The sequence below is a fragment of the Rhinoraja longicauda genome, chromosome 14 (genome assembly GCF_053455715.1).
Source record: "Rhinoraja longicauda isolate Sanriku21f chromosome 14, sRhiLon1.1, whole genome shotgun sequence".
NCBI classification, from domain to species: domain Eukaryota; kingdom Metazoa; phylum Chordata; class Chondrichthyes; order Rajiformes; family Arhynchobatidae; genus Rhinoraja; species Rhinoraja longicauda.
Window position 1 is genome coordinate 10,891,632 of NC_135966.1, and position 144,179 is coordinate 11,035,810.

General features: G+C 44.6%; 1 protein-coding gene and 1 non-coding gene across 2 annotated transcripts; one reads left to right on the forward strand and one right to left on the reverse strand.

Moving 5' to 3' along the window:
• Positions 1-32,000: 32,000 nt before the first annotated feature.
• On the forward strand, positions 32,001-107,817 carry tgfbi (transforming growth factor, beta-induced). Its single transcript, XM_078411407.1, has 17 exons — positions 32,001-32,147; positions 32,472-32,570; positions 73,401-73,465; positions 75,236-75,393; positions 77,641-77,805; positions 79,999-80,145; positions 82,114-82,255; positions 84,594-84,806; positions 87,402-87,539; positions 92,057-92,202; positions 95,199-95,335; positions 99,000-99,130; positions 101,154-101,269; positions 102,632-102,734; positions 104,332-104,411; positions 106,134-106,158; positions 106,439-107,817. Exons 1-17 carry the CDS (start codon positions 32,029-32,031, stop codon positions 106,471-106,473), a joined length of 2,019 nt encoding a protein of 672 aa, XP_078267533.1. The 5' UTR covers positions 32,001-32,028; the 3' UTR covers positions 106,474-107,817.
• LOC144600269 (U1 spliceosomal RNA) lies at positions 52,840-53,003 on the reverse strand. Its single transcript, XR_013548114.1, has one exon. It is a non-coding gene; the product is annotated as a U1 spliceosomal RNA (small nuclear RNA).
• Positions 107,818-144,179: the final 36,362 nt, after the last annotated feature.

Consider the following 144,179-nt stretch of genomic DNA (forward strand, 5'->3'; position numbering starts at 1 on the left):
AATTAGGCCATTCGGCCCATCAAGTCCACTCCGCCATTCAATCATGGCTGTTCTATCTCTCCCTCCTAACCTCATTCTCCTGCCTTCTCCCCATAACTCTGACACCCGTACTAATCAAGAATCTATCTATTGCTGCCTTACAAATATCCACTGACAACCTCCACAGCCTTCTGTGGCAAAGAATTCCACGGATTCACTACCCTCTGACTAAAGAAATGTTTCCTCATCTCTTTCCTAAAAGGATGTGTTTTAATTCTGAGGCTATGACCTCTAGTCCGAGACTGGAGGATGGTAGCATTGGTGGTGAGAGCATGTATTGAGGGGAGTGGTTCTGGGATGTCAGAACTAACTATTGAGCCTTCCTGAGGTGTTGTGGGCCTAACTCAACGAAACACCAGTGAAAGGAGGTGCCCACTTGATAACCCCATTGATATACTGGCATCTACAGGCCTAGTTGTTGTTGTCCCATAGTTTAGCTGTGCGTAGGCATTTTAGATTCTCATATGGCATTGGGATTGCGTTTCTTGGGTAAGATTTTGTGGGGTTTTTACAGTTTCAGTTTAATTTATTATCACATGTATCGAGATACAGTGAAAAGCTTTTGTTGCGCGCTAACCAGCCAGCGGAAAGACAATACATGATTACAATCGAGCCATTCGCGTTGCACAGATACATGAGAAGGGAATAATGTTTAGTGCAAGGTGAAGCATGTTTGTCAACATGTGTATAGATAGTTTTCTTGGTACCACTTTGGCATTGGGTTTGGTTTTCTTGGTTGAGCGCCTATCCTGGTGTTAAAGCACGTACTTTGTGCTTTAATAGTCATTTTATCTTTGTGTTTATTCACACCTTATTCTGTTTTTAATTATATATCCGAGTTTAAAAAAGTGATAGTGAAGATGCTTGTGAAAGGTTGCAGCAGGATCTGGATCGATTGGCTAGGTGGGCAGAGGAATGGTTGAGGGAATTTAATACAAAGAAGTGTGAGGTGTTGCATTTTGGAACGTCGAACAAGGGCAGGACCTACACAGTAAATGGAAGGCCTCTGGATAGTGCTGCAAAGCAGAGGGATCTAGGAGTGCAGGTGCATGGTTCCTTGAAGGTCGAGTCGCAGGTAGAAAAGGTGGTTAAAAAGGCTTTTGGCACTTTGGCCTTCATCAGTCAGAGTATTGAGTATAGAAGTTGGGAGGTCATGTTGCAGTTGTATAAGACGTTGGTGAAACCGCATTTAGAATATTGTGTTCAGTTCTGGGCACCATGTTTTCGGAAATACTGTATATTGTCAAGCTTGAAAGTGTTCAGAAAAGGGGGTGAGCTATAGGGAGAGGTTGAGTAGGCTGGGTCTCTTCCATGGAGCGCAGGAGGATGAGGGGTGATCTTATAGATGTGTACAAAATCATGAGAGGAATAGATTGGGTAGATGCACAGTCTCTTGCCCAGAGTAGGGGAATCGAGGACCAGAGGACATATGTTCAAGGTGAAGGGGAAATGATTTAATAGGAATCCGAGGGATAACTTTTTCACACAAAGGGTGGTGGGTGTATGGAACAAGTTGCCAGAGAAGGTAGTTGAGGCTGGGATTATCGCATCATTTAAGAAACAGTTAGACAGGTACATGGATGGGACAGGTTTGGAGGGAGATGGACCAAGTGCAGGCAAGTGGGACTAGTGCAGCTGGGACATTGTTGGCCGTTGTGGGTGAGTTGGGCCAAAGGGCCTATTTCCACACTGTATCACTCTATGACTCTATGACTAAGTGTAGAGACAGACAAATAGGATGGGAAACAGTAGTGTTAACACAACTCACTATTTTAGGAGTAGGCATGTACCTGTATCCACCTATCACTCGCCTGGCTTTCTCCAATGTCTACATCTCTTTCAGCTTTCTCCCCCCCACTACAATCAGTCTGAAGAAAGGTCCCAACCCAAAGCGTCACCTATCCATGTTCTCCATAGATGCTGCCTGGCCCACTGAGTAACTCCAGCACTCTGTGTCTCATTCCTTTTTGCTTTTGGTTTAGGTTTATTCTTGTCACATGTACAGAGGTATAGAGAATAGCATTTTGAATGCTATTCAATTAAATCAGATAATATTATACATAAATACAATCACGTCAGACTCAAGTACAATGTATAGAGCAAAGGGGAAGACACAGAGTGCAGAATATAGCTCTCAGAATCATAGCGCATCATTTCCCGATACAAATACTCTCCAGAGATGCTGCCTGACCCGCTGAGTTACTCCAGCACTTTGTGTCATTTAAAAAAAAAAACAGCATCTGAAGTTCCGTGTATCTAAAATTTGTATTCTGTTTACTCACGGTATATTGAAGCTTTGAATCCTTGTAAAGTTAATTTTCTGAAAGTAAATATCAACATTCTCCAAGCTGTACCTCTGGGTTTACAATTCACTGTTTTATTAGCTTTACACTGACTATCCCATTGGTACTAAATATTATTTCTAATGTCAAGTGATACTGCATCAAAGTGTAGAACCAATTGCATCTTCACAGCAGTCCAACAGGGAAGCTATAGCATTGCAGATTTGCAGCACACTTCAATAGAGAAGGCAAGGTTTGCATGTGGGTATTCTTACTGTGAATCTCGGGGCACCGCCGAGATCAAAGAGTGACCCGGCAGCGGGGCGCCGAGAACAAAGGGGGGGACCGCCTACGGCCACGTGCAGCGACCGGCCTGGTTCACAGCTGCGAACAGACGATAAGACTGCCCGATGAACGTTTTGTAACTTAGTCAGCGCCAGACTTATGCATTGCCTAGGTGAGGTCTGCCGTATGATATTCCCGGGTTGTATGCAAAACAAAGAATTTCACACTGTGACAATAAAGTATCGTTGAACTGAATTGAATTATTGGAAAAGCAGTGATATTTGGGGCACTTTTGATCTATATGAATTAAAGTAGTTACCGTTCAACAACTACAATTCTGTCACGGCACTTTGAAGATTCCTCTATTCACGTTTTGCCATTCCAAATTAACTAAGTTATATTTTAAGTCTCATATCAGAACCCACTCTGACATTACATCTCCTTTGTAACTGGAGCTACGAAGTGCTTTAGGATGTACTAAATCTTAAAAATTAAAAAATTAATTAACGTACAAGTTACTTTTTAATAAGTGTAGGAAAACTTATATTTTTTTAATCAAAACTCGGGTTGGCCTTTATTTGTGCATTCGCATGTTTTTATAAAACATTTCCTCTCTAAGTATAATTAGTTCCAGATTGAATGCTAGTTTAAAAACTCCTCAATGTTTTAAACCTGGGATTGATTAAAGTGAGCAGTGGAACTGCTTAATATACATATCTGCGAGCTCAAATAAAAATAGGAGAAACGTATGTTCGCATGTTGGCACTGTGTCTGGTTTGAAGGTATTTTGAAGAGTTTGCATAACGGGCGTAGGTGATGAAATGGAGAAATACAATACAATAAAGGGGCTCACAATTAGTCTTACTCTGAGGTCTTGCATTCATATCTCGAACAACATGCACTGGCCAAGCTTGGCCATTTTAATTGTCCAAGTCGGGCTCACAGAGCAAAATTGTTTGCCATAACTCTTGCAGTCAATTAGAAATATGGCATAGAATGCACCAAATATAAGATGGCGCCCAAGCCAGATAACTCACTGTGTGCTTATTCACAAAATGCTGGAGTAACTCAGCAGGTCAGGCAGCATCTCGGGAGAGAAGGAATGGGTGAAGAAGGGTCTCGACCCGAAACGTCACCCATTCCTTCTCTCCCGAGACGCTGCCTGACCTACTGAGTTACTCCAGCATTTTGTGAATAAATACCTTTGATTTGTACCAGCATCTGCAGTTATTTTCTTATACTCACTGTGTGCTGCTCACAGTCGTGGATCTGCAATCGCACAATCATCGATCCATTCTTTTAAACATCTACTCCAACAGCAGCATTTCTTACATTATTCCCTTTATCGACGTTCCTGACCTCCCATCGACCTCATTGAAGACCTTCAAACTATCTTTAAGCTGGCTTTATTGGACTTTATCTTGCAAAGTTAAACCCTTTATCCTGCAACTGTACACTGTGGATGGTTCAATTGTAATCATGTATAGTCTTTCCGCTGACTGGTTAGCATGCAACCAAAACCTTTTTACTGTATCTCGGAACACGTGATGATAAACGGAACTATATTAAACTGAACTGAACTATATCAACCAGTTTAGCAAAAGAGGAGAGGGGGTTGCTAAGTGATTCTTCTTGTTTTTGTTCTAAATATGCTGCTTATTGTTTTTTGTTTCCACCACATGTGGTGAATCTCAGCAGCAGGGTCTGTATGATGCAAGAAAAAAGATGAATTCACCCTGAGATTTAGGTTAGAAATACAGAGTGGGAACAGACACTTCGGCCCACTGAGTCCGTGCCAACCAGCGATCCCCGTACACTAGCACCATCCTGCACACTAAGGTCAATTTACAATCTTTACCGAAGCCAATTTAACCTACAAATCTGTACGCCTTTGGAGTGTGGGAGGAAACCGGAGCGTGCGGAGAAAACCCACGTAGTCACAGGGGAAACGTACCATCTCTGTACAGATAGCATCCAGTCAGGATTGAACCCGGGTCTCTGGCACTGTAAGGCAGCAACTCTACCTCTGCACCATCATGCCCCCCCCCCCCCCCCCGCTAAACTTCTCCTTTAAACTTTGCCTCTCCCACTTTGAAGCTATGCCCTCTGGTCCTTGACATTTCCACCTTGGTAAAAAAGGTTCTAACTATCTACCCTAATTATGCCTCTCATAAATTTATATAATTTTATCAGCTTTCCCCTCAGCCCCCAACATTCCAAAGAAAACAATCCAAGTTTGTATTATAGCTAATACTTTCTAATCCATGCAGTATTCTGGTAAACCTCTTCTGCACCCTGTCCAAAACCTCTACATCTTTCATGTAATGGGGTGACCAGAACTGTAGATAATATTCCAAAGATAGACTCAAAATGCTGAAGTAACTCAGTGGGACAGGCAGCATCTCTGGAGAGAAGGAATGGGTGACGTTTCGGGTCGTGACCCTTCTTCTTACTGAATTTTGATTGAAGAATGGTCTCAACCCGAAACGTCTATCTTGGTGTAAACCAGCATCTGCAGTTCCTTTCTGCACATAATATTCCAAATGCGGTTTCACCAAAGTCCTATAAAGCAGCAGCTGATGCCCAGACTGAAGAAGACAAGCATACCATTGGCCTTTTTACCCCTATACCTCCTTGTGCACCTACCTTCGGGAAGTTATGGACTTGGACCCCAAGATCTCTCTATACATCAATGCCAATTAAGGATCTTATCATTGACTGCATACATTAAAGTGTATCGATGTTTCAATGGTTCAATGGAACTTTATTGCCACAAGTACCTAAGTGCTCATCTAGATACTTAACTGCCGTGAGAATATCTCTCTCCATGTTTCATTCAGGCAATGTGTTCCAGATTCTAATCAACCCCAAAAACTCACTGGAGTTCTCCTCGAAATGTCTTATCTTTTCCCCTAGGTTTTGTGAAGGGGAGATCTTGCCTGACGGATCTGCAGGAATTCTTTGAAGAAGTAAATAGTAGGACAGACAAAGGAGAGTCAGTGGATGTTGTTTGCCTAGGTTTTCAGAAAGCCTTTTTAAGGTGCCAAACATGAGGCTGCTAAGGAAGATGAGAGCTCATGGTATGTCAAGTTAGGAAGAGGGGATGTTCAACGAGATCTGGGTGTCCTAGTGCATCAGTCACTGAAAGGAAGCATGCAGGTACAGCAGGCAATGAAGAAAGCCAATGGAATGTTGGCCTTCGTAACAAGAGGAGTTGAGTATAGGAGCAAAGAGGTCCTTCTACAGTTGTACCGGGCCCTGGTGAGACCGCACCTGGAGTACTGTGTGCAGTTTTGGTCTCCAAATTTGAGGAAGGATATTCTTGCTATTGAGGGCGTGCAGCGTAGGTTCACTAGGTTAATTCCCGGAATGGCGGGACTGTCGTATGTTGAAAGGCTGGAGCAATTAGGCTTGTATACACTGGAATTTAGAAGGATGAGGGGGGATCTTATTGAAACATATAAGATAATTAGGGGATTGGACACATTAGAGGCAGGATACATGTTCCCAATGTTGGGGGAGTCCAGAACAAGGGGCCACAGTTTAAGAATAAGGGGTAGGCCATTTAGAACGGAGATGAGGAAGAACTTTTTCAGTCAGAGAGTGGTGAAGGTGTGGAATTCTCTGCCTCAGAAGGCAGTGGAGGCCAGTTCATTGGATGCTTTCAAGAGAGAGCTGGATAGAGCTCTTAAGGATAGCGGAGTGAGGGGGTATGGGGAGAAGGCAGGAACGGGGTACTGATTGAGAGTGATCAGCCATGATCGCATTGAATGGCGGTGCTGGCTCGAAGGGCTGAATGGCCTACTCCTGCACCTATTGTCTATTGTCTAAAGGGCAGATACGAGCATGGACAGCAGATTGGCTGGAAGGCAGAAGGCAAAGAGTGGTAATAAATGGCGCTTTTTCTGGTTGGCTGTCAATGACTCGTGGAGGTCCGCAGGGGTCGGTGCTGGGGCCGCTACTCTTCTCGTTGTATATTCATGATTTGGATGAGGGGATTGAAGGCTTTGTGGCCAGGTTTGCGGCTGATACGAAAATAGGTGGACGAGTAGGCAGTGCAGAGAAAGCATGGACTCTGCAGAAGGACTTGGATAGGTTGGGAGAGTGGGCAGAGAAGTGGCTGATGGAATATAATGTAGCAAAGTGTGGTAGTTGGAATAAAGGGGTACACTATTTTCTAAATGTGGAGAGAATCCAGAAATCGGAGGTGCAAAGAGACTTGGGATTGCTGGTGCAGGATTCCAAAAACTTTAATCTGCAAGTCGAATCGATAGTAAAGAAGGCAAACGCGATGCCAACATTTATTCAAGATGGCTAGAATACAAAAACAGGGATGTAATGCTGAGGCTTTATAAAGCGCTGGTCAGGCTGCATTTGGAGTATTGTAAGCAGTCTTGGGCACCATCTCTGAGGAAGGATGTGCTGGCCCTGGAGAGGGTCCAGAGGAGGTTTACAAGAATGATCCCAGTAATGAGTGGGTTAACTTATGGTGAACGTTTGGCGGCACTGGGCCTGTGCTTGCTGGAATTTAGAAGAATGAGAGGGGGACCTCATTGAAACGTACCGAATAGTGAAAGGCTTGGATATAGTGGACGTGGAGAGGATATATCCACTAGAGGGAGAGTCTAGGACTAGAGGTCATAGCCTCAGAATTAAAGGACGTTCCTTTAGGAAGGAGATGAGAAGGAATTTCTTTAGTCAGTGGGTGGTGAATCTGTGGAGTTCTTTGCCACAGAAAGCTGAGGAAGCCAAGTCAATGGATATTTTTAAAGCAGAGATAGATTGATTCTTGATTAGTATGGGTGTAAGGGGTTATGGGGAAAAGGCAGGAGAATAAGGTTAGGAGGAAGAGATAGATTAGCCATGATAGATTGGCGGAGTAGACTTGATGGACTGAATGGCCTAAGGGACTGTGCGGGTCGGTTGGGGACGAGCTGTCTGTCCGTGGGCGTGGGGAAGAGAGGGGAAGTTTTGTTGCCTCCATCACAGTGAGGGGGTGTTTGGAGTCACTGTGATGGAAGTTTGTGTTGGGGTCATGTGTCTTGGGTTCTTTTTTTTTCTTCTTCTTCTTTTTTTTTTGTGTGACTGCTGGTAACGTAATTTTGTTCGGTACCTCTGTACCGAATGACAAATAAAGCTCTGTATTCTGTATTCTGTATTACTTGACTTTATGACTCATCTGCTATTGGGAAATGATTTCCATCATCTACCTATTCTATGCCCTTTATAATTTTTTGTATCTCTATCAGTTGCCCCCTCCCCCCCCACCAGCCTTCTCAATTTGCAGTATATTCTATTTATTGGGGCAGCACAGTGGCGCAGCGGTAGAGTTGCTGCCTTACAGCGCCAGACACCCTGGTTCGATCCTGACTACGGGTGCTTGTCTGTATGGAGTTTGTCCGTTCCTCCGTAACCAGCGTGGGTTTTCTCCGGAATCTCCGATTTCCACCCACACGCCAAAGGTGTACAAGTTTGGCTTGGTATAATTGTAAATCGTCCCTCGTGTGTGTAGGATAGTGTAAGTGTGCGGGGATCGCTGGTTGGCATGGCTGCGGTGGTCCGAAGGGCCTGTTTCCGTCCTGTATCTGTAAGCACAATTAAACTAAAGTTGCCCCACTCCCCTCCCCCCATCACCCTCCTCCACTTGCAGTCTATTCTTTAGTTCTATTCTTTGGGGCAGGACGGTGGTGCAGCGGCAGAGTTGCAGCCTTACAGCCCCAAAGACCTGGATTCAATCCTGACTACAGGTGCTTTCTGTACGGAGTTTGTACGTCCTTCTTCTGACCACGTGGGTTTTCTCCGGGTGCTCCAGTTTCCTCCCACACTCCAAAGACATACAGGTTTGTAGGTTAATTGCCTTTGTTAAAATTGTGCAGGTTGGTGCTAGACAATAGACAATAGAAAATAGGTGCAGGAGGAGGCCATTCGGCCCTTCGAGCCAGCACCGCCATTCAATGTGATCATGGCTGATCATTCTCAATCAGTACCCCATTCCTGCCTTCTCCCCATACCCCCTGACTCCGCTATCCTTAAGAGGTCTATCCAGCTCTGTCTTGAATGCATTCAGAGAATTGGCCTCCACAGCCTTCTGAGGCAGAGAATTCCACAGATTCACAACTCTCTGACTGAAAATGTTTTTCCTCATCTCAGTTCTAAATGGCCTACCCCTTATTCTTAAATTGTGGCCCCTTGTTCTGGACTCCCCCAACAGTGTATGGGGATTGGTGGTCAACACGGACTCGGTGGGCCAAAGGCCCGTTTCTGCTCTGTATCTCTGAACTATAAACTAAGCTATTGATTGAGGAATGTTGAAAGCAGATTTGCAGCTGCTTGCTTCTGCGCACTTTATTCTGGCAACATTGCTGCACTTGTGACTGGGCCAGACCACCCAATGATTTAACAAGCACCAGACCTAGCACAAGGTCTGTAGGTAATGTGCTGCCACCATTATGGAGGAACAGGACAATCGACATAGGCTTGGAGAGAGGAGAATTGAGCACCCTATCAACGTGTGTAGCTCACTGGATATGAGCAAAGGGAGAGTTGCCAGGAAACACAGTTGTTATGAAGAACTGACGGGAGAAGTCTGGCATCCGAAAACCTTGCTTCTTTTAACAGGGCCTTTTTATGACCTGTTGCATGAAGTTTTTAAACCTCATCCGTCTGTCAACACAGTTCCCTGAGTGCTTAAGCAATCACACCCCTCAATGAACTCCTGTGTCTTTGCAGTATAAACTTAGGGCACTTCACAGTGTGAACCTAGAGAAAGTCCAGAGCTAAAACAACAGTATCCGTGCAACTTAAGCCAAAGTAATGTTGCAGCCCAAACCAGGATATTCCTCAATTATAAACTAGGATGCTGCCGCAAACTAATTAAGGTATCTCTTTCTAACTGACCAGCCTCCATCCTAAACTTTTACCATGGCATTTTGCGGGTTTGAGTAATGCTTTTACTTGCTCTCTGTACGAATGAGGGTTAAATTCAACTGTTTCTGTGAAGCCAGCACCGTCTTTTGCTGCACCGTAAAACAAAAGGTTTTCTGTTCTGCCGGGGCATGGTAGCCACCATTTAATGAGACAGGACCAATCTATCAGTAATGAAAAGTTGCTGTGTGACTTACACAGTACAGAACTGACATCTGGAAGTCATTGTATTGAGGGGAATTCGGGAGAGGCTGTGAGTATCTTCCAGTCTCTGCTCCACTGTCTCTATCCGTGGGCTTTACTGCTTTGAAACAAAGCCTTACAAGGAGAAATCACGAAACATGCCTTTTTAGGAATACACCGTCTTCTTAAAGTCAGCATTTTTTTTAGATTTTAGATTTTAGAGATACAGCGCGGAAACAGGCCCTTTGGCCCACCGAGTCCGCGCCGCCCAACGATCCCCGCACATTAACACTATCCTACACCCACTAGGGACAATTTTTACATTTACCCAGTCAATTAACCTACATATATAAGAAAAGAACTGCAGATGCTGGTACAAATTGATTTATTCACAAAATGCTGGAGTAACTCAGCAGGTCAGGCAGCATCTCGGGAGAGGAGGAATGGGTGACGTTTCGGGTCGAGACCCTTCTTCAGACTGATGTCGGGGGTGGGACCTTCTTCAGACTGATGTCGGGGGTGGGAAGGAATGGGTGACGTTTCGGGTCGAGACCCTTCTTCAGACTGATGTCGAGGGTGGGACCTTCTTCAGACTGATGTCGGGGGTGGGAATTAACCTACATACCTGTACGTCTTTGGAGTGTGGGAGGAAACCGAAGATCTCGGAGAAAACCCACGCAGGTCACGGGGAGAACATACAAACTCCGTAGTCAGGATCGAACCTGAGTCTCCGGCGCTGCATTCGCTGTAAGGCATTATTAAAAGCGGAGAAAAAGAGAGGGGGATAAAGTCTCTCCATCACATTAATTACTAATTGCCTGCATTCTACTTTACTTATCACTCATAACACATGATCCTCAATAATGAATGAGGATCCATTTTACTTACAGTGCAAAAACTAATTAAAATGAACATGGAACTGGCTTCATTAACAGTAACATTTAAACAGCTGACTCGTGTTTGATTTTTAATGTTAATTGCAATTTGCAAACTGCCTTTTAAGAAATGCCAGGCTAATAAACAATCGGAATTTGCAATTTGTCAAACTTGCACTTTGCTTAAAAGACTTAATAAACAGAGAAACATGGAGCAGCATAATTATGTATTCAGACATCCTGAACAGCACTAATTTTGGCCAGCTAGTTTCTGATAATGTTCGCAGCAGTTAGCTGTAAAAAACATTGCATTTAAAAAATCACAAGATCCATAGAAATTGTTGCAAATATTATTCTATTCATGTAATCATTGAAAGGTTCAAAATATGTCAGAGGATATGACTGAGGCAATTTAGATGACTTTGGTAGATGGACTTATCAGCAACTGATGAATATGTATTGGAATAATAAACTAATTCAAAATAGATATGAAAAAAGACAAGGAATCTGCAGTGCTTTCTGAATAACAATTTTTTTTTCAGCTATAAAATGTCCCATAGAGTGGTTTGTGAGTCCACTTGATGAGACCCTGGAACACACTGCCCGGCATAATCACTGAAGCAGATACTTTGGTGGCATTTAAAAGACATTTGGATAGGCATATATTTGGATAGGAATCGTGAATTTGTGGAATTCTCAGCCACAGAAGGCCAATTTACTGGATGTTTTCAAGAGAGAGTTGGATATAGCTCTTAGTGCTCACAGAATCACGGGATATGGGGAGAAAGCAGGAACAGGGGACTGATTCTGGATGATCAGCCATGATCATATTGAATGGCGGTGCTGGCTCGAAGGGCCGAGTGGCCTATTCCTGCACCTATTTTCTATGTTTCTATGTTTCTAGACGATTATGTGGATAATGAAGGGATATGGGTTATGTGCAGGAAGATAAGTGATGGTCCTGGCATTGTGTTTGGCACACTCTAGGCAGAAGGGCCTATTTTTGTGTTGCACTGTTCTATTTTCTATATTCTAAGTTTTGATACCAGACCCCAAACTTTCCTTCTATTGAAATAAATATGACCAAACAAAGAGTTTACTTCCAAAGCATATTTAGTTTTTAGTTTAGTTTAGAGATACAGCGTGGAAACTGGCCGTTTGGCCCATCGAGTCCACGCTGACCAGCAATCGCCCATACGCTAATTCTATCCTACACACTAGGACAATTTACAGAATCCAATTTGACTACAAACCTCCATGTCTTTGGGATGTGGGAAGAAACCGGAGCACCCGGAGGAAACCCAAGCAGTCAGAGGGAGAATGTGCAAACTCCATACAGGCAGCACCCTCAGCATAGTCAAGATTGAACCCAGGACTCCAGCACCGAAAGGCAGCAACTCTACCGCTGCGCCACTGTGGGGTACTTCACGTGAAAGTTACCAAATAGAATTTGATCACAAAATGCTGGAGTAACTCAGCAGGTCAGGCAGCATCTCAGGAGCGAAGGAATGGGTGACGTTTTGGGTCAAGACCCTTCTTCAGTCTGATGTCAGGGGAGCGGGACAAAGGAAGGATATAGGTGGAGACAGGAAGACAGTGGGAGAACTGGGAAGGGGGAGGGGAAGAGAGGGACAGAGGAACTATCTAAAGTTGGAGAAGTCAATGTTCATACCGCTGGGCTGCAAGCTGCCCAAGCGGAATATGAGGTGCTGTTCCTCCAATTTCCGGTGGGCCTCACTATGGCACTGGAGGAGGCCCATGACAGAAAGGTCAGACTGGGAGTGGGAGGGGGAGTTGAAGTGCTCAGCCACTGGGAGATCAGGTTGGTTAAGGCGGACTGAGCGAAGGTGTTAAGCGAAACGATCGCCGAGCATGCGTTTGTTTTCGCCAATGTAAAGAAGTTGACATCTAGAGCAGCGGATGCAATAGATGAGGTTGGAGGAGGTGCAGGTGAACCTCTGTCTCACCTGGAAAGACTGTTTGGGTCCTTGGATGGAGTTGAGGGGGGAGGTAAAGGATTTGATGCTGACCTACAAATGAAATGTTTTGATGGCGTGATCAAAAACTTGGTAAAAACAGTAGGCTCAAAGCTGCATCTTAAAAGTGGAGTGGTAATGTAGCAGTAAAGATTTGGAAGAGAATTTCAGAGCTTAGAGCTGACGACGGTATTTGCAACGAAACAAAGAAGAGGTGAGAACTGGAGATGTTGAGCGATCTTGAAGGATTGTAGGAAAGGTGACGGATAAAGGGATTAAAGAAGTTTAAAAACCCTTAGTTTAAATGAGGTCATTGGGAGCAATGAGAGGGGATGCGTTCCGCTGAATAACCTCAAATTTATCGAGGATGAAAGATAGAAAGTTAACAAGCTCCATGAATCCAATGAAAATTCCTTCAAGAATCCTCTTAACCACAGAAGGCAATTAAGAGACAAGAAAATTACCCTTTACTGGGTTATAATTCCTGGGAAAAAGGGAAGCACTGTTCCAGTGCAGCAGTGAAGAGGATTAGCCAAAGGGTACTGACATTTACATAAAATTTATGGCACAGCAAAAGAGCATTCATCCCATTATCAACAAAGTTCCACTCAATCTATTTCCTTCATCTCATCCCATCAGAACTCCTCCCAGTCCTTTCTCCTTGATGTTTTTATCTAGTTTCCCCTTCAATAATTTAATGTTATGCCCCTCTATCACTTCCACATTGTTACCATCCTCCATGCAAGTGTCTCTCCTTTGACTTTCCTAGCTGTAGCAATGCGTTTTCTACATCCACCAGATCAAATTATCTCCGAGTTTTGTCTGTGGAATCGATAGAATTCTTTCAACTCTCGCCTGCTCAGACTTTTCCTGGTAGTTTTACGGTCTCAATTCGAAAATCACTCTTCTTTCTTAGAGATACAGGGTGGAAACAGGCTCTTCAGCCCATCGAGTCCACACCGACCAAAAATCATCCATCCACACTAGTTCTGTTCTACACTCTAAGGGCAATTCATAGAGGCCAAATAACCCACAAAGCTACACGTCTTTGGAATATGGGAGGAAACCGGAGCATACAAAGAAAACCACGTGATCATGGGGAGAACGTACAAACTCCGTAGTACTTGTAGTCAGGCTCAAACCCGGGACTCTGACGCTGTAAGACAGCAACTTTACACGAGGACTGTGCTGTCCTTGTGAATCTTTTTGACTCTGTATCCTTATTAGGGTATGAAGAGCAGAACTATGCATGGTATTCCAAATATGATGTAACCTAACTTTTCAAGCTAGATGTCGAAAGGAATAATAGTCATGGGGATGTGAGCAGGCAAAAAGAACCATTCAGTCCTCCAATATGTTAGCAGGAGTTGTGAGTAGAAGTTAGAGATCAAACGGTCTCTGATAGCCATTGCGCACAGTGGGCGGTGGTAGAGTTGCTGCCTTACAGTACCCACAGCACCGGAGACCCCGGTTCGATTCCGACTACGGGTGCTCTCCGTACGGAGTTTGTATGTTCTCCCTGTGGCCGCATGTGTGGGTTTTCTCCGAGATCTTCAGTTCCCTCCTTACTCCAAAGGTTCCCAGGTTTGTAGGTTTATTGGCTTGGTACAAATGTAAATTGTTCCTAGTGTGTGTCGGATAGTGTTAATGTACAAGGTGATCGCTGGTCGGTGCGGACTCGGTGGGCCGAAGGGCCTGTTTCCGCGCTGTATCTCTAAACAAAAACTAAGCAGATGCAGTGGGATCTCTTGTAGCCACATAGTGGAGATAAATCCAGTTCAGTTTCTGGTCAATTATAACCCCCAGAAGATTGACAATGTGGGATTCAGTGATGGTAATGTCATGGAATGTCAAGGGTTAATTGCTAGATTGTAAGATACAGCATGAAAACAGGCGCTTTGGCTTACAATCCACACCGACCATCCGCACTAGTACACATTAGTTTTATTTATCCCACTTTCTCATCCACTCCCAACACACTTGGGACAATTTACAGGGGAAAATTAACCTACAAACCTGCACGCCCTTGGGATGTGGATAGGCACATGGATATGCAGGGAATGGAGGGTTATGGATCATATGCAGGCACAGGAGATTAGTTTAACTTTGCATCATATTCGGCATGAACATTGTGGGCCGAAGGGCCTGTTCCTGTACCATACCATTCTATGTTCTTATTCAAGGAAAGTGAGGATATTGTCAAATAACAGGATCTGCTTTCGAGAAACGAACTCTGGGGAAAAATTATTTTCACTGGTTCTATTGAAAAGCTCTGGGTGATGTCAATGTATATAAAATATCTCATATGAAATGAGCGTCATATTTTAATAAACATTAGAGTGCTGTTATAGATTGCACTTCAATATGCAATACACTGGGAGGTCAACCTTTTATTCATTGTTCAATTTTTTTCTTTAAAGTAGAAAGTGACTTTTGATTCTAATTCAATTTTCACCTTGTCAAATTTCTACTGATTTAATGATGCTGCTGATAATATGAAACAGTTAAAAATACCCAACAGACCACTTAGAGGATGTCAAAACCAGGAAAATTGTAAATTGTAAATTGTCCCTAGTGTGTAGGCTAGTGCTAGTGTATGGCGATCGCTGGTTGGCACAGACTCGATGGGCCGAAGAGCCTGTTTCTGCACTGTATCTCTAAACTAAACTAAACTAAAAGAGGCTTGGAAATAGATCCTTAACACCGCAGGAAGGAAAGGGCAGAAGCTGGAAATAAATAGATCCATGAGTTTACATTGAAAAGGAGAAATGTTATTACCTGGAACATGGATTATCCATTATTCCTCTCTTCAGTTTGGATCATTCTGACGCATGTAGTATATCATGTAACATATTGCATAAAAAATCAAATAACATTTGCTCTTGATATAATCGTGAAGAGTTTGAGGATGTTTAGTCTAGCAAACTGACTAGTTAGTATTCCTTCAGCGTCTCTGTACATTGGACTGATGTACCTTCTGATTATGTGGCTTTAGCAAATCCCAAAGAGCTTCAGCTACTTTACCTCATCAATTACACTCAGAGTCAGAATTCGAAGACGCATTTATGACCTCCTAGCAACACATTGTTGCCAAATCTTCAGACAATATGAAAACCCACACTGTAACTGTTTGTCTTAGATACTGGCATGTTATTTTTAACCATTTGGCATGCATCAACATGAAATAAAACTAAATAAAAGTTAACATTATTAATCATTGATTGTAAAAAGGCAAGAACACAAGAACTGAAGAAATAGATGCAGTAGGATGGCACGTGCAGGGCGGCACGGTAGCGCAGCGGTAGAGTTGCTGCTTTACAGCGAATGCAGCGCCGGAGACTCAGGTTCGATCCTGACTACGGGTGCTGCACTGTAAGGAGTTTGTACATTCTCCCCGTGACCTGCGTGGGTTTTCTTCGAGATCTTCGGTTTCCTCCCACACTCCAAAGATGTACAGGTATGTAGGTTAATTGGCTGGGTAAATGTAAAAAATTGTCCCTAGTGGGTGTAGGATAGTGTTAATGTACGGGGATCGCTGGGCGGCACGGACTTGGTGGGCCGAAAAGGCCTGTTTCCGGCTGTATATATATGATATGATGATATGATAGGAGGGTTTTCAACTCATTAGCCTGTTCCACTATTCAGTATAATCATCATTGCCATTTTCTACACTTACTCTATATGCCTTAATTCCCTTAACATAAAAAGCTATTGATCTCCTCCTTGAATCTACTCAGTGACTAAATGTCCACAATCCTCTTGGGTAAAGCATACTTAAGGCACCACTGTAATGTTACAATTTGTCCTAATTTAGACTTTAGAGATGCAGTGCAGACACAGGCCCTTCGGCCCACCAGGTCCACTCTGACCGGCGACCACCTCATACACTAGCACTATTCTGCACACCAGCAACAACGTACAATTTACACCTGCCAATTAACCTACAAACCAGTACTTCTTTGGAGTGTGAGCAGAAACCGGAGCACCCGGAGAAAACCCACACAGGTCACGGGGAGAAAGTACAAACAATATACAGACAGCACCCGTAGTCAGGATTGAACCTGGGTCTCTGGCACAGTAAGGCAGCAACTCTACCGCTGTGCCACCGTGCTGCCCAACGATCTCTGTCTAGTATGACTGACCCCCTATGTCTCCAGCCAAGGTAACATCATAACTGGTTAGCCTGTAAGAGGTCACAATTTTTTTTAAACTCTCATAGGATTCTAGGATTCCATTCCTTTTGCACAGGAAGACAAAGGGTGATCTTTATAGAGGAGTACAAAATTGTGAGAGGAATAGATCAGGTAAACGCACAGAGTCTCATGCCCAGAGTAGGTTTGTAGTTAATTGGCTGTGGTAAAGATTGTCAATTATCTTTAGTATGTAGAAGTGCTAGTGTATGGATGATTGTTGGTCGACACGGTCTCTGTGGGCCAAAGGACCTGTTTCCGTGCTGTATCTCTAAACTAAACTAAACTAAAACTAATGTAGGGGAATCGAGAACCAGAGGACATAGATTTAAGGTGAGGGGGAACAGGTTTAATAGGAACTTGAGGGGCAACCTTTTTACACAAAGGGTGGTGGGTGTAGGGAACGAGCTGATAGCTGATAGCTGATGTAGGCACTATCGCAACGTTAAAGAAACATTTAGACAGGTACATGGATCGGACAGGTTTAGACGGTTATGGGCCGATGCAGGCGGATGGATGTCGTGTAGATGGGACATGTTGGCCGGTGTGGGCAAGTTGGGCCGATGGGCCCATTTCCACCCTGAATGATTCTAAAATTCTACATGACAAACCCATATATTCAGAAAATTGCATGTGTGTTATGAACCTTCATTCAAATACCTGGTACAAATTACATACAGTTAATGCCTCATAACCAGCACCAAATCAAAAATCACAGCTGTCCAATTTGAAAATGTTCCATTTAATAATAATAATAATAATAATATTCATTTATTGTCATTGCAACGAGTACAACGAAATTAAAAAATAGCCAATCCTGACGGTGCGTACAAACATATATGCAATAAATGCAAAAACAAATAAATACATAAATACAATTAAATACAATTATATTAAGTACAAGATTTTTTAACGGTGTTGCCTAGTGCAAAGGTAGTGTTCAGTTCTCGTATGGCCCTGGGGTAAAAACTGTTCTTAAGTCTGTTTGTTCGGGATTTGATCGACCTGAAACGTCGACCAGAGGGCAGATGAACAAACAGACGGTGGCCGGGGTGGGATGGATCTTTTATTATTTTGCCTGCTCTACTGAGGCAGCGTAGGCTGAACAGGTGCTCCAGGGAGGGCAGTGAGCAGCCGATGATCTTATGGGCCGTCGTGATGACCCTCTGAAGGGCCTTCCTGTCCTTTTCTGAGCAGCTGGCATACCATGTGGTTATACAGTATGCCAGCACACTCTCGATGGAGCAGCGATAGAAGGACAACATGAGCTTCTCCTGCAGGTTGGTTTTCCTGAGGATCCTCAGGAAGTGGAGTCTCTGCTGTGCCTTCTTTACTGTGGTGATGGTGTTGGTAGACCAGGTAAGATCCTCTGCGATGTGCGTACCCAGGAACCTGAAAGCTGGTACCCTTTCCACACAGACCCCATTGATGTAGAGTGGGTCGTAATCTACACTGGTTTTTCTAAAGTCAATTATAAGTTCCTTTGTTTTGGAGGAGTTCAGGACCAGATTGTTCACTGAACACCATGCTGCCAGCCTTTGGATTTCATCCCTATAGGCTGTCTCATCTCCTTCTGAGATGAGTCCAACCACAGTCGTGTCATCCGCGAACTTGATGATGGTGTTGGTGGTGGTTATGTGTTTTCTGTTCATTTACTGATCTTCAATCCTCTTCAGTTGATTGAATCGTACAGCATGGAAACATGGCCCTTTGGTCCAACTTGTTCATGCTGACTTAAATGCCCCATCTAAGCTATTCCCATTTGCCAGCACGTGCCACATATCCCTTTCCGCGTTCCTGTCCACGTTTCTTTTAAATGTTGTTATTACACATCCCTCAACGACTTCCTCCTGCAGCTCGTTCCATACACCCATCACCCTCTGTATGAAAATAATCGCCCTTGGGTTTCCATTAAATCTTTCCCCTCTCACTTTAAACCTATGTCCTCCGGTTCTTAATTCCCCTACTCTGGATAAAAGACCATTCATTCCTACCTATCCCCCTCATGATTTTATAGACCGCCTGCTCCGGATCGCGGGGCTTGGGTCAATAGACAATAGACAATAGACAATAGGTGCAGGAGTAGGCCATTCGGCCCTTCGAGCCAGCACCGCCATTCAATGTGATCATGGATGATCATTCTCATTCAGTACCCCGTTCCTGCTTTCTCCCCATATCCCCTGACTCCGCTATCCTTAAGAGCTCTATCTAGCTCTCTCTTGAATGTATTCAGAGAATTGGCCTCCACTGCCCTCTGAGGCAGAGAATTCCACAGATTCACAACTCTCTGACTAAAAAAGTTTTTCCTCATCTCTGTTCTAAATGGCCTACCCCTTATTCTTAAACTGTGGCCCCTGGTTCTGGACTCCCCCAACATTGGGAACATGTTTCCTGCCTCTAACGTGTCCAACCCCTTAATAATCTTATACGTTTCGATAAGATCCCCTCTCATCCTTCTAAATTCCAGTGTATACAAAACCTAGTCGCTCCAGTCTTTCAACATATGGCAGTCCCGCCATTCCTGGAATTAACCTAGTAAATCTATGCTGCACGCCCTCAATAGCCCGCCGCGGACCTTCCACCATTCCGCGTGGCCTGAAATAGGCCACGGAATTTTCTCTGCCCGGTAGGGGCTTCAATGTCGGGAGCCACGACCGCCCCGACGTGCAGCGGCAGCGTCTTCGCCCGCCCCGGATCGCGGGGCTTGGGTCGGCCCGCTGCGGACCTTTCACCGTCCGGTGCGGCCTGGAACGTGGCAACTTCAACAGCCTGACCGCGGGAGAAGACGGCAGGGGGAAGAGAAAAGACATTGTGGCCTTCCATCACAGTGAGGAGGTGACTGGAGGAGACTCACTGTGATGGATGTTTCTTTTTTTTTGGTTTTGTGTTGTGATTGTGTGTGAAATTGCTTATTTTTATTGCTCTATTGCTGGAATGTGGGTGACCTTTCATTTCACTGCACATCTTGTATGTGTATGTGACAAATAAACTTGACTTGACTTGACTTGAAAGTTCTAGCCTGTCCAACATGTCCATGTAGCTCAAGTCTTCTCGTAAATCGTTTGTGAGCTCTTTCCGGCTTCATGGATTTTTTTCTATAGTAGGGTGACCAACAATGAACACAATACTCCATGTACGGCCTCTAATTTATTTCCAATAATTTGTTTTAATAAACTCTTACGTGGCATCTTAGTGAAAGCCTCTGAAAGTCCAAATACACTATATCAGCTGGCTAGTATTTATCAATTCTATGAATCATATATTGATCATCAGTACAATACGCATATCGGACATCAGTTAAAAAGGAGTTATTAATTTTGTTTGCCATTGGAGGCTTGTTAAAAAATCACTTGATCTTTAGAATCTAACGTTCACATCCATCACTTTCTTTCAATGTGGCAAAGCAGGAAATAAAGCTCTTAAAAGATAAAATGTGAGATCCTTTTTAGAAATACAATCACGAGGTACAAAACCAAGGAAAGCAAACGTAAACCTTTGTAGATCACCGGCTTAGATCAGATGAAACCAGATGGGGGTGCAGATCACGTGAGTGATGTAGATGTAGCGCAGAGGAAATCAGGATGAGGAGAGAGGTGAAAAGGGATCATGGGAGGTTGCAAGGAGTTTAGTTTACTGTAATTTAGAGACAGCTCCTGGTGCTACAGCGGAAACAGGCCCTTCAACCCACCAAGTCCGCGCAGACCAGCGATTCCCGCACACTATTACTATCCTACACTAATACTATCCTGCACACACTAGGGGCTGATTATAATTATACTGAAATGATTAACCTACAAACCTGTTCGTCTTTGGAGTGTGGGAGGAAACCGAAGATCTCGGAGAAAACCCACACAGGTCACGGGAAGAACATACATGGAAAAGTGAACAGAAAATGGAAGGATAAGGGGTGGATTGGAAGGAGAGAGTGACAGGAGGACTGTGGTTAAGGATAACCTACTTTAATTTAGTTTAGTTTAGTTTAATTTTGTTTTGTTTAGTGTCACGTGTTGCATGCTATCCAGCCAACGGAAAGACTATACAAGATTACAATCGTGTCACCCACAGTGCACAGATAAAGGGAATAGTATTTAGTGCAAGATAGTTTGAGGGTCTCCAATGAGGTAGATGGAAGCTCAGGACCACTTTCTAGGATGGTTCAGCTGGGAAAAACTGTCCCTGAATCTGTGCTCTCTTACACTTCTGCACCTCTTGCCCAATGGGGAAGGGGAGAAGAGGGAGTGACGGGGATGAGAATTGTCTTTCATTATGCTTGTTGGCCTTGCCGAGGCAGCGTGGTGTAGATGGAGTCAATGGACGGGAGGTTGACTTGTGCGCTGACCAGCGATCCTTTCACATTAACACTATCCTACACACACTAGAGATAACTTACACTTATACCAAGCCAATTAACCTACAAACCTGTACGTTTTTGGAGGAAACCGAAGATCTGTAAGAAAACCCATGCAATCACTGGGAGGACATACAAACTTCATACAGAAAGCACCCACGGTCAGGATTGAACCCGGGTGTCCGGCGCTGCGAGCGCCGTAAGGCGGCAAATCTACCGCTTCACTGCTTCCACAACTCTCTGCAATTATCTAAACTAAACTAAACTAAACTAAACTCTCTGCAATTTGTTGTGATCTTGGACGGAGATGTTCCCAAACCATGCTGTGATGCATCCCGGTAAAATGCTTTCTGCGGCACATCTGTGGAAGTTGGTGAACTGGAAATTTGTTGACCTAAAACTGGCTCTCCCAGAATGAAATCCCTTTGGAGTTGGAATTATCATCTGGTTTCTCAATGGCGAACCTTATTAACAGCCCAACAATTTCTCTTGGCTGTTCTTAGATGTCTTATTCTGATTTCATAAAGTTCACAGTATGTGCCCCTTAGCCTTCGCTCTTAGCCTATTTTTTTTGCGGAAAAAACCCAAAATTGAACTGCAACAGAGACCGGGGTTCGATCCTGACTAAGGCTACTGCCTGCACGGAGTTTGTACCTTCTCCCGTGGGTTTTCTCTGGGTGCTCCGTTTTCCTCCGACACTCCAAAGACGTACGGGTTTGTAGGCTAATCGGCTTCAGTAAAAACATAAAAATTCTTGCTGGTGTTGGCAGGATACTGCTGGTGTATGAGGATTGCTGGTCGGCGCAGAGCCGATGGACTGTAGGGCATGTTTCCAAGCTGTATCTCTAAACAATACAAAACTAAGGTGGCATTTCGACTCGAAAGAAATTTCGAGTTGTTTTCGGGTCTGAAGAAGGATGTCGGCCGGAAACGTCGCCTTTTCCTTTTCTCTAGTGATGCTGCCTGACCCGCTGAGTTACTCCAGCACTCTGTGTCCACATCAGAGAGTTACTGGGTATTGAACAAATTTGTAAAAGGGTTTTAATGGTTTAAAATATCCAATGTTGAATCTACAATTCTCTTTGAGGAATTCTCATAATAAAACGTAAAGAATGTATAGCCACACATTAGAAAGAATCGTTGCACGAGATTGCCCTAATGTCAAATATAATTTGTAGAAGTAAAACCAAATATGAAAACATTCAGTCACTTTTACACAGATTATACAGCATAAGACAGCATGAGAGCATTAGCAATAATCTTTCAGAGGAAGCTATGACACTGCTCTTCACTGAGTTTTTATTTCTTTGAGTTTGACAAGCAGTTGAGACAGGTTTTAAAATTTTATATCAGTGATAACATCGCCTTGAATCAGTTATAACCTTCGACGATATATATACGATATATATTAACGAAATCTGGAAATACAGAGAATTATAGATTGAGAATTAAAGACCAGTTTTGGGGACAGGGCTTCTCGAGAAGTTCATACACCTACTGAAATTGAGCTGAGTTTAGTTTATTGCCAAGAGACCCGGGTACGATCCTGATTATAGGTGCTGTCTGTACGAGTTTGTACGTTCTTCCTGTGACCGCGAGGGTTTTCTCTCACACTCCAAAGACATACAGGTTTGTAGGTTAATTGGCTTTGGTAAAAATTGTAAATTGTCCCTAGTGTGTGTAGGATAGTGCTAGTGTGTGGGGTGATCTCTGGTCGGCACGGACTCGGTGGGCTGAAGTGCCTGCTTCCGCGCTGTATCTCTAAAGTCTAAAGTCCAAAGTTTAGAGGGATAAAGGCCAAACACGGGCACATGGGGTTTGATTAGATGGGGCATCTTGTTTTGGCATGACTCCATAATGGCGGCAAGGTGGCACAGCGGTAGAGTTGCTGTCTTACAGCGCTTGCAGTGCTGGAGACCCGGGTTCAATCCCGGCTACGGGTGCTGTCTGTACGGAGTTTGCACGTTCTCCCCTTTGCTGCGTGGGTTTTCTCCGAGATCTTCGGCTTCCTCCCACACTCCAAAGACGTACAGGTTTGTAGGTAAATTGGCTTGGTATAAGTGCAAAATGTCCCCAGCGTGTGTAGGATAGTGTTAATGTGTGGGGATCGCTGCTCAGAGCAGACTTGGGGGGGGGGGGGGGGGGGCAAAGGGCCTGTTTCCGCGCTGTATCTCTAGAACTAAAACTAAAACTTAACAACATCCAGTTTACATCATCGCACACATTCAAGGTCTATCGAACTAAGTGAGAGCACAGTTTCCTATTTATCTATTTGTTAGCAGGGCCCAACTAAAGGAAAAAGCTTCCTTTTCGTACGTGGAGAAGAAACCTTTTATCTTGTATAACTTGTGTTCTAGAAAACAGCTGTGGGTCAGAGTTGCCAGCTGTCTCCCACTCAGTGGGATTTGTGTATGGACGGAAGATAAATGTGATGGATGGGCTTACTTTACTTTGCAGCCACCCACACTTCGAATGTGACTGAAGCTCATTTAGAGTTGGCCAGCAGTGGGAAAAGCAAAATCACCACAGCTGAAGATGAATCATTGTCTTGATAACATGTGGCAAACAAGAAGAAGATTTTCTTGCAGTCTTGGTCTGCCACACAGCTTGTGTAGTGGTGGCGAAACTCTTTGTACACCTTAGATAGACACAAAATGCTGAAGTTACTCAGCGGGTCAGGCAGCATCTCTGGAGAGAAGGCCCTCTTCATATTCTCCAGAGATGCTGCCACCTATTCCTTTTCTCCGGGGATGCTGCCTGACCCGCTGAGTTATTCCAGCATTTTATGTCTATCTTTGGTGTAAACCAGTATCTACAGTTCATTTTTACACTCTTTGTACACTTTATATCGTTTTGGTTTAGTTTAGTTGATTGTCACGTGTATTGAGGTACAGTGAAAAGCTTTTGTTGCGTGCTAACCAGTCAGCGGAAAGACCATACATGATTACAATCGAGTCATCTACAGTGCACAGATACACGATAAAGAGAATAACATGAATAATGTTTAGTGCAAGATAAAGCCCGATCCAAGGTATGCTTGTGTGTTGCAGAGAATGACATTCCTCTTTGAAAACATCTTGGAACCATTACACCCTAATATGACATTTAGAAGACTTCCAGCCATTAAGTGTAGCCATATTATTTAATAGTTTTCCTGGGCAGGACCCACATTCTCTGCTCGTGAAAAGGAGTTTAACAAATAACTCATTCAAATGAGTGCCCATCTTTTGTAAACTTTGCACACCTCACTCTGTACAAAACAGTTGGAAAATTCACTGCCCTAAAGGGACTTTGGGCCCCATATCTGAGGAAGGATGTGCTGGCTCTGGAGAGGGTCCAGAGGAGGTTTACAAGAATGATCCCAGGAATGATTGAGTTAACGTACAATGAGTGTTTGACGGCACTGGGCCTGTACTCGCTGGAGTTTAGAAGGATGAGGGGGGACCTCATTGAAACATACCGATAGTGAAAGACCTGGATAGAGTGGATGTGGAGGGAATGTTTCCGCTAGTGGGAGAGTCAAGGACCAGAGACATAGCCTCAAAATAAAATGACGTCCTTTTAGAAGGGAGATGAGGAGGAATTTATTTACTAATAGGGTGGTGATTCAGTGGAATTCGTTGCCACAGACAGCTGTGGAGGCCAAGTCAAAAGATGAGTTTTTAAGGTGGAGATTGATAGATTCTTGATTAGTATGGGTGTCAGGGGTTACAGGAAGAAGGCAGGAGAATGCGGTTGAGAGGGAAAGATAGATCAGCCACGATTGAATGGCAGAGTAGACTTGATGGGCCGAATGGCCTAATTCGGCTCCTAGAACTTATGAACTTATCCTGAGCATGTACTCCAGTGCATTACTGGAGTGCTAAGCAGAAATGGAGGTAAAATAAAATCCAGCATTGTGAACGCAGCCCTGTGTTTCGCAAAGTCCCACAAAATATCCAATTGGTTCAACGAATGAGCGGACAGAAATGCTGCAAAGAGAATTATCCGAGTGCAACAGGGTATGGAGATTTCATCAAGCAAAGATTTTAAGAAGACTATGAAGAGGATTGTGCGGCAGGTCTAAATCGATTTCCATGACGTTATGAACTTCAATGTCCCAAATGCCCTCATACCTCATTGTCAGCTTGTCTTTCAAGGAAAAAAATGAATTGGATAGAGTCTGTCAGCGCATGAACGGAAGGGCGGCACTGTGGTGCAACGGTAGAGTTGCTGCCTGACAGCGCCAGAGACCCGGGTTCGATCCTGACTACGGGTGTAGTCTGTGCAGAGTTTGTACATTCTCCCCGTGACCTGTGTGGGCTCTCTCCAGGTGAGCCCACAGGTTTGTAGGCTAAATGGTTTGGTAAAATTGTAAATTTTCCCTGGTGCGTGTAGGATAGTGTTAGTGTGCGGGAATTGCTGGTTGGCGCGGACTCGGTGGGCCAAAGGTGGGCCTGTTTTTGTGCTGTATCTCAAAACTAAACTAAGCTAAACTAAACTAAACTAAATCAAATCACCCACTCTGACAGATTTTGTTGTTTTCATGCAAAGAGTAGATGCATCGCTAACAAGCCCAGTATCTATTGCTCATCCCTAATTGGCCAAATGAATTGCTGGTGAATCGCATTCTTGAATAACTTTGATCCATATTGTGAAGCTATTCTCATTACTATGATGTACAGTGTTCCTGAATTCACTCAACAACGAAGGCATACCAATGCATTTTAAAGTTTAGTTTAGTTTAGTTTAGGGATACGGGCCCTTTGGCCCGCTGAGTCCACGCCGACCAGCGATCCCCGCACACTAACATTATCTTACACATTGGGGCCAATTTACAATTTTACCAAGCCAATTAACCTACAAACCTGCCCGTTTTTGGAGCGTGAGAGCAAACGAGAGCACCTGGAGAAAACGCACGCAGGTCAGGGGAGAACGTATAAACTCTGTACAGACAGCACCCGTAGTCAGGATCGAACCTGGGTCTCTGGTGTTGTAAGGCAGCAACTCTACCGTTGCGCCACCTTGCCACCCGTGCCACCCCAAAGTTTAAAGAATGTGCAGACATTTAAAATGATCAATGTGCAGGAAGGAACTGCAAATGCTGGTTTGAACCGAAGATAGACAACCTTTGTATGTGACTCGTGGTGGAAATTTCAGATGTGGTGCTCCCAATGAAGTTAACAAAATGAAATTTTGGAAGTGCTGCTCTGATGCACATTTAGCATAAATGGCCGAGATTTTATGGTTGAATTTCTATCCCTGCGTTTGAGTTATTGAGAGATGGCAGACGTACATTGTACTTTTCTAACACTCAATTTACTAATGGGATTTAAGCCAAATATTTAGCTGCTCAATTCCTGGACTCCAGCTATTTGTTGGCAAATCCTTCTCTCCCCTTTAGTCCAGTCACACACAATACCCCATTCCTTATTCTAAGATACAATCTTGAAAGTTAACTTTTCGGTTCTGTTGCTTTTGCTCAGTTGGGCTCAATTAGATGCAGTCGAATTTATCATACTGACTGACTTTTTACTGGCACGCTGAGATGCCTCTAGACTTTGAACACTCTTGCATAAACTTGTTACTGAAGATTTATTTCTTTGCTGACCACAAGAAACATGGGCTTGGAATTTGTGGTCATGGTGTAATGTCTGTACATATGCATTTGAACAGAAAAACCTCGGAATTCCAATTTACAAACATAATGGACACATGGTAGGAACAGGAGTAGGCTCGTAGCTCCTTAGTTCTGCACTGCCGTTAAATAAGCCAATAGTTCATCTGATTATAACCTTTATGATCCCAATCCATACGGGCGGCATGGTGGCGTAGCGGTAAAGCTACTGTCTAACAGCCCCAAGAGACTCAGGTTCGATCCTGACTATGGGTGCTGTATGTACAGAGTTTGTATGTTCTTCCCATGACCTGCGTGGGTTTTCTTCGAGATCTTCCGTTTCCTCCAACACTCCAAAGATGTACAGATTTGTAGGTTAATTGACTTGGTATAAATGTTTTAAAAAATTGTCCCTAGTTTGTAGGATAGCGTTAGTGTACGGGGCCATCGCTGGTCGCTGCGTACCCGGTAGGCCGAAGGGCCTGTTTCCGCTATGTAAGTCTAAACTGAAAATAAACTACTCCATTATAGAATCTATATACTACTAAAACTCTCATCTTGAATATTTGTGGGTTTGTGCGTTTGTGGATAGATTTGTTTCCGAAATACAGCCAAAACAGTACACGACAGCGCAACAATTTTAGGCCCACCTTACTCACCATTGAGAGGATTGCACAGAGGGCTGCCGGGCCCACAGGAGAGATTTGGACCCAATTGGTCCACGCCCGTCTAGTAGCCCCCACATTCCCTCTCTTTCTACCCCTCCCCCACCCAAGTCACACCATCTTCTCATTTTCACCTAACAAGCAGCTAACAATTGCCTGTTTCCTTTACTTTTTTACATCTCTTTTATTCATTGTTCTTTATCTCTCTACATCATTGCCTATATAGACAATAGACAATAGATAATAAGTGCATGAGTACGCCATTCGGCCCTTCGAGCCAGCACCGCCATTCAATGTGATCATGGCTGATCATTCTCAATCAGAAATATCTCTCGTTTCCTTTACCCCAAACCAGTCCGAAGAAGGATCTCGACCCGAAATGTCACCCATTCCTTCTCTCCAGAGATGCTGCCTGTCCCGCTGAGTTACTCCAGCTTTTAATGTCTATCTTCGGTTTAAACCAGCATTTGCAGTTCCTTCCTGCACACTCCATTCCCTCCACAGACGCTGCCTGACCCGCTAGTTCACGGGGAGAACGTACAAACTCAGTACAGACAAGCACCCGTAGTCAGGATCGAACCCGGGTCTTTGCCGCTGTGAGGCAGCAACTCTACCACTACGCACTGTGCCACCCAGTAGTTGTGGGTGCCATTACTTAAGGTCACTGTATATCCCTCTGCTGGTGACTTGTAAATTTGGATAAATGTTCATGGTATTGAGTCTCAATGCAGCGTTAGTTATCCTCTTAAGGCGTCAAGTTACTTAAACATTATTGGTGCACCACTTTCTCAGTCAAGTGGGGAATATTCCGCATCTTTCCCGACATGCGACGTGAGGATGGCGTCTACAGACGTGTTAGAGATTATATAGTTGAGAACCAGATCTACGGAGCACAGGAGCAAACTTTTCAGTGTGTTAAATCAGGGCGTAGTGTCCCCAGAAGCAAAGATATCCAGAGTCTGCTGCCATTGTGAGTAGAAGGACTCAAGTCATTGCCTTGATGATACCCGGCAATCTCAGATCAATGGGACTGTTCAGAGGCATTTCAGAGAAAGTGTGTGCAGTCCATGAACTGCGTGACAAAACAGATTTCAAAGCATTTTGAGAGAACGGATGTTACCTCAAAGCGAAAAATGAAAAGCTCAGCAAGTGATTTGCAGGGCGGCAACGTTGGCTGAGACTGTCAGGAAAGGATGAAGAGAAGATGACTGCAAGATCCTGTGAAGAATATCACTGTAGGCATGTGCTTACTACCGCGGGGTAGTCAGAACACAAACAGACTCACTGAAACTCTCATATCAGACTTGAAAGCTTTGGAGACCCTCCAAAAAAAAAAGCTGGAGAAGACGACTTTGTCAGTTTAATAGATACAGCACTCGTGGAACAAGTTTAAGGAGCTAAATAACCTACCATTTCATATTTTCTGAAACCTCCAGATTGAGGGGCAGTTTCTTCCCAGTTCCTATCAGGCAACTGAATCGTCCCAACAACAACTAGAGAGTGGTACTGAGTTTCCGTCTACCTCACTGGAGACCCTTGGGCTATCTTTAATCGGATTTTCCGGACTTTATCTTGCACTAAATGTTATCCCCTTTATCCTGTATCCATCCACTGTGGATGGGTTGCTTGTAATCATGTATAGTCTTTTTTGCTGACTGGTTAGAATGAAAAAACAAAAGCTTTTCACTGCACCCTGGCACACGTGACAATAAACTAAACTAAACTAAACCTTTCTACTTTCAATCCCTCTGTTATGCAAGAAGAGACACAATCAGGCCTCAAGACACTATCTTCCTAGTTCTGACATCTGGTTGTTTTGAGCGGGACTGTGTACGGTTGATTGGGACAGGATTGTTGTTGGGTAATATTGTCCAATGCATCTAGTGTTGGTCTTATTGCAACTCATTGTAGCACTTTTAACCCATTGGGTAGCTTACATCATCGCTATTGCTTGCGCTAGGTTTCCATTCAAGACTAGGCGGCATGGTGGCGCAGCGGTAGAGTTGCTGCCTTATAGCTGCAGAGACCCAGGTTCGATCCTGACTCCGGGTGCTGTCTGTACGGAGTTTATATGTTCTCCCTGTGACTGTGTGTATTACTCAGCAGGACAGGCAGCATCTCTGGATAGAAGGAATGGGTGACGTTTCATGTCGAGACCCTTCGAGACCAATTCCTTCTATTCAGAGATGCTGCCCGTCCCGCTGAGATACTCCAGCATTTTGTGTCTATCTTCGATGTAAACCAGCATCTGCAGTTCCTTGCCACACACTGTGTGATTTTCTTTGGTTGCATCGATTTCTTCTCACACCACAAAGATGTACAAGTTTGTAGGTTAATTGCCTTCAGTAAATTGCCATTAGGAGGTGAAGATGGGACATAATTGATGTAGTTAAAATCATGAAGTGTGTGCAAAGTATAGACTGCAGGCAACTTTTTTAGTATCAAGGGAAATAAAACTAGAGGACAGAGATTTAGAAAATAAGATAAGAGATTCAGAGAGGATCTGAGGAGAGTATTTTTCACCCAGTATTGAGTTTAATTTAGTTTTAGTTTAGTTTAGTTTAGTTTAGTTTAGAGATATAGTGTGGAAACGCCCTTCGGCCCATCGAGTCTGCACTGACTAGTGATCTCGCACATTAACTACCCTACACACACTGGGGACAGTTTACACTAATACCAAGTCAATTAACCTACAATCCTGTATATCTTTGGAGTGTGGGCGGAATTCGAAGATCTCGGAGAATACTTACGCGGTCACGGGGAGAGTGTACAAACTCTGTGGAGGGAGCACCCGTAGTCGGGATCGAATCCGGGTCTCTGGCGCTGCAAACGTTGTAGGGCAGCAACTCTACTGCTGCGCCATCGTGTCGCCCAATCTTGAATGAAAATCTAGTGCAAGCAATAGCGATGATGTAAGCCACCCAATGGGTTCAAAGTGCTCCAAAGAGTTGCAATAAGACCAACACATGATGCATTGGCCAATATTACCCCACAATATTAACAGTTCGTAGAATGCTCTGAAGGAGAGGGTGATGGAAGTAGTATAAGAAAATAACTGCAGATGCTGGTACAAATCGATTTATTCACAAAATGCTGGAGTAACTCAGCAGGTCAGGCAGCATCTCGGGAGAGAAGGAATGGGTGACGTTTCGGGTCGAGACCCTTCTTCAGACGAAGTAGAGTTGTTGTCAGCTTTTATGAGGGAGCTAGATAAACAATTGAAGGCCACAGGCCAAGTGAAGAAGATGGGATTAATAAGGATGGGTGCTCACTGGTCAGTTTACACGTGGTGGGCCAACATACAGCGTGGAAACAAGCCCTTCGGCCCAACTTACCCATGCCAACCAACATGTCCCATCTATAGTAGTCTGACCTGCCTGCTTTTGGCCCATATCCCCCTAAACCTGTCCTATCCATGTGTCTGTCTAAGTGTTTCTTAAACATTGCGATAATCCCTGCCTCAAGTACCTACTTCAGCAGCTCGTTCCATACACCCACCATCTTTAGTGTGAGAAATGATCCCACAGATTCCTATTAAATCTTTTCCCCTTCAACTTAAACCTATGTCATCTGGTTCTCAATTCTCCTACTCTGGGCACGAGACTCTATGTGTCTTCCCGATCTATTCCTTTCATGATTTTATACACCTCTATAAGACCACCCCTCATCCTCCTGCTCTAACCTCTCCCAATAGCTCAGACCCTCGAGTCCTGGCAGCACGCTCGTAAATCTTCTCTGCACCCTTTCCAACTTGACAACAACTTTCCTATAACATGGCGCCCAGAACTGAACACATTACTCTAAATGGAGCCTCACCAACGTATCATATAACTGCAACATGACCTCCCAACATGACCTTCATATATGTCAAAACCAATTCTGCTCTTCCCAATTTTTTTAACTCCTCGGGAATTTGTTATTCTACATGTAATCTATCGAGTGGACCTCCTTTTAGAAACAGAGAAACATAGAAAATAGGTGCAGGAGTAGGCCATTCGGCCCTTCGAGCCAGCACCTCCATTCGATATAATCATGGCTGATCATCCAGAATCAGTAACCTGTTCCTGCTTTCTTTTCCCTGGATTCCATTAGCCCTAAGAGCTATATCCAACTCCCTCTTGAATACATCCAGTGAATTGGCCTCCACTGCCTTCTGCGGCAGAGAATCTCACAGATTCACAACTCTCTGGGTGAAATGGTTTTACCTCATCTCAGTCCTAAATGGCCTACCCCTTATTCTTAAACTGTGACCCCTGGTTCTGGACTCCCCCAACATCGGGAACATTTTTCCTGCATCTCGCCTGTCCAATCCCGTAATAATTTTGTATGTTTCTATAAGATTCCCTCTCATCCTTCTAAATCCCAGTGAATTGAATTCAGTGAATTTCTTTTGCTTCAGTTTCTAAAGCCTCGAAATTAAGCAAACATCCTTCCAAAGTAAGCAAGGGATAAGGAGAGAGGGTTCTTTAAAGTTTAGATGACAGTTCTGCGTGTTACTCCCCCGGCCAGCAGGGTCCTGACCTGCCCACAAGTTACATCAGTGAGATTCTGCATGTTAATTCTCATCTCCGCCCCTGCAGTCCAGGGCTCTATAAATCGCAACTGTGCAAAAGCAGTCTCTTAGCTCAGCAGACAGTCTGAGTTTTTGCTGGGGGAACAGTCAGAATGAAGTACCTTGTTCTCTTTGGTTTTGCCTTAGCTTTCTTTTGCATTACCCTGACCAGAGCGATATCCCCCTACAAACAAGTATTGCAGCACAGCAGGATCAGAGGCAGGCAGCATGGGTGAGAAACTTTTTAAAGCAATTTTAACAGAAATTTTCCCTGAAGTTTTTGAACTTTAAAACCAGGTTTATTGGAAACCTGATGCCTTGTAGTGAGTGCTTAACTCACATTACTTGAGCTTGCCTTGGCTAAATGACTTTGCCGCTTTCGAAAGTTTTAAAAAAACGAATTTGATGCGAGGTTTTGAGTGAGTCTTAAGTTGAGACAATAGATTGATTGAATGGCTGTGTGGCAGATGGATTATACTTCAGCTCGTTCCCGAGCTACTCTTGTTCCGCTTTCCCTGGTTAAAAAGAAAAATATGTGTGTTCTTTCCCCCCTCAGCCCCAATGTGTGCGCAATGCAGAAAGTCGCAGGGTCCAACAAGAAATACTTCACCAACTGCAAACAGTGGTACCATCGGAAAATCTGCGGCAAATCAACGTGAGCCTAAAGTTTATCTGAGGTTTCAAACGTGAGACCAAAAATATTCGGAGAATTATATACTGTTGATCCTTAATCATGTTAGTAGCGGTCATAACAACTGTGCAGAATGCATTATCCAGCCTACCTTGTTAAAGTACTTTTACTGGCAATCTGTGCAAATATATATATTTAAAATATAACAAAATTTTCAGCTTCCTTTTGTAATTTACTCCTCCAAGTACCATTTTGATTGGGATCTATCATTTATATATTTTTTAAAAGATTTAAAAGAAATAAAATTGTTTTAAACTGTGAGGGAAGAAATCTTGAATTGGCAATTGATCTGCCCAAGATAAAACTGATAATATTATACTCCACCAAATGCCTTTGGGATTTAATGTTAAATAGTGAGCAAAAGATCCCGTTCAGAACTGCACCGGTAGAAGCAAATTACGAAAGGATGGTTGACTGTGAATGTGCTTATTTTTGAGTAAGCAGGTCTGATTTCCTCAGATAATTGATGATAATAAAAAAAGGTTTCAGTTTTCCTTTGTCTGGATATGGCCAGCCCAGTGGTAATAAATGTGCATTAAGTAACAAAATGGCATTTCTGTAGGTGAAATGTTTCTGGAGAGTGAAGCTATCACAACATTCAATAGGGATGTGCTTGTGGGACATGTGTGGGAGCTTACAGAAAGCGACCTGTTGTGTAACTTTTTGACATACTTCCCTTTGTTGCTGGAGCTGTACGTTTTCAACTTAAACCTGCTGTTGGATACCTCACGGGCACATGTTGCCATTTCACAACAGTAAGTAACAGAGATGGAGAATGATGGCAGAAACCCGAGTTTATGGACATTGAGGTCTAAATTGGATCAATATGTCCCCACATTGTAAGTTAAATCTCGACACAAAAGGCTGGAGTAACTCAGCGGGTCAGGCAGCACCTCTGGAGAAAAGGAATAGGCGACGTTTCAGGTCGAGACGGAAGGGTCTGAAGGAGGGTCTCGAACTGAAACGTCACCCTATTCCTTTTCTCCAAAGGTGCTGCCTGACCCACTGAGTTACTCCAGCCTTTTGTGTCAAGATTTAATTTACAGTGTGGGGACATATTACTGTGTCTATCTTCGGTTTAAACCAGCATCTGCAGTTCCTTGTTACACGTAAAAGAAATCTTGATGGGTTGCCCATCATTTTTTGAGTAGAGAACGAACAAATGTTCCATATTCTTCTTCATCTTTTGGGATGCAAGTCAGTTTACTTCTAATTCTCTGTAGAAATGTTTAATGTTTGTACATGTGCAGCAGCATCATAATTAAGAACAAATAGCATGAGAAAAAAATGTTCCACAACGATGGTATTCACACACTGATCAATGTATTAGTCAGATGGGTGTGCACAATGAGTGAAGGAAGCACTGAAGTGATTACATCTGCTGAAATGAAATATCCATCAATCTATTTAGTTAATAGCCAAATGGACAAAACAAAGCTTTCACATCAAAGCAAGAGTGTGTAGGTTTTATACTTCAGAAATAACAAGGAGCTTCAAGCATTGCAAACTTCAAAGACTACAAGGAATTGGCAGCCTGTACAACGTTCAGATCAGAGTTTGAAATGATACTGTGCCTCTCACGCAAATAACTATAGAGTAGATTTCAAGATACAGCGCGGAAACAGGCCCTTCGGCCCACAGAGTCTGCGATCACCGCACACTAGCACTATCTCACACACACTCTAGGGCCAATTTGCAATTTTACCATGCCAAATAACCTATAAACCTATATATCTGTGGAGTGTGGGAGGAAACCGGAGCTCCAGGAGAAAACCCACGCAGGTCACGGGGAGAACGTACACACTCAGTACAGATAGCACCCGTAGTCAGGATTGAACATGGGTCTCTGGCACCTTTAAGGCAGCAACTCTACTGTTAACCCACCTTATAGAGTAGATTTTTCAGTGGTTTTTTTAACATTTAAAAAAAATGCAATTTTAACTAACTACATCAAGCATAGGAGCAGAATAGGGCCATTCGGCCCATTGAGTCTGCTCTGCCATTGGATCATGGCTGATCTGTTTTTTCTTCTCAACCCCATTGTTCTGCCTTCTTCCCGTAACCTTTGACTGGAGATTCAAGACTGTTCTCGCTAATCAAGAACGTATCAATCTTCACTTAAAAATACCCAATGACTTGGCCTCCACAACTCCACATCTTGTGAGTTTTTTTCTTAATGGAATACCATACAATTTACAGAGGCATGCAATACAGAAACAGGGTCTTTGATCGCCATGTCTATGTTAACCATCTGGTCCTATTCATACTTGTCCTTGTTAGTACCATTTGGTCCAGAGATTACGATGCCTTGATGATTTAAGTGAACATCAAGATGCTTCTGAAATGTTGTGAGAGTAAGTGCTTCCACCATCACCTTAGTTCAGTTGTTCCAGATTGCAACCACCTTGACTATATTAATTCTTCCTCAGATCCCCTCCATACCCCGAACTTTAAATCTATTCCCTCTAGTCTTAGATAGCTTTGCCATGAAGAGACTTTTTTTACTATCTCAGCAGAAGTGAGGAACAATAGACAATAGGTGCAGGAGGAGGCCATTCGGCCCTTCGAGCCAGCACCGCCATTCAATGTGATCATGGCTGATCATCCTCAATCAGTACCCCGTTCCTGCCTTCTCCCCATACCCCCTGACTCCGCTATCCTTAAGAGCTCTATCTAGCTCTCTCTCGAATGCATTCAGATAATTGGCCTCCACTGCCTTCTGAGGCAGAGAATTCCACAGATTCACAACTCTCTGACTGAAAAAGTTTTTCCTCATCTCAGTTCTAAATGGCCTACCCCTTATTCTTAAACTGTGGCCCCTTGTTCTGGACTCCCCCAACATTAGGAACATGTTTCCTGCCTCTAACGTGTCCAACCCCTTAATAATCTTATACGTTTCGATAAGATCCCCTCTCATCCTTCTAAATTCCAGTGTAGATACTGGGTTACACAAAAGGACACAAAGTGCTGGAGTAACTTGGTGGGTCAGGCAGCGCCTCTGGAGAATCAAGAGATGAAGAAGGGTCCACAGTTGAAACATCAACCATCCATGTTCTTCAGAGATGCTGCCTAATCTGCTGAGTTAATCCAGCACTTTGCATCCTTTTTTCTTACTATCTCTCCTGTCTATGCCTCTCATAATTTTGTATACCTCAATCTGATTGCTCCCTCAATGTCCTGTACTCTAATTTCACCTCTGACCTATGTCACTTACTCCACCCATCTGCCAATTACCTCCCTCTCGCCTGTATCCACTTGCCAGGCTTTGCCACGCCCATATCTTTCTTTTCCAGTTTTCTGCCCACAACTCCATCAGCCTGAAGAAGGATCCTGACCCGAAATGCCATCTATTCATTTTCCCCTGCAGATGCTGCCTGGCCTGCTGAGTTCCTGTAACAGCTTAAGTGTTTTGGCTCAGGTTTCCAGCATCTGCAGAATCTTGTGCCTCCAATCTCCCCTCAAAACTGAAATGATTCAGGCCAGGCAATATTCTGGTAAATTTCATCGGCACCTTTTGAGTTCCACAATTAAACTAAATCCATCAGGCCATCAAGCATCCATTTACACTAATCCAACGCTAATCCCATTATAGACATGTGATCTCCTGGTTGCTAAACACTTTAACTCCCGTTCCCATTCCCATACTGACCTTTCTGTCCTGGGCCTCCTCCACTGTCAGAGTGAGGCCAAATGCAAATTGGAGGTACAGCACCTCGTAGTTCGCTTGACCAGCTTACAACCCAGCGGTGTGACTTTTGATTTCTCTAACTTCAAGTAACCCTTGCATCCCCTCTCTCTGTCCCTCCACCACCCCAGTCGTTGTACTAGTTTCACTGTCGACCTTCATTGAGTTTCATTGTCTATAACTCGTTTTCACCTAGCCCTTCAATGGACCATTGTGGGCTCCACCTTTCCTTGATCATCGTTACTTTTTTGCATATCTTGCATTAATTTGTCCTATATCTCTCTCTATCACTGTCTATATCTCTCATTTCTCTTTTCCCTGACTCTCAGTCTGAAGAAGGGTCTTGACCCGAAACATCCCCTATTCCTTTTCGCCAGAAATGCTGTCTGACGCGCTGAGTTACTCTAGCATTTTGTGTCTATCTCGGTTTAAACTAGCACCTGCAGTTCCTTCATACACATTTTGGCTGATCCCATTTTATTCTTTCCACATTCCCATCAACTCCTCCCAGATTCAATCGCTCATCCAGATTAGTTTAGTTTATTGTCACGTGTAATAAGGTACGGTGAAAATCTTTTGTTGCGTGCTTACCAGCCAATGGAAAGAAAATAGATGATAAGGGAATAACATTTAGTGCTAGGTAAAGCCAGCAAAGTCCAATCAAAGATAGTCCAATAGTAGACACAAAATGCTGGAGTAACTCAGCAGGACAGGATGCATCTCTGGAGAGAAGGAATGGGTGACGTTTCGGGTCGAGACCCTTCATCAGTCTGAAGAAGGGTCTTGACCCGAAACGTCACCCATTGCTTCTCTCCTGTTCCGTTGAGTTACTCCAGCATTTTGTGTCTACCTTCGATTTAAACCAGCATCTGCAGTTCTTTCCTACACATAGTCCGGTAGTAGTTCAGGACTGCTCTCTGGTTGTACTTTCTTCACACTAAAAGGCAATTGACAGCATTCAATAAATCTACCAGCCTGTCTGTCTTATGAGTGTGCTGGGAAGTTGGAGCACTGAGAGGAAACCCGCACAGTCTTCGAGGGAATGTGCAGATTCCACACAAACAGGGCTGGAGGTCAGCATTGAACTCCAGCTGTTCCAGCTGTGAGGCAGCGGTTTTGTTACTTGCCCCCTCGCTCTCTCATCTTCATTTTATCAGCAGGATGTAAGAGAATTCTGAGTCTTGAACCAATTTGGTCATCATGCTCACAGTAATGATAATTAGAATACCTTTTATCTCTCCATAGCTCAGTGTCCACGTTTGTGTTCTTTCACTCCTTTTTTTCAATTTTAAATCCCTTTTCTTTCTGTTTTTTAAATGTATTTGTCACTTTTAACATAATCATTCAAATCATTTTGCTGGGAAACCATCTCTGTGGAAATTCAGCTAATTGTACACACTAGTTTAGTTTAGAGATAGAGCGGGGAAACAGGCTCTTTGTCCCACCGAGTCTGCACCAACTAGCGATCCTCATACACTAACACGATCCTACTCACACTAGGGACAATTCACAATTTTACCGAAGCCAAGTAGCCTACAGACCTGTATGGCTTTGGATTGTGGGAGGAAACCTTAGCACCTGGGGATAACACACGCAGGTCACAGGGAGAACGTACAACATCCATACAGACAGCATCCGTAGTCAGGATCGAACCTGGATCTCTGTTGCTGTAAGGCAACAACTCTACAGCTGTGAAACCGTGCCGCCCTTGTAAGTCTAAACTGTGAATGCTTGTTACTGAAACATTGGGACCAACATTGCCAAGGCTGATCTTTCTTCATATAAAATGTTCACCTTGGTGTGAGTAATGTTCAGGTCACTAGCATCGGTAGACAGTAGGAACCATTTCCTCAGGGTGGAATTGTCAAAGGCTAGGAGGCATGGCTTTAAGGTGAGAGGGGCATAGGGTGGCAGCCTACAGCGCCAAAGATCCCGGTTCGATCCGGGCTATGGGTGCTGTCTGTACGGAGTTTGCATGTTCTCCCCTTAACTGCGTGGGTTTTCTCCAGGTGCTCCGGTTTTCTCCCACACTCCCAAGAAGTACAGGTTGGTAGGTTAATTGGCTTGGTATAAATGTAACATTGTCCCTAGTGTGTGTAGGATTGTGTCAGTGTGCGGGGATCACTGGTCGGTGCGGACTTGGTGGGCCGAAGGGCCTTTTTTCGCTGTATCTCTAAACTAAACTAAACTAAACTAAAGGAGACGTGCTGGGCAAGTTTATTTACACAGAGAGTGGTGGGTGCTTGGAACGTGCTGCCAGGTGTATAGTGGAGGCAGATACGATAGTGGCATTTGAGAGGCTTTTGGATAGGCACAAGGAAGTGCTGGGAATGGAGGGACGTGGATCACATGCAAGCAGTAGAGGTTAGCTTAACTTGGCATTATGTTCAGCACAGTCATGGTGGGCCATGGGGCCTGTTCCTGTGTTGTACTGTTCTATATTCTATATTCTTAACTGCTGGTTTAAGCATTCAAGGGCCTTTATTGAAGGAAGCTGACTTAATATTGGTATATTTAATAGTCTAATACTATTACTCAGGAATGTATTAATTACATTCCCTTCTTATTTGAATTGGAACATCATGTCGGGGGTCCTCTGCTCACTGCAAGCAGCTCGATAATTTTCTTTGTTGTTTAGATCACGGTAGTCATTTCTGCCTGAGAAAGCATGCTTATAACTCCCCCACACATGCATCTGCTCTGCCTCTGCATAATTTCCCTGCTCTGCAGAATAATGGAAGACTCTGTGAGGCTATTATCTAATACGAGGCATGATTCAATTGAGTTAACTTTTATGTTTAATGATAGGGTGCATTATAATTAAACAAGGATAAGGGCAGCACGGTGGCGCAGTGGTAGAGTCGCTGCCTTGCAGCGCCGGAGACGCGTGTTCAATCCCGACTACGGGTGCTGTCTGTACGGAGTTTGTACGTTCTCCCCGTGACCACGTGGGTTTTCTCCGAGGTCTACGGTTTTCTCCCACACTCCAAAGACAGACAAGTTGGTAGGTTGGTACAGTGGCCCACATTGGGAACACCAGCTGCAGCAGAGGTTAGAGGAGGTGCATGTGAACCTCTGTCTCACCTGGAAGGACTGTCGGGGGTCCCTAGATGTAGTCGAGGGAGGGGGTATGATAGGCGTTGCATTATTTCCCCCCACCTCCACCCACTACAATCAGTCTGAAGAAGGGTCCTGACCCAAAACCTGAGGGGGGGTCTCATTGAAACTTACCGCATCGTGAAAGGCCTGGACAGAGCGGATGTGGAGCGGATGTTTCCACCAGTGGGAGAATCAAGGACCAGAGGCCATAGCCTCAGAATAAAAGGATGGACTTGTAGAAAAGAGAAGAGGGGGACATTTTTAGTCAGAGGCTGGTGAATTTGTGGAATTCATTGCCACAGAAGGCTGTGGAGGCCAAGTCAATGGATATTTTTAAGGCAGAGATTGATCGGTTCTTGATTAGTACGGGTGTCAGGGGTATTGGGGAGAAGGCAGGAGAATGGGGTTAGGAGGGAGAGAGAGATCAACCATGATTGAATGGTGGACTGGATGGGCCAAATGGCCTAATTCTGCTCCTATGACTTATGAACATGAAACATCACCTATCCATTGTCGCCAGAGATGCTGCCTAAGCTGCTGAGTTACTCCAGCATTTTGTGTCTACCTTTGATATATAAACCCGCATCTGCAGTTCCTTTTTATTACAAAAATCTCTGCCAGGCCTCCAGCAAACTTTTCTCTTGGCTTCCCATAACATCTCAGGTTACGTCTGGGGATTTAATTCTCCTTTATGTATTTCAATCCCTCCCTTGGTGGGCATTCATGGACCAGGTGGCCTTTTAAAAAAAAAAAAATAGCAATTCAATGTTTTCCATGGTCAGACAAGAAGTTCCTGCCTTGCAAATTCTGGATTATTAACTGAACTCGAATGCTGAGGTGGAATGCGTAGTTAGGTCTCTGGAATGTTATTGAAGGCCTGTGGATTAGTAATTGGGTAAGTTAATCACTGGACCACCACCATCACGATAACAGTGATTGTTGATTCGACTTTACTTACAAAAGGAAATTAAATGTGGAAAGGTTTCAGATTTTAATCATTGAGGAAAATGAAAGTTCCCTTTGGTGCCCCGTCCAGTATTTATTCTTTAACAATACTTAAAAATCACTTGGACCTCCTCCAACTTCTACTGTATCCGCTGTTCCAGGTGTGGACTCCTATATATCGGCGAAATCAAGCGCAGGCTCGGCGATCGTTTCGCTGAGCACCTCCGCTCAGTCCGTCCAGACCTACGCGATCTCCTATTTGCTGAACACTTTAACTCCCCCTCCCATTCCCACACTGCCCTTTCCCTCCTGGGCCTCCTCCACAGTCAGAATGAGGCCCAGCGCAAATTGGACGAACAGCACTAGTTTTACTGTCCTCCTTATTAAATTTTACTGATTGTATGCCTCGTTGTCATCTTCCCCTCAGCTAACAATGAACCATTCCACATTTCCCTTGACCTTTTCCCCTTTGATCGCTCGTTTTCACACCTCACCCTTTCATATCTCTGTGTCTCCCTCTTCCCCGACTCTCGGTCTGAAGAAGGTCTCGACATGAAACGTCACCCATTCCTTCTCTCCAGAGATGCTGCCTGAGTTACTCCAGCATTTTGTGTCTATCTTCGGCGTAAACCAACATCTGCAGGTTTCCAACACTTAGAAATTGATTCAGCACGTGACAAAAACTAAACTGAACTGAATTGAACTGAACATCTGTGGAGGGAACGGGCGGACAAACATTTTTGGGTCGGTATCCTCCTTCAGACAGATATAATAGCAAGCCTTTCCTTTTTAATTCGAAACATAATGCATTTCGCTTCAAAGCCATTACCTTGTGTCTGGCTTAAAACAATTGTAACCTCCTCACCTCAGCCTCCTCGCCGAAGACTCGCAGCCAAAGACTCGCACTTTTCTCGCATCCGGGAATGCGAGAGTTTCCTCGACAGGACCTATTGTGAGGCTGTCACGCCAAGGGTCCAGGTCGAGCGAAGGTGGGAGACTGTTTCAGGGGGGAGTGGACGTGGACTACAGGAGACCCCAGTGGCTGTGCCTATTGCAAATAGGTATACCCTCTTGGGAACTGTCGGGGCAGAAGACGTTTCCAGTCCGAGTGGCGGACCTGTTGGCAAGGATACTAGACAGGGGAGACCGAAGTCAGGAAGAGCCGTAGTGGTCGGTGACTCCATCGTCCGAGGGACGGACAGAAGATTCTGTGGCAGCAGGAGGGACTTGAGGATGGTCTGTTGCCTCCCTGGTGCCAGGGTTCAACACATCACGGACCGGCTTCAGAAAATCCTAGCGAGGGAAGGCGATCAACCTGAAGTCGTTGTGCATGTGGGCACGAATGACGTCGGGCGGAAGAGGAAGGAGGTGCTACAGCGGGAGTTTAGAGAGTTGGGAAAAACACTGAGAAGTAGGACGTCGAAGGTGGTTATCTCTGGACTGCTACCGGTACCTCGTGCTGGTGAGGCCAGGAACAGAGAGATAGAGGGTATGAATTTATGGCTGAGGGGCTGGTGCAGAGAGCAGGGATTTAGATTTCTGGACCACTGGGATCTCTTCTGTGCTAGGGGTGACTTGTACAAAAGGGACGGGTTACATCTTAACAGCAGGGGGACAAACATTCTGGCAGGCAGGTTTGTTAGTGTGACACCTGTGGCTTTAAACTAAGTAGTGGGGGGGAGGGGTTGACAAATTGTGAATATGAAGATGAGGTAAAAAAAGGGAATACAGGAGATATTGCAAAAGACTCTCGGAAGAATGGGAACAGAAGTTCTAGAGGGGAAAATAAATTAAGGGCAGGGCCAATTGTGACCGATGTGAGAGGGGAGGTGAATACAGAAGTTAAAGTGTTGTACTTAAATGCGCGTAGTATAAAAAATAAAGTGGATGAGCTTGAGGCTCAGTTAGTCATGGGCAAGTATGATGTTGTAGGGATCACTGAGACATGGCTACAAGAGGACCAGGGCTGGGAACTGAATTTTCAGGGGTACACAACGTATAGAAAAGACAGACAGGTGGGCAGAGGGGGTGGGGTTGCTCTGATGGTAAAGAATGATATTCATTCCCTTGTAAGGGGTGACATAGAATCAGGAGATGTTGAATCAGTATGGATAGAAATGAGAAATTGTAAGGGTAAAAAGACCCTAATGGGAGTTATCTATAGGCCCCCAAACAGTAGCCTCGACATAGGGTGCAAGTTAAATCAGGAGATAAAATTGGCGTGTCAAAAATGTAATGCTACGGTGGTTATGGGAGATTTCAACATGCAGGTAGACTGGGAAAATCAGGTTGGAAATGGACCCCAGGAAAGAGAGTTTGTAGAGTGCCTTCGAGATGGATTCTTAGAACAGCTTGTACTGGAGCCTACCAGGGAGAAGGCAATTCTGGATTTAGTGTTGTGTAATGATCCTGATCTGATAAGGGGACTAGAGATAAAAGAGCCATTAGGAGGCAGTGATCACAACATGATAAGTTTTACTCTGCAAATGGAAAGGCAGAAGGGAAAATCGGAAGTGTCGGTATTACAGTATAGCAAAGGGGATTACAGAGGCATGAGGCAGGAGCTGGCCAAAATTGACTGGAAGGAGGCCCTAGCAGGGAAGACTGTAGAACATCAATGGCAGGTATTCCTCGGAATAATGCAGAGGTTGCAGGATCAATTTATTCCAAAGAGGTGGAAAGATTCTAAGGGGAGTAAGAGACATCTGTGGCTGACAAGGGAAGTCAGGGACAGCATAAAAATTAAGGAGAGGAAGTATAACATAGCAAAGAAGAGTGGGAAGACAGAGGATTGAGACTCTTTTAAAGAGCAACAAAAGTTAACTAAAAAGGCAATACGGGGAGAAAAGATGAGGTACGAGGGTAAACTAGCCAATAATATAAAGGAGGATAGCAAAAGTTTTTTTAGGTACGTGAAGAGGAAAAAAATAGTCAAGGCAAATGTGGGTCCCTTGAAGACAGAAACAGGGGAATTTATTATGGGGAACAAAGAAATGGCAGACGAGTTAAACCGTTACTTTGGATCTGTCTTCACTGAGGAAGATACACACAATCTCCCAAATGTTCTAGGGGCCGGAGAACCTAGGGTGATGGAGGAACTGAAGGAAATCCACATTAGGCAGGAAATGGTTTTGGGTAGACTGATGGGACTGAAGGCTGATAAATCCCCAGGGCCTGATGGTCTGCATCCCAGGGTACTTAAGGAGGTGGCTCTAGAAATAGTGGAAGCATTGGAGATCATTTTTCAATAGACAATAGACAATAGGTGCAGGAGTAGGCCATTCAGCCCTTCGAGCCAGCACCGCCATTCAATGCGATCATGGCTGATCACTATCAATCAGTACCCCGTTCCTGCCTTCTCCCCATACCCCCTCACTCCGCTATCCTTAAGAGCTCTATCCAGCTCTCTCTTGAAAGCATCCAACGAACTGGCCTCCACTGCCTTCTGAGGCAGAGAATTCCACACCTTCACCACCCTCTGACTGAAAAAGTTCTTCCTCATCTCCGTTCTAAATGGCCTACCCCTTATTCTCAAACTGTGGCCCCTTGTTCTGGACTCCCCCAACATAGGGAACATGTTATCTGCCTCTAATGTGTCCAATCCCCTAATTATCTTATATGTTTCAATAAGATCCCCCCTCATCCTTCTAAATTCCAGTGTATACAAGCCCAATCGCTCCAGCCTTTCAACATACGACAGTCCCGCCATTCCGGGAATTAATCTAGTGAACCTACGCTGCACGCCCTCCATAGCAAGAATATCCTTCCTCAAATTTGGAGACCAAAACTGCACACAGTACTCCAGGTGCGGTCTCACCAGGGCCCGGTACAACTGTAGAAGGACCTCTTTGCTCCTATACTCAACTCCTCTTGTTACGAAGGCCAACATTCCATTGGCTTTCTTCACTGCCTGCTGTACCTGCATGCTTCCTTTCATTGACTGATGCACTAGGACACCCAGATCTCGTTGAACCCCCCCTCCTCCTAACTTGACACCATTCAGATAATAATCTGCCTTTCTATTCTTACTTCCAAAGTGAATAACCTCACACTTATCTACATTAAACTGCATCTGCCATGTATCCGCCCACTCACACAACCTGTCCAGGTCACCCTGCAGCCTTATTGCATCTTCCTCACAATTCACACTACCCCCCAACTTAGTATCATCTGCAAATTTGCTAATGGTACTTTTAATCCCTTCGTCTAAGTCATTAATGTATATCGTAAATAGCTGGGGTCCCAGCACCGAACCTTGCGGTACCCCACTGGTCACTGCCTGCCATTCCGAAAGGGACCCATTTATCCCCACTCTTTGCTTTCTGTCTGTTAACCAATTTTCTATCCATGTCAGTACCCTACCCCCAATACCATGTGCCCTAATTTTGCCCACTAATCTCCTATGTGGGACCTTGTCGAAGGCTTTCTGAAAGTCGAGGTACACCACATCCACTGACTCTCCCTTGTCAATTTTCCTAGTTACATCCTCAAAAAATTCCAGTAGATTTGTCAAGCATGATTTCCCCTTCGTAAATCCATGCTGACTCGGAACGATCCCGTTACTGCTATCCAAATGCTCAGCAATTTCGTCTTTTATAATTGACTCCAGCATTTTCCCCACCACTGATGTCAGACTAACTGGTCTATAATTACCCGTTTTCTCTCTCCCTCCTTTCTTAAAAAGTGGGATAACATTTGCTATTCTCCAATCCACAGGAACTGATCCTGAATCTATAGAACATTGAAAAATGATCTCCAATGCTTCCACTATTTCTAGAGCCACCTCCTTAAGTACTCTGGGATGCAGACCATCAGGCCCTGGGGATTTATCAGCCTTCAGTCCCATCAGTCTACCCAAAACCATTTCCTGCCTAATGTGGATTTCCTTCAGTTCCTCCATCACCCTAGGTTCTCCAGCCCCTAGAACATTTGGGAGATTGTGTGTATCTTCCTCAGTGAAGACAGATCCAAAGTAACGGTTTAACTCGTCTGCCATTTCTTTGTTCCCCATAATAAATTCCCCTGCTTCTGTCTTCAAGGGACCCACATTTGCCTTGACTATTTTTTTCCTCTTCACGTACCTAAAAAAACTTTTGCTATCCTCCTTTATATTATTGGCTAGTTTACCCTCGTACCTCATCTTTTCTCCCCGTATTGCCTTTTTAGTTAACTTTTGATGCTCTTTAAAAGAGTCCCAATCCTCTGTCTTCCCACTCTTCTTTGCTATGTTATACTTCCTCTCCTTAATTTTTATGCTGTCCCTGACTTCCCTTGTCAGCCACAGGTGTCTCTTACTCCCCTTAGAGTCTTTCCACCTCTTTGGAATAAATTGATCCTGCAACCTCTGCATTATTCCCAGGAATACCTGCCATTGCTGTTCTACCGTCTTCCCTGCTAGGGCCTCCTTCCAATCAATTTTGGCCAGCTCCCGCCTCATGCCTCTGTAATCCCCTTTGCTATACTGCAATACCGACACTTCCGATTTTCCCTTCTGCCTTTCCATTTGCAGAGTAAAACTTATCATGTTGTGATCACTGCCTCCTAATGGCTCTTTTACCTCTAGTCCCCTTATCAGATCAGGATCATTACACAACACTAAATCCAGAATTGCCTTCTCCCTGGTAGGCTCCAGTACAAGCTGTTCTAAGAATCCATCTCGAAGGCACTCTACAAACTCTCTTTCCTGGGGTCCATTTCCAACCTGATTTTCCCAGTCTACCTGCATGTTGAAATCTCCCATAACCACCGTAGCATTACATTTTTGACACGCCAATTTTATCTCCTGATTTAACTTGCACCCTAAGTCGAGGCTACTGTTTGGGGGCCTATAGATAACTCCCATTAGGGTCTTTTTACCCTTACAATTTCTCATTTCTATCCATACTGATTCAACATCTCCTGATTCTATGTCACCCCTTGCAAGGGAATGAATATCATTCCTTACCATCAGAGCAACCCCACCCCCTCTGCCCACCTGTCTGTCTTTTCTATACGTTGTGTACCCCTGAATATTCAGTTCCCAGCCCTGGTCCTCTTGTAGCCATGTCTCAGTGATCCCTACAACATCATACTTGCCCATGACTAACTGAGCCTCAAGCTCATCCACTTTATTTTTTATACTACGCGCATTTAAGTACAACACTTTAACTTCTGTATTTACCTCCCCTCTCACATCGTTCACAATTGGCCCTGCCCTTAATTTCTTTTCCGCTCTAGAACTTCTGTTCCCATTCTTCCGAGAGTCTTTTGCAATATCTCCTGTATTCCCTTTTACCTCATCTTCATATTCACAATTTGTTAACCCCTCCCCCCCACTACTTAGTTTAAAGCCACAGGTGTCACACTAGCAAACCTGCTTGCCAGAATGTTTGTCCCCCTGCTGTTAAGATGTAACCCGTCCCTTTTGTACAAGTCACCCCTAGCCCAGAAGAGATCCCAGTGGTCCAGAAATCTAAATCCCTGCTCTCTGCACCAGTCCCTCAGCCATAAATTCATACCCTCTATCTCTCTGTTCCTGGCCTCACCAGCACGAGGTACCGGTAGCAGTCCAGAGATAACTACCTTCGACGTCCTACTTCTCAGCGTTTTTCCCAACTCTCTAAACTCCCGCTGTAGCACCTCCTTCCTCTTCCGCCCGACGTCATTCGTGCCCACGTGCACAACGACTTCAGGTTGATCGCCTTCCCTCGCTAGGATTTTCTGAAGCCGGTCTGTGATGTGTTGAACCCTGGCACCAGGGAGGCAACAGACCATCCTCAAGTCCCTCCTGCTGCCACAGAATCTTCTATCCGTCCCTCGGACTATGGAGTCACCGACCACTACGGCTCTTCCAGACTTCGGTCTCCCCTGTCGTGTATCCTTGCCAACAGGTCCGCCACTCGGACTGGAAACGTCTTCTGCCCCGACAGTTCCCAAGAGGGTATACCTATTTGCAATAGGCACAGCCACTGGGGTCTCCTGTAGTCCACGTCCACTCCCCCCGGAAACAGTCTCCCACCTTCGCTCGACCTGGACCGTTGGCGTGACAGCCTCACAATAGGTCCTGTCGAGGAAACTCTCGCATTCCCGGATGGCCCTGAGGTCATCCAACTGCCTCTCCAACTCCACCACACGTCCCTTCAGGAGCTGCACCTGGACACAGTTCTTGCAGGTGTAGCTCCCAGAAGCTCCAGCGACGTCCCTGTCTTCCCACATCCTGCAGGAAACACACCGCACCAACTTTTCCGCCATCACCTTGTGCCTATAACCAGCTCTGGCTTAAAACAATGGTATCCTCCTCACCTCAGCCTCCTCGCCGAAGACTCGCAGCCAAAGACTCGCACTTTTCTCACTGGGCACTTCCCTCACTGGTCTGCACCTGAACAGGGCTGCACCCTTTTGTGAGCCTTGCTTATATCACCAATTTAAATTGCCTGATTGTCCAATTTACCTGACTTCTCACTTAAACTGCCTGTTGAACTGTGATTAGCACTTACTTTACTGCTCAGCCAACGGGCGTCCTTGCTCTGCTCCCGGACTTTTCAATGTTCTATAGATTCAGGATCAGTTCCTGTGGATTGGAGGATAGCAAATGTTATCCCACTTTTTAAGAAAGGAGGGAGAGAGAAAACGGGTAATTATAGACCAGTTAGTCTGACATCAGTGGTGGGGAAGATGCTGGAGTCAATTATAAAAGACGAAATTGCTGAGCATTTGGATAGCAGTAACGGGATCATTCCGAGTCAGCATGGATTTACGAAGGGGAAATCATGCTTGACAAATCTACTGGAATTTTTTGAGGATGTAACTAGGAAAATTGACAGGGGAGAGTCAGTGGATGTGGTGTACCTCGACTTTCAGAAAGCCTTCGACAAGGTCCCAAATAGGAGATTAGTGGGCAAAATTAGGGCACATGGTATTGGGGGTAGGGTACTGACATGGATAGAAAATTGGTTGACAGACAGAAAGCAAAGATTGGGGATAAATGGGGCCCTTTCGGAATGGCAGGCAGTGACCAGTGGGGTACCGCAAGGTTCGGTGCTGGGACCCCAGCTATTTACAATATACATTAATGACTTAGACGAAGGGATTAAAAGTACCATTAGCAAATTTGCAGATGATACTAAGCTGGGGGGTAGTGTGAATTGTGAGGAAGATGCAATAAGGCTGCAGGGTGACTTGGACAGGTTGTGTGAGTGGGCGGATACATGGCAGATGCAGTTTAATGTAGATAAGTGTGAGGTTATTCACTTTGGAAGTAAGAATAGAAAGGCAGATTATTATCTGAATGGTGTCAAGTTAGGAGGAGGGGGAGTTCAACGAGATCTGGGTGTCCTAGTGCATCAGTCAATGAAAGGAAGCATGCAGGTACAGCAGGCAGTGAAGAAAGCCAATGGAATGTTGGCCTTCGTAACAAGAGGAGTTGAGTATAGGAGCAAAGAGGTCCTTCTACAATTGTACCGGGCCCTGGTGAGACCGCACCTGGAGTACTGTGTGCAGTTTTGGTCTCTAAATTTGAGGAAGGATATACTTGCTATGGAAGGCGTGCAGCGTAGGTTCACTAGGTTAATTCCCGGAATGGCGGGACTGTCGTATGTTGAAAGGCTGGAGCGATTGGGCTTGTATACACTGGAATTTAGAAGGATGAGGGGGGATCTTATTGAAACGTATAAGATAATTAGGGGATTGGACACATTAGAGGCAGGAAACATGTTCCCAATGTTGGGGGAGTCCAGAACAAGGGGCCACAGTTTAAGAATAAGGGGTAGGCCATTTAGAACGGAGATGAGGAAGAACTTTTTCAGTCAGAGAGTGGTGAAGGTGTGGAATTCTCTGCCTCAGAAGGCAGTGGAGGCCAGTTCGTTGGATGCTTTCAAGAGAGAGCTGGATAGAGCTCTTAAGGATAGCGGAGTGAGGGGGTATGGGGAGAAGGCAGGAACGGGGTACTGATTGAGAGTGATCAGCCATGATCGCATTGAATGGCGGTGCTGGCTCGAAGGGCTGAATGGCCTACTCCTGCACCTATTGTCTATTGTCTATTGTCTATTAAGTGTGCCAATTATTATATTATACCCGCTGAGTTACTCCAGCACTTTGCTTCTATCTTTGGTACAACCCAGCATCTGCAGTTATTTGTTTCTACCTAATTATTATATTTCCTGTATGACCATTCCTTGATACAGGAATCGTAGCCGGGTGATATGACTGTGGGTTGGTTTCATGAGTCACAAAGTTGTAGTGGTTGGAAATTTGCTTCCAAGTAATTATATACCATCATCATAATTCACACTGATCACACAACAAAAACACTGCCAGATTTCCAGTGTAGCCTTTTGCTGTGCAGATTCATGTTTCCTTATGTCATGGGTAAATAATGCTTTTATATTATGACTTGCCTCTGAAGTAAGGATGCATTGCACTTGTAGACGTTGAACAGTAATGAGAAATGTGCATTATTCTGCCCAGGAAGGAACTGCAGATGCTGGTTTAAACAAAAGATAGACACAAAAAGAGTAACTCAACGGGTCAGGCAGCATCTCTGGAGAGAAGGAATGGGCGACATTTTGGATCGAGACTCTTCTTTGGACATCTTCGGTCTAAAGAAGGGTCTCAACCCGAAACGTCACCTATTCTTTTTCTCCAGAGTTGCTGCCTGACCCGATGAGTTACTCCAGCTTTTTGTGCATTATTCTATCAGTTCCTTACTATATACAGCATCTGTGTTTTTCTCCATTGCAATCAATAAGACTTGGTTGCTAAGGGAGTTGACTCTTTTTGTGTCCTGTGTAATCATATTTTTAAAAAGATAAATCATTTGTGAAATTCAAGGGTGGAAAATGTGGTCAGCAAAATCCGTGATTTTTAGTTCTAGGTTCATAGAAACATAGAAAATAGGTGCAGGAGGAGGCCATTTGGCCCTTCGAGCCAGCACCGCCATTCATTGTGATCATGGCTGATCATCCACAATCAGTAAGCTGTGCCTGCCTTCTCCCCATATCCCTTGATTCCACTAGTCCCTAGAGCTCTATTTAGCTCTCTTTTAAATTCATCCAGTGAATTGGCCTCCACTGCCTTCTGTGGCAGAGAATTCCATTTTTCCTGCATCTTGCTTGTCCTGTCCTTTTAAAATTTTATATGTTTCTATAAGATCCCCTCTCATCCTTCTAAATTCCAGTGAATACAAGCCCAGTCTTTTTAGTCTTTCCTCATATGACAGTCCCGCCATCCCGGGAATTAACCTCATGAACCTACGCTGCACTGCCTCAATAGCAAGGACGTCCTTCCTCAAATTAGGAGACCAAAACTACACACAATATTCCAGATGGGTCTCACCAGGGCCCTATACAACTGCAGAAGGACCTCTTTACTCCTATACTCAAATCTTCTCGTTATGAAGGCCAACATGCCATTAGCTTTCTTCACTGCCTGCTGTACCTGCACGCTTACTTTCAGTGACTGGTGTATGAGGACACCCAGGCCTCGTTGCACTTCTCCTTTACCTAATCGGACACCATTGAAATAATAATCTGCCTCCTTGTTTTTGCCGCCAAAGTGGATAACCTCACATTGATCTACATTATACTTCATCTGCCACGCATCTGCCCACTCACTCAACCTGTCCAAGTCACCCTTGGTATTACTGCCACAGAAAGCAAGAATGGAACAAGAATCTCGGCAGCGTTCAATAAAGTGGAGTGCATCTCCAGAAACTACTTCTGAGATAGGCACAAAGTGCTGGAATAACTCAATGGGTCAGGCAGCATCTCTGGGGAAAAAAAGGATGGGTGAAGTTTCAGGTCAAGACACTTCTTCAGACTGACTCAGAGTTAATTAATAGCACTATCTTGTTTGAAATCGGGCACTGTTGTAACAACAAGACACCACCATCTTTTATAGAGAGTCATAGAGTCATACAGCTTGGTCCTTTGGCCCGACGAGTCTGTGCCGACCATCGATCACCTCATACACTACTTCTACCCTACTCACTAGGAACAATTTACAGAAGCCAATTATCCTACAAACCTGTACGTATTTCGAATGTGGGAGGAAACTGGAGCACCCAAAGAAAACCACGCAATCACAGGGAGAAACTATGCAGACAGCACCCATAGTCAGCATCGAACCTGGTCTCTGGCGTTGTTATAGACAATAGTAAGATTAAATGAGAACTTACCAGTTCGAGGTTTGATCTGTATTTTATGAGGAGTTACGATGAGGGACTACGTGAAGACCCCGTCCAGCACGCGTGCGCGACATTCTTCAAAGCAGCGGTGTGGATTCACAGAAAAAACACAACGATTGAAATAAATATAGTAAAGAAAAAATAAGAACTTGATTACCAGTTGATCTGTATAAAAAAGGGTGGGAGCGGAGGGCACGTAGTCCCTCATCGTAACTCCTCATAAAATACAGATCAAACCTCGAACTGGTAAGTTCTCATTTAATCTTACTATTTTATTTCGGAGTCACGTGAGTGACTACGTGAAGACTTCAAAGCTTCTGTGATTCCGAACCGTGTACCAGCTCATGCTTCACTCACTGTCTGAAGACCTTAGAGGGAGGAAGTATGTTATCGCGATCAAGAAACCTGTTTGTGAACAAAAAAGGTTTATTAATGACAACAAAAACAGAGAGCTCCCCAGGGCTCAAATTAAATATTATCTGCAGACTCTAAAATTCTGTCTGCAAATGTAGCAGGTTGCGCCAGCGGTTTATTATAAAACCTTTGGAAAGTTCTTTCCGAGGACCATCCTGCTCTGGCCAGAGTATGGTCAATTGGCACGTCCATTTGACTAGCCGCCGACGTAGATGCAGCCCTGGTGGAGTGAGATTTGTAAACATTCGTATTGACTCCCGCGGACTTAAGCACCTGCTTGAGCCACCTTGAAATGGTTTGGCTCGTCACCTGACCATGAGGCTTCTTGTGGCTTATCCATAAGGCTTTTTCTCTCCCTCTTAAGTTGTATGTTGTGTCTATGTAATTGGCGAGGTGGTCTTGGCACACAGCCGTGGTTCAGATGAATATGCCCAGAACTCCATGACTGGAGGCGTGGTACCTGGTCTAGTTTGTTTGACCAGTCCCTGAATATGGAATGTGAAACAGTCCAATGACTCTGTCATGCTGTCGAGCCTCAGAAGGTGGAGGGATTGTACCCTTTAAGCTGACACTAGTGCCATGAGCATGACTGATTTCAGTGTAAGTTGTTCCAGCGTGAGTGCCCTGGGCGGTGGCCATCCCCTAAGGTACGTCAGCACAATGCTGACATCCCAGATCTGAGTGTACCTTGGTCTGGAGGAGTTAGTATTAAAAATGCCCCTCATGATTTTGATTCCTAGTGGATGGGACCCCAAAGCCAGTTGTCCTGCTGCTGGAACCAAATAAGCTGACAACGCACTCCTGGCTGTATTTATGGCGCTGTAGCTGAGTCCTTCCTGATGTAATCCAACCAGGAATTGCACAACACTGGTGGGTGTCGCTGTAGTGTAGGTAGTTCCTGTTTTGGAGCAATACCGTTCCCATTTTAACAGGGGAGAGAGCGAACGCAGTCCCCCACTACCACAAATTTTGCAGTCGAGTATCCCGCATTTGGGGACATCGCAGGCGTCAGCACACCCGAAGTGCAATGGGATAGCCTTGTCCTGGGAAAACCTCCTGAGTGATCAAGGTATCTCCCCTGCCAGGTAAGTATTCCTTATATTGGTCAGGTATTGTCTCCTGGTGGACTCCCGGTGGGATGCGGTCATCATGTTGATGGCGTCCTCAGACAGTCCCAGGCCCAGTAGAGGTCTTTTTAGAATCTGCAAGCCAGGAGATTGACTCTGTCATGGCACGGGTGACTAATGCCTGACACTGGGTGGATTAATAATTCCGGACTGCTGGGGACGGAATCCAATTGAATCTTCCGTAATACCCGACTGATGAGGCAGAAGGGAGGAAAAGCATAAAAGAACATTTTTCCCCCAATACAGCGTGAATGCATCAACTGCTGCTGCCTCAGGGTCTGGTTCCCAAGCGACATACGTTGGTACCTGGTGATTCAGCCTGGATGCAAATAGATCGATATCTGGTGTGCCATTTTGCTTTGTAATTTCGGCAAATATTTTGGGATTTAACATCCATTTGATGTTATCGTTAAATTTGCGTGACCTGGTGTCTGCCACTGTATTTTTGACCAATTTATCACACGATATTGACTTTATACCACACATGTGGTTGATATAAGCCACCACCGTGGTATTATCTAATTGCAACCGGACATGTGCATGATGCGTATTAGATGCATATGCTTTTAAACCATAAAACGCACCCAACATTTCTAAATAGTTGATACCCCGTGTCTGTAGGCAAGATGATTCAGAATTAGTCCATCTGCCCCCTGTGCTGGATAGCATGTTAGTTGCTCCCCAGCCCAAGGCACTGGCATCCGTTTGAATGGTTAATACTGGGTTGGAGATAATTATGGGACTGGAACTGAGGCTAATGTTCCTTGTCCACCATTGTAACTCTGTAATGGATTCAGCAGTTAAATACATGCTCGGTCAACGTGACCTGAGTTTTGCTTTAGTTCGTGCACTTTTGTTCTTTGTAAATTTTGGTAGTGCAAAGGCCCAAATTGTACAGCTGGAAAAGCTGCTACCATTTTACCAATAGCTCTAGCTACCTGCCGTATGGTTGGCTGACGTTTATGCATTAGTTCGTGGCATGATAGTGCCAATTGTGATGCTTTCCACTTTGGCAGAGTTACAACCATGCGAACAGTATCAATCGTAAATCCAAGATAGTCCATGGTAGTGGACGGTGTAAAATTGGATTTATCTGGATGTATGACAAACCCCAAAGTTTCAAACAAACGTTTGGTGGCTGCTACTGCCAAAATAGCTGTCTCCAAGGTTTCCCTATCTAAGTACGCCATGACTATATGCTTTTGTTTTGTCAATAATGCCAAGGCGGGTTTTAAGCTTCTAGTGAAACCTTGGAGCGGAGGTTAGTCCATTTGGTAAGGCTTTAAATTGACATAGCTGTTTCATCCAGATAAATTTTTAATTATTTACGGTGCTCCTTGTGTATGGGTACTGAGTAGTAGGCATCTTTTAAATCAATGCCTGCTAGAAAGTACCCTGTAGACACAAATTCCAAAGGTTCATGTTTTGTTCTTTCAATGACACCTTTTGCTAGTAGCCTCACAAGTTCAGCTTGACCCTCTTGTTTGTCTTTGACTGAGAGGGTGAATACCCTTTGGGGTATGTGCTGAACTGGCGGAATGTTTTCATGAACAAAGTCAATTTTATAGCCATGAATGCAGGTTAGTATGTATTTGTCATTAGTGATGGTTTCCCATGCATGCAAAAAACAAGTGCAATCTCCTCCCTGTTAGTATAGAGTCCCTACTGCTCATATGCCGAAAGGTACCAGACCCACCTACCTCCATGGTGATTGGTGTTAATTCTTCTTCTGCCTCTTCGCTGGACGATGAGGTGTCTGCTGGGCTGTAGAGGGCTGCTGTTGACGTTGATGTTGTTGTTGGGGGGTGGCGCATTTTCCATGGGGTCCGCTCTGGGCCCTGGCCTAAAAGGCTTACGGGGAATGGTTGCGGACCCCGAGCTTTCACCAGTCCCATATGGTGGTTTATGACTGGTGGACGCCGTGAGGTACTGCCGCCTGGGTTTGTTAGGTCTGCTCGGTCCCAAGCCTGCCCTCACGAGACCAAAGGTCTTGGATTCTTCCTCTAGGTCTTTCACCTTTTTTGGGAGATCCTTTCCAAAAAGCAGAATTGGAGGTTCTGAACCCGGTGTTTTGCAGAGTCCCGCAAACTTAGGGTTGAGGGCAGGCTTGATAATTTCCGTAAACCATTTGGTATTGAGTGGTGCACAGCAGAGCTAGTGTATCTTGCTGATTTGTGGAAATGTCCACACCATCAATGGACCGAGCATATGATGTTATCGCTGCAGTCAGTTTAAGGATTTTCTGGAGCTTCAACTCCAGGTTCCTGCCCCAAATGTCCCCAAATTTGGCTGTTTACAGCTGGTACATTTAATGATGTACAATTTTCTGGGGCTGTGTATAGCTCAAGAGCCTCATTGACCACCCGTTCTTGTAGGGTTTTTGAGGACAGGTGGTCAATGCTGGCTGCAAGTTTCGGCTCTAAAGGCCGACCCCCTCGTGGAATGTCCACGTAGCGGTTGACCACACCCAGCAGCTCTTCCTGATCCTGTACACTCTGCGTACTCCGGACATCTTCAGCCAACAACCCCTCTTCTTGACCAGCCCAGACCTGGTCGCCAATGCTGCCTTCAAACGAAGGTGAGGCAATGGCCAGTGCCCCTAAAGGGCACTGCGGGAGTGCCTGGGCGATCTGGGCCCTCCCTTGGCGAGTCTGCTGCTGCTCTCAGCAGATCTCGCTGGAGCATTGCTCCATAAGCCGTTTTAGGCTTAGGCGGCTGCCAGTGCCGCTGTGTAGCGGTGTAGCATCTTCGTCTGAATCGTCCAGACACTACCGCCCGGTTCTGGCTGCAGGTACCTCCAGCCCGCTGCTCAGGCTGCACTAGCGGTGCTGGGCTCGGCTCGGTAGTTGTGCCGCCTCTTGCCCCCCCTCCAAAGAACGTTCCTCAACGGAAAACGAACGGGGGCGACTGCAAATTTCTTTCCTCTGGTCTTGGTCATCTTGGGACCTATAGCAGACCAGAGAGAAAATACTTACGGCCACGGTAGAACTTACCTGTCGGCCCGACTTTTTAGTTTGTAGCGGGAGCACCTTGAACTCCCGTTCGTCGCGGTGCACTGCATGAACGCTAATGTCGCGCACGCGTGCTGGACGGGGTCTTCACGTAGTCACTCACGTGACTCCGAAATAAAATAGACAATAGGTGCAGGAGTAGGCCATTCGGCCCTTCGAGCCAGCACCACCATTCAATGTGATCATGGCTGATCATTCTCAATCAGTACCCTGTTCCTGCCTTCTCCCCGTACCCCCTGACTCCGCTATCCTTAAGAGCTCTATCTAGCTCTCTCTTGAATGCATTCAGAGAATTGGCCTCCACTGTCTTCTGAGGCAGAGAGTTCCACAGATTTACAGCTCTCTGACTGAAAAAGTTTTTCCTCATCTCTGTTCTAAATGGCCTACCCCTTATTCTTAAACTGTGGCCCCTGGTTCTGGACTCCCCCAACATTGGGAACATGCTTCCTGCCTCTATCGTGTCCAACCCCTTAATAATCTTATATGTTTCGATAAGATCCCCTCTCATCCTTCTATGCAGCAACTTTACCGCTGCACCACTCTGCCACTCCTTCTACGGTTGTTCTGTTTAGCAGTATGCCTATAGCTAATCTTACTTGCATCTTGTATTTGCATCTTATAAATACACCTACTAGAATAGTTGGGCCCTCTTAAATATATGTCACATCGCATCTCCTGGTACATGGGTCCTTTAGTTCTGTGTTGCAACCAATGGGTTTTCCATTTTTTAAATGTCATTGTAATGATATCCCATCAAATAATAATTTCCAAGAATAACTATTTGATGGCGATAACATTAATCTTTCAAATTTTTACTTTGACTTTAGGAACATATAATAATGGAAATAATGCATATCCCTCCCTCCCTCCCTCTCTCCAATAAACCCTCCAAGATGGTGACATAGAAACATAGAAAATAGATGCAGGAGTAGACTATTCGGCCCTTCGAGCCAGCACCGCCATTCAATATGATCATGGCTGATCATTCAAAATCAGTAGCCCATTCCTGCTTTCGCCCCATATCCCTTGATTCCATTAGCCCTAAAAGCTATATCTAACTCTCTCTTGAATATATCCAGTGAATTGGCCTCCACTGCCTTCTGTGGCCGAGAATTCGACCAATTCACATCTCTCTGGGTGACAGCCCAGGTGACTCTTTGTGTGCCAGTCACAGAAGTGGATCAGTAATCACGCATTACAATCACTCCACTCTTTTAAATATCTGTACACTGTGGGTGGCTCGATTGTAATCATGTAATGTCTTTCCGCTACTGGTTACTTCGGTACACGTGACAATAAACTAAACTCAAACTCAAGCATCTACAATGCAGGACTGTCACAACATTGAAAAGGCAGGTACATGGACATTGGGCAACATTGGACAGGTACATGGATAGGAAAGGTTTAGAAGAACATGGGCAGGTGGGACTAGCATTAATGGGGCATTTTGGTTGGAATGCACAAGTTGAGCTGAAGGGCCTGTTTGCATGCAGTATGACTCTCTGACTTTATTACGATCCACTACACAACCACACTGGATAAAATATATAGTTCTTAAGCAAACAGTAAATCTGAGGAGACTGGACATGGAATTCTGTATGGGCTACAGGTCTGAAGAAGGGTCTCGACTCCAAAACGTCCCCTATTCCTTTTCTCCAGAGATGCTGTCTGCCCCGCTGAGTTACTCCAAATTTGTATCCATCTTTGGTTCAAGCCAGCATCTGCAGTTCCTTTCTACACAGTGCAGGGATGAACTGTTGTTACGGGCAGTCAGGTCTGCCAAGAAGGCAAGATTTCATAAATGCTGTAAAGGAGGAAAGTAATCATCTCTGAGAAAGCACAGAGAGCAGCAACAGCTGCGCGACCATTGAGTCAGAACATTCTCATTTAGAAAGTATCGAAGCTCTCTGGAGCTTGGAGATGTGTACGTATGGTTCTCAGAGCATGAGTCCTCCTGGGTGCTTTGCTGTAGACAATGTTATGAAATTCTATCCCAGTGTGGTTTTTAAATGGCAAGCAGCCAGGTGTGAACATAACTAATGTTGGATGCTTAAAAATAAAAGTTCATTTAAGACACGATGGCGCCGAGGTAGAGTTGCTGCCTTACAGGGCCGGGCCGGGTTCGATCCTGACTACGGGTGCTGCCGGCATGGAGTTTGTACGTTCTCCCTGAGACCACGTGGGTTTTCTCTGGGTGCTCCGGTTTCCACCCACGCACCAAAGATGTACAAACTTGGCTTCGGTGAAAATTGTAAATGGCCCCTAGTGTGTGGGATAGTGCTAGTGTGCGGGGATCACTGGTTGGCGTGGATTCGGAGGGCCGAATGGCCTGTTTCCACGCTGTATCTCTAAACTAAACTAAACCAAACTAAACATACAAAGCTGTTTTATCAAATTTTTTTTTTCAGTCGTCTTAGTTAAGGAAGTTTTTTTAGTCCATGGAAACAGGCCCTTCGGCCCAACAAGTCCACGCCAACCACTGAGCCAGATTAAGATGGCGCTGAAACCAGGCGACTGCATGCTGGTCCTAGAAGTAGATCTGCAATCACTCATTACAATCGCTCCACTCTTTTAAACCTCTACTCCAACAGCAGCATTTCTTACTTTCACTATACGTTATTCCCTTTATCCTGTATCTGTACACTGGACGGCTCGATTGTAATCATGTACAATCTTTCTGTTGACTGGGTGGCACGTAACAAGAAAAGTTTGACAATAAGCTAAAAGTGACAATAAACTAAATTAAACTAAACCCTTTCATACAAGTTCTAAGTTATCCCACTTTCACGGCCATTCCTCCCTGTCCACTGGCATCGTCCCGCCATCCCTCAAAATCGCTGCTGTCACCCCCATTCTGAAAAAACCTGGTCTCAACCTTGACACCCCAAACAACTTCAGACCAAGCTCCAACCTACCCTTTCTGTCCAAAGTTTTGGAACGTGCTGTAGCTTCTCAACTCAAATACCACCTCTCTATCAATAACCTGTATGAAACTTTCCAATCCGGATTCCGCTCCAACCACAGTACTGAAACTGCGCTCCTCAAAATCACAAACGACCTTTTCCTCTCCTCTGACGCTGGCAACCTCAACATCCTCATCCTACTTGACCTCAGTGCCGCCTTTGACACCATAAATCACTCCATTCTCCTCACCCGACTTGAAACCTCCTTTAACATCACCGGCACAGCCCTATCCTGGATCAAATCTTACCTCTCTGACAGGCACCAGTTCATCTCCATTAACAACTGTAAATCCCCCACCGCTCCCCTCCCCCAAGGTGTCCCCCAAGGCTCAGTCCTTGGCCCCCTCCTCTTCATCCTCTACCTGTTCCCCCTTGGTCAATTAATCCGCCATCATGGTCTCAACGTCCACTGCTTCGCCGATGATATCCAGCTCCTCATCTCCACCAAGTCAATCTCCACCACCACACACTCTACACTGACAAACTGCATCACTGAAATAAAATCTTGGCTTCAATCAAATTTCCTCAAACTCAACTGCAACAAATCTGAAATCATCATCATTGGTCCAAAAACGCTCACCAAATCCACCTAAAACTTCATCCTCAATATTGATGGTCTCCCAGTATCCACCTCACCTCACATCCGGAATCTTGGAATCATCTTTGATCAAACCCTCTCCTTCGACAAACACATCAAACACATCACAAAGACAGCCTTCTTCCACCTCAAAAACATTGCCCGTCTCCGTCCATCCCTCTCCTCCACAGCTGCAGAAACCCTCATCCACGCCTTCATCACCTCCCGTCTGGACTACTGCAACAGCCTCCTCTATGGCTCACCCTCAAAAATCATCAGTAAACTTCAATACATTCAAAACTCCGCTGCCCGTCTACTCACCCACTCCCCGATCTGTGACCATATCACCCCCGTCCTTTACAAGCTCCACTGGCTCCCCATCCCCCAGAGAATCCAGTACAAAATCCTCCTCATGACCTACAAAGCCCTCCATAACCTGGCCCCATCCTACCTGACTGACCTCCTCCACAGGCACACTCCCACCTGCACCCTCCACTCTGCTGCTGCCAACCTCCTGTCCCCCCCCCCCATCCGGACCAAACTCAGATCCTGGGAGGACAGGGCTTTCTCCATCACTGCTCCCACCCTCTGGAACTCACTACCCCAAACCGTCAGAGACTCCTCCTCACTCACCACATTCAAAACATCACTGAAGTCTCACCTGTTCAGCACTGCCTTCAACCACTGACCGTCACCTCACCTTCTGTCTCCTTTTTCTGTTCGTTTACTTATTTATCTATTTATTTCTTCTCTATGTTCTAGTAACCCCTGTAAAGCGTCTTTGAGTGTTTGAAAAGCGCTATATAAATGTAATGCATTATTATTATTATTATTATTCCCTAAACATTAGGGGCAATTTACAGAGACCAATTAACCCAAAAACCCACACTCTTCATATTTTGGGGAAAAACCCGTGTGGTCACAGGCACCACCCTCTGTGTGAAAAATATCCCTTCTGGGTCCTATTAAATCTTTCCCCCCTCACTTTAAAACGATGTCCTCTGGTTCTTGATTTCTCCTCCACTGGGCAAGAGGCTCTGTGCGTCTTCCCGTTCTAATCCTTTCATGATTTTGTACACCTCTCTAAGATCATCCCTCATCCTCCTGCGCTCCAAGTAATAGAGACCTAGCCTGCTTAACCTCTACCTACAGCTCAGGCCCTCGAGTCCCGGCAACATCCTCGTAAATCTTCTCTGCACCCTTTCTGGCTTGCCAACATCTTTCCTATAACATGGTGCCCAGAACTGAACACAATACTCTAAATGCTGATTGCAATGATCCCTTTGCAATCATATCCAGACCTTCTGCAGACAATAGACAATAGACAATTGACAATAGGTGCAGGAGTAGGCCATTCGGCCCTTCGAGCCAGCACCGCCATTCAATGTGATCATGGCTGATCATTCTCAATCAGTACCCCGTTCCTGCTTTCTCCCCATACCCCCTGACTCCGCTATCCTTAAGAGCTCTATCTAGCTCTCTCTTGAATGTATTCAGAGAATTGGCCTCCACTGCCCTCTGAGGCAGAGAATTCCACAGATTCACAACTCTCTGACTAAAAAAGTTTTTCCTCATCTCTGTTCTAAATGGCCTACCCCTTATTCTTAAACTGTGGCCCCTGGTTCTGGACTCCCCCAACATTGGGAACATGTTTCCTGCCTCTAACATGTCCAACCCCTTAATAATCTTATACGTTTCGATAAGATCCTTCTAAATTCCAGTGTATACAAACCTAGTCGCTCCAGTCTTTCAACATAGGACAGTCCCGCCATTCCGGGAATTAACCTAGTAAACCTACGCTGCACGCCCTCAATAGCAAGAATATCCTTCCTCAAATTTGGAGACCAAAACTGCACACAGTACTCCAGGTGCGGTCTCACTAGGGCCCTGTACAACTGCAGAAGGACCTCTTTGCTCCTATACTCAACTCCTCTTGTTATGAATGCCAACATTCCATTGGCTTTCTTCACTGCCTGCTGTACCTGCATGCTTCCTTTCAGTGACTGATGCACTAAGACACCCAGATCACGTTGTACGTCCCCTTTTCCTAACTTGACACCATTCAAATAATAATCTGCCTTCCTATTCTTACCACCAAAGTGGATAACCTCACACTTATCCACATTAAACTGCATCTGCCATGCATCTGCCCACTCACACAACCTGTTCAAGTCACCCTGCAACCTCATAGCATCTTCCTCACAGTTCACACTGCCACCTAGCTTTGTATCATCGGCAAATTTGCTAATGGTACTTTTAATCCGTTCATCCAAGTCATTGATGTATATTGTAAATAGCTGCGGTCCCAACACCGAGCCTTGCGGTACCCCACTAGTCACTGCCTGCCATTCTGAAAGGGACCCATTTATCCCCACTCTTTGCTTTCTGTCTGTCAACCAACTTTCTATCCATGTCAGTACCCTACCTCCAATACCATGTGCTCTAATTTTGCCCACCAATCTCCTATGTGGGACCTTGTCGAAGGCTTTCTGAAAGTCGAGGTACACCACATCCACCGGCTCTCCCCTGTCAATTTTCCTAGTTACATCCTCAAAAAATTCCAGTAGATTAGTCAAGCACGATTTCCCCTTCGTAAATCCATGCTGACTCGGAACGATCCTGTTACTGCGATCCAAATGCTCCGCAATTTCGTCTTTTATAATTGACTCCAGCATCTTCCCCACCTCTGATGTCAGACTAACTGGTCTATAATTTCCCGTTTTCTCTCTCCCTCCTTTCTTGAAAAGTGGGATAACATTAGCTACCCTCCAATCCACAGGAACTGACCCGGAATCTATAGAACATTGGAAAATCATTACTAATGCGTCCACAATTTCTAGAGCCACCTCCTTAAGCACCCTGGGATGCAGACCATCAGGCCCTGGGGATATATCAGCCTTGAGTCCCATTAGTCTACCCAAAACTTTTTCCTGCCTAATGTGGATTTCCTCCAGTTCCTCTGTCACCCTAGGATCTCTGGCCACTAGAACATCTGGGAGATTGTTTGTATCCTCCTCAGTGAAGACAGATCCAAAGTACCGGTTCAACTCTTCTGCCATTTCCTTGTTCCCCATAATAAATTCCCCTGCTTCTGTCTTCAAGGGACCCACATTTGCCTTGACTATTTTTTCCTCTTCACATACCTAAAGAAGCTTTTACTATCCTCCTTTATATTATTGGCTAGTTTACCCTCGTACCTCATCTTTTCTCCCCGTATTGCCTTTTTAGTTATCTTCTGTTGCTCTTTAAAAGAGTCCCAATCCTCTGGCTTCCCACTCTTCTTTGCTATGTTATACTTCCTCCCTTTTATTTTTATGTTGTCCTTGACTTCCCTTGTCAGCCACGGGTGCCTCTTACTCCCCTTAGAATCTTTCCTCCTCTTTGGGATAAATTGATCCTGCAACTTCTGCATTATTCCCAGGAATACCTGCCATTGCTGATCCACAGTCTTCCCTGCTAGGGCCTCCTTCCAGTCAATTTTGGCCAACTCCTGCCTCATGCCTCTGTAATCCCCTTTGCTATACTGTAATACTGACACCTCCGATTTTCCCTTCTCCCTCTCCATTTGTAGAGTAAAACTTATCATATTGTGGTCACTGCCTCCTAATGGCTCATTTACCTCGAGTCCCCTTATCAGGTCAGGTTTATTACATTACATTATACCAAGCCAATTAACCTACAAACCTATACGTCTTTGGAGTGTGGGAGGAAACCGAAGATCTCGGAGAAAACCCATGCAGGTCACGGGGAGAACGTACAAACTCCGCACAGACAGCACCCGTAGACTGGATCGAACCTGGATCCCTGGCGCTGTAAGGCAGCAACTCTACCGCTGCGCCACCATGCCGCCTGGGACTGTCAATGCAGGGACTTTCTGGAGACACAAGGATCTGCAGACGCTGGTTGTAAAAAAACACAGAGTGTTGGAGTAACTCAGTGGGTCAGGCAGCATAGACAATAGACAAAAGATAATAGCATCTGTGGACAACATGGACAGGCGACGTTTCGGGTCAGTACCCCTTCCTCAAACATCACTTTGAGGAAGGTTCCTGATCCAAATCTTTATCGATCAATATATAGGAAGGAACAGCAGATGCTGGTTTATACTGAAGCTCGACACAAAATGCTGGAGCAACTCGGGTCAGGCAGCGTCTCTGGAGATGCAAGAAGTAAGCACATATAACACAGAGAGCAGTCTGTATGTGGGCCCCAAAGGTGTAGTATTCAAACAACAATTCATTCAAAAAAAGATCAATTGCAGTTTGAAAATGGGTCCCAGCCTGGTTGTTTTGGCCTGTAAAATCGTTGGCCAAGCCAAACCCTCTTCCTGCCAATTTTCTACTCCCTGCTTGCTCCTTGAAAGGCTGCCGTTCCATTTTTCTTCAGCAGCCTTCCTCCATCAAATGTCCTTTTTGGTGTGAGTTTTGGCAGAGTCAGTTGCCTTAATCACAGAGGAGATTACATTAGAGACCTATGTTGCCGTCTCTGGGCTTGTTCTTATGTGGGCTTCCTAGTCAGAGGTCTGACTGATTGCTCCCCCAGTCCTTACATCACCAGCTAACCAGACACAGACTGGGTAGAGATCCTCAGACTCTCCTGATGTTTAGGAATGTGCTGTTCTGCAAATACTACTTGAGTTGCTGGAGGAGCAAGTAGACTTTCTTCAACAGCATTCCTCACTGGCTCACTCACTGCTCTCCAGTCTTTCTATATGAATCCATCAACCACATTCTGGTTGAGGGGAATTATGTGTGTAAAAAGTGGGCCATGGTATGAGACTTTAGACTTTGGAGATATAGTATGCCATCCGGCCTCCTCACCACAGCGATCACCCCTCACACGAGCACTATCCTACACACACGAGGGACAATTCACAATTTTACGGAAGTCAATTAGCCTACAAACCTGTACGCCTTTAGAGTGTGAAAGAAACAGGAGCACCCAGAGAAAACCCATGTGGTCACAGCCAGAATGTACAGACAGCACCCGTGGGCGGGATCGAACCAGAGTCTCTGGCGCTGTAAGGCAGCAACTTCACCACTCTCTGGTTTTCTCCAGATGCTCCGGTTTCCTCCCACACTGCAAAGATGTGCAGGTTTTGCAGGTTAATTTGGGTTCTGTACAGTGTAAATTGTGCCTCGTGTGCAGGGTAGTGCTAGTGTGTGAAATGATCGCTGGGCCACGTGGACCTGGTGGGCCGACGGGCCTGTTTCCACACTCTATCTCTAAAGTAAAAGTACTTCCATTGATGCAGGGAAGACTAATTAAGATATAGTAAAGGTTTAGAAAGTTATGAAGGGCTTTTTGATTGAGCAAATGGAACAGGGCCATTTATCGTAGTAAGGATTGCTGATGAGGGATCAATTTAAATTGAGTGAGGAGAGTGTTTTGGAGAAATTTATTTTACCAAGTTGTTGGACTGTGAAATAATGTACCTCGTGCGTTGCCCGAGACTACAGAGACATAGTGGCTACAGAGACCACTTCTGTGCTGTAAAATTCTGCAGTTTTATGGTGCATACTCTTCGCAGTTCCAGCACTAACTCGGGGAATGTGTTTTTTTTGTGTTAACCCGCATACATCGAGAATGCAATGAATCCCTGATCCGTCAGATTAGAATGCACTGTAGAATCTCGGTCATAGTTTGGAGATCAGGAAATGGTGCTGCTAAATTAATCATAACACATCAATAAATCAAATACTCTTTCACTGGAAGGCAAGTTTCTTTCTGGCAGAAAAGAAACAGGACCTCACCAAAACTGCAGCCTTTGTTTATAGAAGCTATTTTTTTAAATATGAATGGACGCCACACAGAATTGGAAACTGACTCAGAATAATGTAGTTAGGTAATGATGCTCTCAGTAGAATTATTCACTAAGTTAAGCAGAAATACTCGATCTTTATTAGGCATGCTGAAGAGAAAGAGGTCTCTCCAAAGAAGGATAGCTTGGAGCATATTTCCAGAGGAGATAAGAACATTACAACAGCTTGTGGATATAATGAGACCTCATCAAGAGTGAAGGAAGCGCCTCGGGGCTAAATTTTCTGTCGGTGAGACCACTATAACTAAGTATTCATTGCATGGATATGTTTTTGCCCTTATTTTATGAAAGGAAGCTTTGTTGTAGACCTTCCGCTGTGGGGGCAATTGAGGATTCGCATCCAACTTGCAGCCAAAACTATTCCAATTCCAGAAAACAATTCCTTCCCCGCTTTCAGCTCACAGTCCTTTTACATTTGTGCGGCACGGTGGCGCAGCTGTAGAGTTGCTGCCTTACAGCGCCAGAGACCCGGGTTCAAACCTGACTGCGGGTGCTTGTCTGTACGGAGTTTGCACGTTCTCCCCGTGACCTGCGTGGGTTTTATCCGAGATCCACTTTGGTATCCTCCCACGCTCCAAAGACTTACAGGTTTGTAGGTTGATTGGTTTTGGTAAAATTGTAAATTGTCCCCAGTGTGTGTAGGATAATGTTAGTGTGCGTGGTGATTGGTGGTCGGCACGGACTCGGTGGGTGAAAGGGCCTATTTCCACCCTGTATCTCTAGAGTCTAAAGTCTAAATCATCTACCATCCTCTAGTGGAAACCCATATCTCCCTCATACTGTTAGAGACTGTCAAACCTTTATCTCCCCTCTCAGACCCGATGCATTAACATATAACCTGCACCTCCACAAATGCTGCTCGACCTGCCGAGTTCTTCCAGCGATCGGCAGCATCTCCCGCGCGGCCTGGCCCGCTGAGTTACTCCAGCGCTTTGTGTCTTTTTTCTGTAAACCACCATCTGCTGTTCCTAGTCTCTTCCTGAGTTCTGTTATCACTAACAAGGATTTTGCCACGACCAGAATATTGAATATTCCAGCTGAGAAGAAAAATTGGATACGTTGTGTTTGTTGTAATTTTTGGAGCGAAGAAAACTGAAGGAAAATTTAATTGAGATGAATAAAGTTATGAGTGCTCAAATAAGTAGGAAGAATATATATTTTTCTGAGCAGAGGGGACAAAGACTTCCAAGATGGTGCCCAACCCAGGCGACTATTTGCGTGCTAGCCACAGAAGCAGATCTACAATCACATATTACAATCAATCCACACTTTTAAATCTCTACTCCTACAGATCTGAACACTGTGAATGGCTCGATTGTAATCATGTATTACCTTCTGCTGGCTGGTTAGCACGCAATAAAAGTTTTTACTGTACCTCGGAACACGTGACAATAAACTAAACTGAACTGAACTGACAGGAGAGGGCACAGTGTTAGAGTAATTGGTAGAATGATCTGAGGGAAGTCGAGGATCTTTATTCATCTATGTTTCTATCCTGTGGAAAGTAGGGATTTGTGACAAGGAGCATGAAAGGAAAAGAGACCGAGACTGTCACCATCATCATTTGGAGTATTGTGAGGAGTTTTGGGCCCCATATCTGAGGAAGGATGTGCTGGCGTTGGAGTGGAAGTTTACGAGAATGATCCCAGGAATGAATGGGTCCACATATGATAAGCGTTTGAAGGCTCTGGGCCTGTTCTCGCTAGAGTTTAGAAGGATGACGGAAGGCCTCATTGAAACTTGTGAAAGGCCTGGACAGAGTTAATGTTTCTGTTTCTGTTTTCTACTGCACAGCCGCCAACAGCTGGGCTATCTCGTGCACGAGAGGATGTTTCCACTCGTGGGAGAGTCTAGGACCAGAGGCCATAACCTCAGAATAAAAGGACGCACCTTTAGAAAAGAGAATTTCTTTAATCAGAGGGTGATGAACCTGTGGAATTCATTGCCACACACAGATGTGGAGACCATCAATTGAGATTTTCAAGGCAGTGGTTGACAGATTCTTGATTAGTATTGGTATCAGGGGTTGTGGGGAGAAGGCAGGAGAATGGGGTTGAGAGGGAAAGATAGATCAGCCATGATTGAATGGCAGAGTAGACTTGTTGGGCCGAATTGCCCAATTCTGCTCCTGGAGGTTATGAACTTATGAAGTGCATATACAACTATCGCTTAAATATGGAGGACTTTAGTCACGTGTGCTCACTAGATTTTGGATGGATGATTTTTTTGTAATATGGGACACCATGGATTGATAGGAATTCCTTGAAATTGTGTCAGACAGTGCACATGAACCAGATGATAGAATTTTGGTGACTGGATGAATTTTAAAACAAACAGAAACAGAACCATTAAGTAAAACACAAAGTGTTGAAGTACATCATGAGAGGAATAGATCGGGTAACTGCACAGAGTCTCTTGCCCAGAGTAGGGGAATGGAGAACCAGAGAACATAGGTTTAAGGTGGTGGTGGGGGGGGGGAAGATTTAATAGGAACATGAGGGGCAACTTTCACACAAAGGGCGGTGGGTGTATGGAACGAGTTGCCAGAGGAGGTAGTTGAGGCAGGTAGTCTCACAACGTTTCAGAAACATTTGGACAGGTACATGGATAGGATAGGTTTAGAGGGACATGGGACAAACGCAGGCAGGTGGGGACTATAGATGGGACATGTTGGGCCGAAGGGCCTGTTTCCACACTGTATGACTCTCTGACTCTATAACTCATTGAGTCAGGCAGGAATGGCCAGATAACTTTATGTATCAGGACACTTCAGAATGCTGGTTGCTCCAGCTCTTTGTGTTTTCCTCCCCACAGATGTAGCCTGACCCGTTGAGTTTGTCCAGCACTCTGTGTTTCGCTGTCCATTCCCTCCACAGATGCCGCATGATTTGTTGAGTTCCTCCAGCACGTTGAGTTTTTCTCAAGATCCCAGCATCTGCAGTTTCTTACATCTCCATTTTACTGCTCCTCTGCAAAATCTCCTAGAAGTATGCTTACTGTGAAGAGGTTCTCCTCTCTCTGATGGGAGTTTTGTAAGACCCTCTCTCACTGCTCCCCCTCTGTGATTCCTGCTGCACTCCGAGCTATTCAACCCTGTTCTGATCCGGGCTCACTGCTTCAGAAATATTAAGGCATGGCTTTTGGCAGAGCTTGCTTTGGAAAATGCTTTAATTAAACTATTAAATATATAAAACATCATTTTATAAGGTCTATTTAATTAAGTTGTTGTGGCACTTGCAATTTGGTGCGATCTTAAGTTATGGACAATAGACAATAGGTGCAGGAGTAGGCCATTTGGCCTACTTCGAGCCAGCACCGACATTCAATGTGATCATGGCTGATCATTCTCAATCAGTACCCCGTCCCTGCCTTCTCCCCATACCCCATACTCTTAAATTGAACATCGGAAATTCTAGTTGCAGGGGAAAAAAAATAGACAGATGGAAGAATATTTTAGAAAACATGTTGAGAGACTGACTTGTGAGAACCAAGTGGCCATTTTATGCAGAGAGTGGTAAATTATTGCACCGTTTTCGACACGGTGGCGCAGCGGTAAAGTTGCTGCCTTGCAGCGATTACAGCGCCAGAGACCCGGGTTCGATCCCGACTATGGGTGCTTGTCTGTACAGAGTTTGTTCATTCTCCCCATGACCTGTGTGGGTTTTCTCTGAGATCTTCAGTTTCCTCCCACACTCCAAAGACCTACAGGTTTGTAGGTTAATTGGCTTGATATAAATGTAAACATTGACCCTAGTGTATGACGGATCGTGTTAATGTGCGGGGATCGCTCGTCGTTGCGGACTCAGTGGGCCGAAGGGCCTGTTTCCGTGCAGTATCTCTAAACTAAACTAATATAGCAATTATTGTATTTAAGCAACACTTGAAATATGTATCTGTAATCTACAGAAATAACAGGTCATGTCATTACAATAATCCTTTAGAGAATCATATATTGAAATTCAATACATTATAGGACTGACATTCAAACTTAAGTGCAATGACTTGACAGCCCATTAATTCAAATAAATCATAATATGCAGGAAACATAGCAACATAGATAATAGGTGCAGGAGTAGGCCATTCGGCCCTTCGAGCCAGCACTGCCATTCACTATGATCATGGCTGATCATCCAAAATCAGTACCCCGTTCCGGCTTTTTCCCCATATCCCTTGATTCCTTTAGCCCTAAGAACTAAATCTAACTCTCTCTTGAAAACATCCAGTGAATTGGCCACCACTGCCTTCTGTGGCAGAGAATTCCACAGATTCACAACTCTCTGGGTGAAAATGTTTTTCTTCATCTCAGTCCTAAATGGCTCTCCCCTTATTCTAAAACCGTGGCCCCTGGTTCTGGGCTCCCCAACATCGGGAACATTTTTCCTGCATCTAACCTGTCCAATCCCTTAAGAATTTTATATGTTTCTATGAGATCCCCTCTCATCCTTCTAAATTCCAGTGAATACAAGCCCAGTCAACACATTCTTTCATCATGCGTCAGTCCCGCAATCCCGGGATATAACCTGGTGAACCTATGCAGCACTCCCTCAATAGCAATAATGTCCTTCCGCAAATTAGGAGACCAAAATGCACACAGTACTCCAGGTGTGGTCTCACCAGGACCCTGTACAACTGCAGTAGGACCTCCTTGCTCCTAAACTCAAATCCTTTCATAATGAAGGCCAACTTGGCTTTCTTCTCTGCCTGCTGTACCTGCATGCTTACTTTCAGTGACAGAATGTACAAGCACACCCAGGTCTCGTTGCACCTCCCCTTCTCCTAATCTGACCCTATTTGAGATAATAATCTGCCTTTCCGTTCTTGCCACCAAAGTTGATAACCTCACATTTATCCAAATTATACTGCATCTGCCATGCATCTGCCCACTCACCTAACCTATCCAAGTCACCCTGCAGCCTCATAGCATCCTCCTCGCAGCTCACACTGCCACCCAGCTTTGTGTCATCCGCAAACTTAGAGATGTTGCATTTAAATAGTTTGTGATGATCATGAATATCTCAAAGATTTGGCTATAAATAATTCAGGTGCCAATTTCTAATTTATGGTCCCATCTCTGCTATATTTAACAGTTATCTGAAAAGTGAATGGCAATTTAAAGTGGATGGCTCCATTTGTCTTCGAACAAGATGTGCACAGAATCCCTTGCAACTTTTAAAATCTTGTGATAGATGCAAAACGCTGGAATAATAACTCAGCGGGACAGGTAGCATCTCTGGAGAGAAGGAATGGGTGACGTTTCGGGTCGAGACCCTTCCTCAGACCGAGAGTCAGGGGAGAGGGAGACATAAAGATATGGAAGGGTAAGGTGTAGAATGGTACTTTGTTAGCTGAGGGGAAACTACCGATGACATAAATACATGCACATGTAATACGTATGTAATAGTACGTACATACTGTAAGTAGTCCTGGCAAGTGATGTAACATTCAAGAGGGATGCGCTGACAGTGAGGACGCTGATGCATTTTGTCTAAACTCATTCATCTGAAGAACAGTCAGTGAAGCATTCAATCATTGTAAGGAGTTGCCTGTACAAAGTTCCAGCGCTGCTCCCAGTGTTAAAAACAGTTTAATAAATGTACAGGTGCCACAAAAGTGTTGTACTTGCTATCTGATGTACTAACAGCATGATCTTATCTGTGTAATACCATTGTTAGTCTTCTCAGCATGAAGTACTTTCTTTGTGCAAAGCCTAGAAATTCATCAGGTTTTATTTTGCCAGCAATGAAATGGTGTTAAGTATTCTCCCTAATGTTGGAAAAAGGCTGCAAAATTCACGATCACATGTTCCCATACAATGACGGTTGGGTTCCTTAGGGTTACGACCTGAAACATTACCTAGTCTTTTTCTCCAGAGATGCTGCGTGACCCGCTGAGTTACTCCAGTATTTTGTGTCTATCTTGTGTATAAACTAGCATCTGCAGTTCCTACCTACACATGGGGCGGCACTGCAGCGCAACGGTAGAGTTGCTGCCTTACAGCGCTTGCAGCGCCGGAGACCCGGGTTAGATCCCGCCTGTACGGAGTTTATACGTTCTCCCCGTGACCGCGTGGGTTTTCTCCGAGATCTTCGGTTTTTTTCTCACACTCCAAAGACGTACAGGTCTGTAGATTAATTGGCTTGGTATAAATGTAACAATTGTCCCTGGTGTGTGTAGGGTGGTGTCAATGTGCGGGGATCGCTGGATGGCATGGACTCGGTGGGTCGAAGGGCCTATTTCATGTCATAAGGTCATAAATGATAGGAGTAGAATTAGGCCATTCGACCCATCAAGTCTACTCTGCCATTCAATCATGGCTGATCTATCTCTCCTTCCTAACCCCATTCTCCTGCCTTCTCCCCATAATCTCGCACACCTGTACAAATAATTCCGTGCTGCATCTCTAAGCTAAACTAAACAGAGGAACAGCTAGTGTTAGGGTTGAATTTACAAGGTCCGTAGGGATTTTCCTCTTAGTTCATCGGCTTTGAAGTATCACATCATGATTCAGCTGACCTTCATTCTTCTGCCAAGGCTTGTGGGGATGGAAGGAGTGGGACCGAAGATAAAGAAGGTTCATGGTCCCACCCCTTTTTATTAGGAGTCTCTCTGTTGATTTGTACTTGCTTCCATTTTATCAACATGGAAACACTTGTCCTTTGCAGGACTTCTTTCTTTCAGGGGGTGAGTGAGAGTTCTGACCAGGATCTCAATATGGGTCAACCATCCTAAGGTTCGCTTGGCGTGGGTTTGTACGACACTGCATCTGTTTTTGCCGGTGAAATGCGTCAGACTCTTTAAATAACACTCACTTTGAGTCTTCAGCATTTTTTTAAAGCTGTTCACTCAATGAAAGAAAAGTGGCAGTCGTGTTTAAAATCCAGGAATGAGTGGGTTAACACTTGATGAGCGTTTGACAGTGCTGGGCCTGTGCTCGCAGGAGTTTAGAAGAAAGAGGGGGGACCTCATTGAAACTTACCGAATAGTGAAAGGCCGAGATAGAGTGGATGTGGAGAGGATGTTTCCCATTAGTGGGAGAGTCTAGGATCAGAGGTGATAACCTCAGAATAAAATACTATTCCTTTAGGAAGAAATTGAGGAGGATTTTTTTTCGTCAGAGGATGGTGAATTTGTGGAATTCATTGGATATTTGCAAGGCAAAGATAGATAGATTCTTGATTAGTACAGGTGTCAGGGGTCATGGATTGAATGGCGGAGTAGACTTGATGGGCCAAATGACCTAACTCTGCTCCTATCACTTGGGAACCCACGAATAATGTGTTCAACAATCTCAGCTGGAACAACACGTGGATGTCATGTAACTACTGATATCATTTGTCAAAGTATAAGAAAATATAAGAAAATAACTGCAGATGCTGGTACAAATCGAAGGTATTTATTCACAAAATGCTGGAGTAACTGGATTTTACTGGATTTGAGTCTATTTTACCCGGCTTCTACTCTGGGGCTGTAGAGAGCATCCTGTCCGGCAACATTACAGTCTGGTTTGGGAACAGCTCTGCCCAGGACAGGATGGCCCTGCAGAGAGTAGTGCGTTCGGCAGAACGCACCATGGGAACTACACTCGCCCCCCTGCGGGACCTATACATCAGGAGGTGCAGATCCAGAGCAAGTAAGATCATGAGGGACCCCTGCCACCCCAGTAACGGACTGTTCCAGATGCTACGGTCAGGCAAACGCCTCCGCTGTCACGCTGTGAAAACGGAGAGGATGAGACGGAGTTTCTTCCCATAGGCCATTAGGACTGTCAACTTTTATAATTCCAGAGACTACATTTTTGTCTACACTATAGTAACTTATTAACTTTATTTATATGCTGTAACTGTAATTCTTTTTTGTGCACAATCCGCAGGCATTGCCACTTTCATTTCACTGCACATCGTGTATGTGTATGTGACAAATAAACTTGACTTGACTTGAGAGCAAAAGTCAGATTTCTGTATTTAGAAACCCATGACTGGTTTGTTTTCCAGGATTATAAGCTATGAATGTTGTCCAGGATACTCCAAGGTGCAGGGCCAGAAGGGCTGCCCTGTTGGTAAGATATTATCAATACATAGTTATAATTTCATAGAATTTAATGGGCTGATCTAATTTAATCATTCAATTGAAGTATATACTGGAGTAGATACAGAGCAAGACTGGCAGGCATAACTCTAGACTACAATATGTCCATTCTATACCTATTAATGGAGCACAATCTAAAAATGTTTTAGGAACCTGAGGGGTAGTTTTTTTCATACAAAGGGTGGTGGGTGCATGGAACGAGCTGTCAGAGGAGGTAAAGTAGTTGAGGCAGGTACTATCACAACGTTTGAGAAACATTTAGACAGGTACATTGTTAGGACAGGTTTAGAGGGATATGGGCCAAACGCAGGCAGGTGGGACTGGTGTAGATGGGACATGTTGGTCGGTATTGGCAAGTTGGGCTGAAGGGCCTGTTTCCATGCTCTATGACTTTATCTGTTTAATTCTTCCTACAATTTCACGAGTAGGGAATCCAGAAAAGGATTCCCTACTCGTGACCTTAAAATTGGAGCTTGGTCTAAATGTAATTTAAGTTTAGAAGTTGGGTCTAACTCACACTCATTCACTCCTCCAAAAGCCACTGGATTTTTGGGACATCTGAAACTGCAAACTCCATCACCTCCGAAACTTCTTGCCCAGTAAGGTCCCCCCTTATTACCTTTTCATGTTGATCAAACACGATCAATCATGGGGCGGCACGATGGCGCAGCGGTACAGTTGCTGCAGCGCCAGAGACCCAGGTACGATCCTGACCACGGGCGCTGTCTGTATGGAGTTTGTACGTTCTCCCCATGACTGCGTGGGTTTTCTCCGAGATCTTCAGTTTCCACCCACACTCCTAAGATGTACAGGTCCATGGGTTAATTGGCTTGGTATAAAATTGTCCCTAGCTTGTGTAGGATAGTGTTAGTGATCACTGGTTGGCGCGAACTCGGTGGACTGAAAGGCCTGTTTCTGCGCTGTATCTCCAAACTAAACTAAATCTAGGTTCCAATTATAGGTATTATAATTGTCCCAATTGCAATTGGTACAATTATACCAATAATTGTATAATAATAATTATAATAATTATAATTATTATTATTATAGAATTATTATTATTGGTCCCAATAATTATTGGTCAGTTCTAACAATAATAGGTACCAATGGATTTCTATAATAGGTCCCAATGGATTTCCAGTGAGTTTGATTGATTGATATTACTTGTCCTGCTGATCTTCCAAAATGTTCTGCTTTTCTTCCCAACGTTATCAGGATTGGAAAATTGGTATATCTTTACTTTGTAAAGGAATACCATACATCCAAGATTCTTTGCACTTAGTTTAAAAAACATTTATATTTTGGATGATTTCTGACCTGATTATCATTGCATATATTATTGGTCCTCTGCCAACATGGAGAGTCATAGAGTCATGGAGCTGAGCAGCATGGAAACACGCCCTTTGGCCCACCATGTCTTCCATACTGACCAAGTTGGCATTCTCGGCTGGTCCCATTTGCCCATATTGGTCCATATTTGTCCAGGCAACTTTTCATGTTGTTTCATGTTGCAGTTATTGCAAATAAACATAGAAACATAGAAAATAGGTGCAGGAGTATGCTATTCGGCCCTTCGAGCTAGCACCGCCATTCAATATGATCATGGCTGAGCGTCTAAAATCAATACCCCGTTCCTGCTTTCTCCCCATATCCCTTGAATCTGTTAGGCCTCAGAGCGATATCTAACTCTCTCTTGAATTCATCTGTCAACATGTTCTGACTTTGTGTGTCCTTCTTACAGCATTACCAATTACCAATATTTACAACACGCTGGGAAATGTTGGTTCCAGTTCCACTCAGCTGTACTCTGACCGTGCCAAGCTGAAAGCAGAGATTGAGGGACCTGGCAGTTTCACAATGTTCGCTCCCAGTAATGAAGCTTGGGCTGCGCTGCCTGCGGTGAGGATTCACGGCACCTTCCCACTTTACTTTAAAGGGAGAGAGAGCAAGACCCGCCTTGCACACCCTCAGAAGATGCCAAAGCATTTCACTGCCCACGGGGACACTTCTGTAGAGTCATGGAGTTATGCAGCGTGGCAACAGGCCCTTCGGCCCAACTTGCCCACATTGACCAACATGTCCCATCCCACCTGCCTGCATTGGCAAATGGTCGGTGTCAACCATTCCCAGTTCTCAACCATTTCAACTCCCCGCCCCATTCCCACACTGATCTTTCTGTCCTGGGCCTCGTCCATTGCCAGAATGAGGCCAAACACAAATTGGAGGAACAGAACCTCATATTTCACTTGGGCAGCTTACAACCCAGCGGTATGAACATTGAATTCTCACAATTTAAGTAACTTCCACCTACACTTCTCTCCCGTCCTCCCTCCCCTCCTTGGCCCTTCCGACTAGTCATTGAACAAGTTCCATAGCTCTCAGCATGGTATCCCTCTTGAGATCCCACCTTCCCTAGCCAACAATGGACCGACCAGGGCACCTTCCTGCCTGAGGTCACTTGGGGCAGGCCTTGATAGGTTATGGTCTTTTCTTGCCTCCAGCTCTTCACTACCTCCCCCTCTCCCACACCCTCCCCCACACCCCACTTTCAGTCAGAAGAAGGGTCCCGACCCAAAACGTCACCCATCCTGTTTTCTCCAGAGACGCTGCCCGACCCTCTGAGTTACTCCAGCACTTTGTGTCTATCAATGGAACCTGTGTTGTCTAAGGGCCTCTTAACATAGAGGTCAAGATCCGATTGTGTAAGCAAAAGCCTAATAAGTTTCAGGTATCAGAAGTGCTCTAAAGTACATATTGAGTTAATTTTATGCTCCCACATAAAGTATTGCTTTCCAGCAGGGTTGAGAGATATAATTAATGCTGTCTCAGAATGCCATTTTGGCATCAGTAAACCTCACAAGTCAAAATCTAGACTGTTCTTAAATATTAACTAAAACAGAGAGCATTTCCTCACATGGCAATCCTGGCTACTTTCACAGCCAAGGGCCAGTAGACAGCGATCATAAAGTGGAACAATAATTCTTGTTTGCATTTTAAGCAGGAATATGAAACCGAATGAAATAGGAGCTATTTCATTTTCCTTAAATTGGGGTCAGAAATATATTCTTTGATTTGTGTGCCACAGCTACATGCCAGAGACATTTAGGAAAGAAGAAAACGTGATCTTTTAACTTTAGACTTTAGAGATACAGCGTGGAAACAGGTCCTTTGACCCACCAAGTCCTCGCCGACCAGCAATCATCCCGCACACTAGCACAATCCTACACACCAGAGACAAGTATATATTTTTTACCAAAGCCAATTAACATAGAAACATAGAAAATAGGTGCAGGAGTAGGCCAATCGGCCCTTCAAGCCAGCACCGCCATTCAAAATGATCTTGGCTGATCATCTAAAATCAGTACCCCATTCCTGTTTTTTCCCCATATCCCTTGATTCCTTTAGTCCTAAGAGCTAAATCTAACTCTCTCTTGAAAACATCCAGTGAATTGGCCACCACTGCCTTCTGTGGCAGAGAATTCCACAGATTCACAACTCTCTGGGTGAAAATCTTTTTCTTCATCTCAGTCCTAAATGGCTCTCCCCTTATTCTAAAACCGTGACCCCTGGTTCTGGGCTCCCCCAACATGGGGAACATTTTTCCTGCATCTAGCCTGTCCAATCCCTTAAGAATTTTATATGTTTCTATAAGATTCCCTCTCATCCTTTTAAATTCCAGTGAATACAAGCCCAGTCAACCCATTCTTTCATCATATGTCAGTCCGGCCATTTCGGGAACTAACCTGGTGAATCTACGCTGCACTCCCTCAATAGCAAGAACGTCCTTCTTCAAATTAGGAGACCAAAACTGCACACAATATTCCAGGTGCGGTCTCACCAGGGCCCTGTACAACTGCAGTAGGACCTCCTTGCTCCTATATTCAAATCCTCTCGCTATGAATACAAACCTGCACGTCTTTGGAGTGTGGGAGGAAACCGGAGCACCCGGGGAAAACCCACGCGGTCACAGGGAGAACATGCAAACTCCGTACAGACACCACCCTTAGTCAGGATGAAACTCGGGTCTCTGGTGCTGTAAGGCAGCAGCTCTCCCGCTGCACCACCGGGCCGCCCTGTTAATAGAATGTTTTGTGACTGAAGAATGTTTATAATTTGATCTATGTGTCTTTTTTATCTCAATCGTAGGAAATTATTGATGCCCTCGTAAGCAACGTCAACATTGAATTGCTCAACGCTCTTCACTACCACATGGTGGACAGACGTATTCTCACGGATGAACTGAGGCACGGCACAACATTGAGCTCAATGTACCAGGATTTAAACATATTTGTACACCACTATCCCAATGGCGTAAGAACGATTTATCCTTTGTACCTATTCTGCAAATGCATTATATTGGAGAATTGCCTGCAGTTCTGGTCACCCCATTACAGGAGAGATGCGGAGGCTTTGGAGAGGGTACAGTGGAGGTTTGCCAGAATACTGTCTGGATTAGAGTTTGAGTTCAGTTTATAGGAGCAAAGAGGTCCTTCTGCAGTTGTACAGGGCCCCAGTGAGACCGCACCTGGAGTACTGTGTGCAGTTTTCGTCTCCAAATTTGAAGAAGGACATTCTTGCTATTGAGGTAGGTTCACTAGGTTAATTCCCGGAATGGTGGGACTGTCGTATGTTGAAAGACTGGAGCGACTAGGCTTGTATACGCTGGAATTTAGAAGGATGAGAGGGGAACTTATTGAAACATATAAGATTATGAAGGGGTTAGACACGTTAGAGGCAGGAAACATGTTCCCAATGTTGGGGGAGTTCAGAACCAGGGGCCACAGTTTAAGAATAAGGAGTAGGCCATTTAGTGCGGAGATGAGGAAAAACTTTTTCAGTCAGAGAGTTGTGAATCTGTGGAATTCTCTGCCTCAGAAGGCAGTGGAGGCCAATTCTCTGGATGCTTTCAAGAGAGAGCTAAATAGAGCTCTTAAAGATAGCGGAGTCAAGGGATATGGGGAGAAGGCAGGAACGGGGTACTGATTGTGAATGATCAGCCATAATCACATTGAATGACGGTGCTGGCTCGAAGGGCCGAATAGCCTACTCCTGCACCTATTTTCTATTGTCTATTATCTATTGTCTATTGTCACGTGTACTGAGGTACAGTGTTTAGTTTTGTTTGAGTTTAGTTTAGTTTATTGTCACAAGTACAGTAAAAAGCTTTTGTTGCGTGCTAACCAGTCAGAGGAAAGGCTAAACGTGGTTACAATCGAGCCATCCACTGTACAGATACACGATACAGGGAATAACGTGAATAACATTTAGCGCTAGTTAAAGTCCAGGAATGTCCGATCAAAGATAGTCCAAGTGTCTCTAATGCGGTAGATAATAGCTCAAGACTGCTCTATAGTTTGCTCTCAAGATTTCAGCAACAGGGAAAGGTTGAATAGAGTTGAAGTATCTTTTCTGGAATGACGGAGGTTGAGGGGAGACTTGATAGAATATATAAAAATTATGAGAGGCATAGATAGGGTAGACAGTCAGAATCTTGTTTCCGAGGGTAGAAATGTTCAACAATAGAGCAGTCCTGACCTCCCATCTCCCTCAGTGAAGACCTTCAAACTATCTTTAATCAGACTTTACTGCACTTTATCCTGCACTGAATGTTATACCCTTTATCCTGTCTCTGTGCACTTTGAACAGCTTGATTGCAATCGTGTACAGTCTTTTTTCTTGACTGGATAGCACGCAACTAAAAAGCTTTTCACTGTACCTCGGTACTTGACAACAATAAACTAAACTAAACTAAACTAGTGGGCATAGCCAAAAGGTGAGAGGGGGAAAGTTGAATGGAGATGTGTGGGGCAAATGTTTTTTACACAGAGAGTGGTGGGGGCCTGGAATGCATTACTAGGGGTGGTGGTGGTGGAGGCAGATATCATGGTGCCGATTTTAGAGACTATTTAGATAGGCACATGGAAGTGAGGGCTGAGGCTTTATAAGACGCTGGTCAGACTGCATTTGGAGTATTGTGAGCCGTTTTGGGCCCCATATCTGAGGAAGAGTGTGCTGGCGCTGAAAAGGGTCCAGGGTAGGTTTACCAGAATGATCCCATTAATGAGTGGGTTAACAAATGATGAGCATTTGACAGCACTGGGCCCGTACTCGCTGGAGTTTAGAAGGTTGAGAGGGGACCTCATTGAAATTTACCAAATAGTGAAAGGCATAGATAGAGTGGATGTGGAGAGGATGTTAGTTAATGAATGTGATTAATAAATCAGCCATGATTGAATGGCAGAGTAGACTCGATGGGCCGAAGGGCCAAATTCTGCTCCTATCACTTTTGAAAATATGAAAAGAGTGCTATGGATCATGTACAGATATGAGATCAGATGAACTAAGCATCATGTTTGGCACAGACATTGTAGGCCAACAGTTCCTGTGCTCTACTGTTCTATGTTCTATTATCTTGCATCATCTAGTTGGAATCATTCTCTGTATCCATTCATCTTTGGTGTTTTAAGGACCTGATCAAATATTATATGTTTACATCCAATACAGATTGTTACTGTCAACTGTGCACGAATAATGAAGGCAGACCAGCTGTCTACTAATGGAGTCGTGCATGTCATTGACCGAGTCCTCATGGCAGTTACAAACTCGATACAGGACACTCTGGAAATTGATGAAAACTTTCAGCAGCTTCGAGTACGTACAGAAGGAATAAGGCTTCTATTAAAGTAGCAGATTAAGGATGAGCACGTGAATGTACTAGATGCTTATCTGCCTCTGTTCTCAGTTTCATCATCTTGTCCACTTTGTTTGGAGATTAGTTTAGAGATGCAGCATGCAAACAGGACCTTCGGCCCACCGGGTTCATGCTGGTTCTATGTTAGAAACAGAAAACTGCCGATGCTGGTTTGTTCAAGATTCCAGCATCTGCAATTCCTTGTGTCTTCTTAATTTGAGGATTCTGTATTTGCAACCCGTCATCTTGGAGTTTAGTTTCCCAACCATTGTTTTATGCTGTTTGATGTAGCAGCTGTTAGCTCTTCCTGCATCTATCTCAAACAGTGCACGGACCATTTGAACTCATCATTCGCATCCCAATGTACATATTGTTTTTTACTGTCCAAGTCTCTGAGTTTGATTTTACAGCTCACATTGTGGCGCATAGAGCTTATTCCTGCACTGTATTCTCCTAACTGGATGTCAGCATTAAGGCCTGCTCTCTTACAGTGCACCAGATAATGGTAAAATAAAATTGCTAAGCTATATTGTCAGTATTAGATTAAAATAATTGGAATTGGCTAAATACTGGCACAGACCACAGAAGAATAATGATTGAAACAATGATATGGGGCAGCACGGTGGCACAGCAGTAGAGTTGCTGCCTTACAGTGTCAGAGCCCCGAGTTCGATCCTGACCACAGGTGCTGTCTGTACGGAGTTTGTATGTTCTCCCCGTGACCTGAGTGGGTTTTCCCCGGGTGCTCCGGTTTCCTCCCACACTCCAAAGACGGGCAGGTTTGTAGGCTAATTGGTTTCGGTAAAGATTATATATTGTCCCTAGTGTGTAGGATAGTGCTCGTGTATGGGATCGCTGGTCGGCGCGGACTTGGTGGGCTAAACGGCCTGTTTCCGCACTGTATCTCTAAATTAAACTAAACTAAACTCACTTTGGGACTTGCATCTTTCCTCTACTTCGTTAAATTAATTTGAATTTGCAGTCATTTGGATGTCTGGATTTTGCTCGTCATAAACTAATTTTCCTCAGTTCTATACAATCAATAAGAGCCACCAATCTGTAGTTTCACAATTTACTTTGAAATGTGCTTTGCATGTAAATTGACAAGTGAATGACTTTAATGTTATGATTTGATGTTTTAATTTTAGCTCCCCTGCTGTAAACAAATTTGGATAATGTAGCAATGATGTAGTAATGTTGTAATGAGCACTGAAACGTTTCAATCCCCATTTACCATTATCCAAAAAAATGGTCAAAATCATTGATTCAAAATTTACCATTGGGGGTTTCAAGATGGCCACCAATGGGTTAATACAAATTGGCAAAATGTTTGGATATTCAAAATGTGTTTTTAGTTTTCAACAAATTATGAAGTTATTTTTCAAGGTTAATTTGATAAACTTATTTTGATGATGGGAAGGTTTAAATGCTTCATTATTGGAAGGGGCAGCATGGTGGCACAACAGTGGAGTTACTGCCTCACAGCGCCAGAGACCGGGGTTCAATCCTGACGACTGGTGCTGTCTGTACGGAGTTTGTACATTCTCTGTGTGACCACGTGGATTTTCTCCGGGTGCTCCGGTTTCCTCCAAAGACGTACTATTGGCAAAAATTGTAAATAGTCCGTAGTGTGAATGATAGTGCTAGTGTACCATGTGATCGCAGGTCGGTGCTGTCTCGGTGGGCCGAAGAGCCTGTTTCCGCACATCACTGTACCACAAGTAAAGTCTAAAGTAGAGACCTAGGACTCTTTTGACAATTTCCTGTGAACAAGATCCACATTAATCAGCGTAATGAAAGCAGCGAGTTGTAGGAAATATATTAAGAAATTCATAAAATGGAATGCTAAGCCTGAGGATGATCATTGTGCTCTATGTTGTGTTATCTGACTTGCTATCTCCTGGGCACGTCTGTGTCATGTTCTCTAGGCTGCAGTCGCTGCCGCAGGTCTTGAGGATATGCTTAACAGTCCCGGAGAGTACACGCTCTTTGCTCCCACTGACAAAGCCTTCAGCAAGATACCACCTGCTACTCTGAACAGGATCCTAGGAGACCCAGAGGCATTGAAATGTAAGGCCACATTTTAACAAATCGTCACGTTTTATTGATATAATCTAATGCATCTTCGCCTCTGCTAACATTGCATTTGCAGCATTTTTTCATGCTACTCATCTCAGTAGATTAAGTTTCGTTTACTTTTGAGATACAGCGCGGAAACAGGCTCTTCGGCCCACTGAGTCAATAGACAATAGACAATAGGTGCAGGAGGAGGCCATTCGGCCCTTCGAGCCAGCACCGCCATTCAATGTGATCATGGCTGATCATTCTCAATCAGTACCCCGTTCCTGCCTTCTCCCCATACCCCCTGACTCCGCTATCCTTAAGAGCTCTATCCAGCTCTCTCTTGAATGCATTCAGAGAATTGGCCTCCACTGCCTTCTGAGGCAGAGAATTCCACAGATTCACTACTCTCTGACTGAAAATGTTTTTCCTCATCTCCGTTCTAAATGGCCTACCCCTTATTCTTAAACTGTGGCCCCTTGTTCTGGACTCCCCCAACATTGGGAACATGTTTCCTGCCTCTAACATGTCCAACTCCTTAATAATCTTATACGTTTCGATAAGATCTCCTCTCATCCTTCTAAATTCCAGTGTATACAAGCCTAGTCGCTCCAGTCTTTCAACATATGATAGTCCCGCCATTCCGGGAATTAACCTAGTAAACCTACGCTGCACGCACCGACCAGCGATCCCTGCCCACTAAGGCTATCCTACACACACAAGGGACAATTTAGATTTATACCAAGCCAATTGACCTACAAACCTGTACGTGTTTGGAGTGTGGGAGGAAATCGAAGATCTCGGAGAAAACCCATGCAGGTCACGGGGAGAACGTACAAACTCCATACAAACAACACCCATAGTCAAGTATCGAAACCGGGTCTCTGGCGCTGTAAGGTAGCAATTCTACTGCTGTGCCACCGTTCCGCCCTTGTACAGATCTACAATAGGCTCCTGCCATCTTTCTTCAGTGTATTCCCCTCTCACCCAATGTATTTTTCTAGCTCCATCTCAAATGTAACTATACAGTATGTCAAACACCTGAGTCTTATTTATGGTGCTGAGTTGCACATGCCAACAATACTGTTCAGGGTCATACCATTCACTGTATATTTTCTCTTTACATTTGACCTCACAAAGAACAATACTTCATACTTGCTCGGTTTGAACTCCATCTGCCATTTCTCCGCCCATTTTAAGATTCGAAGATTTTAAGATCCATTTAAACATCTGAAGAAGGGTCTTGACCCGAAACGTCATCCATTCCTTCTCTCCAGAGATGCTGCCTGTCCCGCTGAGTTACTCCAGCATTTTGTATCCACCTTAAGAAACAGTTAGCCAGGTACGTGGATAGAACAGATTTAGAGGGATATGGACCAAACGCAGGCAGGTGGGACTAGTGTAGATGGGACATGTTGGCCGGTGTGGGCAAGTTGGGCCTGAGGGCCTGTTTCCACGCTATATGACTCTATGACCGTATTTCCGTATCTGATATATATCTCACTGTAAACTTCGAAAGCCTTCCTCACAGTCTGCAACCCCAGTAATATTGGTGTCATCTGCAAACTTACTAACCAAACCACCTACGTTTACATCCGTCATTTATATATATCACAAACAGCAGAGGTCCCAGCACAGATCCCTGCAGAACTCCACTGGTTACATTGACATTTGCACCACCACCCTCTGTCTTCTATCAGTAAGCCAGTTCTGAACCCATACGACCATCACTGTTAATCCCATGCATCGTAATTGATTTTAATGCCTGCATCCTAGATACCTCTGTTCTTAAACCCATTCTGATATTTTGCAAAGAATACCTTATCTTTATTCTCTTCCAAATATGAGGCAACCATTTAACATATTATGAAATCATTTTGCAAATTTACTAATATTTTTCTAGATTTTGTAACGGCTCTATATTTGCCAGATTATTCCCTGTTTAATTTAGTTTAGAGATACTGTGTGGAAGTAGGCCCTTCGGCCCACAGAGTCCGGGCTAACCAACGCTCCCCGTACACTAGTTCTATCCTACACACTAGGGAAAATTTAAGGCCAAGTAACCTACAATCCTGCAGGTCTTTGGAATGTGGGAGGAAACCCTCGCAGGTCACAGGGGGAATGTACAAACTCCGTACAGACAAGCACCTATAGTCAGGATCGAACATGGGACTCTGGTGCTGCAAGGCAGCAACTCTACCACTTCACTACTGTACCACGCCACGCATTTATTTAAATCTATTCTCAACAAAGATACACATTTTAAATAGACTCGCCAAACATAGATTAAAGAAGTGACATTTTGTTTAGTGAAAGAATGAATATTCTGTAACTGTTCTATCCACAGCTCTGCTGAATTACCACATTTTGAGAAGAATCCAGTGTGCAGAAGCCATCATCTCGGGCACTCCCATGGAGACCTTGGAGGGCACGTATCTGGAAGTGGGCTGCACTGGTGACTCTCTTACAATCAACAGCAAGAGCATCATCATTGACAAGGACATACTCACGACAAACGGGGTTATTCATATGATCGATGAGCTTTTGATCCCTGATTCCGGTAAGCAGAAGTGCAAAGTTATTATTGTTGCGTCTTGTTCATTTTGCATATTAATGGTCTAATTTAGTTTAGTTTAGTTTCGAGATACAGCGTAGAAACAGGCCCTTCGGCCCATCCAGTCTGCGTCAACCAGCAATCACCTTGTATGATAGTTCCACCTCACAAACTAGGGACAATGTATGGAAGCCAATTAACCCACAAACCTGCACGTCTTTGGAGAGTAGGATGAAACCAGAGCAGCCGGAGAAAACCCATGCGGTCACGGGGAGAACGTACAAACTCCGTACAGACAGCACCCGTAGTCAGGTTCGAACCTGGGCCCATGGTGCTGTAAGGCAGCAACTCCACTGCTGCGCCACTGTGCCGCCCTAATGTAGCAACTAGAACAGAAATCTTTGAATCGTAAAATGTTTAATACTCTGGAAATAATTTCAGTAATCCTTCACATTCATTGTGGTTTATTTTGCTGCACAGATACACAGCAGTAGATATCCACCAGAAAAAAATGAGTGACGTCAGGTGATCATTGTTAATTGCCATATTATTAAATATTTTTGCACCAATGTTAATGCCTGAGTACGTTGTCATGGTACAAATCATGCATAACGTGATCCTTCCATCTGTTGTTCCCCAAGTAACCAAGCAAGCTCTCTAGAAAGAAGAAAACAAGGGGAAAAAATGCCATAGATAGACACAACAAACTCAGCAGGTCAGGCAGCATCTCTGGAGAAAAGGTATAGGTGGCGTTTTGGGTTGGAACCCTTCTGCAAAGAAAATGCCACGGCAATTTAGGGTGGGAAAATAACTGCAGATGCTGGTACAAATCGAAGGTATCACAAAATGCTGGAGTAACTCAGCGGATCAGGCAGCATCTCAGGAGAGAGGGAATGGGTGATGTTTCGGGTCGAGACCCTTCTTCAGAAGAAGGGTCTCGACCAGAAACGTCATCCATTCCTTCTCCTGAGATGCTGCCTGACCCGCTGAGTTATTCCAGCATTTTGTGATAGGGCAACTAGGGTGGCATGGTGGCGCAGCATTAGAGTTGCTGCCTTACAGCACTTGCAGTGCCATAGACCCAGGTTCGATCCGGAGCATGGGAGCTGTCTGTATGGAGTTCGTATGTTCTACCCCTGACCACGTGGGCTTTCTCCGAGATCTTCGGTTCCCTCACACACTTCAAAGACGTACAGGTATGTAGGTTAATTGGCTTGGTACGAGTGTAAAGTGTAGGGTAGTGTTAATGTGCGGGGATTGCTGGTTTCGGCGCGGACTCGGTGGGCCAAAGGGCCTGTTTCCCCGCTGTATCTTTAAACCAAACTTAGTATTCTCAACTAAGTTAGGTAAAACATAAACTCTAGTTTACTTCCATACCCACCTCGATGGAGATCAAGCATGTTTTGGTATTCCACGTTGACTCATCGTAGCAAGAAGTCTCCTGCTTAGCCACTCCCCTGGGATTGAGAACACCTCGTTTCCTTTCCTGTTCTGAGGAGCAGAAGATGATTCCTCATGAATTCTTTTGAATTGGGATTTCCTTTGCACATTGGATTCCGCACAGATTCCAAGGAGGCAAAGGCAAGGTGGTCAAGGAGCAGGCACGGATTCAGTGCGCACGTGCATATAAACAAGCACACCTTCTCACCCCCTCAGTTTGGAAACAATTTAGTTTAGTTTATCAGTTTAGTTTAGTGATACAGCGAAGAACCAGGCCCTTTGGCCCACCGAGTCCGTGCCGACCAGCGATCACCCCGTACCCTTGCACTACCCTACACACCAGGGACAACTTACCATTTTACTGAAGCCAATGAGCCTGCAAAGCTGTACATCTTTGGAGTGTGGGAGGAGACCGGAGCACCCAGAGAAAACCCACACGGTCACGGGGAGAACGCATAAACTCTGTACAGACAAGCACCCATAGTCAGGATCGAACCCAGGTCTCTGGCGCTGTAAGTCAGCAACTCTACTGCTGCGCCACCGTGCCGCTCTTGATTGGAAACATACTTGGTCCCAATACATGGGCACTGCATTCATCTGTATTTGCTCAATTAAGTCATCTTAGAAATAACCTTTTGGCTGTAGGGATGCAGTTTCTTGTGCAAATCTGTTTGCAAATGCATCGAGTTAAATGTCTCACGATTGTAGGATCTGCAACAGAAATTAAAAAAAACAGCAAACTTTTTCATTTTTAAAATCTTTAAGTAAATTCTCTCACAACCCTCCCTTAGGTGAGGTGCGTAAACTACCTGGTTCAGGAATTGAAAAGATAGAGAACGCTCATGTGCGATGTAGATGGATGCACAAGAGCTACACTATGAAAGACAGTTGACAAGAAGTGTCGCGACCCGAAACCTCACCCATTCCTTCTCTCCAGAGATGCTGCCTGTCCCACTGAGTTACTCCAGCATTTTGTGTCTACCTTCGGTTTTGAACCAGCTTCCGTACAGACAAGCACCCGTGGTCGGGATCGAACCCGGGTCTCCGGCGCTGTGAGGCAGCAACTCTAACGCTGCGCCACTGTGAAGTGTCTATGTGTTTGTAAGCATTTTTATTTTCTGCATTTGTTATTTTGAATGATTTGTCTTGACTGCTTTACAGCTAAGACCCTCTTGGAATTGACTGAAAAGCCTGGTGTCACCAAAATCGGCGGCCTCTTCAAGCAAACTGGTCTGACCACCCATCTGGAGAAAGAAGAGCCTTTAACTCTTCTTGCTCCTCAGGATCTTGCTTTCAAGGGTAAGTGGAAACTGGTCACCGCTTGCATCATGAGTTAAACAAGTTGACTATTTATTTTAACACTAAAACTATAAAGCAAGGTTTCCAACAAAAACTTTAACAGATCAGTGTAATTATCAGTCTTAACACTAGAAATCCCTGTGCATAGAATGAAGGGTCACCCCATTGAAAGTTACAGAATAGTGAAGGGCCTGGATAGAGTGAACGTGGAGAGGATGTTTCCACTAATGGGACAGTCTAGGACCAGAGGGCACAGCCTCAGAGTAAAAGGACGCACCTTTAGAAAGGAGATGGGGAGGAATTTCTTCATGCAGAGGGTGGTGAATCTGTGGATTTGGTGGGTTGAAGGCTCTGTTTCCCTGCTGGATCTAACAAAACCAAAGGCCACCCTGATTCCTCAGCACAGTGGTCTGGCCCTGCTGGTGTCATTCCCCTTCACAAGGGGGACAGGGTGGGGGCATAGTGGGGCGTATAGCCAGCTCCGTCTACAAAACAACACAAGGGATCATTTGATAAGCCACATCCCAGCTTAACAAATGGTCAGACCCATCAAAACCATAGTGCGTTAGAATTCGTAGGAAAGAACCGCTAATGCTGGTTTAAATCGAAGGTAGACACAAAATGCTGGAGCAACTCAGCGGGACAGGCAGCATCTCTGGAGTGAAGAAGAAGGGTCTGAAGAAGGGTCTCAACCCGAAACGTCACCCATTCCTTCTCTCCAGAGATGCTGCCTGTCCCGCTGGGTTACTCCAGCATTTTGTGTCTACCATGCTTTAGAATTGACCCGACATACAGAAATAGAGTCATACAATATTGAAACAGGCCCTTCGGCCCAACCTGTCCATGCCAACCGACATGCTCCAGCTACACTAACCCCACCAGCCTACTGTTGGCCCATATTCCTCCAAAACTACCCTGTCCATGTATCTGTCTAAATGTTGCGATAGTTCCCGCCTCAGTTACCTCCTCCAGCAGCTGGTTCCATACACCCACCATCCTTTGTGTAAAGAAAGTTACCCCTCAGGTTCCCATTAAATCTTTCCCCCCCCCCCTCACCTTAAACCTATGTGCTCCGATTCTTGACATTTCAACGTTAATGGTTTACAAAGTCCCTCAAAACATGAAAACAGGAAGCTTAATAATTTCACATTTGTTCTGTGCAAATTATTCTTTGTTGTGATACAGTTGGATTGTGATTCAAAACCACAATTGACTCATGATTTTCTTTTTAATTATATAATGAATCACCATTCATCTTTTAAAAAACAATCTGGTGCCTTTTGATTTTCGTGATTTGTTTAGTGCTTTTAATTGCTCCTTTGATTTTTTGCTGTAAACCCTTGTGGTGTGTTGTTCAGATTGAATAACATGTTTGTGAAACCCTTCAGATGTCCCACCCATTTCCATATATCAGACACTGAAAGTAGTTGGTTTTAATGGTAATCTCATGTAAATATACACTAGTCAAAAATGTTCATGCCTTGTGGAATAAAATCCGTTATCCTGGGATCGTTCTGATCGCTTGTTCAAAAATCGTTCCAATTAATTTGACCAAAATATCTTTGTTCCCACTGAGACATCATTTATATTTTATAAACTTGCAAAACATATAATGTTGTCTCAGAATGTTCAGCAGTTCTGGGTCGACAATTCTTTCATCTGTTAGTCGGTAAGATTTGCAGTGATTAAAACATAGAACAGCAGCTGCTGGTTAGGACATAACGGTCATAAGTGATAGGAGTAGAACTAGGCCATTCGACCCATCAAGTCTACTCCGCCATTCAATCATGGCTGATCTGCAGTATCTCTCCCTCCTAACCCCATTCTCCAGCCTTCTCCCCATAACCTCTGACACCTGTACTAATCAAGAATCTATCTATCTCTGCCTTAAAAATATCCACTGACTTGGCCTCCACAGCCTTCTGTGGCAAAGAATTCCACAGATTCGCCTGCCTCTGATTTTAATTCAGAGCAGTTTTGCTGCCTCTGTCTATGGGGGAATCCATTTGCAGTGCCTTTAACAGCCTAATGGATTCCCTGGCACTTTGAACTTCAACAGAAATCCATACTTTGTAACTCCTGGTGTCTGTTATCCCCAGTGGCCCATCCATTTGAAATGAATGTGCAATGCTGCAAGGTAACACAACATTTGATGATTAGTTGCATCGTGCAGGACAAGTTTTTCCCCCTTGACTACTTTGTTTACAACAGGCCAGGAATGAACTATCCCCAGCCGAATAAGATGTCTGACTCAGAGACTTGTTAAATGACCAAAAAAACTGTTCCTGATTTTGAGGTGATCTATCTTTACCTGAGATTGGGAGAATGTATGAACTTTAACGTGAACGTAATAGTGCAATGGCGCATCGGTAGAGTTGCTGCCTTACAGCGCCAGAGACCTTGGTTCGATCCTGACTGCGGTTGCTGTCTGTATGGAGTTTATACGTCTCCCTGTGACTGCATGGGTTATCTCCGTGTGCTCCGGTTTCCTCTCACACTGCAAAGACGTACAGGTTTATAGGTTAAATGGCTTTGGTGAAGATTGTAAATTGTCCCTAGTGTGTATAGGATAGTGCTAGTGTACGGGGTTATCAATTTAGCCCGTACACTAGGACATGGTGGGCCGAAGAGCCCGTTTCCGCACTATCTCTAAAGTCTAAAGTAAAGGCTGACACAATGATGTCCTCACTCCCCCTCCATCAGTGTTATGAGCTGAGAATCACAATCATTGCAGAGATCAGTCTGATGAGGTATAACCGGATAACAGAGCATATCACACTATTCAACTGCCTGCTGTCTTACTGATCAATCCACTAACATATTACATAGATACATAGAAAATAGGTGCAGGAATAGGCCAATCGATCCGTTCGAGCCAGCACCGCCATTCAATGTGTTCATGGCTGATCATCCACAATCAGTATCCCGTTCCTGCCTTCTCCCCATATCCTTTGATTCTGCTAGCCCCAAGAGCTCTATCTAACTCTCTTTTGAAAGCATCCAATGAATCGGCCTCCACGGCCTGTGAGGCAGAGGATTCCACAAATTCACAACTCTGGGTGAAAAAGTTTTTCCTCATCTCAGTTCTAAATGGCCTACCCCTTATTCTTAAACTGCGACCGCTGGTTCTGGACTCCCCCAACATTGGGAACATGTTTCCTGCATCTAGCGTGTCCAATCCCTTCATAATCTTATATGTTTCAAATAGATGCCGCCTGGCCCGCTGAGTTACTCCAGCACATTGTGTATTTTTTAAGGACGGGTAGAACCTCAGCACACGGAGAGACTTGGTGTTTATGCACTTCGGTTCTATGTGCACCTTGATACAGCCAAATGCAAAGATAGCCATCAGGACCGTTGAGTGTACCTTGTCCCCTGCCCTCTGGTGACTAGTTTAGTTTATTACTATCGTCACGCGTACAGTGAAAAGCCTTTTTTCTGCGTGCTATCCAGTTAACGAAGAACAAAGGGGGACCTGGCTTGGGGGGGGGGGGGGTCGCGCCGAGAACAAAGTGGGACCATTGGGAACTACAATGAACACATGTAACTTCATCGGCGCCCTATACATAGCGACTCTTTGCATACTTGTGTACGGTATGTAAAACAAAGAATTTCACTGTGACATGTTACATGTGTTTAGTTTTAGTTTAGAGATAGGCGCAGAAACACCGACCATCGATCCCCACACATTAACATTACCCTACACACTAGGAACAATCTACATTTATACCTAGCTAATTAACCTACAAACCTGTAGGCCTTTGGAGTGTGGGAGGAAAGCGAAGATCTCAAAGAAAACCAATGCAGGTCACGGGGGGAATGTACAAACCCTGTACAGACAGCACCCGTAGTCAGGATTGAACCCGGGTCTCTGGCGCTGTGAGTGCAGTAGCGCAGCAACTCTACCGCTGCGCCACCGTGCTGCCCTATGTGATATGATGATCATGTGATAATAAAGCATCAATCAATCAATCATATATGATTCCGATCAAGCTGTCCAGTGTCCAGATACAGGATAAAAGGAATAATGTTTAGTGCAAGATAAAGTCCAGTAAAGTCCGAGTAAAGGTAGTTAGACAACAGACAATAGGTGCAGGAGTAGGCCATTCGGCCCTTCGAGCCAGCACCGCCATTCAATGTGATCATGGCTGATCATTCTCAATCAGTACCCCGTCCCTAGGGGAAATTTACAATTTTACCAAAGCGATTTAGCCTACAAAACCTGCATGTCTTTGGAGTGTAGGAAGAAACCGGAGCTCCCAGAGAAAACCCACGCAGTCACGGGGAGAACGCACAAACTCCATACAGACAGCACCCATAGTCGGGATCGAACCTGGGTCGCTAGCGATGTGAGACAGCAACTCTACCACTGCGCCACCGTGCCGCTCACCATGGTCATGTTCTTCCTGTAGACATGGTTAGAACAGGAACACAAGCAGGTTCGCAAATAGATTTGGCGTGGAAAATTGTCTGAGTGAAATACTGCATCTAATGTTTTCTGCTGTGTTTTTACGTAGATGAAACGATGGTTGTCAATGCAGATCTACGCAATCTACTGCTGGACCATATCGTGAAGAATCAACTCGCATCTAAATACATGTACGATGGGCAGATACTTGATACCTTGAGCGGCAAAAAGCTCAGAGTCTTTGTTTATCGTAACGTATGTATTCATTTTTTCCCCAAAAATTTTAATGTGCATCACTGTTCAGTTTAGTTTAGAGATAAGGCGTGGAAACAAGCCCCTCGGACTGATCAGGATCCCCGCATACGAGCACTATCCTACATACTAGGGACAATTTACCAAAGCTAATTAACCTATTTGGAAAGATGTCATCAAATCGGAAAGGGAGCAGAGACAATTTGTGAGGATGTTACCTGAAATGGAGGGCTTGAGTTTCACTTCAAAGCCTGGTGCTTAGACTCTAGGCCGATACTGCACTGAACGGCGACTAAAATCAAAACTGTCTTTTGGAATGGAGGGGGTGGGACGGTGGCGCAGCGGTAGAGTTGCTGCCTTACAACGCTTACAGCGTCGGAGACCCGGGTTCGATCCTGACTACAGAGTTTGTATATTCTCCCCGTGACCCGTGTGGGTTTTCTCTGTGAGCTCCGGTTTCCTCTCACACGTACAGGTTTGTAGGTTAATTGGCATGGTATATATATGAAAATTGTCCCTAGTGTGTGTAGGATAGTGTTAATGTGGTCGATGCGGACTCGGTGGGCTAAAGGCCCTGTTTCCGTGCTATATCTCTAAACTAAACTAAACAAAAGAGGTTGATTAGTCTGCTCCTTTGCATGGATATAGAAGAGCACTTTTCGAACCCTCAGTTCCTCCGACTCCTTCCACCAAGTCAATTTTATACCCATTTTGGTTGCTCTCCCTGGATCCCGTGATCCCAGGGGAATTGAGAACCAGAGGACAGTTTTAAGGTGAGGGGAGGAAGGTTTAATAGGAACCTGAGGGGTAACTTTTTTACACAAAGGGTGGTGGGTGCATGGAACGAGCTGCTGGAGGAGGTGGTTGAGGCTGGTACTATGCAACGTTTAAGAAACATTTAGACAGGTTCATGGATAGGATAGGTTTAGAGGGATATGGATCAAATGCATACAGGTGGGACTAGTGTAGATGGGACATGTAGGTCGGTGTGGGCAAGTTGGGCCGATGGGCTTGTTTCCACGCTGTATCACTCTATGACTAACTCATCTCATGGAGATATCTTGCCAAAGCCTTGCTAAACGTCATGTAAATGTTTCCTATCCTGTTCTTATCAACCTAAATGGTGGATCCAAAGGCGTTAGTGATGTTGGGCCAGAATGCTGGAAAGAAAATACAAGGGGAAAGAATGAAAGGGGAACCCTTGCATTCCCTCCATCTCTCCATCCCTCCCCCACGCTAGTCGTTGCACTAGTTTCACTGTCATCCTGTTGAGTTTCATTGTCTGTCGAACTCATTTTCACCCAGCCCACAGCCAACAATGGCCTGTTTCCTTTATCATAGTCTCCTTTTTTGCATATCCTTCATTCATTTGTTCTATATCTCTCTATATCACAGTCTCTATCTCTCATTTCCCTGTCCCCTGATTCTCAGTCTGAAGAAGGGTCTGGAATCGAAACGTCACCTATTCCTTTACTCCAGAGATGCTGTCTGACCCGCTGAGTTTCTCCAGCTTTTTGTGCATATCTTCGGTTTAAACCGGCATCCCTCGTTCTTTCCTCCACAAGAATGTCCCTACTCTTTTTCCAAAAGTGCCCTTCTACATTCACGCAAAGGAGCAGACTTCTCAACCTCTCGTCATGATTTTAGTTGTCACTTCGTGCAGCATCAACCTAGATTCTAAGCACAAAGCTTTGGAACGCAAAATCTACTGCCTCAATAATAGTGCCAATTACATCTAAACATCAGATGTTGATGGTAGTTGTATCAAGAACAGATGTCTGACACATTAAGGGTAGATAACGAGTTCATGAATATCCGGTAAATTACAAATAATTTGAAACTAGAAATAAATGTATCCCATTTCACTGAGATTTTGATTTAGTGATTAGCAGGTTCCATTGTGGCATGACTCATGTGCCATCCTTGTTCATCATGATTGACATTCATATATATTCAAGAGTATAAAAATCATTCCATCACATATTCATGAATGAGGTAAGAATTTGGGGCTGATATTGAGAAGGTGGGAGACAGACACAAAATGCTGGAGTAACTCAACGGGTCGGGCAGCATCGCTGGAGAGAAGGAATGGGTGACATTTCAGGTCGGGACCCTTCTTCAGACTTGAACTGAGAATATGGAAGCAGTTAAACATAAACTATTACATTTGATAACTTTTCAAATCCTCCTGGAGGATTGCACTCATGAGGTCTTGTCATCCCAACAATTTCCCACTGATCAGGCCATGAGTGATGTTGACCACGTCTTGCTGCGTGTAGGCATGGCAGTTTCGTTCTCTGCAGAGGGTTGAAGAAGTTAAATATCGCAAATCCATGCTCATCTTTGAGCACACAGTTCAAGGTCGTTAATGATGAGGTTGAACATGGTTAGACCCTTAGAGACTGCTCTGATGAACTCCAGTGCAATCCGAAGAAGGGTCCCGACCAAAATGTTTGTCCATTCCCTCCACAGATGCTGCCTGACCCCCTGAGTTCCTCCAGTACTTAGTGCTTTGCTCAAGTTTCCAACATCTGCTGCTCCTTGTGTCTCCACTGTTGTTGTCCTAGGGGTGAGATGACTGGTCTGAAACAGTGACACCAGTTCTTAAGAAGAATTTTCCAATGGGCTGGACACATGTGATTACACAGAACTAGTGTGACCCAGGTTTGATCCTGACCTCGGGTGCTATCAGTGGGAAGTTTGCATGTTCTTCCTGTGACTGCGTAGGTTTCCTCCCAAATCCCAAAGCCGCGGGTGTTTGCAGGTTAACTGGCATCTCTAAATTGCTCCTCGTGTGTAGGTAAGTGAATACAAAAGTGGGATAACATAGAACTACTGGGAAGGTGTGACCAATGGTTGGCGTGGACTCGGTGGGCCGAAGGGCCTGATTCCATGCTGTGTCTTTCCATCAATCTTTCAAAAATTCTAGGATTACCATATGTTTGAGTTAGGACACGTAAAAATGTCTTCTGACCTGAGGAATTCTTTGTTTGTTTAAGGCTTTGTGCGTGGAAAACACATGTATTGCTGCACATGACAGAAGAGGGAGATTTGGTACCATGATGATAATGGACAAGATACTAACCCCTCCCGTCGGCACCATTATGGACATGCTGAAAGCTGATGACCGCTTCAGGTATGCAGTTATATAAAAAACAAAGTTTAATTTAGTTTAGTTTATTGTCACATGTACCGAGGTACAGTCAAAAGCTTTTTAGTTGTGTGCTATTCCGTCAATGGAAAGACTCTGCATGATTACTATCATGGGCATGGGCATGATTACTATCATGATTACTATCATGATTACTATCATGGTGGTGCAGCGGTAGAGTTGCTGCCTTACAGCGCCAGAGACCTGGGTTCAATCCCAACTACAGATGCTTGTCTGTACGGAGTTTGTACGTTCTCCCCGTGACCTGCGTGGGTTTCTCCGAGATCTTTGGTTTCCTCCCACACTCCAAAGACGTACAGGTTTATAGGTTAATTGGCTTGGTATACAATGTAAAATTGTCCCTAGTGTGTGTAGGGTAGTGTTAATGTGCGGGGATCGTTGGTCAGTGCAGACTAGGTGGGCCGAAGGGCCTGTTCCCTCACTGTATCTCTGAATTAAACTAAAGTTGCATGCTATCCAGTCGGCGGAAAATCTGATTACAATCAAGCCGTCCACAGTGTACAGATACTGGATGAAGGGAATAACATTTAGCACAAGATACAGTCCAGTAATGTCATAGAGTCCTACAGCACAGAAAGAGGCCCTTCGGCCCATCATGTTCGCGCCGCCCATTACCAAACACAGTCTAATTTTAATCCCATTTTCCCGCATTTGGACCGTAGCCCTGAATGTTGTAGCATTTCAAGTGCCCATCCAAATGCCTCTTAAACGTTGTGAGTGTTCCCGCCTCCACCACCACCCCAGGCAGCGAGTTCCAGACTCCAACCACCCTCTGGGTGAAAAAGTTCTTTCTCACATCCCCCCGAAACCACCCTCCCCTTACCCTGTATCTATGTCCCCTCGTTGTTGAACCTTCCACCAGTGGAAGAAGTTCCCCGCCATCTACCTTATCTATGCCCCTCATAATCTTGTACACCTCGATCATGTCCTCTCTCAGCCTTCTCTGCTCCAGGGAAAACAACCCCAGTCTGCTCAGTCTCTCCTCATAGCCGAGGCCCTTCATCCCTGGCAGCATCCTGGTGAATCTCCTCTGCACCCTCTCCAAAGCTATCACATCCTTTCTATAATGTGGTGACCAGAACTGTACACAATACTCCAGCTGTGGCCTCACCAGTGTTCTGTACAATTCCATCATTACCCCCCTACTTTTATATTCGATGCCCCGGCTAATGAAGGCCAGTAACCCATATGCCTTTTTGACCACCCTGTCCACCTGTCCTGCTGCCTTCAAGGACTTGTGTACCTGTACTCCAAGGTCCCTCTGTACCCCTGTCTTCCCTAGGGTCCTTCCATTCATGGTGTACTCCCTCTCCAAGTTATTTCTGCCAAAGTGCATCACCTCGCACTTTTCAGGATTAAATTCCATCTGCCACGGCTCCGCCCATCTGACCATCTCATCTATATCTTCCTGCAGCTTGCAGATCCCTTCCTCGCTATTCACCACCCCCCCCTAACTTTGTGTCATCTGCAAACTTGCTGATCATGCCCTGTACGTTAACATCCAGATCATTTATGTAGATTACAAACAGTAAGGGACCCAACACCGATCCCTGCGGCACCCCACTGGACACCGGCCTCCAGTCACAGAAGCACCCTTCTACCATCACCCTCTGCCTTCTGTCACTAAGCCAGTTTTTTATCCATTTTGCCAAGGTGCCCTGGATCCCATGGGCTCTTACCTTCTTGACTAGTCTCCTGTGTGGGACCTTGTCAAAAGCCTTACTGAAATCCATGTATACCACATCCACTGCACTACCCCCATCTACCTCCTTGGTCACCCCTTCAAAAAATTCAATCAAGTTAGTCAGACACGACCTTCCCTGAACAAAGCCATGTTGACTATCCTTAATTAAACCTCGATCCTCCAAGTGAAGACTGATTCTATCCCTCAGAATCTTTTCTAGCAGCTTCCCCACCACCGATGTCAGACTCACCGGCCTGTAGTTCCCAGGTTTATTCCTACTGCCCTTTTTAAATAATGGCACCACATTAGCTATCCTCCAGTCCTCCGGTACATCCCCTGTTGCAAGAGAGGCTCTGAAAATTTGTGCCAGAGCCCCCGCAATCTCCTCCCTTGCCTCTCTCAGCATCCTGGGATACATCTCGTCAGGGCCCAGAGACTTATCCACTTTTAAGCCTGCCAGAGCCTCCAGCACCGCCTCCCTGTCAATAGCAATATGCTCAAGAACATCACAACCCTAAAGATAGTCCGAGGGTCTCCACTGAGGTAGATGGTAGGTCGGGATCGCCCTCCAGTTGTCGATGGTCTCCAATGCTCAACTTGTGACTAACAGCCAGGAAATTAAACAACTTTTAAAGCACAAATCTATGACCAAAGGAGCTAGGAGGAGTTAATGAACCTTGCAGTGATGGAAAAATACTACTGATGCTGAAAGTCTCAAATACAGGGTAAAGTCAATGACAAGACATCAGTCATAGAATACTATTGATGGATATTTGGCAGTGAGTCACTTGCTCAGCCTTTCAGTAGAATTAGATTTTAGATATACAGAATAGAAACAGGCCCTTCGGCCCACCAAGTCTGCTCCGACCAACGATCCCCCAATGCAGTAGCATTATCCGACATACCTGCACGTACTTGGAGTGTAGAAGAAAACCAGAGCACCCAGGAAAAACCCACACAATCACAGGGAGAACGCGCAAACTCCATACAGTCAGCACCCTTGGTTGGGATCGAACCCAGGACTCTGGCGCTGTAAGGTGGCAAATCTACCGCCGCGCCACCATGCCGCCCAGGTCCAACCATGTCGATCCTCATCGTCAAGATGCAACGTATAGAACTGAGAAATGAGGGGAAACGAGGGAGGGAAAAGACTTCTAATTTTATATTAAAGATAGACACAAAAAGCTGGAATAATTCAAGTGGTTGGGCAGCACCTTCGGAGAAAAGGAATAAGGTCGTGACCCTTCAGACTGAGAGTCAGAGGAAAGGGAAAGAAGAGGTATAGACGGTGAAAAAGAGAAATATAGAACAAATGAATGAAAGATATGCAAAAAAGTAATGATGATCGAGGGAAGATGGAGCCCACAATGGTTCATTGTTGGCTGTAGGGCTAGGTGATAACGAGTTATACAGACAATAAAACTCAACACAACAACAGTGAAGATAGACACAAAATGCTGGAGTAACTCAGCGGGAGAGGCAGCATCTCTGGAGAGGAATGGGTGACCTTTCGGGTCGAGACCCTTCTTCAGACTCAAGAAGGGTCTTCAGTCTGAAGAAGGGTCTCGGCCCGAAACGTCACCCATTCCTTCTCTCCAGAGAAGCTGCCTGTCCCGCTGAGTTACTCCAGCATTTTGTGTCTATCTTTGATTTAAACCAGCATCTGCACACAGGACAACCACTTCAACCACTGAAGGTCACCCCCACCCTCTGTCTCCTTTCTCTGTTTGTTTACTTATTTATCTATTTATTCACTTCCCTATGTTCTCTAAATCCCTGTAAAGCGTCTTTGAGTATATGAAAAGCGCTATATAAATGTAATGTATTATTATTATTATTATTATTAACAGTGAAACTAGTACAAGGACTAGGATGGGGGAGGGACGGAGAGAGATATATTTATATTCTCAGGTTTCATTCATTGTTCTTTGTTGATTATTGCAGCATGCTGGTGGGAGCTATCCAGACAGCAGGACTCACCGAGACCCTTAACAGGCCTGGCACCTTCACGATCTTTGCACCAACCAACGATGCCATCCATGCTCTTTCCCCAAGGGAGCAGATCAGAGTGATGGGTAAAAGCTATAGCGCGCCATCGTTTCACTTGCAATAAGGTGAAGGGGAAAAGATTCAATAGGAATCTGAGGGTAATCTTTTCACACAAAGGGTGGTGGGTATATGGAACAAGCTGCCAGAGAAGGTAGTTGAGGCAGAGACTATCCCAACTGAAACAGTTAGACAGATACATAGATTGGACAGGTTTAGAGAGATATGGGCCAAACGCAGGCAGGTGGGACTAGTGTCGTTGGGACATGTTGGCCAGCGTGGGCAAGATGGGCCTAAGGGCCTGATTCCACACTGTGTCATTCTAAGACTCTATGACTCTATAACTAAAAATATTGTCGAATATGAACAAACTCTATTCATCAGATTGCACTGCACAAGTGATGATGTGTTGAAAATAATGGAAGCCCAGAACCTAAGATAGACACAAAAAGCTGGAGTAACTCAGCGGGACAGGCAGCCGTCCAGCCCAGAACCTGTTGTCAACCCAGAGGTAGAAACAAGGAATTGCAGATGCTGGTTTACACAAAAGGACACTGTGCTGGAGTGACTGGGCGACATAGTGGCGCAGTGGTAGAGTTGCTGCCTTACAGTGCCAGAGACCCGGGTTCGATGCTGACTAGGGGAGCTGTCTGTACGGAGTTTGCACGTTATCCCTGTGATCGTGTGGGTTTTCTCCGGGTGCTCCGGTTTCCTGTCACACTCCAAAGCCGTATAGGTTTGTAGGTTAATAGGCTTCCGTAAAATGTCCCTCGTGTGTAGGATAGAGCTAGTGCATGGGTGATTGCTGGTCGACGTGGACTCGTTGAGGTGAAGGGCATGTTTCCATGCTTTATCTTTAAAATAAAAAAACTCAGCGGGTCAAGCAACATCTCTGGTGAGGTGACATTTTGGGTCAAGACCCTTTTTCTCCTTGAGAAGAAGGAAGGACCTGACCCGAAAAGTCACCCGTCCATGTTTTCTAGAGATAGTGCTTGACCTGCTGTGTTGCTCCAGCACTGCGTCCATTTAGTTAACAAAGATCCAGGTTTTCTGTAGTAACTGCTTTTAAACTTCTGCGTCACAAATCTCCCACAGGATTCAGTAGCTGGGCGAGTCTCTCTCCCCACACTTTTCCACCAGATACGGTCGCTTGTGTGTGACATGTAGTCCCAATGCCTGGGTAGAGAATCTGTGGAATTCTTTGCCACGGAAGGCCTTGGAGGCCAAGCCAGTGGATATATTTAAGGCAGAGATAGATAGATTCTTGATTAGTGCGGGTGTCAGAAGTTATGGAGAGAAAGCAGGAGAATGGGGTTAGGAGGGAGAAATAGATCAGCCATGATTGAATAGTGGAGTAGACGATGGGCCGAATGGCCCAATTCAGCTCCTATCACTAATGATCTCATGAATTAACATTGGGTTCTGCAGTCTGTGTGGAGTATCTACGCTGGGGAACTTGTGTAAATGGGACATGTTGGTCACGAACAGTGAAAAAACTCTTTGGACATTCTCAGCCGATTTACGTACATTCATTAGCATTGCCTATGGTAGTGTTGACAGAACTATCATTATACCAGGCACCCTTGCCACTCATGTGCCCCCTGGGGTGACATCCCTTCCCTTGTTAAAGGGGTGTCTCCACCTCACTGTGGAATTCACTGCCTCAGAAGGCAGTGGAGGCCAAGTCTCTGAATGCATTCAAGCGAGAGCTAGACAGAGCTCTTAAGGATAGCGGAGTCAGGGGGTATGGGGAGAAGGCAGGAACGGGGTACTGATTGAGAATGTTCAGCCATGATCACATTGAATAGTGGTGCTGGCTCGAAGGGCCGAATGGCCTACTCCTGCACCTATTGTCTATTGCCTATTGTCACCCTGCCCCCAATGTCCAGCAGCGGAAGGACCCTAGACCGTGGTCAGAATTGAAAAGATTTTTTTCCAGCATTTTCTCTCTCAACCTCACTCAGATAAGTATGTTTTGTTGAGAAGAAGTAGTTATTACAGCCCACAAAAATGCTGCTGCTGCTGCTGACGTTTTTCTTTCATCCCCTGCAGCGGATCCCACATTGTTGAAGTATCATATTGGTGAACAAATCTTGGTCAGTGGTGGCGTGGCCAGCCAGATGGTGCTGTTGAAATCCCTGCAAGGTGTCAACTTGGAAGTGGGAACAGTGAGTATTTCGTGTTACCATTCAATTCTCCCATTCAGAAGAAGGGTCTCGACCCGAAACGTCACCCATTCCTTCTCTCCAGAGATGCTCCAGCTTTTCGTGTCTGACTGGGATTACTAATTGGGAAGCGCAGTGGTTTGAGTTTGAGTTTTATTGTCACGCGCACCGAGGTACAGTGAAGTGCTTTCGTTGCGTGCTAACCAGTCAGTGGAAAGACAATACTTGATTACAATCGAGCCATCCACAGTGTGCAAAATACATGGAATAACGTGAATAGCGTTTAGTGCAAGATAAAGCCAGTAAAGTCCGGTCAAAGGTAGTCCGAGGGTCTCCAATGAGATAGATAGTAGTTCAGGACTGCTCTCTAGTTGTTGTTAGGATGGTTCAGTTCCTCGAAGTGCCATAGACCTGGATTCGATCCTGACCTTAGATGCTGTCTGTGCAGAGTTTGCACATTCTTCCTGAAACCACATAGATTTCCTCTGGTTGCTCGGGTTTCCTCCCACATCCCCAAGACATATGGTTAATTGGTATCTGTAAGTTAGCCCAAGTGTGTAGGGGGTGGATGTGAAAGTGGGATAACATGAAACTAGTATGAATAGGTGATGGATGGTTGGCGTGGGGCGGCACGGTAGCGCAGCGGTAGAGTTGCTGCTTTACAGTGAATGCAGCGCCGGAGACTCAGGTTCGATCCTGACTACGGGTGCTGCACTGTAAGGAGTTTGTACGTTCTCCCCGTGACCTGCGTGGGTTTACTCCGAGATCTTCGGTTTCCTCCCACACTCCAAAGACGTACAGGTATGTAGGTTAATTGGCTGGGTAAATGTAAAAATTGTCCCTAGTGGGTGTAGGATAGTGTTAATGTACGGGGATCACTGGGCGGCACGGACTTGGAGGGCCGAAAAGGCCTGTTTCCGGCTGTATGTATATGATGATGATGATGATGACTCGATGGGCCAAAAGGTTTGTTTCTACGCTGTATCTTTTCATCAATTCAATCAGTTCAATCAATTCGTTCAATACTACTTGGTGACACAGTGGAGTAGCGGTAGAACTACTGCCTTACAGCGCCAAAGACCCAGGTTCGATCCTGACTCCTGGTGCTGTCCCTACAGAGTTTGTACATTATCCCCGTGACCGCATGAGTTGTCTCCGGGTGCTCCGGATTCTCCCCACACTACCAAAGACATGCAGGTTTGTAGGTTAATTGGCTTCCGTAAAATTGTAAATTGTCCCAGTTGTGTAAGATAGTGTTAGTGTATGGGGAAATTGCCGGTTGGCACGGACTCGGTTGGCTAAAAGGCCTGTTTACACGCTATATCTTTCTCAAGTCTAATGTCTAAAGGCTGTGTTCTCTTTCAGAAAAATCACGTTATCAATGTAAATAAAATTCCAGTTGTGGATTCGGACCTGATGGCCACCAATGGTGTCATCCATGCCATTGATAGTGTTCTGCAGATCTCTGGTAAGCATCAGGATACGTTTAAAGAATGCAAACTATGTTATGTAATGACACCACTGTGTCTGTGGGTTACATTGAATAACACACCTAATCAAAACTGAGACAAAATACTATGGACGCTGTTAATCTGAAATAAAAACAAAAAATACTGGAAATACTGAGGCTTTACAGGTTGTGAGGTTATCCACTTTGGCGGCAAGAACAAGAAGGCAGATTATTATCTGAATGTTGTCAGATTAGGAAAAGAGGAGGTGCAACGAGACCTGGGTGTCCTTGTACATCAGTCACTGAAAGTAAGCATGCAAGTACAGCAGGCATTGAAGAAAGCAAACGGCATGTTGGCCTTCATAGCAAGAGGATTTGAGTGTAGGAGCAAGGAGGTCCTACTGCAGTTGTACAGGGCCCTGGTGAGACCCCACCTGGAGAATTGTGTGCAGTTTCGGTCTCCTAATTTGAGGAAGTACATTCTTGCTATTGAGGGAGTGCAGCGTAGGTTCACCAGGTTAATTCCCGGGATGGCGGGACTGACATATGATGAAAGAATAGATCGACTGGGCATATATTCACTGGAATTTAGAAGGATGAGAGGGGATCTTATAGAAACATACAAAATTCTTAAGGGATTGGACAGACTAGTTGTAGGAAAAATGTTCCCGATGTTGGGGGTGTCCAGAACCAGGGGTCATGTTTCTATGCTTTATAAGACGCTGGTCAGACTGTATTTGGAGTATTGTGAGCAGTTTTGGGCCCCGTATCTGTGGAAGGATGTCCTGGCTTTGGAGAGGGTCCAGAGGATGTTTACAAGAATGATCCAGGGAATTATTGGGTTAGTATTTGAAGGCGCTGGGCCTGTACTTGCTGGTGATTAGAAGGATGAGGGGGGACCTCAGTGAAACTTACCAAATAGTGAAAGGCCTGGATAGGGTTGATGCAGAGAAGATGTTTTCGCTAGTGGGAGAGTGTATGAGCGGAGAGCATAAATAGCCTCAGAATAAATGAATGTCCCTTTAGAAATACTAAAGGGACATTCAATTAAATGACTGGTCCTTGATTATACTGAGAGCCTTGCCGAGACAGCCTGAGGTGTAGATGGAATCGATGGAAGGGACGTTATTTTGTGTGATGGTCTGGGCTACGTCCACAACTCTGCAATTTCATGCGGTCTTGGATGGAGCTGTTTCGAAACCAGTTGAAATGCTTTCCTACGGAGTATGCGTCTGTAGAAGTTAGTGAGGGTTGTTGGGGACATGCCGATGAGCTTCTTAAGTCTTCTCAGGAACTGTGTTTTCTTGGGCATAAGTTTGATGTAGCTGGTCCTGGACAAATTGCTGGTGATATTTATTTTCATCATCTCTATTCAGTGCCAGTTACAGCTTTCAATTGTGAAGAAGAGAGTTGGTTCCATGTTGAGTTTGGCGTTACCTTAAAAAAATATATGATCATGGAGCTAATGGGTGCAAATGTTCGGATTTAATTTGGAATTGCAGAAGTGTACTTTTAGTTTAGAGTTGGTACATAAGCTATTATTTATTTGGCCAATGGTTTAACTCATTGGTCTATGCACCCACCTCTTAATGGAATGTTATGTTTCATTTACAAGCTGCAAGACAAACAGAAAGTCTAAATGGCATGGAGATCAGCAGTGACGATATCTTGCGTTTCAGAGTACGGCCTGCCAAGGTATGATTCAGTAAAGCTTTTCACTAAAAAATACACAAAAAAAGAGATTATTTTGTCAATACATGCTGCAGGGCAGCACAGTGGTGCAGCGGGTATAGCTGATGTTTCGCAGAACCTGAGACAGGGTTTGATCGTGATCCCAGGTGCTGTCTGCGTGGAGTTTGCACCTTCTCTCTGCGACCGTGTGGGCTTTCTCCGGGTGCTCTGGTTTCCACCCACATCCCAAAGACGTGCGGGTTTGCAGCTTAATTGGCCTTGTCGGTAAACAGCCCCTAGTGTGCAGGGAGTGGTTAAGTGGGATAACATAGAAAGTGGGATAACATAGTGTGGACTCGGTGGGCCGAAGTGCCTGTTTCCATGCTGTATTTTTCAATCAATCAATCATTACAGAAAACATTATCAATTCACAAGGCCTGTATAATTATGCCAACTAATCCAATGCAGTCTATGAATCAAAAGTCAAGTGTTTGGTAAGAAACATTTACTGGGTATTGGGTCGGGTGCACCATCTCCAAACAGATCACAACATGAATCCGCGTAATAAGCCAGCCATCTCATCTTTGAAGATTGCTTGGTGTAACTATTTGATAACATCCCATTTGATAACCCCTAAACAAGGTTTAGTTTAGTTTAGAGATACAACGCGGAAACAGGTCCTTCGGCCTGCCGAGTCCGTGCCAACCAGCGATCCCTACACATTACCACTACCCTACACACACTAGGGACAATTTTACATTTATGCCAAGCCAATAAACCTCCAAAAACCTGTATTTATTCACAAAATGCTGGAGTAACTCAGCAGGTCAGGCAGCATCTCGGGAGAGAAGGAATGGGTGACGTTTCAGGTCGAGACCCTTCTTCAGACTGAAGGGTCTCGACCCGAAACACCACCCATTCCTTCTCTCCCGAGATGCTGCCTGACCTGCTGAGTTACTCCAGCATTTTGTGAATAAATACCTTCGATTTGTACCAGCATCTGCAGTTATTTTCTTATCCAAAAACCTGCACATCTTTGGAGTGTGGGAGGAAACCGAAGATCTTGGAGAAAACCCACGCAGGTCACGTGGAGAAGTATAAACTCCGTACAGACAGCACCCGAAGTCAGGATTGAACCTGGGTCTCTGGCGCAGTAAGGCAGTAGCTCTACCGCTACGCCACTGTTTCTACTGCTACGCCACTCAGTTTCTCCCATGATTGAGAATAGGTAAAGGAATTGGTGAGAGGGTTTTTCCAATAATGGATGTACAGGTGCTCCTCAACTTACGATGGGGCAACGTTCTGACAAACCCATCGTAAACCGAAAATATCGTCGGTCGAAAATGCATTTAATACTCCCAGAAGGCTCCTCGCTAGCCGGCGCATGCGCCCAGGAGGCGGTTTGAGTGACGCTGCTGCAGCCGCGGCGGTGGCTAAATGTTGATCCTATGGCCGGGCTGAGGAGATAACGGGGCGGTACGGTTTCTAATGAATGTGTATGAATTTTGCATCATCGTAAAGTCGAGATATCGGAAGTGGAAGCAGCGTAAGCCGGGGGGCATCTGTACATTGAAGAGGCACTCAAAGGATAGATGAAATGTCCACAGAAGGGACAAACAGATTTGGCTTTTGATCTGCACAATCACAAGCCACAAGTGATGGACCCAACGTCCTTGAGAGTGATTCTTATTTTTTATGGACAACCTTCAGGAAAATCAAAACATAAACTTTTTTTTTGTGTTGCAGAGTCCAAGTGCCAGGATTCGAAAAGGTATGTCAAGCAACCTGAAATAATTATGATTTTAAATTTTGTGGCATCAAAACTCACTATATAGTTTTGTTATGCAACTGAATTTATTTCATTTGAAACCCGTATTGACCCATCAGCCTGAAGAAGGGTCCCGACCTGAAACGTTGCCTAATCATGATCTCCGAATATTCTGCCTGACCCGCTGAATTACTCCAGCACTTTGTCTTTTTTTCTTTGTAAACCGGCATCTGCAGTTCCTTGCATTTAATTTAAAAAACTCCGTTGTGTTTTTAAATTTCAGTTACCACAGGTGCTCATCTGAAGATAAGCAAATAGCAAGACTTGGAAAAACAGCCATTGAATCTTCCCAACTTCTGAAACGTTGAATATTGCGTCATTTTCTATCTTGAATGTTCATTAGCCATAGTATTTCATTGCCTCGTTATGATTTCACATAGCCTGCTTGTTTGTACATTTTTGTTAGTATTGAAATTGCATTGTTACTTTTTGTACACCACTTGTGATTGTATTTTGCTTTATTAACGAGGTGGAATCTTGTTTGAAGGTAGGGTGACTCGTACAAGGGAGGTAGATAACTTTAATCACCGATAGTATGGTATCTCTGCACACTTTGCATGTATACACTTAAGTGCAAACAGGTGCAACTGCTGTGTTGGTGCCTGCACATTATTCATATCTGTATTTTGCGTCAGAGTGTGTAGTTGTAAAGGTAGGATTGTGTTTCGGATGCGTTTGTGTATGTGTAGCAAATAGTTTTATTTCATTTGATACATTTGCCATTTAGCAGAATGTTTCTATGTGGATATGTCTTGCTTTCCAAAATGCCGTTATAGATAATAGCCAGCATTTATCTGCAAGGAAAGATTTTCTACAGTCTGAATAATATTGTTTCCCTTTAATATTTAGGTTTGTGTTTGAGTTTAGTTTATTATCACCTGTATCGAGGTTCAGAGGTTCATGTTGTAGGAGAGGAATTAGGCGATTCGGCTCATCAAGTCTACTCCGCCATTCAATTATGGCATCTATATTTCCCTCTCAACCCCATTCTCCTGCCTTCTCCCCAAAACACCCCTGACAACCTTATTAACCAAGAATCTGTCAAACTCCGCTTTAAAAATATCCTCCACAGCCGTCTACGGCAATGAATTCCACAGAATCACCACCCTCTGCCTAAAGAAATTCTTCCTCATCTTCTTTCTGATCTCCGTCAGTGAAAAGCTTCTGTTGCATGCTAACCAATCAGTGGAAAGACAGTACATGATTACAATCGAGCCGTCCACAGTGTACAGATTCATGGTAAAGGGAATAACGTGAATAGATAAAAGTATGAAATGTAGAGATTTGAAAGTGTAAATGCGTGATTGCAGTTCCACCTCTTTGGTTAGCACACAAAGAGTGGCCTGGGTTGGGCACCATGTAACTTCTATGATACATGTGCATGTGGTTGTGTTTATAGACTTTAATGCTTCCTAACAGTATTAAGATATTTGCATGTCACGAGCTACTGTTTGATGTTACGCTGTTTCACTTACGCTTTGGTAAGGTTAACAATATATATTTCCAAATTTGTTGGAAAATATTTTTTAACTGTGTATTTATCTTTTACAATTTCTTCTGTAATATGTTCTTAAAATGCTGTTTCCTCGAGGCATTTTCCAGCTGCCATAAAAATTTCAATTTTTTAATGAAATCTGAATCTTTATTAATTGGAGATCCAACAGTCTTATGATGGTGATACCATATTTATTGGATTGCCCTTAACAATGCTCTGTCATATAATGAGAATATTGTTCTTTGTTTGGGATGTGGTGACAGTATTTGTACTTATGCTGCGTTGAGTTTAGTGTCGAGTTACAGCGTGGAAACAGGCCAGTCGGCCCACCGAGTCGATGCCGACCAGCGATCACCCCGTACACTAACACTATCCTACGCACTAGGGACAATTTGCAATTTTACCGAAGCCAATTAACTTGCAAACACCAGTTCTATCCTGCACACAAGGGACAGATTACAGAAGCCAATTAACCTACAAACCTGCACGTCTTTGGACAGTGGGAGGAAACCAGAGCATGGTGGCGCAGCGGTAGAGTTGCTGTGTCTGTGCAGCGCTTGCAGTGCCTGAAACCTGGGTTCAATCCCGACTACGGGTGCTGTTGTATGGGGTTTGTACGTTCTCCCTGTGACCGCGAGGGTTTTCTCCGAGATCTTCGGTTTCCTCCCACACTCCAAAGACGTACAGGTTTGAGGGTTAATTGGCTTGGTATAAATGTAAATTGTCCATAGTATGTATAGAATATTATTAATGTGAGGGGATCACATTACTCGGGGCGTACTCGGTGGGTCAAAGAGCCTGTTTCCGCGCTGTATCTCTAAATTAAACTCAACTAAACACCCGGAGAAAACCCATGTGGTCACAAGGAGAAAATACAAACTCCATACTGACAGCACCTGCAGTCAGGATCGAACAGCAACACTACCACTGTGCCACCCTGTAAGCACTTTGAATTCACCATCCGATAACTCGAACAACCCCAATATACTTTAACACATCCTGGCTGGAGCAAGTACAATTGTTTCGCATCGGTAACAAATCATTTAAACAATAAAGTTAAATAATCTGCATTTCATTGCCACACATCATGATTCTAAATGGTAGACAGTTGCTTAGGATATCATCCAATTTATAAACTGAACTTCACTGTTGTGCAATTTCCCAACATTGGAACATTTAGAAATTATCTTCAGTTGTGGACCAGAGCTTTGATTAAACCAAGTGTTACTCTCGGGGTCGATAACGCCACTTCTCTCATTTTCCCAGCTGATATCTTGCAGAGTGGTTTAAATTTGTTGAGACGCAGTCAGATATTCTGTTACAATTTGAGGAATGAGAGCCATTCAAAATAAGCGTTACTTTAAGAAGATGTCAAAGTGCAAGTAGATATGTGATGGTCTTGGCATTGTGTTTGGCATAGACGTTGTGGACACAAGGGCCAGTTCCTGTGCTGCACTGTTCCATGTTCTATGTCCCATTAAACCAATCTCCACTGCCTACCTATGAACCATATCCCTCTATTTCCTGCATATCCATATGCCTATTGAACAGCCTCTTAAATCCCACTATTGTATCTTCCTCCACTACCACCCCTGGTAGCACATTCTAGGCACATACCACTCTGTGTAAAAAAATACATGTCCTGCACATCTCCTTTAAACATTCCCCTTCTTACCCTTCAGCCTTGACATTTCCATCTTTGATCAAAAGATTCTGACTGTGTACCCTAACTATGCTTCACCATCATTTTATATGCTTCTATTAGGTGTCCCTTCAGCTTCCAACTCTCTCTCTCGAGAAATCAATCCTAGTTTGTCCAACCTCTCCTTATAGCTGATACCCTCTAATGCAGGTAGCGATCTGGTAAACCTCTTCTGCATCCTCACCAAAGCCTCCAAATCCTTCCTGTAAAGGAGCAACCAGAACTGCACGCAATTCTCCAAAGGTCATAAGGCCATAAGTGATTGGAGTAGAATTATGCCGTTTGGCCCATCAAGTCCACTCCGCCAATTCAATCATGGCTGATCTATCTCTCCCTCCTAACCCCATTCTCCTGCCTTCTTCCCATAAGAACAGAACAGAACAGAATTTTATTGTCATTCGGTATAAATACCGAACGAAATAACCTCCGACACCTGTACTAATCAAAAATCTATCTATCTCTGCCTTAAAAATATCCACTGACTTGGCCTCCACAGCCTTCTGTGGTTTAACCAAAGTACTATAAAGCTGCAACATGACTTCTTAATTTAGTTTATCGTCACGTGTACCGAGGTACAGTGAAAAGCTTTTGTTGCGTGCTATCCAGTCAGCAGGAAGACAATACATGAATACAACGAGCCATTTACAGTGTATAGATACAGTACATGAAAAGGGAATAACGTTTGGTGTCCTGACTCATACTCAATGCCCTGACTGGTAAAGGCAATCATACCTTTAGGCTTTTGCGATGAAATAATCACATCTTAATAAGATTATCATCAAAATATGTGGCTGCAGTTTAAAGACAAACTCCTTTTAGTTATTGACTAAAGTTTCAATCGACTAGGATGTTTCCCATTTGTTACTTTGAAGTGAAAGTAACTACAAGATTGCTCTACATTATTCATTGCCTACTTCTTGACCGAGAGATATGCAAGCTGCTTCTAAAAGATGGCGGCACGGTGGCGCAGCGGTAGAGTTGCTGCCTTACAGCGAATGCAGCGCCGGAGACTCAGGTTCGATCCTGACTACGGGCGCCGTCTGTACGGAGTTTGTACGTTCTCCCCGTGACCTGCGTGGGTTTTCTCCGAGATCTTCGGTTTCCTCCCACACTCCAAAGATGTACAGGTATGTAGGTTAATTGGCTGGACAAATGTAGAAATTGTGTAGGATAGTGTTAGTGTGCGGGGATCGCTGGGCGGCGCGGACCCGGTGGGCCGAAGGGCCTGTTTCTGCGCTGTGTCTCTAAATCTAAAAATCTAAAAAATCTAAATCTAAAAGGAATTAAGTTTTATAAAATAGTAGTTACAAATGTTTTTAAATTCTATGAAAAAGGAGAAAAAATAATCCAGGATACATGAACTTGGTTCGCTGGTGGCCATTTTATTTGTGTATAACATACTTTAATCTTCAGCACTATAAAATGTGGACAGACGGTCATTGCAATATGAATAATTGTCTAACTATCTTGTTGTGGACTGAGCTCATCAAAGGAGAATTGCAGAGCTACACCAGAAGTCAGCAGTTTCAAGTCAAACTTGGAGCAAAATGGTATGGAAGGAAGCCATCAAAGGCAGGAAGTCTTGTGATCTATGTGTATGTGTATGCAAGGAGTTCCAACAATTTCACTGAGGTGAAATTGCCAAAGCAAAAGATAAACATAGAGGGAAGGAATGTCAGATTGTTGTGACCAAACTATTAGCTATATGTAGGAAGGGACTGCAGATGCTGGTTTACACCAAAGATAGACACAAAAATGCTGGAGTAACTCAAGGGGACAGGCAGCATCTCTGGACAGAAGGAATGGGTGATGTTTCTTCAGACTGAAGAAGGAAGGGGTCTCGATCCGAAAAGTCCCCCGTTCCTTCTCTCCATATATGCTGCCTGTCCCGCAGAATTACTCCAGCTATTAGTTATGTTGTTGGACATATTAACATTTGGGGTTTGATATGCCTTACCAGGATCTGTTTTAAAATTTGTCTAAAATCACTAAAGATCCAGCCATTTTAAATCTCCAATTTTTTTTGGTTTTCGTTGATTGAGAGGAACTGTCTTGATTTTTGTGTCGTTAAATTCAAAGTCAATTATGCGATTCCTAAGATCTAATGGTCATACTGGTTGGCATTACCTTGCGGGACCCTACGTTGTTTGAAGTATCTGCCAACACTTAAGTCACCCAGTCAATAAATCAGTCTGAGATATTCATTTGAGTTTATATCATCCAATTTTCTAAATGCCCATTTACAGTAAACTCCCACTGCCCTGGAAACCTGCCCACGGCACTCGATCGTTTTAAAGTCACTATTCATTCCATGCCAAATCTGCACTCACCGTTCCTGGAATTTAGCTAATCTCTATCAGTAGGAAAATCTTTTTGAATGAACTTCTTTATTTAGTTACCACTTTCGAAGTTGATGTACACCTTCTCCATATATGTTTCAAATTGTTTTAAAACCAGTAAATGTTATTTAATTTCTTTAAAGTTTAACTATTAACAGTCAAATATCCAGAGCACTTAATAGTGATAATAGTCCTTTATTTTCCGGAACTAGGAGTAAGAGTCTTTTAGTTTAGAAGCATGCAGGTACAGCAAGCAGTGAAGAAAGCCAATGGAATGTTGGCCTTCATAACAAGAGGAGTTGAGTATAGGAGCAAAGAGGTCCTTCTGCAGTTGTACAGGGCCCTAGTGAGACCGCACCTGGAGTACTGTGTGCAGTTTTGGTCTCCAAATTTGAGGAAGGATATTCTTGCTATTGAGGGCGTGCAGCGTAGGTTTACTAGGTTAATTCCCGGAATGGCGGGACTGTCATATGTTGAAAGACTGGAGCGACTAGGCTTGTATGCACTGGAATTTAGAAGGATGAGAGGAGATCTTATCGAAACGTATAAGATTATTAAGGGGTTGGACACGTTAGAGGCAAGAAACATGTTCCCAATGTTGGGGGAGTCCAGAACAAGGGGCCACAGTTTAAGAATAAGGGGTAGGCCATTTAGAACGGAGATGAGGAAAAACTTTTTCAGTCAGAGAGTTGTGAATCTGTGGAATTCTCTGCCTCAGAAGACAGTGGAGGCCAATTCTCTGAATGCATTCAAGAGAGAGCTAGATAGAGCTCTTAAGGATAGCGGAGTCAGAGGGTATGGGGAGAAGGCAGGAACGAGGTACTGATTCAGAATGATCAGCCATGATCACATTGAATGGCGGTGCTAGCTCGAAAGGTCGAATGGCCTCCTCCTGCACCTATTGTCTATTGTCTATTGACCAGTGATCCCCACGCGATAATACTATCCTACGCCGGCAAGGGACAATTTACAATTATACCAAGTCAATTAGCCTATAAACCCGTACATCTGTGGAGTGTGGGAGGAAACTGAGCACCTGGAGAAAGCCCATGCAGGCCACCGGGAGAACGTACAAATTCCGTACAGACAGCACCCATAGTCAGGATCGAACCCAGGTCCCTGGTGCTGCAAGGCAGCAACTCTACCGCTGCGCCACCGTGCCGCCCGAGTCCTATGTAAAATGAATGTGATTTACACAGTACTGGTTCTAACTCTAAAGCACTATCAGGCTTGCCACATAAAACGGATTGATTTTCTTTGCAGTTGAAGAATATTTCAATTAGCAAGTGAATGTTCACGTAAGAGACATGTTGAGACTGATAATGGAGAGGAAATGGTTTAGAGTTGTGCATTTGACTAATTTTATTAAGGACCATGAATACCAACTTCTTTACTGAGTTCTGAAGGATTCTTTAGTTTTTAGTGTAGTTTAGAGATGCCGCGTGGAAACAGGCTCTTCGGCCCACCAAGTCCTTTGAATCTTTGAAATTAAAATCTTTGAATATATCTCCGCAGATGCTGCCTGACCCATTGATTTTGAAGCAATACTTTTGTTAAGCCGATCTTATCTCACACTGTAATTGTTACGTTTCTAGTGATTACTTCATTTATTATAAACCTACCGACTCCCACATCTCTCTAGACTACACTTCTTCCCACCCTGCTTCCTGTAGGGACTCTATCCCCTACTCCCAATTCCTCCGTCTACGCTGGATGTGCACCCAAAATGAGGTGTTCCATACCAAGACATCTTTAGGGAATGGGGGTGCCCCTCCCATCATAGATGAGGCCCTCCCCTAGGATCTTCTCGATATCCCGCAGCTCCACTCTTGCTCCCCCTCCCCCCCCAGTCGCATCAGGGACAGAGTCCCCTAGTCCTCACCTTTCACCCCATCAACTGTCGCATACGGCACATAATCCTCTGACATTTTCGCCACCTCCAACGGGATCCCACCACTGGCCACATCTTCCCACCTCCACCCCTTTTCACTTTCTGAAGGGACCATTCCCTCCTCAACTCCCTGGTAAACTCATCCCTTCCCACCCAAACCACCCCCTCCTCAGGTACTTTCCCCTGCAACGGTAGGTGATGCAACACCTGTCCCTATACCTCTCCCCTCGACTACGTCCAAGGACCCCAACAGTCCTTTCAGGTGAGGCAGAGGTTCACTTGTATCTCCTCCAACCTCATCTACTGTATCTGCTGTTCCAGCTGTGGACTCCTATATATTGGTAAGACCAAGCACAGGCTTGGCGATCATTTTGCTGAACACCACCGCTCAGTCCGCCTGCACCTACCTGATCTGCCAGTTGCTAAACACTTTAACTCCCCCCTCCCCTTCCCACACTGATCTTTCTGCCCTGGGCCTCCTCTATTGTCCGAGTGAGGCCCAGCACAAATTGGAGGAACAACACCTCATATTTTGCTTGGCAGCTTACACCCCAGTGGTATGAATATTGACTTCTCCAAGTAACCCTTGCTTTCCATCTCTCTCCATCCCTCCCCCCTTCCCAGTTCTCCGACCAGCCTGACTGTCCTCATTTACATTTTATCTCTGTTTGCTTTGTGGTTACCTTCTCCTAGCTAACAATAATCTTTTCTACATTTTCCTTGCTTCATCCCCTTTGTCTCTTTTTCACACCTTACCTTCCTTATCTCTGTAGCTCCCTCTCCCCTGACTCAGTCTGAAGAAGGGTCTTGACCCGAAACGTCACCCATTCCTTCTATCCAGAGATGTTGCCTGTCCCGCTGAGATACTCAAGCATTTTGTGTGTCTTCGGTTTAAAGCAGCATCTGCAGTTCCACCCTATTCATAAATATCCATAACAGCTTTCAGTTATTCAATTAATCCATGTCAAGAACTGCAAGACATTAGAGAAGAAGTTTCATTTTGAATTATATTTTCATTATTATTCTGATGTTGTGTCACTCTCCATCCTAATGAAGAATTCCACCATATTATGGCACTGTTGCCCAAGGGGCCTTGCACAACAAGATCACGAACTTTTCCTTCCTCATTACACAATACCCAGTCTAGTATGGCCTGCCCTCTAGTCGGTTCTTCTACATATTGGTTTAAAACCCATCCCGTATACATTCCAGGAAATCCTCCTCCTCAGCACTGTTACCAATTTGGTTGGCCCAATCTATATGTAGATTAAAGTTGCCCATGATAACCATGTTTGTGGGGTCGAGTGGGTGGGCAGTTAATTTTTTTTATTTGCTCTTTCGTGAGTTCTGGATACAATGAACATGGCCATTCATTAACCACACATCCTTTACTGTTTTCATTTGTTAGAGATACAGTGCAGAAACAAGTCCTTCAGCCTACTGAGTCTGCTCCGACCAACCACTAGCATTATCCTACACACTAGGGAATTTTCTTTATAAGTACAGAATTGCTGAAGCCAATTAACCTACAAACCTGTATGTCAATGGAACATGGGAGGAAACCGGAGCACCCGGAGAAAACCCATGCAGTCACAGGGAGAATGTACAGACAGTATCCGTAGTCAGGATCAAACCTGTGTGTCTGGGGCTGTAAGACAGCAACTCTACCACTGACCCAACGTGCTATGGAGAAGTTGTTCAGCTGCACCATGATTTGTTTCTGTGCTTGAAGGGAAGTTACACCCACAGTATTTTTTGGTGGGTAGTTTCAGGATGTTGAAACAACAAGAATGAAGAAAAGTGAAATATGTTTCCGATCCAGGGTACTATTTGACCTGAGGAGAACCTGGATATGATACTGCTCTATGGTGGCACAGTGGCAGAGCAGGTAGAGCTGCTGTCTCATGGTATCAGAGACCGCGGTTCGATCCTGACCTCGGGTACTGTCTGTGTGAAGTTTGCATGTTCTTCCTGTGACCGTGTGGGTTTCCGCCCACATCGCCGAGACGTCTGGATGTGTGGGTTAATTGGTCTCTGTAAATTGCCCCTATTGCGTAGGTGAGTGGATGAGAAAGTGGGATAACATAGAGTTAGAGTAAACGGTGATCGATGGTCAGCGTGGAATCGGTGGGCCGTTGAGCCTGTTTCCTTTGCGTATCTAAATTAAACTAAACTAAATTTGTCTAAGTCTTTAGGTCATAAGTGATAGGAGCACAATGAGGCCATCCGGCCCATCAAGTCTACTCCACCATTCAATCATGGCTGATCTATCTCTCCCTCCTAACCCCATTCTCCTGCCTTCTCCCCATAGCCTTGCAGAGGGTATGGTCCAGGAAATGCCTTCAAAGGTGAGCTGCAATGCATCTCTTGGAGGATTCAATGCTGAGGACAGCATATTGATTGAGTGGGTAGTATTTGCCCTGGATGCATGTGGAGGCAGCTCTCATTGTTGTCCACATGGCTTTGTACTTCCCTGATCCGAATGAGAAAGATGGGATCACAGTTGTTACAGTTACAAATATGGGATGTCATATATGGGCGGCACAGTGGTGCAGCGGTAGAGCTGCTGCCTTACAGCGCCAGAGACCCGGGTTCGATCCTGACTACGGGTCCTGTCTGTACGGAGTTTGTACATTCTCCTTGTGACCTGCGTGGGTTTTTTTCCCGAGATCTTCGATTTCCTCCCACACTTCCAAGACGTACGGATTTGTAGGTTAATTGGCTTGGTACAAAAAATGTAAATTGTCCCTGGTGTGTTTAGGATAGTGTTAGTGTGCGGGTATCGCTGGTCGGTGCGGACTCGGTGGGCCGATGGGCCTGTTTCTGTGCTGTATCTCTAAACTAAACTAAATTAAACTAAACAGTTCCAGTTCTTGACTCCACACCCATTTTACATTGCCTTTTATTAAACACAATTAAATCCATTAAAAGTTGCATGTAAGTAAACAAAAAGGATTTATTGCTCTGTTTAACAAACTTAAATGAAGACGTTTTTGTTAGGAACTAGTCATGGAGAGTAGACGTGATTGCATAGTTCAACAGGTCCTAATTCACTCAAGTGTTCTCTCTGGAAGAATAAGCTCCACCAGAATTTAAAGTACATTACATTAATTTTTCAAAAGAGCTATTCCTGGATTTGTAATTTCACTGTACATCATTCCACTGCAACGCAAGCTCTCCTAAAGTAGCAGAGTGATGATGTGATGGATTGGGCCATCTGACACAGATCTGAGAATTACCAAACTCAAAGCGGTTTTTAAGTGAATCTAACAATTCAGCTACAGACATAGAACCATATTGTGCCAGAGTCTTTTAAATTCTTAGAAGACTATTGAAGATGTTCCTTTGTAGGAGGTAGTACTTCACTTCAATGGGCTGGTGCTTTGAACTGTACCATCTGCTTTGAATTAATGGTCCCCGTTCATTTTGAAAGGTTCTGTAATAAGCCGCTGTGGCAGTTACAGCTTTCAAAGGTTTGGAATTCCACTTCCTCTCCCAAAATGTTGCGTTGGTCTTATTTATTTCTGTGTGATCCATCTAAGAAAGAACATAGAACATAGAAAAGAACAGTCTGAAGAAGGGTCTCGACCCGAAACGTCACCCATTCCTTCTCTCCCAAGATGCTGCCTGACCTGCTGAGTTACTCCAGCATTTTGTGAATAAATCGATTTGTACCAGCATCTACAGTTATTTTCTTATATAGAAAAGAACAGCACAGGCCCACAATGTTTGTTCCGAACATGGTCCCTGGCTGAACCGATCTCATCTGCCTGCACATAATCCACATCCCTCTATTCCATGCACTTCCATGTGCCTAACTGAAAGACTTATAAACATTATTATGGTATCTGCCTCCACTGCCACACCTGCCAATGCGTCCCAGTCCCCCATCACCCTCCCTCTAAAAAAGATTAGCCCCACACATCTCCATTAAACTTTCCCCCTCTCATCTAACAGCTATTCACACTGGTATTGCACATTTCCACCCTGGGGAAAAATGTTCTGACTGTCTACCCTATCAATGCCTCTCATGAATATATATATATATATATATATATATATATATATATATATATATATGTCTATCGAGTCTCCTCTCAATCTCTGACATTCCAGAGAAAACATTGTGGCTGAAACCCTCTAATCCAGGCAGCATTCTGCTAAGATAATTTTAAGGAAAAATGAAATCATTACTACAGAAGGGAGAACCAAAGAACTGCAGATGCTAGTTAATACAAAAAAGGACACAAAGTGCTGGAGTAACTCAGAGGATCAGGCAACATCTCTGGAGAACAGGTGATATTTTGGGACGAGACATACATACACAACTCTGCAATTTCTTGCAGTCTTGTGCATAGCTTTATACTTTAGAGATTGGAGAACTTAAGAGAACAGGCCCTTCGGCTCACCAAAACCACATCGACCAGAAACTACTCCATATGCTAACACTATCCTAAACACTAGGGACAATTTACAATTTTAGCTAGCCAATTAACCTACAAACCTGTCCGTCTTTGGAGTGTGGGAGGAAACCGGAGCTGCCGGAGAAAACCCACGTGGTCACAGGGGTAACATCCGTACAGACAGTACCCGTAGTCAGGATCAAACCCAGGTCTCTAGCGCTATAAGGCAGCAACTCTACCGCTGCCCCACTGTTCCACCTTACACACACACACCCATTCTCAGTAACGCTACTCATCTTCCAGCTGCAAGTCTCTAGCTTGGGTAATGTGATAATTTTGTTTAATAAAGGAGAGATGAATATTACATTTGTTCGTGTGTCTGAATCCATCCCATCATTATCATCATTGAAGCAGATGTTTCTTTTTAAAAGCCTCTCTTTCCAAAGTAATTCCATTCGTTGTCTCAGACGTTCTCAAGGAGCTGTGGATACCAGAGTTCTGTGCCCAGCGAGTTCTTACAATGTTATCTTGAGCCGCAAACAGGGATTCTGCAATCAGTAAATTGGCCACAAATGGCACTTGAAATTATGCTAATTTCTCCAGAGTGATTTTATGTTTCAAGTTTCTGCACGTACCATTTGCATAATCATAGGTACACACGCAAAAAGATTTCAAGAAGTGTGCGAAGGTTAGGCTGTGCAATGATGGCACAACAACACAGTGCCAAGAATTATTTTGGTCGTCGTCCTACCACCTCCTGGAGTTGACTTCAGTTGTACACAAAGCCTCTGGCTGAACGTGTGCCACCTAGTCCTCCCATCCAAGTCCTGGGCTCTGGAGTTTATTGATATTTGTATTGATTACGACTGTAGTCTGGCTGCGGTTTGAACAGGAAGCATCAGTATTTGGGGATGAGAGCAGGGATCAACGAATGCTGTTGCAAATAATAACGAGAAGACTTTGCTCAGTTGTAAATTAATTTCACAGTGAATCGATTTTTTTGTTTTTAGTTCCAGTTTCTTTCCACACTTCAAAGAAGTTCAGGTTTGTAGGTTAATTGGCTTCGGTAAAGATGATAAATTGTCCCTAGTGTGCAGGATAGTGCTGGTCGGCCGGATTCAGTGGGCCAAAGTGCCTGTTTCTGCGCTGTATCTCTAAACTCTAAACAATAGCTTTCAGGCAATCAAGCAATCCAATGATACACTGTGAACAGTCGTTAACCTCATGTAGTCCAGAGATGAGTGGGTTAACATATGATGAGTGTTTGAAGACTCTGGGCCTGTACTCGCTGGAGTTTAGAAGGATGAGGGGGGGGGGGGGGGGAACTCATTGAAACTTAGCGAATAGTGAAAGGCCTAGATAGAGTGGATGTGAAGTGGAGAGTGGGACTAGTGGGAGAGTCTAGGACCAGAAGCCATAGCCTCAGAATTAAAGGACGTTCTTTTAGGAAGATAAGGAGGAATTTCTTTAGTCAGAGGGTGGTGAATCTGTGGAATTCATTGCCACAGAAGGCTGTGGAGGCCGTCAATGGATATTTTCAAGGCAGTGATAGATAGATTCTTGATTAGTACAGGCTTCAGGGAGAATGGGGTGAAGAGGGAAGGATAGATCAGCCATGATCGAATGGCAGAGGAGACTTGGTGGGCCAAATGGTCTAATTCTACTCCTATCATTTATGAATATATGAACTCATGAACTTATACCACAGAGCTAACTGTTGCACTTAGTCTTTCTGTCTTCGTGGCAATTGATTAATGCATCTGATCTGACAGTTTACCGGTGGATGGGCTGTTTCCAGGTGGGGAGTCTGTTTTATCATTTATGTTTGCAGCCAACAACGTTCTTGGCCTGCAGTTTCCTGCAGTCTGCATGGATCATGACCTGAACTTGGCTAAATCACCAGACTGCCACACAGTCTGGGGAAAATCAAATGCAAGCTATGTCAAGCCATGAGTCAAGTAATCATGGGCCTTCAACAGTTTTCACAGAATGTTTTTCTCGGAGCATTATTTTTGCCAAATGTATAAATGACTCAAGAGGGATTTTCAAACTGAACCTTCACATGCCCGAATGGGTATGTTGCAGACGTTAGTAAATTATTTTGTCATTTTTGATAAGAAATTGATAAGGGCAGCGGTAGAGTTGCTACCTTACAGCGCCAGAGACTCCGGTTCGATCCTGTCTACGAGTGCTGTATGTGCAGTTTTTTCGTTCTCCCTGTGACCTGCGTGGGTTTCCTCCCACACTCCAAGGCTTGTAGGTTAATTGGCTTGGGTAAAATTGTAAATCGTCCCTAGTGTGTAGGATAGTGCAAGTGTACGGGGATCGCTGGTCGGTGTGGACTCGGTGGGCCAAAGGCCCTGATTCTATGCTGTATCTCTAAACTAAAGTAAACTATACTAAATTGATCAGTAAGCATGAAAGAAACCAATGAATTGTGTAAGCTGCAGCAGAGATTTATTTTAAGCAACTTGCAGCGATTTTAAATCAGGGATGGTACAGGTGGCACAGTTGACATATTAAAAACAAAATATTTTGGTGATAAGTCCACTATTGCAACATCAATTTACAATCTTTAATGCAGAATGGAAACTACATTTGTACATTATTGGGGTGGGTCATGGAAGAGCTTAGTCTCAAAGTTAGATTTGCTGGATTTGCTTGGCTGGAAAACTGGCTTTCCCCTGAAGAGATTGTGATTGAAACTATTTCCAGGCTATTTTCCACCAAAGCAGTTCCTGCCATCAGTCACTCTGCAGCCTTGATCCGACGTTTACATCAGGGACTTTTGAGATGAGATCATCCCCCTTTGCAACTGCAGTCGCCATACACTAACACTACCCTGCACACACTATTTAAAATGGACAATTTTTACTGAAGCCAATTAACCTACAAACCTGTACGTCTTTGGAGTGTGGGAGGAAACCAGAGCACCCGGAGACAACCCACGCGGTCACAGGGAGAACGTACAATCTCCGTACTCACAGCACCCGTAGTCAAGATTGGCTCTGGCACTGTAAGGCAATAACTCTACCACTTCCTCCCACACTCCAAAGACGTGCAGTTTTGTAGGGTAATATGCTTGGTATTAATGTAAAATTATCCCTAGTGTTTGTCAGGTAGTGTAAATGTGAGGGGATCGCCGGTCAGCACGGACTCGGTGGGCCGAAGGGCCCGTATCCACGCTGTATCTCTAAACCAAACTAAACTAAAAACGTCACCCATTCCTTCTCTCCCGAGATGCTGCATGACCCGCTGAGTTACTCCAGCATTGTGTGTCCACCTTAGAACTACAGTGAATGGGCGATTGATGTCCAGCAAGGATTTACTATGAACACCATACATTGAGAAGATTTGCCATGGTTGTGATTGTGTTCTGATTGTGCCACTGTATTTGGGAGAAAAAAATAATAATCGTGACTTCCATTTTAAATTTATGCAAGTAAAAGTTCCCCAAAGACCATGATTGAGATCATTACGGAAGCGTGATTGAGAATAATAATAATAATATTGTTCACTTACAAATGGGTTCATGCTTTGCATAATAGGGTCCACTTTACTTTCTCTTTGGGCCATTTAATGTAATTCCAAATGTGCAGGTCCTAAGTTCCAGGTTGTTAACATTTAAATATAAATACTTGCACAACAGGACGTAAAAGATTCAGCCTGGATTGCTTCCGTCTCTCTTTGCATCAGAGGCAGTTCTGAAACATGGGATGCATAAGGTAAATGAATAATGAAACGTTACATTAATGCCAACAATCATTTTCAAAACAACAGAAAATGTCTCTCAAGAGCCTTCCCGCTGATTAAAATTAATCTAACAGAAGTCGGAAATAATGGGCAACACTTCTAGATCAGTAAAAACTGGGACACGTCCATTCACTGATGCGGAAGTAATGATTTAACAACATTGCATTCACCATAGAGCAACAAATAAATCGATTCTGACATAACTGTAGCCATTAGTGAAAATATATCGGTTAATTTTAAGTGAATCTGCCTGGGGCCAATTTAGCTCCTCCTGATTGTACATGCTACTGATTTGATTCTCAAGACCTGTACATTGTTCCTGCACAGTTATGCTATCATCTCCCAAGGTCTATTTATTTTAGTATTTTTAGTTTAGAGATACAGCGCGGAAACAGGCCCTTCGGCCCGCCGAGTCCACACTACTGTTCTAGATGCTACGGTCAGGCAAACGCCTCCGCTGTCACGCTGTGAAAACGGAGAGGATGAGACGGAGTTTCTTCCCACAGGCCATCAGGACTGTTAACTTTTATAACTCCAGGGACTAAATTTTGTCTTCTCTATATTAACTTTCTTAACTTTATTTATATGCTGCAACTGTAATTCTTTTTTCTGCACAATCCACAGGCATTGCCACTTTCATTTCACTGCACATCGTGTATGTGCATGTGACAAATAAACTTGACTTGACTTGAACCAGTGATCCCCTCACGTTAACACACACACCAAGGACAATTATCCTACACACGCCAAGGACAATTTTACAATTATACCAAGCCAATTAACCTACAACTCTTTTCAGTTTTCAACCCTTTTCGTAAATTCTCTCATGACCCTTCCTCAGGCAAGGTGTATAAACTACATGGCTCACGACTAGAAAAGGTGGAGAATGCTCATTTTAGTTTCTGTTTAGAGATACAGTGCGGATCCAGGCCCTTTGGCCCACCGAGTCCGCACCCAGCCAGCGATCACCGCACATTAAACATCATCCTACACACTGGCGGCAATTTATAATCTTTACCGAAGTCAGTCCACCCCACGACAGAAGGGGGAGGAGTTGTACAGTTTGATAGCCACAGGGAAAAAGGATCTCCCTTGGCATTCTGTGCTGCATCTTGGTGGGACCAGTCAGTTGCTGAATGACTCTTTACATTGTTCTTATTATGTTTGAGGCAGCAGAAGTTATGTAACGCCCTCCAGGCGCTGTAGCCAGTGCAATGTGCTGTTGTCGAGGGCCGTGAGGTCTACCCCTCCACTAGGGGGATGGAGGACAATGCAGTCGAAAATGCCGTGCTGCGCTGTATGCTGGTCTGCTCCACACACGCAGGCTGCTGATGAACGTAACCCCCAACGATGCATGTTGGTGTTGAACCGGCCGACCCCTGTGCGGAGTCGGGTTCAGGGCGACCCACTCTTTGCGGGGCATGTCCGAGCCGAGTGGGGCTGTGGTGTTCGGTGCGACAGTGAATTGAGGAGGTCGCGAAGTCTGTTCCCAGCTGGTTCTCCATGCTCCTAGTATGTTGAAACCGGAGCCACAGAGGGTCGCTGCATGACGGGAGAAAGGGCGACGAGATGACAGGCGTTGAGGTCCCAGTTGCTGTGAATCCTGGGCGAGGTGGTGCATCTATATACTAAAACTCTCGTTTGTTTGTTTGTTTGTTTGTTCCTGAACTACAGCCAAAACGGTACACGATAGCGCGACAATTTTAGGCCCACCTTACTCACCGTCGTCCCTTTGGTGCTAATGGAAGAAGCTTCATTGAAATTGATGTTATATTTTAAAAGTTATTCACCTTTTAAAGTTTAAATCTATCTCCTAGGGAGGGAGGGAGGGAGGGGGTGGTGGAGTGGGGAGGGAAGGAGGGGGAGGAGGGTGGATAAGGGGGATTCTGGGGGATGGAGTGGTGGGGGGGAAGGGGAGAGGGGAAGGGGGGATGGGAAGGGGGGGAAGGAGAGGGGGAAGGAGAAGGTGCTGCACCAATGCAGGAGAGGTTTGGGCCCAATGGGTCCACTTGGTCTAGTTTTAATAAACATTCCTCTATACATTGTGAGCCAAAGGACCTGTTCCTGTGCTGTACCGTGTAACGTTCTATGTTCTATGTTGAAGAAAGAACACTTTCACTAACTGATCAAAATAAAACAATACCTTAAGCTTTTTTGTAGGTTTGCATTCAGAGAAGATATATTTTTGATAAAACTCAAAGCAGTGGAGGAACTCAGCGGGATAGATAAAGGGAATGCATAGGTAGTTTCAAGTTGGAACCCCTCTTCAGACTGGAGTCCAGTATCTGCAGTTTCTTGTGTGTCCATATTTTAATTGTAGCTATATGTATATTTTAAAATCTTTATTATTTTAATTAAAATAAAACTTATACTGAATTTAAATTAATTAAAGGGGTGCTATATTACAGTGTAATTTCAGACTGGAAATACTGTTGACGTGATTGGCACTTTATATAAATTGCGTGCATTTTGATGAGTTTTTTTACACTGAGCTTTTCTGAGTCTCAGTGGCAGAAGGGATTTGTATTAAAATGCATAAAGGCTAAAAGTACCTTTAGTCAGCAATCTGAGGCAAGCTTCAACGAGGAGAGACTTCACAGAAACCAGAACACTCAGGCTCATAGATAAAATGAGAAATGCGATGTCAGGGGCTATGGGGAGATGGCAGGAGAATGGGGTAGAGAGGGAAAGATAGATCAGCCATGATTCAATGGCAGAGTAGACCCGATGGGCCAAATGGCCTAATTCTTCACCTAGTAAGTATGAACTTATGTGGTTTTGAAACACTTTGTAAAGTAGATGATAATTAAATTAGATTAGGAGGCGGGGGGGGGGGGGGGGGAGGGGACAATGGACAATGGGGACCCAACATGGGGGGAACAAAAGGGGGAGCCAGCATCCTTTGTGACTTTGTCAGCGCCGTAGGTGGCTGTTGTTTGTATACATTGGGTACGCAAGCACAGAATCTCACAGTGCCTCGTCACATGTGACAATAAATTATTCCTATTCCTTCCAGTTAAAAAGCACAAAGTAGTCACATACTCTAATTACATTTATAGAATGAAACGAGAAAAGGGATGGCTCTTGAAAGTCAGGAGATGCAACAATTATTTTCAATAGATTTTGAACGTGGTAGTTGCATCCTTACCAGAGTTTCATCCCCTGCCTCGTACAAGGCAACTACTTCCATTCTCCTCTGCGATGCAGATGTAAGAATTGCCGATCCCAAAACTCTCTGGCCAACAGCATCGCAGACGTACTTTTATCTGCTGGAGTCTTGCATTTCAAGAAGAAAGTCTACCGCCACTTACTGAAAAATATCCAGAACAACAATAAAATAATGTGAGGTGCAAGGAACTGCAGGCGCTGGTTTCCAACAACAACAAAAAAGACACAAAGTGCCAGAGTAACTCAACGGGTCAGGCAGCGATCTCTGGGGAACATGAACGGGTTGGGATCCCGCTTCAGACTACTTGCAGTGGGGAGGTGGAGAAAGCTAGAAGAGAGGTGGCAGCAAGACAAAGTCCGGTGAGTGATAGGTGGATACAGGTGAGTGGGGGGGGGGGGGGGGGGGTTTATAGGCAGATGGTTTGACAAAGGCCAGAGATAAAAAGACAATAAGTGTGAGATGGGGATAGAAGAGGAGAGAATTGTACAGCCAGAGGAAGGAATACAGGTGGTAGGGGACAGAGGGGGGGGGGGGGGGGGGGGGGGGGGGAGGGGAGAAATGAGTGTAAATTCAGGTGGAATTCAAGGAAGAGAAGGGGAGTGGAAAAGGAAGGGAAAAAATCAGTTATAAATTATTTGCTTTAGAGATTTCTTTTACCAATTTATTACTTCTAAAAAGCGCAGGGCATGATATTATGATGGCAATGTGTTGTAATGGTTCGATGTACTGGAATTCATATGGAATACAACGAGATGCAGTAATAAGATACTGGCTTGGGGGTCACATCGTTTACCATTAATGCCAGATGCCAGGCTGCTTTTCAAAGGCTGATCCCTAAACATCGACTCCAGATTCAGAGCGTGTCCAGAAAAGATTAAATACTCTGGTTGCAGAAATATAATATCTAAAATGTCAGACTAGATTGAAGCTGCGGTTATTCTCTTTGCATTACAGGGATATGAGCAGAGATTTAAGAAAAGTGTGTGAGATCATAACTGGTATAGATAAGTTAAAGTCAGCAGTTCAAACATTTGCACCAAAGATACAAGCTTGGGTACAGTCGCTCGGAAGTCACATTGCAACTGTGTAAAACTCTAATCAGGCTGCATTTGGAGTATAGCAAGTAGTTTTGGTCGCCCCAGGAAAGATGTGGAAGTATTTGAGAGGGAGCAGAGGAAGATTACCAGATTGCTGCCTGGATTAGAGGATTTCAGCTACAAGGTTGGCTAGATTAGTTTAGTTTGGTTTAGAGATACAGCACAGAAACAGGCCATTCAGCCCACACCAGCGATATCTGCACACTAACACTATCCTACACACGCTCAGGACAATTTACAATTTTAGCAAGCCAATTAAACTACAAATCTAGACGTATTTGGAGTGTGGGAGGAAACCGGAGCACCCGGAGAAAACCCGCGCAGGTCATAGGGAGAACGTACAAATTCTGTACCTAGTCAGGATCGAACCTGGGTCCGTGACGTTGTTAAGCAGCAACTCTAACGCTGCACCACTGTGCCACACTTGGCTTGCATAGTTTTACTCCGAAAGGTTGGAAACCTGATAGAGTGTATAAAATAGTGAGAGATATGGTAGACAATCAGATTATTTTTCCCATGGTGGAAATGTCCAACACTAGAGCACAAAGCTATAAGGTTGGAGGGCATAGCTGTAAGGTTAGAGGGCATAGCTGTAAGATTAGAGGGCATAGCTGTAAGGTTAGAGGGCATAGCTGTAAGGTTAGAGGGCATAGCTGTAAGATTAGAGGGCCTAGCTGTAAGATTAGAGGGCATAGCTGTAAGGCTAGAGGGCCTAGCTGTAAGGTTAGAGGCTTAGCTGTAAGGTTAGAGGGCCTAGCTGTAAAGTTAGAGGGCATAGCTGTAAGGTTAGAGGGCCTAGATGTAAGGCTAGAGGGCCCAGCTGTAAGGTTAGAGGGCCTAGCTGTAAGGTTAGAGGGCATAGCTGTAAGGTTAGAGGGTATAACTGTAAGGTTAGAGGGCATAGCTGTAAGGTTAGAGGGCATAGCTGTAAGGTTAGAGGGCATAGTTGTAACGTTAGAGTGCATAGCTGTAAGGTTAGAGGGCTTAGCTGTAAGGTTAGAGGGCATAGCTGTAAGGTTAGAGGGCATAGCTGTAAGATTAGAGGGCATAGCTGTAAGGTTAGAGGGCCTAGCTGTAAGATTAGAGGGCTGAGCTGTAAGGTTAGAGGGCATAGCCCTAAGGTTAGAGGGCCTAGCTGTAAGGTGATTGATACAATGGAGAGCGGGCAATGGATGGGATTTTGAAGAAGTTCTGAAAATTGTTGTTTTTTTTGTGTGCTTCCAGGAAACATCAAAACCTAGTTGCCAATGCTTCTATATTACTCAAAATATAAACATCTCCTGCTATAAACTATTGCATGTCACTGAATATACAGATGGGAAGGAACGAACTGCAGATGCTGGTTTAAACCGAAGATAGCCACGAAAAGCTGGAGTAACTCAGCGGGACAGGCAGCATCTCTGGAGAGAAGGAATGGGTGACGTTTCGGGTCGAGACCCTTCTTCAGACTCTGAAAAAAGGGTCTCGACCTGAAGCGTCACCCATTCCTTCTCGCCAGAGATGCTGCCTGTCCCGCTGAGTTACTCCAGCGTTTTGTGTCCACAATCTGATGTGAAGTTTACCTGATGGCAAAAAATATGGAACCCTTCTTCCTTTGGATGTGAAGCAAAATTATATTCCAATATTTATGAGAATATGCACTCAATGATTACACTTGACTGATTTCTCCTCCGGGAGTGTTTTCCTACCATCTGCTTGCTTCCATCAGATTGTCCTTTTGTTGGATATATAACATCTGAACTCAAGCCACCTAGACAGAGACAAAGCCTAGCAACGGCATAGCAACGGATCAAACAGCACAGCACAGCACCAAACACCACAGCATCCAGCACCAGCTGTTCAAATCATTAAACAGTTTTGATGCAGCTACCCAAACCCACCCCCCCACCCCCCCAAACATAATGAAAGGATTTGAGGGATCCATTCACCAAGTCAGCCTCGGGCAAAATTGTCCTCGCGAAAAGCAGCCGTCTAAACTCGACTCAGCGGTTTTGAGGTGAGGGCCAGGAACTTCAGGAGAAATGCACGAAATTTGTGTTGTGGGGGAGAAATTAGTTGTAGTTTTTTTGGCACTATATGTTAATGGGCAATGCACATAACTCACAGATCTATTTCCAATAAAGGCAAATGTATACACTGGAATTTAGAAGGATGAGGGGGGATCTTATTGAAACATATAAGATAATTAGGGGATTGGACACATTAGAGGCAGATAACATGTTCCCAATGTTGGGGGAGTCCAGAACAAGGGGCCACAGTTTGAGAATAAGGGGTAGGCCATTTAGAACGGAGATGAGGAAGAACTTTTTCAGTCAGAGGGTGGTGAAGGTGTGGAATTCTCTGCCTCAGAAGGCAGTGGAGGCCAGTTCGTTGGATGCTTTCAAGAGAGAGCTGGATAGAGCTCTTAAGGATAGCGGAGTGAGGGGGTATGGGGAGAAGGCAGGAACGGGGTACTGATTGATAGTGATCAGCCATGATCGCATTGAATGGCGGTGCTGGCTCGAAGGGCTGAATGGCCTACTCCTGCACCTATTGTCTATTGTCTATTGTCTAGAATAGATGTAGGCTTATAGGGATGTGGGCATGATGCCGGGGAAGGAATAGGATCCTTCCCATGGAATACGACAACGAAACACAGATTTCGCTTTGGACACGCACCCAGATCAGTACAAAATCTGCTTTGGAGTTAAATCGTTTACTTCACTTCTAATGTAGAAACAAGGAACTGCAAAGGCTGGTTTACAAAAAAAAGACACAAAGTGCTGGAGTAACTCACTGAGTCAGGTGTGGACCTGGTGTGCGTCTGAATGTATGTGTGTATACAGTAAATGTATATGTATACATATATATGTGTGTGTCTATTTATATATATATCTCTACACACACATGTGTGTGCGTGTGTGTATATATATATATATATAAATAGACACACACACACATATATGTATACATATACGTATACTGTATACACACTGTATACACTGTCTACTAAGAAGAGTCTCGACCCATTCCTTCTCTCCTGAGATGCTGCCTTTCCTGCTGAGTTACTCCAGCTTTTTGTGCTACCTTCGATTTGTACCAGCATCTGCAGTTATGCATATATACACATACATATATATATCGGCCGGACCCGCTGAGTTACTCCAGCATTTGTGTCACTTTTCATACAGTTAGCCTCACGTTTGACCTTTGTTTCTACAAATGTATTCCAAATAAAATAGTCTCAGATATTTGATCTATTCAGTATCCAACACTAACACTAGCCACACCGGCCGCGAGACATTTCAACGCCCGGTGCGGCTTGGCCACGGGGACTTCCATCCCCTTGCGGGGACTGTGCGGGTCGGTCGGGGACGAGCTGTCTGTCCGTGGGCGTGGGGAAGAGAGTGGAAGTTTTGTTGCCTCCATCACAGTGAGGGGGTGTTTGGAGTCACTGTGATGGACGTTTGTGTTGGGGTCATGTGTCTTGTGTTCTTTTTTGTGTGTGACTGCTATGTAGTTTCGTTCGGTACCTTGGTACCGAATGACAAATAAAGCTCTGTTGAACTGTTGTTGTTGAACTGTTGTTGAACTGTTGAATTTACAATTTTACCAAAGCCAATTAGCCTACAAAATGTACCTCTTTGGAGTATGGGGGTAAACCAGAGCAGATCATGGGGAGAACTTACAAACTCCGTACAGACTCCAAACGCAGCCCAACCAGAGTTTTGTGAAACTTCAGTGCTGCAATATAAAAATATTTTAATAGAACTACATTTGAATCTCTTTTTGTGGCAAGTACAGTAGCTGGCAGCGGAAATACACAGATATTTCATGTGTTGGAAAGAAACGAGGAAGTTATTGTGAAGCTGTAACAGGAGATTAGCAATGTACATTGAAGCAGCTGGAAGCAGGAGAAAGCTGATTGGCTTCAGGAAAGGAAATTTCACACAAGAAGTCTTATTTTTTGCCTCTAATAAAATCTCTGGGAACCTTCATTAATAGCCGAGCACGGAAGCATTTTTATTGAAATTTCTCTGGCCTCGAAGTGTTTTCCGTGCCTGCAGAGGCATAGTAAACAGATGCCATGCCCACCAACGTTTTGGATACAAGCCCACATCTTGTAAATTCGTTGGTCCACAAAAGCATGCCAAAGAAAGACACAAAATGCTGGAGTAACTCAGCGGTACAGGCAGCATCTCCGGAGAGAAGGAAAAGGTGACGGACCCTTCTTCACCGAGCTTGTTGTTATTGAATTGGCCGGTGCAATGAGTGTGAAGGGAATTAGACAGGTCCAGGATCACAGGTGGGTGAGGATATCGCAAATGGACAGAGACCCCAAGGGTTTGGAGGGTGTGAGTTTACAGATCAGAATGGGAGGACAAGGTTAAGGTTGGGTGCTGGCAGTTTATAGCAGTGGTGAAAGTTGAAGGTCGGGTGTTGGGGGGTGGGCTACTCACATGATTGACAGGTGGGGATTGATTGATTGATTGATTGATTGATAGGTTATTATCATATGTGACTAGTCATAGTGAGATTCATTGTTTTGCGTACAATACACAAAGTATACAAAGAGGTGCCATGTAAAGGGCGCCGACAAAGTGTTCAATGCCGTTCCCAATGGCCCCTCTTTGTTCTTGGTGCCCCCTATGCCGGGTCCCTCTTTGTTCTCGGTAGCGCGTCCTCAACTGACCGCTAGCACTCACCACGCGCCCATGTAGGGATCTGGCAAATAGTGGGCAGGGAAAGTTAGAACAGGGGATGAATGGTGGGGACTTGATTGGGTCATGGGTTAGTGAAGTCAAATGATCAGAGGTCGGCAGAGTCTGTAATTGGATGGTCAATGTGTGAGGGGTGTTTCTGGCCGGGTTAATGGTGATGAGAGGGTGAGTAAAGAGTTGGGATTGTGGGTGGTCAATGGTTGGGGATCTCAGATTGGCGATTACAGTGATCATGAGTTTGGGAGATAGAGTCATAGAGTGATACAGCATGGAAACAGGCCCTTCGGCCCAACTTGCCCACGCTGGCCAACGTGTCCCATCCACACTGGTCCCTCCCACCTGCCTGCATTTGGTCCATATCCCTCTAAACCTGTGCTATCCATCTACTTGTCTAAATGGATCTACTTGCACTTTATTCTGTCTTAAAACTGTTACAATCTGTTTCGTTGGGTTGTTGTTGTTTAAATTAATACTGACTAGCTAATTAAATTATTGCATCATATGGGAGGCGCATTCCCAATCTCGTTGTACCCCTCCCTGTACAATGACAATAAAGATATATTGTATTGTATTGTATTGTATTGTATTGTATTGTATTGTATTGTATTGTATTGTATGTTTCTTAAACGTTGCGGTAGTACCTGCCTCAACTACGGCAGCTCGTTCCATACTCCTTTGCGTGAAAAGGTTACTCCTCAGGTTCCTATTAAATCTTTCACCCCCTCACCTTAAACCTATGTCCTCTGGTTCTCGAGTTCCCCTACTTTGGGCTAGGGACTCTTATCATCTACCCAACCTATTCCTCTGATGATTTTGTACATGGAAGATGTCATGGAAGGACATGGGTGGAAAGTGCATTGAGCAGATGGTACACACTCCAGCCACACTCCAGCCACAGTGCGGTGATGTTGGGTGGGATGATGGTTTTGGGTGACTGCTGAGATGCCAATCAAGCGGGCTGCTTCGTCCCCGATGGCGCCGAGCTGGTGCCAGAAACGTCTTGCAGCAACGTTCGTGCGGACACGTGGAGAATATTCCATCACGTTTCTGGCCCGTATGTTGAATATCGTGGAAAAAACCCATGGAGTATCAGGAAGTGAATCATTCACCACAAGATACCCAGCCTCTGACGTGTCCTTGTAGCCACGGTGTTTATGCGGCTGGTCCACTTGAGTGTCTGGTTAATTGTGAACCTTAACACATTGATGTGGTAGATTTAGTGAGTACTTGGAATACACTGTCTGAGAGACTGGTGAACACAGATTAATTGACTGCATTTAATGTGTCTGGCCAAACATTTAAATTGTCCAGGCATAAATTCTGTGAGATGAGATTAAATCAGATGGATTCCCAAGGGTTAACATGGAGGTGGTGGGCCGAATGGCCTGTTTCTGTGCTTAATGACTATGGTTCTATGTAGTGACTTTTACGTGATGGTACAGTGCACTGGCACCTCTTTAAAAAGTTACAAAACTAGATTTTCAATTTTTTGCAATGAAAGATTACTAAAGTTTTGATAAAATAAAATGTATGAGGTAAATTCGGCTGTCGGGCCCGAAACAGTCTTTGGCAGGATGGCTTGCCATTGATACCAAGAGCAAGGAATGATGATATGTGCACTGGCACCTTTAGTGTTCCGAGATAGAGCGTGGAAACAGGCCCTTCAGCCCACCAAGCAGACCAGCGATCCCCGCACACTTGCACTATCCAGCACACGCTCGGGACAATTTACAATTTTACCAAAGCACATTAACCTACAAACCTGTGCGTCTCTCAAATGTGGGAGGAAACTGGAGCACCAGGAGAAAACCCACACAGGTCACAGGTCACCCGTAGTCAGGATCGAACCCTGGTCTCTGGCGCTGAAAGGCAGCAACTCTACCGCTGCTCCACAGTGCCGCCTATTTGTTTACAGAGAAGGCACTCACTCTATGGCTCTGAATTGTTAGAGTTTTCCTGTTGGAACTGGTCGTTGCCTGACACATGTCACTTCCCCAAGTTATCAGCTTATGCCTGAATGTGGTCCAGGCCTTTTTGAATGCAAGCATGGACTGCTTCATGTTCATCTTGAAAGGAATGGAAAATGGACAATAATCAGTGAACCCATGATTGAAACAAATAACTGATGATGCAGTTGAAGGTGGTTACGAAGACGTATATTAGTGAGGTCACATTTAAAGTATTGTGTTCAGTTTTGGTCACCCTGTTATAGGAAAGATATTGCTCAGCTGGAAAGGGCGCGGGGAAGATTTACGCGGACGTTGCCAGGAGTTGAGGGTGATAGCCTTAGGGAGAGGTTGAGCAGGCTAGCACTTTATTCCTAGGTGTGCAGGAGGGTGAGGGGTGATCTTATACAGGTGTATAAGATCATGAGAGGAATAGATCGGGTAAACGCACAAAGTCTTTTGCCCAGAGTGGGGGAATTGACAACCATAGGACATATGTTTGAGGTGGGGAGGGGAAAGATAGGAACCTAGAGTCATAGAGTCATAGAGTGATACAGTGTGGAAACAGGCCCTTCGGCCCAACTCGCCCACACCGGCCAACAATGTCCCAGCTACACTAGTCCCACTATACCCTAGTCCATAACCCTCCAAACCTGTCCTATCCATGTACCTGTCCAACTGTTTCTTAAACGATGGGATAGTCCCAGCCTCAATTACCTCCGCTGACAGCTTGTTCCAGACACCCATCACCCTCTGTGTGAAAAAGTCACCCCTCAGTAACCTGAGGGGCAACTTTTTTTTATACAAAGGGTGGTGGGCGTATGGAACAAGCTGCCAGAGGAGGTAGTTGCGGCAGGTACTATCACAATTTTTAAGAAACATTTAGACAGGTACATGGATAGGATGGGTTCAGAGGGATATGGGCCAAACGCAGGCTGGTGGGTCTAGGGTAGATGGAGAGGATGAGTGTTTGACAGCACTGGGCCTGTACTCGCTGGAGTTTAGAAGGATGAGGGGGGACCTCATTGAAACATACCGAATAGCAAAAGGCCTGGATAGAGTGAATGTGGAGAGGGTGTTTCCAATAGTGGGAGCGTCTGGGACCAGAGATCATAGACTCAGAATTAAAGGACATTCCTTTAGGACGATGAGGAGGAATTTCTTTACTCAGAGTGTGTTGAATCTGTGGAATTCTTTGCCACAGAAGGCTGTGGAGGCCGTCAATTGCTATTTTTAAGGCAGAGATAGATAGATTTTTGATTAGTACGGGTGTCAAGGGTTATGGGGAGAAGGCAGGAGAATGGGGTTAGGAGGGAGAGATAGATCAGCCATGATTGAATGGCGGAGTAGACAGAATGGCCTAATTCTGTTCCTATCACTTATGAGCTTAGCAACATGCAATCAAAACAACAACCGCTCCCTCAATGTCAGCCAAATGAAGGAACTGGTGGTCATCTTCAGGAAATGAGGTAGTGCACATGCAAACAGTCAGTGTAGATGACCGAGAACGTAGTTACTAAGTGTAGATATTACTGCAATTTGTCCTAGGGCAATTGCACTGATATGGGACTGAGGCACACCGATACCATTGGAAAACCTTGGAAGGTCTCTACTTCTTTGAAGACAAAGGAAATTTGGCATGTCTGTGATGCCTCTTACCTCTTACCTCTGAAGAAGGGTCTCGACCCGAAACGTCACCCATTCCTTCTCTCCCGAGATGCTGCCTGACCTGCTGAGTTACTCCAGCATTTTGTGAATGAATGCCTCTTACCAATTTCTATAGAAACATTCTATGAGGATGCATCGCATCCAGGTTTGGCAACTGCTCTGCCCAAGACCACAAGAATTTTGCACAGACTTGTGGAAGCAGCCCGACCATCACACAAACCAGTCCTCCCCCCTGCACCACCAACTCCACTTACACTTCACACCGCCTCGGTGAAGCAGCCAACATAAACAAAGAACATTGACACCCTTTTTCTCTCTTCCCTCCTCTCGTCTCAGGCCGAAGATACAGAAGCTTGAAGGCACACACCACCCGGTCCAGGAACAGCTTCGTCACCACTTGCTATCCAAATACAGCATGGCCCAGGCAGAATCTAAGTTTGGAGTTCCGATCTCCTAACTCTAATTCATAAATTAATCTTCAGGAGTTACAGGAGCAGAATTTGGCCATTCAAGTCTACTCCGCCATTCAATCGTGGCTGATCTATCTTTCCCTTCTGACCCCATTCTCCTGCCTTCTCCCCATAACCCCTGACACCCTGATACTAATGAAGAATCCGTCAATTCACCATAACCCTTGCAAGTTTTTTTCCTTGCACTTACTCTGCAACTGTGATGTTATGTTGTGCACTCTAGTTATTTTTCGCTTTGCACTACCTGTTGTGTGTGTGTTTGGCATGACTGTACTTGTGTTAGCGTACAAGCACATTTAATAATAATAATAATAAATTTTATTTGTCATATGTAGGTTGGCACAGGGTCAACGGTAAATGAAATGTATTTGACAAGACAACGGGTCACCTCAGCAGTAATATTCCAAGGATAAATAAGATTTTAAAAATGACATCAGTAAGGTAAAAAGACAATATTAAAAATAGGTAAAAAGACAATATTAAAAATAGGTAAAAAGACAATATTAAAAATAGGTAAAAAGACAATATTAAAAATAGGTAAAAAGACAATATTAAAAATAGGTAAAAAGACAATATTAAAAATAGGTAAAAAGACAATATTAAAAATAATCAACATATATGATGTGAAATGTGTTTATGAGTTCAGAAGCCTGATGGCCTGATGGTAGAAACTGTTCTTAAGTCTGGTGGTACGTGCAGCCATAGACGGTAACGAGGAGAACAGCCTGCGTGCTGGGTGGCTGTGGTCCTTGATGATGCTGCGTGCCTTCCGCTGGCACCGCCGGTAGAAAATGTCCTGAATGGCCGGGAGACAGTTGCCAGTGATGTGCTGTGCCGTCTTCACCACTTTGACCAATTTCTGGCCATCCCCGGTACAAAGGGAAAACTCAATACATATCTTTTAAACAAAGAGATCCCGAGATCTGGCGGGAGATAGGACGGGCCAGGATTAGTATAACTGGCCACGACTTTTGGGTTTTAAACTCATGCAAGGCAGAAGTCGGAAACTGGAAAACTCACGCAAGTCAGAAGAAGAAATACTGCAAGAAAACCTGCAAGGAACGCAAGCCAGGAGGAAGACGAAAAGACAGGAAAGAAAGACACGCTCGCAGCAGGGACAGCAACGCTCGCAACGACTGGCCAGGAACGCAAGAAACGGAAGGCAGCGGAGAAGCAGCATGAACAGCCAGTAACCCCAGTAATAGCCCCATGGTGAGCATGTACCCCGATCCTGCACATCCTGGACGTAGTTTAGTGTAGAGGGGAGGGTGGTTTGAATAAACGTGGGTGTGTAAATGAATATGTGTTGGTCAAGTTTGCGATGTGTCGTACGTTCCCCATCTTACAGTCAAGAAATGTCTAGTAGAACTGTGTCTAAGTATTCGTGTAGTTGTGCATATGTCTAATAGAACTGTGTATAAGCATTCATGTACAGTAGTCCCAAGCGCTCAATAAAAGCCTTTTCCATTTAAACCCTGGTCTTCAAATCTGGTCTGGTTGAGTTTTTCTGCACTATAAACGTTCCTGCATCTAAGTCCAGTGTCTAGAACCGTAGGGGGTGAGTGGGTCGAACCACTCACGGGGAACCAGTGTGCGCGGCCTGGTCAAGGGATCAGAGCAAGGCACGGGGACCTTAGGTCGGGCGAAAGCTCGGCGCAGAAAACCCCTTACACGCGGCCATCTTGGGACCCACTGATTGTGACATCCCTTGTTAAAAAACTGACCGCAGCCTTTCTCCGCTATCAGTCCCAGTCCCGTATAAAATGTCCAAACTGCAGCTCTTTGGTTTTGTTGTTTTGCAGAATGAGGGAAAACTTCTCAAATCTTACACAGCTATCCTTAAGAGCTCTATCCAGCTCACTCTTGAATGCATTCAGAGAATTGGCCTCCACTGCCTTCTGAGGCAGAGAATTCCACAGATTCACATCTGTCTGACTGAAAAAGTTTTTCCTCATCTCAGTTCTAAATGGCCTACCCCTTATTTTTAAACTGTGGCCCCTTGTTCTGGACTCCCCCAACATCGGGAACATGTTTCCTGCCTCTAACGTGTCCAACCCCTTAATAATCTTATACGTTTCGATAAGATCTCCTCTCATCCTTCTAAATTCCAGTGTCTTTGGAGCGTGGGAGCAAACCGGAGCACCCGGAGAAAACCCAAGGGAGAACGTACAAATTCAGTGCAGACTGTACCCACAGTCGGGATTAAACTCGGGTCTCTGGCGCTGTAAGGCAGCAACTCTACCGCTGCGCCACCGTGCGGTCCTGTACTGGTGCAAGGTTTTTCAGAGAGAGAAATATTCTCCCAGCAGTTAGCATGTACATTTCAATGAGATCGCCTCTTATTCTTCTAAATTAGGGAATACACGCCTTGTCTAAAACTCTGTTCGACCCAACTGTACAAAGTGTTGGTGAGGCCGCTTGTGGGGTATTGCCTTTAGTTTTGGTCACCCTGCCACAGTGTAGGGCAGAACTGCTGATGTTGGTTGACACCGAGGATAGGCACAAAATGCTGCAGTGACTCAGAGGGTCAGGCAGCATCTCGGGAGAGAAGGAATGGGTGACGTTTCCGGTCGAGACCCTTCTTCGGACTGAGAGTCAGGGAAGAGGAAGACTAGAGATTTGTGGGAGGGCAGGATGTGAAAAGGACAGATCAAAGGAGACGATGAGAATGGTTCACTGTTGGCTGAGGGGAAGGTGACAACGAGCAAAATTAATCAGGAGGACAGTGAAACTAGTCGGAGAACTAGGGGAGGCACAGAGAGACAGGGAAAGCAGCGGTTACATGAGGTTAGAGATTTACGAGGGTGTCGCAGCCAGTTGAGGGCCTGAGCTTTCGGGAGAGGTTGGGCGGGCTAGGACTTTATTCCCTGGAGCGCAGGGCAATGAGTGGTGATCATATAGTGGTGTATAAGATCATGGGGGGAATGGGGCGATGGAGGAGGAGGTCTAAAGAAGGGGCCCAACCTGAAACATTGTCCATTTCCCTCCGCAGATGTTGCCTGACCCAATGAATTCTTCCAGCAGTTTATTTTTTACATCAACATCACTCCCGTTAACGACTGAAACAGCATTGAATCTCTGCACGATGGAGTTCAAATATGTGGGATGCGTTGCATTTTGAGAAGTCAAACCAAGGCAGGACCTTCACAGTGAATGATAAGGCCCTGGGTAGTGCTGCAGACCAGAGGAATCAAGGCGTACATGTATATAGTTCCTCGAAAGAGGCGTCACTGGTTGGAAATTTGGCGAAGAAGAAAGACTTTTGGCACCCTGGCCTTCTCTGGTCAGAGAATTGAGTTAAGAAGTTGGGACGTTATGAGACGTTAAGCTGTACAAGACACCGGTGGGGGCCACGAATAACAACATTTGAAAGACACGTGGACAGGTACATGGACGACTCTATGGCTCCATCTGTTTAATAAAAACACAGGAAGGATTCTACCAATATTTGAAGGGTAAAAGTATAACTAGGGAGAGAATAGGCCCCCTTTAGAGATCAAGGATTCTGTTTACATGTGGAGGCACAGGACTTGGGCATGGAATATTTCTCTTCTGTATTTAACACCAATGCTGGGGAACTTGGGGAAGTTAATAGTTATATCTTGCAGAGAGTTAACGTTACAGGAGTTCATAAGTTCATGAGTGGTAGGAGGAGAATTAGGCCATTCGGCCCATCAGGTCTACTCTGCCATTCAATCATGGCTGATCTATCTTCCCCACTTAACGCCATTCTCCTGCCCTCTCCCCAGAACGGATTAAGGCAGAGAAATCCATGGGATCTGATCAAGTGTATCCTAGGACATTGTGGGAAGATGGGAAAGAAATTGCAGGGGTACTGGTAGAGTTATTTGTATCGTCAAAAGTCACTTGTGAGGTGCCAGAAGGCTGAAGGACGGCTAATGTTCTGCTTCTATTTCAGAATGTTTGCAAGGAAAAGCCTCGGAATAAATATTAACAGCAATTTGTCCTGGACCAGCCACATCGAGGGTAAAACCAAGGAAAGGTCTGAAGAAGGATCTCGACCCGAAGCATCATCCATTCCTTCCCTCCAGAGACACTGCCTGTCCCGCTGAGTTACTCCAGCATTTTAGACAATAGACAATAGACAATAGACAATAGGTGCAGGAGTAGGCCATTCGGCCCTTCGAGCCAGCACCGCCATTCAATGTGATCATGGCTGATCATTCTCAATCAGTACCCCGTTCCTGCTTTCTCCCCATACCCCCTGACTCCGCTATCCTTAAGAGCTCTATCTAGCTCTCTCTTGAATGTATTCAGAGAATTGGCCTCCACTGCCCTCTGAGGCAGAGAATTCCACAGATTCACAACTCTCTGACTAAAAAAGTTTTTCCTCATCTCTGTTCTAAATGGCCTACCCCTTATTCTTAAACTGTGGCCCCTGGTTCTGGACTCCCCCAACATTGGAAACATGTTTCCTGCCTCTAACATGTCCAACCCCTTAATAATCTTATACGTTTCGATAAGATCCCCTCTCATCCTTCTAAATTCCAGTGTATACAAACCTAGTCGCTCCATTCTTTCAACATATGACAGTCCCGCCATTCCGGGAATTAACCTAGTAAACCTACGCTGCACGCCCTCAATAGCAAGAATATCCTTCCTCAAATTTGGAGACCAAAACTGCACACAGTACTCCAGGTGCGGCCTCACTAGGGCCCTGTACAACTTCAGAAGGACCTCTTTGCTCCTATACTCAACTCCTCTTGTTATGAAGGCCAACATTCCATAGGCTTTCTTCACTGCCTGCTGTACCTGCATGCTTCCTTTCAGTGACTGATGCACTAAGACACCCAGATCACGTTGTACGTCCCCTTTTCCTAACTTGACACCATTCAAATAATAATCTGCCTTCCTATTCTTACCACCAAAGTGGATAACCTCACACTTATCCACATTAAACTGCATCTGCCATGCATCCGCCCACTCACACAACCTGTCCAAGTCACCCTGCAACCTCATAGCATCTTCCTCACAGTTCACACTGCCACCTAGCTTTGTATCATCGACAAATTTGCTAATGGTAGTTTTAATCCATGGTGTTTCATTTTCTGTCTATATTCAGTGTAAACCAGCATCTGCAGTTCCTCCCAGCACCAAGAAAACACCCCAACGTCTCTACATCCTTCGAAGGCATGTCCCCCAACAACCCTCACCAACTTCTGCGCTGTAGAAAGCATCCTATCGGGATACATCACAGCCTGGTCTGGTTTGGCAACACCTCCATGAAATACAGTGGACCACCTCTTGCACTGCCATAGACTTGTTTCCTAACTGTGTTTTGCACTAATATTGTGTTTTTCTGCCCATTCCCTTTCTTTTTGTTGCCTTGGATCATTTCTGTTGTTGTGCGTTGGCTGAGTCTATGTGCCAGTGACACGGCACACAGAGACAGAAGAAACTGAAGTGCTGGTGGTGCCGGTTGATTATTGCAGCTGATGTGTCTGGAATAGATTCTAATAGAGAGATAGGCAGGCAGACAGAGACAGGGGTAGAGACAGTGACAGAGAGACATGAAGGAACTATGCAGAGAGGGAGACAAATACAAAAAATGTTTTGTCCCTATTGTGGTAGGATGGTGCTAGTGTTCGCTGGTCAGTGCAGACTCGGTGGGCTAAAGGGCCTGTTTCCACACTGCATCTCTAAAGTCTGAAAGGGTTTCCGCTGGACCTTATTGGAAACACGTAAGAGAGGTCAGACTGGGATTGGAGCAGAGAATTAAATGAAAAATCAACTGGAAGTTCAGTCTGGAAGGGTGAGCGAGAATTTGCAGAGAATTGGAATAGAATTCAGGTTTGATAGTTTAACCGAGGCAGTCATATTTCATTGCGGGTGCCAAGGCAAAATGAGAATGCCATAACATATAACAACTACAACATGGAAACAGGCCTGTCCGGCCCTACCAGTCCACGCCGACCATTCTCCCTGACCTAGTCTCATCTACCTGCACTCAGACCATAACCCTCCAATCCCCTCCTATCCATATACCTATCCAATTTACTCTTAAATAATAAAATCGAGCCAGCCTCCACCACTTCCACCGGAAGCCCATTCCATACAGCCACAACCCTCTGAGTAAAGAAGTTCCCCCTCATGTTATCCCTAAACCTTTGTCCCTCAATTCTGAAGCTATGTCCCCTTGTTGGAATCTTCCCCACTCTCAAAGGGAAAAGCCTACCCACGTCAACTCTGTCCGTCCCTCTCAAAATTTTAAAAACCTCTATCAAGTCCCCCCTCAACCTTCTACGCTCCAAAGAATAAAGACCCAACCTATTCAACCTCTCTCTGTAGCCTAAGTGCTGAAACCCAGGCAACATTCTAGTAAATCTCCTCTGTACCCTCTCCATTTTGTCGACATCCTTCCTATAATTTGGCGACCAGAACTGCAATGAATATACTCATTGCAACCCGCCTATCAAATCAATTTTTACTTTATTGTTTTCCACTTGTCAATTCTTTCATTTGTATTCCAGGGAAAAAAAACCTTCTTGCTTGTGCAAATTTAATTCAGATAAAAAATTAAAAAATCCAACCCAGCACTTTGCAACCACTTGTCCATGGCATTTTTGAAAGTTGAAGCACACACTATTTTAAGGTTCCTGCAGTATTTCTGATTTGCTTTCGTGCTTCGAGCTGCAGTTCTTGAAAGTATTCCAAGTGCTGACATCTCCTCCCACCCTCCCCCCCCCCCCCCTCCTTCTCCCATTACAGGAAGCTTTCTTCTGATAAACTGACCTTCGGAAGGTTGAAAGCAAAATAAATTTTAATTTTGACTGCTTGAGTTGCCTTCCAGTCCGACGCACACAGTAAAACCTCGAAAATATTCAGTCGATGGAGGGAGGAAAAGTACGTTGCAATTCTCACGTACCATGCTTAATGTGAACCACAGTCCCCGACTTTGTATTCCAACATTCCTTATTAGCCTTCACGGCCACCTTTAGTTTAACATATGGCTGGTGCAGACTTCCTGAAACAAGGGACTATTTTATGATCTTGGCCATTGGTCACAACCCTACTGCTATAACATTTGATAAACCAACATAAACAGTCTATTTGCAAACCATGGTGGGTGAGGAAAACAAATTTGGGACATTCTCAACACTTATCCCCCTTTTAAAAGCAAAATGCATATATCGTTTCATCGTCTCTGAGTAAATGACAATCAGAAGTTAAAATCAGTTCCATAACCAGTTCCAGTGCATTAATTAAGGTTTATGAGATTGAATGTGCAAGTAAAATTGTTCAGTAGAACGTCATTGGCAAGTGTGGAAGATAGTACACAGAATGTATTATGTAGAGTTGGATCAGAGGCTTCTGTGTTGCAGGGCACAGAGTACATGTAGATGTTGTCAATTTTTGCAGCAACAGACTACTGAAGGATATGTCTGCAACACTGAATAATGGAAACGTAATGATCACGTAGTTGTAGATATAGAAAGTGTCATTTTACAGCAGGGGGAATAACATACGCCATCCTATCACCAACTGGGCGCGGCACGGTAGAGCTACTGCCTTTCAACGCCAGGGACCCGGGCTCGATCCTGACTAGTGGTCCTGTCTGTACGGAGTTTGTACGTTATCCCCGTGACCTACTTGGGTTTTCTCCGGTTTCCTCCCACACTCCAAAGACGTACAGGTTTATATGTTAATTAGCTTGGTAAATATGTAACATTGTCCCAAGTGTGTGTAGGCTAGTGTTAATGTGCGGTGATCTCCGGTCGGTGCGGACTCGGTGGGCTGAAGGGCCTGTTTCCGCGCTGTATCTCTAAACCTTAAAGAACTGAAATAGTCCACTGAGCTTCGGACAGGTTTTGATTCCTGAAATCACGTTTGGACAAGATTTTTACCTTCCTTGTTTAACTGAAGTCTGGGAAATCTGCCCCCTGTGGCAATGGCGTGCAAGACTTTCCCTCAATCCAAACCCATCCCGGCCCTATTGACCAGCCTCCTGTAATATTTCCACCATCGCTGCTCACCCAAATTACATTGGAAATGTTTAAGTAAAAGAGAGGGAGGCAAATCAAGTTACAGGATTAAAATTCTGCCTCCGTAATTAAAATGTCAGCATGTTGCCGTTGGTTTACTAAACGCTTGAATAATGTGTAAAAATCTCAGTCAGGGACCTGTTAGCAAACCTCTTGGCTTGGCTCAGTACCAAAGATAACAGTCACGGATTGATATTTTGTTGCTCTGAGGAGGCAGTTGGTTTTATGAGTTTCATTTGCAAGCTAAACACTGACCACAGGTAGCCATATTAGACATTCTGTTTGCACACCTTCTCGTTTCCCTGTGATTTATGTTGAGGCGGGTGGCACTACATGCTGGGTAGTGTGGGAGGCATGTTAGCTGCATCCTAGAACTTGACCCAAGTCCTGAACTAATGTAAACAATGAGAGTCGACAGGCTGTGTTATGAGAAAAACAGTCACATCCAACCACATTCTTGTATTCGTCACAAGGGCAACCATCAGCTACATTGAACAGATTTCAAAGTATTAAACATGAACAGGCGGAGATTTATCCAAAGCCAAACATGTCAAGTGAGTGATAAAATGGTGTAGGTGCATTATGCTCCACTGCAGTTTATAGACAATAGACAATAGACAATAGGTGCAGGAGGAGGCCATTCGGCCCTTCGAGTCAGCACCGCCATTCAATGTGATTATGGCTGATCATTCTCAATCCGTACCCCGTTCCTGCCTTCTCCCCATACCCCCTGACTCCGCCATCCTTAAGAGCTCTATCTAGCTCTCTCTTGAATGCATTCAGAGAATTGGACTCCACTGCCTTCTGAGGCAGAGAATTCCACAGATTCACAACTCTCTGACTGAAAAAGGTTTTTCCTCATCTCAGTTCTAAATGGCCTACCCCTTATTCTTAAATTGTGGCCCATTGTTCTGGACTCCCCCAACATTGGGAACATGTTTCCTGCCTCTAACGTGTCCAACCCCTTAATAATCTTATACGTTTCGATAAGATCTCCTCTCATCCTTCTAAATTTTATAGAATTTATGTTGGGCGGCACAGTGGCGCAGCGGTAGAATTGCTGCCTTACAGTGTCAGAGACCCGGGTTCAATCTTGACTACGGTTACTGTGTGTATGGAGTCTGCATGTTCTCCCTGTGACCGCGTGGGTTTTCTCTGGATGCTATGGTTTCCTCCCACACTCCAAAGACGTACAGGTATGTAGGTTAATTGGCCTTGGTAAAAATTTTAAATTGTTCCTCGTGTGTAGGAAAGGATTGAGGTGATCGCTGGTTGGCGCGGACTCGGTGGGCCGAAGGTCCCGTTTCCGCACTGCATCTCTAAAGTAC

What these genes read in the sequence shown, in the direction of transcription:
- tgfbi (XM_078411407.1), top strand. Translation starts at nt 32,029, where the DNA reads ATGAAGTACCTTGTTCTCTTTGGTTTTGCCTTAGCTTTCTTTTGCATT. An exon ending in TCAGGATCTTGCTTTCAAGG is followed by an intron (nt 87,540 to 92,056) that starts GTAAGTGGAAAC and finishes GTTTTTACGTAG; the next exon opens with ATGAAACGATGGTTGTCAAT. An exon ending in GAGTCTTTGTTTATCGTAAC is followed by an intron (nt 92,203 to 95,198) that starts GTATGTATTCAT and finishes TGTTTGTTTAAG; the next exon opens with GCTTTGTGCGTGGAAAACAC.